The sequence below is a fragment of the Strongylocentrotus purpuratus genome, unplaced genomic scaffold (genome assembly GCF_000002235.5).
Source record: "Strongylocentrotus purpuratus isolate Spur 01 unplaced genomic scaffold, Spur_5.0 spur5_scaffold_8, whole genome shotgun sequence".
Taxonomy (NCBI): Eukaryota; Metazoa; Echinodermata; class Echinoidea; order Camarodonta; family Strongylocentrotidae; genus Strongylocentrotus; species Strongylocentrotus purpuratus.
In genome coordinates, this window is record NW_022145614.1 from 18,219,976 (window position 1) to 18,327,898 (window position 107,923).

Genomic DNA, 107,923 nt, shown 5'->3' on the forward strand with positions numbered 1-107,923 from the left:
TATTAGTGTATTTCTCAACTGTGCTGAGATGAAATGAAATATATTTTTTATCATTGATTTTCATACATTGTTACCTTTCACTTTAAATATCACAGCAGTCATCCAGGAATTTGCCCCTTAAAATTAAAGGTCACTCATTGAGGATGTTAAAGAAAATTTGCATTTTTTGGGGTGGAATTTTCCAGTAATTTTTATTCACAATCCAAAGTAAATTGTTCTGAAATTGAATAACAAATCAAATTGATATATATCCCATTTCTAAATTCTAAAAGTTATATCAAACTGTTTGCTAACATTTTGTATCTAGTAAAAAAAAGTGGGTAAGGGGATATCCCTTGAGTGGAAAATAAAGAGGTAAAAATCACTTTAAAATGTCTTATTATTTTTCCAACAGCAAAAGAAATGAGGAGAGGCTTTGATATAAATCTACACATATTTAGGAATGAATATTCCTGATACTGACAGTTATTAGACGTAAATGTATGTCAATATACATGTGTCTTAATAATACAGGGACTGTGAGTCTCATAGAAGCAAGAAAGAAGTGTTGCCAATTTGATATCCCAGCGTGCAGGCAGGCTGGAATGTCCGTGGATGATGATAAACTAGCGTCGGTTCCATTACTCATCTCTGCCTGAGAGTTCAAATCAAAGCACTAATTAGCAAAGGCCTTGGAGGGTTTGTGGCTTTGGGTTTTAGTTCTTCTTTCTCGTCTTAGGAAAGACTTTCTTCCTCATTCAGACCACCAAAATGTATGGTATAGCTATACAAAACTGTATCTATAGGTATGTGACAAGCAAAGTTTTTTCTAGTCATGACAAGTAACGTTTTACCTAGCGCAAACATTGTATTATGAAACATCGTATAACAAAGAAACATCATATAACAAATGTCATGTGTCGATATGCATGTAGAAGCATTGTTTCGTACAAAAACTTGATAAAGAATCTGGGCCCATTCTCATCTGAATTTCGTATCATAGGAAAATCATATAACAAGGCGGGGCTTATTGTGAGCGCTCACTGATGAATGGCCACCTGCTGAGTCAACTGACCTCTTCTAAACAAGTTTCTTATAAGATGTTTTGTTATACCATGTTTTTATCAAGTGTGCAACATGGTGATTCTATGCAACTTTATTTTATATAGTTTTGTGTAAATTTGATCTAGTCTGAAGTGGGAGGGATGAGGCAATGATAAATAAAGGGTGTCAGAAGGCACTTGGGAATGAGTAGATCTACTTAGAGTGTACTGTCATACAGTGTGTGGCTTTATGATCTTTTCTTACTTTTCTTCTCTAGATTTTGTTAAAACTTTTTTGTTGTTGAAAGAGTCCTTCCGCAGTGATGATCTCATAATATAAGCTAATATTGGTTTAACATGCATGAATGTTTGTTTGTTCGTTTCATTTTATTGCTCATAATATTATTCAACATAATAAAAGGTATTATACAAACTAGGTACATATATATTATTGACAAAATTCAACATACATGTACCTATATGATCATAATGATATGAATCAATAAAATAATTATACCTTTAAAAAAATCCACATAGATGACAAATCATTTCAAAATTGTAGAAACGTATGTGTCTATATGGGTGTTCTTGATTAGAGTTTCGCTGATACAGGAGTCTTTCAAGTTTACAGAAAGCTACCATGTTTCTTGATCAACCAATGTTATAGATAGGGAAAGAGAGAAAGAAAGAGAGCTGAAAGTATGTTCCGTCAGAGGGCCACATGAACCCCATCTCCCTCCTCCCCCAGCTGCGGCTTCCTGCTCCCTAACCATAACCTCCTAGCTGCCATCAAGGAGAAGTGAAGTTGACGGTTGCCGTGGCAACCTGGAGATCCTCAGGAAGCCGGTGGCAGCGGGCAGGAACAGTGTTTCAGTCTCCACCATCTTATAGCCGGGCTGATTGCTATACACCACTAGACCAAATCATGCTCTTGGCCGACAAGCTCTGAATGGTTATAAACCAACAAAAGTATTGAGATAAAGAAGGGTCTTTTTTAAGAACAGTATTTGGCAAGGCACTTGAAGAACACATTTGTTATCATTTAGTGGGCATTTTTTTTGTATTCAAAGTTATTATTTGGTAATTCAGAGACAATTTGTGGCAATATTTGATTAGTGAATAGTGGATAAGTTTTGACGGATATGAGGTTATTAGGATATTTTAGTTCACAAATATTTTCTTACGGTGTTAAGATGTTACTGTTATTTTTTATTGGCAACATATTTTATTACATTACTGTCTTTTTTTACTTCTGATACTCTTATTCTTGTATTCTTTGAATAATTAATTTTGATGAATCATGGCTTATCTATCATGCTGTGTACTATCTCCCTGTCGTCATAAACTTCTTTCTACCACTTTTACGTAGCTATGTTCATCTCTCGCCCACAAACAAGAACATCGACTTCTTGGCTGGAAACATCAGATTGATAGGAAACTGAATCATCATCGTATGGAATGTCAGCTCTCTATCTCCCCCTCGGTGGAGGCGGGCGTATCCATAACTGGAACATGCTCTACCCCAGACCATTGTTACCTTGCAATACAAGCCAATTTCCATTAGTTTGTTAGCGTCAGTTTTTAAAACAGCTCACTAGTTTGAAGATCTTTCAACCTCCAAACCCCCAAATTATGTAGGCCCATATTGCCCTTTGATCGTTCTGACATACCTCAAAGAAAGGAAAATTCACTTAATCACCACTGGGTTAAGCTTATTCACATCAAGCATTGCAAATAGCATGCTCACTTTGAGATATTATTTTGAGATAATAGCTCAAGATATTCCAAGCAAACTTCTGCAAAATGTTGCACTATCTGGCCAATTAGGAGGCTAATTCAGCAATAAGATGCACTTGGACTATGATAGCATCTGTTTGTAGCCGCAAGGGCTTTGACTATGTGTTACTATGTGTTACTATGTATGGTGTGATATATGCCCTTGTGGATTCAAACACAAAGTATGCTCTGAAGACGCTCTTAACGTAATTCCTTGAGTGATTTTGCCTTGCTTGACTTGGGCTTATGGGGACAGGCAAAACCTCAAATGTAGACTATCAATTGTCTCAAGAAGAAATGATCAGTCTAATATCTCAAGCTTGAGCTTGTTCAGGCCTAATGGGAGTGCATCCATTGTTACCTTACACCACTCGGGAGAGAATGTCAAACCACCGGGACACATGAACTCCACGGTCCCCAGGAAGTTTGGATGAGCTGGCTTCCTCTACCCTTGTCTGAGTCACTCAGAAACCTCCAAACTCCCTCCGTAGGCTCGCGTTGTCCTTTAATAGTTCTGACATATTCGAGAGACAGGAATAAACTCTGAAGAGAAGGGTTTCCCCAGCGCTTTCCTGTATAGAACAACAATGGTCTTTAGCGCGACATCGACACAATTTTAGTTTGACGAAGAAGACACTTTAACCCTAAAAAGGCCGGCTATTTGAGGTCTTAGTACGGCCGGGGGGGGGGGGGGCATTATGGCCCCCCCTTAAGATCTCGGCCGCGAAGTGGCTGATCGCCGCGGAAATTTGCACGCATGTCAAGTGAAATGTATAGAATAATATGATAATTTCAATTTTTTGAAAAATTTACTCATTTGCATATTTATGGTAATTTATGCAAATAAAGTCATAAAAATCACATTTTTACCCATAAATCATATATTATTCATATTTAAGCATTCTTTTTCACTACATATATTCATTAGACCATTCTAAATAATAATACAACAAAAAAAATTGGAAGAGCCAGCTTATTTCTTATGTTATCACTTGTTTTGAAAATTTCTTATGTATTTCATTGTTTTTTTAACTTATGTATTTCATTGTTTTTGTTGTTTTATTTCATTTCTTACTACAATTCAACTATTTTGACTCCCAAAACAACCACCTAAACTTTAAACAAGACCAAATAACCCATGTTTGATTTGTTTTTAGGAAAAATGACTTTTCCATATGTTTTGTACACAAATCACGAAAATGAGCGATTTTCGGGCTGACATGCAAAGACAAAAGGTCACATGACCTTGTAACCGTAGGTCCGATTTTCAAAAAAATTATTTTAAAAGTTGCGCAAGACTAAAAAAAAAAAGTCAGCGAGCGGCTGGGTGCCATCCATATGCGTTCCCGAGCAATCAGAAAAATCGTGGAGGGGGGGGGGGGGCCCATAATGCCCCCCTGGCCTTATTAGGGTTAAATCTTTAAACCTCCAAATTCCCTCTGTAGGCTCGCATTGTCCTTTAATAGTTCTGACGTAGTCTGGAGAGACAAATAAACTCTGAGGAAAAGCCTTTCCTCAAGTAATTTCCCTCAAACCATTGGGGGGAAGGGAAATGAAGCCATAAATCAGATATCAAAACAATATGTTAAATCTTCAAACAATTTTTTCAAACTTCCTGAATGCTAATATTGTCCTCCAATGGATCTGCATAGCATCATGCTGGCAAGTGGACAGTAAAATTCTTGGAAAAGTGTTTTCCCCCAGTGGCAGTGTTTCCTCCAGTGGCAGTGTTTCCTCCCAAATAAAAAATTTAGGACACAAGCTGGAAAATAAAACAATGGACACGTTCCAACTTTTCCAAAAAATAATACACTTTTAGATCACCTGTGATATAAATCTTTAATATATATGCTAGCATTGTTCTTCAATAGTTCTGGCATCTTAAGTAGACAGGAATAATCTCTCCCCCAAAAAGAGTTTCTAAGGGCTTTCCTTAATAGTAAAACACCGGTCTTAAGCTAGATATCATAACAAGTATATACAGTTCCTTCCAATAAAGAATGCACTTTAAATCTTCAACCATATAGTCTTTAAACTCCAGGCTAACATTGTATATTAATAGCTGTGTCATCGAGACAAGAGGACAGGATCATATTCTTGAAAAAAAGTTTCCCCAGCACTCTATTTTCTTGTAAAACAAAGTGTAAACACAACCTGCCCCATCTTATAATGAGTTACGATTGATTCAAAACAATCGCAAGGCCTCCAATCTATCGAAAGTTTGCACTCTCATGTACATATTTGCGATTGATATTAATCGCAAATACGTTGGAATTAATCGCAACTGTTTATAAGCCCTGGCCCTGGAAATCAAAACGATATTTCCCAACAGTTCCAATAAAGAATGCATGTTGTACCTGAGCATATCGTCTAGGCATCATCATGAGAGGGAAAGCAGGAATAAATTCTGAAGAAAATGGCTAGATATATCAAACAAAGAGACAGAATACATTTAATTTTTATACTCCTGTAGTCTAACAGCAGCGATTAATATTCTTTGCATCAGAAGAAAACAGAAGCAAAATTAGAAGTACTTTTTAATACAAACCAAAGATTTTCTAATTATTTCCACCTTTAGAAAACATAGAGTTGTAAACTAGAAATCAAAAGAAAATAGAGTGTATCTATGATCTTACTCTATTATCTTCATATCTAACTTAGATATGTTAATTGTGTTTAAATGAAGGAGTGTTTTGGTGAAAACTGATACTTTTTTTTTGGTGGTGTATGCCCAATTGAACAATTATATTCATAGAGTAATTTAGACCGGGCCATTTGCTTGTGTTTGCGAATGGTAGATCTTTTGACATTCAAACAACTTTCAGGCTAAATAGAATCCTCATTCAACTGAGGTAAATTAGGAATATTTAATGAATCATATATTTGAATGTAATATATGCTGGGTTTCTTCTTCAGTATACGGTATGCTATCCTTATCTATAATCCTAGATTTAAGGAGCGCTATTTCAAATATTAATGTCCTGTAGAATTGATATCTATTTCAGATCTGTTAAACTCGTTGCAATCTTTCCCAGAACTGATTTGATAACAATACAGGAAAGAAATGCCAGACCAACAAAATTGCAAACTTTACGAGCAGGATGTTATCTCTCTCAAAGCCTTTTCCTTGGAGCTTGCAGCAAGTCAAAATTAGATTCTTTTTCAGCAAATTACCAACTAATTTTTTCAGGAAATTGAAAGTTTGAGATCAGGATAGAAGACATGGAATTGCAGTCCAGACTATGAATATCTGCCTGCGTGCTATGGTAAGGCCCTATGTTGTGAAAGGGACTAGGAGTATTGGGAACAGAAAGTGTTCAAATTTTTCTGTTCATGAAACCATGTTATGGCTTATTGTTATCATTATTATTAAATCATGGAGCAACAGGGCCCCATTTCACAAAACTTGTCATCAGTGGCAAATGACATTTTTGTGATAAGCTAGTGAAATCCTTGCTTCTGATTAGTTATCAGCAGATTTGTCACTGATCTTTGTCATTTTTCATTGAAAAAATGCTTCGTGAAATAGGTCCCAGGAGTGTCAAGTCTGACAGACATGAGCACTATACAAGAACCGTCTATTATTTTTAATTTTTATTATTAGGTTCAACTGTTAAATGAATGCATAGATGTGAATCCCATTTTTTAAGTGGATCAAAAGTGTTCATTGGAAAAAAGTATTTTTTTTTTTTTTTGCACAGGGATATAAATTTGTTGATGTATGGGTGGTAAAGAGGGGTTGGAACTAAGGCTTATGCTAAGGGGGCTGTGAAGTAAATAGTACCATTACCATATTTATCTGCAAGTTCGTCCGGTAACTATATTTATTGGATTACATAGTCTTTCAGTACACCAGTAGAAAATTAATTATGTAAGGAATTTGTTCATCTTAATGTTAATTCAAAATTGAATGTCCTCTGAGACTAGTAACTACATCTTATGACTATTTGTAATAATTGTGTATCCTTGGGAAATAATCTTGAATATATAGTCCCAAGAACACAACAAATTAATGGATAAGATAATGCTCAAGAGCTTCTAAAGATTTACATTATGTTTAGTATGTGGAAGAACAGATGATCTCATATTGCTGCTAGTACAGGAAAACGTCTTAAGTAAGAGATGAGAAACGTCATGGTAACATGCCTCTCTTTCACTCTCCTCATGAATGACAGGTACGGTATGCTGTCAGATGAGTTGCAGAAAACACTTCATTAACCTAGTTTATGCTAATGCAAGGTGATACTTCCCTTTAAAACACTTCCATGACTCAGGCAACATGTAGTCACCTGTTGCATAGGGGTTGATGTGTGTGTTCTTGCATGCCTCATAGAAGTGACACATAGAAAAGAACCACAACAAAATGGCTGAAACTTCACAGTTTTGGGCACAAAATCGTTGACCAAGCTTTTACGAAACCAAGTTCAAGGACTGGTGATCCTTATCACTCTTGTCGACCTGAACTCTGGCCCAGGTTTTAATCTCAAAGATCTTAAAGGGGCTGTAGCATGACGAGACTACGTGTCTTTCAATAGGCCTGACTCGGGGTGATTCGACCACAGTATTCATGTGCGTGCAACATACGCAAAACCGAAGCGTGAGGAGAACTTTGGTCTGTTTCGCAAATGCTAGTCCGCTGACCATGTAGAGATTAGACGCTGATTACCGTAAATCAAGTCCATTCGTGACATGCAGTTGTCCAAAAGAAGACGTAGATGACGTTAACCAGTATTTGCAAAGCTTCACTCCCTTTAAGCAGCTCTTACTTATTTGCATTTTTAACAATCATTGAAAATATCAGATTCTGTGGAAACTGATTTTCTGTACTTTCCACGAAGCCAGATTACCTTCAAGACCCAGTTAATTCGTATCTCTTTATTGGGATACTTTGAACTTGCAACTTAGACTGTATTTGAATTATTCTATTTAACCTTATAAAGAACCTGTGCCTGGATGCAATGCCTGGTTATGACACTTTCACTTTTTCTACTAGTTGTTTTTGTTTTACGGATCTTGAATTTGTGGGTAATGGAAAAAACATGTTAATTCCCAGTGAACCTAGCTAGCATCAAAGTTTAAAATTGTTATGGTCCTTGGAAACGTGATGAAGATGGAGTAAGAGTGATTTTCATCACGTTTCTCATCCATTGAAACATGACGAGGATAGAGTGTGAACAGTCTCCATTAGATTCCCAGTGAACCTAGTTTTGGATTTTAAAACTTCTATGATCCTAGGCAACTGGATTAAGATGGGAGTTAGCGTGATCCTCATCACGTTTCTCATCCATTTAAATGTCATTAAGACAGAGTGTGAACAGTCTCTGTTTGGTTCCCAGTGGACATGGCCTGTTGTAAAGGGTCTTCCTTACTCGGAAACAAGGTGAAATGAAATTTAACAACTTGTGTTTGTTCTATTGAATACTAAACCTGGGATTTAGATGAAGATGCCATTGTCTCAGTGAAGCAGTTTCAGTTACAGTTTCAGTTTCAATTTTATTTTCATTTCGAACAGAACAATCAATATAAACAATCATAACTTGAAATCAATCACAGATGTACAATAATACAATGCATTTTGCAAATCATTGATTGAATTTGGTTGGTGAAAGTAACATTTGCTATAAATTATGCTTCTGTTTTGTTAAAGGTAAAAATTGTGGATGTGGAGGGATCCGCTGAGAATCTATAGCTTCAAGTCCCCATGTTCTCTTGATTCATGATGAAGATGGTCATGTGAGCAACCTTTGTTCAATTCCAAGTAAATCTGGCTTCCATTGTTCTTTGGAAACATGACAAAGATTCAGTTAGAACAATTTCATCTGCTTCCTTGCAAACCTGGCATCTTTTTCAAAGTTCTTTGTTCCTTAGACTTAATTTGGTCTGTAGAATTTACTGACCTTTGTTTATTCTTTGAATACCATGCCTTGAATTTTAGATCAAGAAGAAATTTAGAACTTCCTATTTAATGAATATCAATGCAGTATTGCCTCACTAAACAATTAGCCTCCAGAGTTCACATTTTTTGTGTGTTGATACGTGTTGATGAAACATGATGAAGATGACAGTGTTAACAATTTTTTCTTTAAGTTCAAGTGAACTCGGCTTCCATTCTGATCCTTAGAAACGTGATACAGATTGAGTAAGAACAATCTATATCATCTTCTTCATGAACCTGGCATCTTTTCAAATTTTTATGTTTCTTAGACTTGAATTTGATCATCTTTGTCCGTTCACTTAAATATCATGCCTTGGATTTTACATAAATTGGATATTTGGAATTGCCTGTTGAATGAATATTAATATGAAATTGTCTCACTCAACTAGCTTTCAAAGTCGACGTTTCTGGTCTGTTGAAAAACATGAAGGTAGAGTGTGAACACTCTTTGATTCCAGGCAAACCTGGCCTTTGTTGTTGTGCCAGAGAGTGAGTCAGCGGTAGATAGATATGATAATTGATGTTTCCTATGTACATTCTAGGATAACAGGTTCAAACTGCCATATAATAAGGGCAGGGCAGCATGTTGACGACAAAATGATGATGGTTTTTATTCCATGCCGGGGGATTTTCTCTGCAGGTATATACCCTATACCTGTGGACAAATTTGTAAGCTCTTTTGATTGACACTACTTAAAATATATTGCTGTGAGCCAGTAATTTCAAGGTTTCTTCTTTACAAACCTTCCTTCTGTTGTCGCTCCATTCTCCCCTTATTTCAGGGTGGGGGGAGGGGGGTGTGATTGTTTCAAAGTGTGTGTAATATTTGTCATTCCTGGTAATTGTAATTTTGACAATTGTAATTTTGACGTTTGCACTGGGTTATCTTTGTTACACTATAATTTTGAATTTTGTTATCTATTGATCGATATCGAACAAAAATTGAGAATGATCCCATTAGATTGTAATCAATAGAATACGAATTGAACTGTACATGGCTAAATAAAGTCAGTTTTAATTGTATTCAAATGTATGGAGCCACATGATTTCTTGAGTTGGAAAGATAAAAAAGGTGACTTTACATCTGATATTGTAAAAGCCATTTTTGATAATTTCAATCTTGTAGAACTCTTGTAGGGCGATCGGTGAGAGAATAAAATCTCACTTTTCCTGGTGTATCAAATATTCCTCTTAAATAATAATAATAATAATAATAGTGGGTTCTTGTATAGCGCTCATGTCAGTCAGATTTGACCCTCCTATTAATGTGCCAAGTATTCATATTTGACTTTAGCTCAGCAGATACAACATACGTGTATGCAATTGGGTCTGTTAGTCCCTGTAATACCTCAACCAGGTTAATTGGTTTCCTGCTCTGCCAACTCCAACTCCATATGTGAAATTATTGGTGAATGACTGTAACTTCTCTGAAAATAAACGTTAATTTTTGGTTGTAAACTTTTAGATCCTTCTGAAATTATCGCTCACTGTTGTTGGACTTTTGTGTGATCCCAAATAAAAGCACCTTCAATATGGTACATCCTTTTGTAGTATTCAAACTACAAATTGAGTAGTTTTTCCTGTACATGAATACTGCTGTTACAATCTTAGTTAAGCAGTATTCAAGTGTTCTGTGTAATCATGATAACATTTCTTACATGCTTGGAAAACTTTTTCTCTCCATCTTCACCCTGCTCTCCTTTCATTGTGTGTAATAAGTGCTCCAGATCTCAAAATGTCTGAATATGATAGGTCCCATGTCACACCCCTGTGGTAACCCCCTCCACCCTTCCCCACATCAGGAAAGGAGAAAGATTTTTATTGATTTTCTGTTTTTTATTTCGCCAAAGACATTTGGTTGGGGTTAGGGTTAGGGTTATGCATAGCGTTTGATCCCAGGATGAAGTTACAAATTTGTTTAATGTAGGAAATTGATCACAGAGCAATTGTCTCAAGAAAAATTGTTGTACAAAACCCCTGTTTAGATGAAAACCCCCTTTAAAGTATCTAAGTTCATATCAAAGATGATCACCCCCGCTCCCTTTACCCATCAAAATAACATATGAAATCACAGCATCAGTCGAACTTACTGGTAACATGTAGACAACAATGTGATATCTGCAATAATTTGATATCTTCAACTGCCTAATTAAAGGATGACCATTGACAGCATCAACTTAACCAAGCTGTTGACCTGCAAACACCTTAAGGGCATAATTAATAATGTTGTTACATCACAGCTGTGGAAGGAAGTTGCTAGAGTACTGGTAGTTAATTGGCAAATGCAGTCTTATGGTTTAACTTTGAAAAGTTATGGTCTGAAAAATGCCTTCAGTATAATGTCTTGTATGTTTAATAAAGGGCAAAGACAGAGCAGATGTCTTGTGTATCAAACAACATTACTCACTACAATTATGTCTGAACGTAAGATGATACACTTCTAATTACCAGTTGATCAACAATGCATAATTCTGCGTAAACCTTCGGAAAGACTGCCTTATAAAGAAAGGAAGAGATAGCGATCGCTTGGCGTCGTTTGTGCTAAAAAAATTGTAATTAAGCGAATAGCATCTGTCGTTGCTTGCCCTTGTGATGTGCGGGGGTTGTTGATCTTCGTTAAGACCTCTTCTGAAGAGGATCTGTTTGAAAAAACGCTTTAGAAAAAACGCCTCTCGGGGTGCTGCTGAGCCGGTTAATGTAGATAATTCTGCAGAGGATGACACACGTGAGGACGCATCCACAGAAATATCTCTGGATTGGGATTGCCGATTAGGGATGGGAGCATATAAACAGGATTGTTGAGCCAATATTTGTGAGCCAGGTTGCAATTATTTCCTGAACGTGTGTCACTCACTCGGGCTCCCATTATCAGTTGGATATCAGTTTTGATTTGGGGGGATTGGATTGTTTCGTATCGTATCGGATCATTTTGTATCGATGGTTGGTTGATTGACGGGTTGATGGTAATGGTTGCTCCCGTGCTCGGACATTAAGTTGGAATCACTTCATTTGTTGTCATGGCACCGGAAGAGGTGCCGGGTAGTAATGGGAACAGTAGGATTGCATCTTGGGTAAGAGAGAGGGTCTTCAAGTTGATTTTTTTTCTTCATTTATGTTAATCATGTTGACATGCTGGTCAACAGACAGAACAGTGAGAGAGAGAGAGAGAGAGAGAGAGAGAGAGAAAGAGAGATAGATAGATAGATAGAAAGCAGGGAAATAGAGAGATAGATAGATAGAAAAGGAGGGAGAGAGAGAGAGAGAGAGATTGGGAGAGATAGATAGATAGATAGAAAGCAGGGAGAGAGAGAGAGAGAGAGATGGGAAAGATATAGATAAGATAGAAAAGGAGAGAGACATAGAGAGAGTGTGTGGGAGAGATAATGAGAAAGAGAGAATTTGAGAAAAATAGAGAAATTTCAAGGTTTTGTCTGATTGCTGCTTTACTTGATAAAGGAAAGATGTTTAGAAATTATTGTTCATTAATGTGCATATAAACTAATTAGAGCTGGTTCCTTTTTTACTCATTTATGATAATCATGTTGTCGTGCTGGTCAACCAGACAGAACAGTGAGAGTGAGAGAGAGAGAGAGAGAGAGAGAGAGAGAGAGAGAGAGATGGGGGAAGAGAGATCGATAGAAAGATAGCAAAGGAGGGAGAGAGGGGGATTGAGAGAGAGAGATAGAGAAAGTGGGTGGGGAGATAAAGATAAAGAGAAATGGAGAAAAAGAGGCAAATTACAAGGCTTTGTCTGATAGCTGCTTCACTTAATGAAGGAAAGATAGCTTGAATTTCTTTTTTATTAATACACAAATAAACAAATTAGAGATGGTTACCTTAAATTAAGAAAACTGGCATTCATTCTACAAGTGGAAATGAACATTGCTGACCAGCTACCGGTATGCAAGAAATTGTTAGTAAAGTGCCAGTTTGTTAATGTGTATATCTCACTTTGAAATGTTCTGTTTTGCATGCTGAGTATTCACTTTTTATATTCAGAGAAATATTGAACACAAAATTTAACCTTTCTCTGCATGTACAGGTAAATCATTTTGCTTAGTATTTCCTTCTTTTTTCTCTCTCAAACATATTAAATGTTTTGTGTTATACTATCTACAAATCAACCATGTCATTCATTACCTCTGCCACCTTGCAAAGTGTTCCTTCATATGATATTGCACTATATTTAATGTACTGTACTATGTACTGCACTGTTTTACATGCAAGGGGTATTTTCTTCCAAGGCCCTCATTTCTAGAGCACAGATTCCATTAGCTCATTAAAAAGATCCTTGTTAATCTTAAATCAGTAGTTCACACCCAAAAACCCTTGACATACCCCAGTGGGTGCAAATCTCTGCTTGGGGTGCAGGTACATTTTTTATAAACGCTCTGGACTTGCTCAATCCCTCACAAAGCGATCGAGAGGTTGTTCCATCGACGTAGGATGATGTCGTTTTACTTTCATCACATGATCCTGCGGTTGGAGATTGGGAAGTTGATCCAAGCATATTTATTTTTAAAAAATTCATGTGGGCTGGAAATGTATGATGTCATACTGCATGGGAAGGAATCAAGTGACTGCGATGGGTACAACATAAAATCTAGTCAAAGTTTTGATGGGAGAGGAGATAAGACTCTGTTTGCTTTTGCTTAGATAAACTATTTTAAAACAAAACAAAGATTTTATGAACTATTTATGAACAAAGAAAAGGAAAGTTTATAACCAGTAAATGTTCATTCCTATATATCCAAGAATGGTTACTATATATATATATATCTGTGATGAAAAGTATGCCATATTGTTGAATCTTTGAAGTAAACATTGAGTTGTTGAATGGTGCATCAAAAAAATCCTTTTCAACTATAGGGAAAGTGTTTTGTAAATATTCACTAAAACACATCAATTTAATATGTTCAAAGAGAAATTTGCCAGTACTGTTATGATAACGGTCAGTTAATCTGGCTAGTGCCTTTGACATGACTGCTAATAAACATAATTATGGCTCTTTCAACTATAGGGAAAGTGTTTTGTAAATATTCACTAAAACACATCTATTTAATATGTTCAAAGAGAAATTTGCCAGTACTGTTATGATAACGGTCAGTTAATCTGGCTAGTGCCTTTGACATGACTGCTAATAAACATAATTATGGCTCTGGCCAGAAGAAAAATATAATTGATACATTTGACCTATGTTGGTAGGTGTAATGTTCATTAACCTGAGAGTAGAAATTTAAATGGTTGTAATTGCAAAATGCTTGTTTTGGTGAAAGAGAAATTGGTGGGTATTGGATCAATATCTATCATACTTCATACATTCACTTCACAACAAATCTCATTAACCATGTATTTATGTGGCCTAAATTATTTATCATTCATTCTAATCATACTTCAATACTAACATTCTAGTCATAATTCATAAGCAATCTTATCACTTTCTTCACATAGCATAGCATGAAAAGATGCTGTCAATACAAAATTTCATTAAATAACTCATTCATCATTTGAGAAATTTGTTGTACTGTTTCCATCATTTATTATCTTTAAATGATTACTATCCCCTTGTCAATCACTTAAATTGTAATTTATTTTTTTTGTTTCTAAAAGTATCTTCAGAATCATTTGGTCTATATATATATGACCCTGTTAAAGAGTGATCATAATCCATCTCTAATCCTGGTTCCATCTTTCTATACCTCTCCATGCAGGATCGTATGTCCTCCAGGAGCCGTGGCCGTAGTCTCCTGAAGCACTTCTCTCGCCAGAGGTCTCCGCCCGGCGACGAGGATGGCACCACCGGTGGTGGGGGCGGCGGCTCCGGAGGCTCCAGGATCTCCAGCCTCCGCCCCAAGTCGGTCTGCTCCTCCATCCTGGTGGACAAGGAGTGGCAGAGGAGCGACGAGCTCCTGGACCTGATGGTGGCCCAGGGCAAGATCTCCAGAGACGACAGGGACGACCTCCTCAAGAAGTTTGCCACAGACAGGAACTTCAAGAGTGGGGATGCTCAACGAATGATACTCGCCAATCTCGTCAAAGTGAGTATTGTAGTGGTGAAAGACATTCACTAAATTGTATCTAATAAGACATTGATAGAGTAGTCGGATGATATAATTGGAAGATAAGAGGAAGATCTCCAGGGACAATAAGGACGACCTCCTCAAGAAGTTTGCCACGGACAGGAACTTCAAGAGCGGGGATGCTCAACGAATGATACTCACCAATCTCGTCAAAGTGAGTATAGCAGTGGTTAAAAGGATTGGGTAACTTTGTCTCAGATTCTGAAACAAATCCTTGATTTAGCTCATGCTGCAATGATAATCATAAACCTTTTGGTCAGTCAGGAACCCTATGACTTTTACAAGCCGATCGCCTGTCTGATTATAAAGATATTTATGATTGGAAATTGAAATCAAACAGTTTTCATAACAATACAGTCTATTGTAAAAAACTTTGAGTGACAGAGTATGGTAAAACCTGTCACTCAAAGTTTTTTACTTTGTAGAGGCACTTCTTGATCATTTTGAAGCACAATTTTTTTAGGGCTTCAATTACACCATATCACAGACACTGATAACAGGTAGGGCCATGCATCTCAGATTTAACATTGTTAAACGATGCCTTTAAAAACATTCACTAATCTCAGTTTTTGTTCAAAAAAGTATCTAATCAGACAGCGTCATAGTACCGGTAGTGCAATGATATCAGTGTTTTTGAGGTTCCATTGGAACTATATCCTCTGAAGTTTCACCACCAATAAGAAATTCAAGAGAAAAACAAGAATTTGATAGGGACTTACTCTAATGCATTGCAATTGAAGGCAGCTGAAAGAAAAAATCTTTAAAAGGAAATATCCATAGCCATGCTGGGTACACCCCAACTTTTTTTAAATCTCAACTTCAAAATAGATTATGTTAAGGGACCTGTTGTACCCCAAAATTAAGATATCCTGGAATAATGGAATCGATTTCCTGAGAATATCACCCATTACAAGATCCTCAATACAGGATATTGCAAACTTGGCAAAACAATCGGTTTTATTTTACTTTGTAAACAAATAATTGTCCTTTTTTAACAAGAAAGCTGGCAACAACTTAATTTAAACATTTTATTTTGAGAATACTTGTTAAGTGAAAGTTGGCATTGACAATGAATCCATGGAGGCTTTGTTTTTTCTCAGAAAGGTGAACTTTTATTTCCATCCATCTTAATATAACGTAATCAAATAGGATTATTATAACCCGATAATAAAAACATTTGTTTTTGTACAATGCAACGTGAATAAAGTCTCTGTGCACTCCCAAGGTGAATTTGATATTATTGTCCCGGCTTTAGCTTTTGCAGCCATTGTCAGCATGCACTTTTTTCAATGAACTCCCTGGCTATCAGCTACCTGTTTATGAAACCAACCCCAAGACAGGTGTCTTGATGATATACCTTGTGGAGTTACGTAAGCCCCTGTCGAGGGCTCAACCCGAGTCCCTGAATTGATATTCAAGTGAATGGATGGATTACATGTCACCACAGTGCTTTTAATTTTGAAGTGATAGACTGATACACAAGTTTTTCTGATGTAGCTGAGTAAATGGATTAGTGGTTTTCCCTTCATATAATGGACAATTTTTTCACATTACTTTCAATGATGATGTGCCAATTTGCCTTACAAATCTAAATTTTAAAAGGCTCCATGTAATAAATAATTGACTTATAGCTTGCATTTTGTATTCGTTTTTTTCTTCTTCAATTCCTATCCAAAGAATGCCACACATTCACAATATTATTATTATGTTTATTGTTATTCATTAATTAATTTGTTTATTTATTATTCATTTTTCAATTTTGTATATGTATAATTATTTTTTCTTGTGGAGAGGGGGGGGGGGGGGGGGGGTATTCATCCATCAGACCCTTCTATAACAGTAAGTATTTTATGCTTATCTTCAGTTCTGTATAATGTGTTCAGACATTGTGGGGACAATGACATCTTGGGGGGGGGGGGGGGGCACATTGAATATGGTAGGGTGTGGCAGAGGATGTAGCATTTTCTTTTTTCATTCTCTTTCCATGTCCCCTCTCTATTTCGAATCCCTCCTTATCTCCTTTTCTTCTTTTTCTTGCCATTCAATTGGGGGTTTCTCTTACATCTTAGCCCATACATCAATATTCAATCACTAGATTACAATAATAAATGTTTTATTTTCTCAATTTCTCATTGTGTTTCTCTTCGATAGACTGGAAGGATATCCATCGATGATGCAGTCCACTACTCACGGTTGCTAGGCATCGTGGCGTCCGCGGAGACGGAAGCGAGGACCATCGCAGAGGTCAGCAACGCCTTCCAGGAGAAGAGAGTGTATAATTTTGGAGTGTACAAGTACTACAAACACCGCACATGCCAGAGGAGAATTCTACAGGTAAGTTTTGTCTCGTCTCCCGTAATGTTTGAGTCTCATCAACTTATCAATATGTCTACTGAGAGCCAGGGCATCTTTTAACGAAACCGTCATAAGCACAGTTTCGCCGACAAACCATCAAAAATGTGTGTATCAAATTCAACACCTATTTCAATGAGATGTTGATGAACTTGCATTTATGACGGTTTTGTGAAACGTTGCCCAGAATGGTATTAGTCTTACAGGTGTATGTAAAAGTATATATTTTAATACCCTTCTAGTTCTTAGCAGACAAAAGTAGATTAACGTGATGAGGAATGAAGAACGTGACTAGCATTTAGTTGCATTCGTAAAATTTAGCAAAATCCTCTTCTTTTATTCTTTGTCCATTGGAAACAGATTGGATATATTGATATTGCATGATAAAGGTACTCCATGCTAACAGTAAGGTAGAGACTGTTATAAATCGAAGCAAGTGTTGAAACGAAATATTCAATTTCTCACCTGTTTGTATATTTCTTTCAATCGCTCAGCCTTGATCACCCTTTGAGCTTGCAAAAGGGATGGCACCTGAAAATGCATTTCTTATACTAAATCTGCTCTTCTCTTTCACTTGCTATTAATACTTGCCATTTTTTGTAAAGATTACATCATCCACCACTGTTGCACCATGCATATGTGTCAAGTACCGTTAGTACTTTTAGTCCTACCTATATATTTTTTATTTCCACTACTTCTACATCTTCTGCCATTTCTACTTCTACTACTTTTTACAAATACTGCTACTTCTACTACTTCTGCATGTTCCATTACTCCTACTACAACTACTTCTACATCTCCTGCTACTTCTACTAGTTGCTGCTAATTCAATTTCTACTGATTCTATATCTTCTGCTACTTCTACTTCTACTGCCTTTACAAATACTGCTACTTCTACTACTTCTACAACTTCTACTACTTTTACTACTTCTACTACTTCTACAACTGCTGCTACATCTACTACTTCTACTACCTCTACATATTTCATTACTTCAATTTCTACTAGTTTTACATATTCTGCTACTTCTACTTCTACTTCTACTACCTTTACATATTATGTTACTTCTACTTCAGATGCTTTTACCTCTAATACTACTCCTACTCCTATGATATGATTTGTACTTTCTACGTTTTTATGCCTCCGCCACCGAAGGTGGTGCCGGAGGCATCATGTTTTCGGGTTGTCCGTCCGTACGTCCGTACGTCCGTACGTCCGTCCCGTTTGACCGTTATCACAATATCTCAAGAACCATTTAAGATTTAAACTTAAGACTCGGGAATAGTATTTATCACCATAGGAAGACGATCTGATTAGATTTTGGAGTACGTAGGTCAAAGGTCACAGGTCACAGAGGTCAACTTATGAAATTCCTTGTATTGAGTTTGTTAGCGCGATATCTCAAGAACCATTTGAGATTTAAACTTCAAACTTAAGGATAGTATGTATCACCATAGGAAGACGATCTGATCAGATTTTGGAGCACGTATGTCAAAGGTCAAGGGTCACAGAGGTCAACTTATGAAATTCCATACATTGAGATTGTTATCATGATATCTCAAGAACCACTGGAGATTTAAACTTCAAACTTAGTGATAGTGTGTATCACTATAGGAAAACAATCTGATTAGATTTTGGAGCACGTATGTCAAAGGTCACAGGTCACAGAGGTCAACTTATGAAATTCCTTGTATTGAGATTGTTATCATAATATCTCAAGAACCACTGGAGATTTAAACTTCAAACTTAATGATAGTGTGTATCACCATAGGAAGACAATCTGATTAGATTTTGGAGCACATAGGTCAAAGGTCAAGGGTCACAGAGGTCAACTTATGAAATTCCATACATTGAGATTGTTATCATGATATCTCAAGAACCACTGGAGATTTAAACTCCAAACTTGTTTAAATTGCTCTATGGCGGAGGCATCATTTTCGACTGCGCGCAGTCAAAATTCCATCTAGTTTACAACTATTACTACATGTGCATCTATTTCTATTATTACTGTCAGGCCACTTGTTAATGCTGCCTCTACTTTTGATAGAACTAATTTCCCCTTATACTTCAACATGGACTTATAAACTATAATTCAAACTGATGTTCCACTTATACATTGTAACTCAATGTCTATACTACCCCTTTATTCTCTGCTGCACTTTGTCGTGTGAGCTGCATGCCAAGATGACAAATGCTAGTTGGTTTTCCTCAAGGAGAACTTCAAGGCAAGTGACTTAAGCTAGGGATTGTTGCTATAGTGGGTGATTTGTTTCTCTTATGAATCATAGAAAACATTGGCATACATTTCCTAATTCTGCATTCACCCCAGGGATATCTGCATTTTATATAGATTAGCTTTAGTTAAAATTCTTCAGAGATTGAAATATACATTTTTTTAAAGAAGAATTGAATCATGTTTGTGCAGATTGCGAAACTGTACAAGACAACATTATTCCCTAATCACGTCCTTGTGTTATCAACTGTTTGGAGCCAGAAGTGTGTTAACTTGTATACATTAACAACGATTCAACGTCCTTCTGTTTTTTTCGAGCAGATGTTACATTCTATTTGTATTATTTAGTATGTTTAAATTCTGATTGTCATCTTTTCAAACCCAAATGTTCATTTTTCTTAGACTCTTGCAACTCTTTTTGATACTTCGAAAGGGATCAGAACGTAGAAGAAGATAATTATATACATATTTCTTTTTAAGGTTTATATTCTATGACCTCTGAATTTTAAGCACATTCCTGATATGAGCAAGCAAAAAAAAAGAGCATAATTTCCTATTTTCATGAACTGACAATCTGTCATGTAGTATATGTTTATCTTGCATTCCCATTCCTCTTTAATGTCAACAAACAATTATCACAAGCTGTACGTCACTGCATTGTTTAGTTTGTCCCCAAGGTACAAAGACCCAGTTCTCATTTACACCACAGAAGATGTTATTACCTGGGGAAATGAACTAACTTTTAAAAACGCATTACCCCATGGCATTAATTATAAGATGTAAAACCTATTAAACATTGCCAAGTTTTGTTTCAGTGTAAAATAAAGGAGATAACAATCAAACAATGGTTACAGATGGCTCAGCTATAGCAGGCTTAATGCTATATTGCTTGCGATGGATCTTAAGGATAAAGAAAACGGGAAGCGAGATTGGATCGATGGAGGAAATTAAGAGAGCACATCGATACCTTGAGCAAGGGTGCGTGAGATAAGGGCTTTAAGGAGAGGTCTTAAGATGAGGGAAAGGGGATATGAGACCTCGGGATTGAGCCTGAAAACTGAGAGTTCACGGGGACGAGCATGAACCTTGCTCGACAAAGGAAGACCCTATAGGGATCTGCCTCTAGGACCAGGCCATCTTTATTGTGATCTGAACGGAACATCAGAGTTAGCATGTGGTTATGATTTTCTTGTAAAATATATATAGCTTGGATATATATCAAGATATATCTAAACATCAACATATTTAGAACTAAGTGCTTGAAGATCAACAATTGCTGCTTTATTGTGTATGAAGAAAAAAACAGTTAAATAATTTGCGAAATGACTCCATATATTACCAAAATTGAAGAAAAAACCCAACTATTCATTGATACTACAATTGAGATAACAATATTTGTTATAAATCCGCAGACATAGAAAATGATCATTAAGTTAGTAATTACATTTTATGTAATGTCTAATGTTTATTTAGATATTGGTTATGTATCAAGGTTAAGAAATATGTTTAATTTCATTTAGTAAATTTTCCAAATGACTATGGCATCTGCTTTAACTATTACATATCTAAAGTTATTTAGCAGGTTGATTTTAATCAGGAATGTAGTACGAATTGCAGAATTGATAGTATGCTGTAATTGCCCTTAAGTTTGGAAAATATTTTTGTTTATCTCTTTTCATGAAGTTACTGTGAAATATGATTTATTATTGAAAGATAAAGTTTATATCTTCTCTGAACTTTACAGATCAACCTAAAGAGAGTCGTGTGGATCAATGCAGTTCATAGAAAATGTTAACTTCATAAACACGGAGAATAAGCCATATAATCGTAATCTTTTCATGAAAAGAGGGAAGAAAAAATCATCTTTCCAACTTTATAGGCAACAGTGTAGTAACATATGGTGCTTGATGCTATCTGTACAGACTGTGATAGTGTTGTATTGGTATTATGTTGATCACTGGAAAAGGGGGGAAGGGTTTAATGAGACCACACTTGATTAGATATTTCCTTTGAAAAAATTACATTCTGCTCTAATGTATAATCGCAATTGACATTATGACGTCATTGATAATTTCTTGAAATGTGGAAACGAGTAAATGAACCTTTTAAAGCAATTAGCATATATATAAAAGAGGAGAAAGGCTTTAATTTATATTCATGTTTAATTGTGAATGAATGTTCAATGTAAGGGAATGATAGGTATTTAAACCCTTTTGTGACAATCATTCCACATTGTGTGGTTTGGCTCAATAACTTTTGATTCAAACCCCTACAAAATATGCCAGATCCTGGCATGACGAGAAAGAGCAATTTTGTTGTTGTACATAGTGCACTCATTTTTTGTTTATGACTATATTGCATTTGATCCCAGGAATTTTGTTAAGGAAAATAAGCTCTAAAATCCTTAAATTGGCAATACACCTTGAGAGATTCAAAATCATCGGTAATTTTGTCCATCTTCTTGACAACATTCTCCCCTATGTATAATGTTTTCAGAGACATTGGCCCGAATTCACAAAGGAGATTTACATTTAACCCATGGTTTAAACCTTCATTTACATAACCCATGGTTTAAAATGAGCGCAAAATAAGCGCACCACAATCAAGAGGTCCAGTATTTGACGTGCGCAAGGCAAGGTATGCTTATTTTGCGCTAATTCTGAAACCATGGGTTATGTAAGTGAAGGTTTAAACCATGGGTTAAATGTAAACCTCCTTTGTGAATTAGGGCCATTAGATTTTATCTTAACAATGTAGCAATAGTTATTGTTGCCAATTTGAAGAACAAGGTGTGATCATTTTAGCTCTATACTAATAAACTTTGTCCTGAAAATCATCCAATGACAATGGAAAAACCATAAAATCTAACAACAACAAAGGGTTAATAAAACATAATATTTTGGACCTTAGAATAGAAGAACGGAGAAGAAAGGGAGAGAATATGGTTAGTAAAACTAGGGGAGGTTGCCCATTGGTGAGGAAGTTGGTAAAGAAAGAGGAAGGAAGACTTAAACTCACATAGAATGCCCGGACACTGCGGCAGAGAGAGGGGGGGAAATGCGATGGGGTTAGAAGGTAGATTCTGGCAAGGATAAGAGGAGAAGGGGTCCCTTAGCACCTTGCTGAGCGAGGGAGAGAGAGAGGGAGAGAGGGAGGGTGGGAGAGAGAGAGAGTGGCAGTGAGGGAGAGAGAGACGGAGAGAGAGACAGAGAGACAGAGAGAGATTCAGAGACAGAGCAAAAAGGGAGGGAGAGAGAGAGAATATGAGTGTGTGTGTGCGTGAGAGAGAAGGAGTGAGATAGAGGGAGAGAGAGAGAGAGAGAAATTGAGGGAAAGAGAGAGAGCAGGGGGAAGGATAGATGGAGGGGGGGGGGGAAAGAAAAAGGGATGGAGGGGAAGAGAGAGCAATATAGAGAAGTAGTGATAAAGGAAGAGAGAGGGGATGATAGAGGGAGAGAGAGAGAGAGAGAGGGGGGGGGCAATAGAAGGAGAGAGAGAAATACAGAGAGACAAAGAGAGGGGAGTAGAGCATACAGGTAATTTGATTATTGTCAGACATTTTATGTTTCCTTCATGGATAGACATTTAGTCACTAAGATATTGTTGAAGGTTTACAAGGGATACAGGGGAGTGTGTTCATTGACTTTTATGCACTGTTCAAAATAAAAAAAATTACCAAAGGCAAATCAGTTCTAGGAACTGATAACAGCAACATTACCAAGAAAAAAAAATAGAGCACAATATTCCTACATGTATGAGAGCACACTTCTTAGAGAGTCACAAGTTTTTACTGTGAGTCAACACCTCTTGTGCTACTACCTTAAAAGAGAGGATTGTACAATATTTGGGAAAGATTGTAAAACTAAAATTATCCTCATTAGATTTTGGAAGATATGAATCTCTTAAGACGTGAATTTAAAAAGAAAAGTAAACGATTTACAAGAACTTTGTTGATTTTGTAAGATAAGGAATAATGAGTTTTCTCAAATTTTCAGGATATAGGGAATTATGAGGTGTAATAATATGAATGTTTAAGTGTAAATGTTACTATTAAAGATTTTAAAAATAACATTTTAATACTATTATATTAAAACAAAACAATTAAAAACACCATGCGGAATTAATTGTCCAGTAATGACAGACGAAACTTGTTTAAGTCAACTTTGATAGTAAGAACTATTGAAATCTTTGATACTGAACAGGTTTACTCTGTACATGTATTTTGCTGATGAAGAGGTGATCTTCCATCATAAATTATCTAACAGGGCCTATAAATCATATCCATTATTAATCCCATGAAAGTCACATTTTGCCTTTATTTCTAAAAGCTTGTCAAAATAGTTGATTCATGGTGTCTATTTTGAACCCCTGTAGTAAGGGTTAATACCCATCTCAAGGGGAAAACAAAATTACAATCTAAACCATGCAGTGACTATAAGGATATCTCTCCTTTCAATTTTATGACTTTTAAAATTATCTATTTTCTAACCATGCATTGCTCTACTTTAAAAGTGAACTTTCTACTGCTCCGTCATACATTACACTGCTGAACGTATAAAAACTTCATACATTGATGGCCAAAGAGTTGACTCAACTTTAATGTTTTCCGTTTTTCCTTTCTCTTTGGGGCATTTACCACTAAGCATGAGTCATGATTTTCATGGAATCTTATAGTCTCAATGTCATTATGATGCGCTGTGTATTTCCATTTAAAGAAATTGTGATTGAATATTGTCACGCAACCTCCTCACATGTTTTCCACAGAAACCGTTCAAAACATGAACACATGACTCTGCCTTTAAAGCCACACTGTACTACTCGTAGCTACTTGCTCCCTCTATTAGAAAACTTCCCAAATTGGTGCCTGTTGGTCCCCCATGATCCTCTTTTTCTTATGTAAATTGAGAGCTGAGTTGATGAGATAACCACCTTTCAGTGACCTTGCAGGGTAGTCTAATCCCTCCTGTAAACTAGTACAGATGGGCTTTAAAAGAAATAGAAGGTTCTAAAGCTTTTCTTAAGGTCGGTCAGTGAAATGATATCATGATTTAATTTTTATTCTGTAAAGATTTCAGGTCTTTGACCTGAGGCAGTATTTCAAATTTCACTATTATTTTAGTGAACAGTTAATTAGAGGATAGACTTCAATATGAATCATTGTTGTCATTGTCTGGCTCGCAACAAAGATTTGTTTTAATGGGGCATCGGGAAGGGGGGGGGGGGGGGGGGGGGGGAGGGGGGGGGAGTTAGTATTGATGAAACACATTTAATCAGTACCTGCCCTGTGGTATACAAGTCTGGAGTCCTGTTTGTAAAGGATTAGGCTTACGCATGAAGTCATCTACCTTTGACTGACTTTTCAAGATACAATTAATTCCATCTTTCATATCTTTGGCCTGTTTCGAGGATCACAATTATCTGTTCTTGTGCCCAAGATGATGTCTATATAAGATAGTGTAAAACTTAGTAAGTGAGAATGGCTACTAGTCTAACCATGTTGGTCTAGCAAACCTGATGAAAAGTTGCCAGAAAGCCATGACATCGGCAACCCATGAAACCAACATGTAGGTCCTATCATTCATATCTTTGGCCTGCTTAGAGAATTACAATTATCTGTTTTCATTTGGTGATCAAGATGATATCTAAGAAAGTGAGAATAGCTACAAGTCTGACCATGTTGGTCTAGGAAACCTTCTGAAAAATGAAGGCCCTTGATGCCTACTCATGATATGTAGGTCCCATGATTCATATCTTTGGCCTGTTAAGAGGATCACAATTATATGTTTTTGTGCCAAAATGATGTCTAGTAAAGTGTAAAATTTAGTAGGCAAGAATGGCTACTAGACTGACTATGTTTGTCTTGGAAACCTTCTAAAATATTGCCAGAATATTTTTAAAGATTATGTAACGGAAATGATAATGATCAAGTCATCCATAAAGCTCTAATAAAGTATTTGAAAAACAAAAAACATATATGAAAGTTTTTAAGCAAAATCATTTTATTGCAATATTTGAGTAACAAAATGCATAGACTCATCTACCAAGTGACCTATGTTTACTCCTATTTGCCAACTGTCTCATTGTTATTATACAAAATCTATTAATAGTCAAAATATAATTTTTTCACAAGGATATGAATGCTAGTACCTGCCTGTACGAGTTTGACCTTTTATAAGCAAATTATGGATGGTCATGCCAAGTCTGTCTGCTTCAATGCTAAATAAAGCATCATCACCATTTCCGCGATGCATTTATGCCCTATTGCCAAAATAATTGCTTTATTGGGTTAAAATGGGTATTTTGGCATTGAAGAGCTTTATAGCTGATGAATTTGTCTTTTGTAAATTTGGAGGAGATATAACTGAATCATGCATACTGGAAATTTAGGTATAATTTAATTTTATCATGTGAGTGCTTTTGGATTTGAATCCACAGATGAAAGCCCATTGGTGCATCTCATTGACACTGTGGCCATGGAAGCATGGTGCTTGCTCTGTAGATAAACCAGTATTTTTCATCCTTCTAACTTGATCTCTCTCTCTCTCTCCCTCCCCCCCTCTCTCTCTCTTTCTCTACCTATCTCTCTCTCCCCCTCCCCCTCCCCTCTCCCCCCCTCCCCCTCCCCTCCCTCCCCCCCCCCCCCCTCCTCTCTCTCTCTTTCTCTCTCTCAAGATCCCCCTCTTGGTCTTTTCTTTTACTTTCATTTTGCGAGGTGATCATAATCATACCAGCGATCACTCTCCAAAACAAATCTCTTTCTCTCTCTGTCTCTGTCTCTGTCTCTCTCTCTCTCTTTTCTATCCCTGTCTCCCCTCTCTCAATAAATGTTTTATATTGCAATTTATACAGACATTCTCAACACAAGCACTCTTTTTGAAGGATCATTATCTTTCATCAAAACACTTTCTAATTTGACTCCCAATGATATTATTCCATTATCTTGTCAGAATATAAAAGTTAATAGAATTGAATTCATTTTTTTTTTTTTTTTAGAAGAGTAAAATATTATCAAGAAACATTCAAAGCTCAATACTTATTTGTATCTTTTTCTTTTCTTTTCTTTCTTCAGATTGACTTCCAAGCATGCCAGCTGTGTAACATTCAGAAAGGAAACCTGAATAGAAAGTTTACCTTTGCCACAGTAACAGACTATGAAAGTGAGGTAAGAACAAACTATGCTTATTGCTTCTTGTTAAAGCGAGAGAGAGAGAGAGAGAGCGAGCATAAGAGAAAGAGACCACTTCAATCATAGACGACTGCTCATATTGGCTATAGTGTACTCTGCATTGTTTCTGATGAGAAGATGATATTTAATCTTTACTTTTTGCAGTCCATCTCATTAGACGGCAAAAACTTAATTTGATACTCCCACTTTTGCAAAAGAAAACATGTAATATGTTTGCCATATGTATCAATTTAGGTGTCTGGTACCCTCTGTTAATAATATTGTATATTTCTCATGACTTGAGTGTTAGTCAGTTCATATCTTATGAAGAAAACACATGTCACAAAATCACTCATGCAAAGTAAAGAATAATTTTTATATCAATCGTATTACAGAATGGGTGACTGTAAAAAACAGATCAGGGGGGTGTTTCACAAAGACTAAGGTCGACTTTAAGTTGGAAATGCCACTGGTTGCTCTCACCATTGATCTCTCAATTATGATCTTTAGATAATATTTTTCCTTCAATAATGAACTATCAAAAAATGTAAATTCTGTAGATTTGTGACCATGATTTGTACCTCCCTTGAGAGACCAATGCCAGTAATTGGTGAGAGCAAACAGTTGCATGAACGGCCTGCCATAGTTATGTCCAACTTAAAGTCGATCTTAGTCTTTGTGAAACACTACCCAGAATCTGATAAAGAGAGTTTGTTTCTTGCCAATTCCTGTGATGCATCCTGTGTATTTTTAGTTTTGACAAACTGGGGAAGATAGATAGAGGAAGAAGAAGATGTCTGCAAATACAATTAGGATGACTTCATATCAGAGTAGAGAGGAGCACAGTGGAATCACTCATCGGGAGCTATCCAGTATCGGCTGCTCAGTGACATGGCAGAAATAGAAATACAATGGGGAGGGGGAGGGAGGCCCTCGATTTGTAGAGGCAGAGTGGAGGGGGAAGAGCACTGTTTAATATTGATTGTTGAAATTTTGTGGCTTATCTGAAATAGGGGGGCTTGTTTACTTTTAAAGAATCCCCCTAGCTCTCTCTCTCTCTCTCTCTCTCTCTCTGTCAGATTAAAAAAAAAACTATTTTAGGGGGGGGGGGGTGGATGGTTGGGTTTTCAGAAAACTAAATTATAACCATAGAAAAATCATGAGTTTTATTCAATTTACATCTAAAACTCTGCATAATATTGTTACAAAATTTCAATCAAAATGTTAAATTACAATGCAACTGCAATATTTGACCAGGATTTGCCCGGAAAAAACTCAACAGAATTTTGGCTTTAGAATTTAATATCGATCCATTCTTCCACGTTGGGAAAATCTGTAAAATTTGATGGGGAGACATCCGTAGGATATTGTGGCAAATAATTATAGAAACAAGAGGATTAGGCATGTGTATAATGATCCAATCAAGTCCACTGTACTACATGTTATGTGGAGATTCAATATATCCCCTCCCAGGTGATTTCCCTCATTATGTCAAATCTTTGAGAATGAATATTGTAAAGACCACCATGCTCTTTCATGTAATGTTCGCTAGTCACATTTGCTGCAACATTGAAGTAAGAATAGTTTCAAAAAAATTGCCCATATAAAATGGAATCAGTGGACAGTGCTGTTAACTTGATATTCAAGATATGGCGTGTATAAAAGGATCTCTTATATTTGATCAAATTATAAAGATAAAAAACATATTTCGTTTAAAAATTTCATTTGATATTATCCACTAGGAGAAAGGGGCTTATCACAAAAGATGAGAGCCCTTTTGACTCTGATCTGTTTAGAGCCAGGAGGGTGTTACAATGAGACTTTTTGTAAAGTGCTGTATTTTTTTTACTCTTAGTAAATGATACCACAACAATTATAAGAAATATGAAGCTATTGAGAAGAAATCTATTTTGAGTAGTTTTTATATAAAGGATGTCCAGTGGAATATTTATTTCATCATTAATGCTCCTGTTCAATAAAAAATTCATAACTTTATTATTCATTATCCAATTTTCTCAAAACTTTCATTCATCTGTTCCACTGTAATTTCCTGTCTACAACTTGAAGGAAATCAAATATTTTACCTTCAAAGGCTTCAATCAACACCCTACATTACCTTTAAAGGCTCTTGGTGACCCCCTCCCCTCCCTCCTCCCCCTCCCTCCTCTCCCTCCCCCTCCCCCTCCCTCCCCCCCTCCTCCCCTTCCTCCTCCCCTCCCCCCCCTACCCATCCCTCCCCTCCCCCTCCCCTCCCCCCTCCCCTCCCCCTCCCTCCTCCCCCTCACTCCTCCCCCCCTCTCCCCTCCCCCTCACTCCTCCCCTCCCTCCTCCCCCTCCCTCCTCTCCCCTCCCCCTCCCCCTCTCCCTCCCCTTCCCCCCCCCTCCCCCTCCTCCCCTCCCTCCTCCCTCCTCCCCTTCCTCTCCCTCCCTTCCCCCTTCCCCCCCCCCCTCCCCCCTCCTCCCTCCCCTCCCCCTCCTCCCCTCCCTCCTCCCCCTCCCTCCTCCCTCCCCCTCCCCCTCCCCCCCTCCCCTCCCCTCCCCCTCCTCCTCCCCTCACTCCTCCTCCCCTTACTCCTCCCCCTCCCTCCTCCCCTCCCTCCTCCCCTTCCTCCTCCCCTCCCCCTCCCTCCTCCCCCTCCCCATTATCTTTAAAGGCTCTTGGTGACCACCCTCTCCCTCCCTCCTCCCCCTCCCCCTCCCCTCCCCCTCCCCCTCCCCTCCCCTCCCCTCCCTCCTCCCCTCCCTCCTTCCCCTCCTCCCCATCGAAGGAATGTAGGACCGGTAGACAGGGGGGTTCTGCTACCCCCTTCCAGGGCTAATTAACCCCTTTCTTCCGGCCATTAGGTGACCTCCATACCCTAGCTAATACCTCTGGCTTTCCAGACAGGAAGTCCAGGATGTAATGTCTTTTAGCCGAACAGGTCATGCCAAAATGCAACCCCTGTTCTAGATTAAGCCCCAGTTCCTAGATCCAGTTACCTGCATGCATAGCAATAATACCATATTCATTACCGATATCAATCTCTAGTAGATGTACCTGGTGAATTCATAGATTTGTAGATTTTTGTGTTTTGCTACTTTCTATTGAAAAAATTTGTGCTTTTTCATTCTGATTAAGAGGCAGACAAATATAGTCCATTCAGTGAAAAGAAACTGATTTTTTACGAATTTTTCATATTCTACCAGATACCATTACTGGATAGATAAATTTAAAAAAATGCCTAACCAAGAATAAATGGATAAAAATCTTGATATCATTCCTTTATGAGATATATTAGCTTGATTATTTGGATGCTCAATACACAATTACACATGTTTTAAACTGATGGTGATTAACCATCCTGTTGTCTTGTTGAAGTAAAACAAAACCAGACACTCTCAATGCTGATAATGACCCATCTTTCTAAATCCTCTAAAATAGGCCATTAATAGTTGTAATTTTCTGTCTGTATTTTGAATGACTGGATCTAATCTCTTTTGTAGAACAGACCCTTCGAGATTGGTATATGTCCTCATATAATTTTTGTGTCTGTATTTTGAATGACTGGATCTCCTATGTAGACCAAACCTATATAAGACTAGATGAGTAAGCAGATATATAGAACAGGTTTGGCCCACTTACAGGAAGATTCTGCAAAAATAAGCTCAACTTTTGAATCATTTTCCAGGTTCTCTGAATCTGAATTCATCAGGACGTTTTAAATTTATTTTCAAAGTTTTAAAAAGGCTGTCTTCCCTCTTAGTATAAAGATATTCTAGTGACAAATGTACCGATACAACTTTATCAACTAAATAGAGAACAGACAGTGTCATGTAGCTATGACAATTATGACAACATGTAGGTACTATTTAGCTTAAACAATTGGAGATGAGTATATTTTCCTTCATAGTACATTGCCCTCCATGATCTTAATTCCCAAATTATCTCTCCGCTGAGTATTTGATAGGTCAATGATTGTAAGATGTAAGACTAAGATTGAGAGTAGACTATGAGGACATTGTAATTTATTATTTATAAAAAGATTAATTAAAAATCAAAACAAAGCCAATAGAAAGGAGAGAAAAAGAAAAATAACATACATTAATGACAAAGACTTCAAAAAATAAGAAAAAAGTAACAAAGAATATGTAACACCCCCCCCCCCCCCCTCAACAAAAAAAAGAACCAGAAAGGGGGGGGGGAAGGGAAGATATATAGAAAAATTTCTGGATAAGATGACACATTTTATTCACCATGAACGAAAAATCCCCAACATGCAATAACCTTTTCACAGTAGTTTGAATCAAATATCACAAGTTCTATTCCAAGGCTCTCTCTCTCTCTCTCTCTCTCTCTCTCTCTCTCTCTCTCTCTCTCTCTCTACATCCCAGCTTCAAATCATCATGTGACATGAGATAGCAATTGCCATCATGATCTCAATTAATACCACAAACACCCTGCAAAATTAGACGTCATACCACTGGTTGTTAGGATTAAAGTTAAAGCCCTGCAGAGCGAGCGAGAGATGAAAGTAGGAATGAAGCACAGGGAGAAACAGTTGTATCTCGAGGTTAAATAGTTGAATCAGTTATTAACTTCAAGCATCACATCTGTTGCACATGTTCTCACAGTACGTGACTACTTCTGAGAAGTTATTTTTTCTGTTTTTTTTATTAGGGGTGTCTTTGAAATATGTATAGAAAATAAAATTTCTTCAGGGATATACAAATCACTTTTTGTGTAGAGTTTTCAAAAGGTGTTATTAGTCCAAGTGCCCCCCCCCCCCCTTTTTTAACATGGGAGGTGAAATTTTTACTCACCCCTGTTTTTCGTTTGGTCTCTACACCTGACTGAATTGATACAAAAATACTTCCACTCCCCCAAAAAATAAAGTGGCAAATCAAATAAAGGATAAGACAAATCCTACTGCACAAGTTGAGAAGAAGAAAAAAAGTCTTTCCTTCCAAGTATGATATGTCATTGATATTGCTTGATCAAATTAGAAGCTGGATATTGTGATGTCAACAGATGGCTCACTCTCAGAACTGTGATCGTCACAAGTACAGTCATTTTAAAGATGTCTGTCACATATGTATAGCTCCATGAGATGTGTGATTGTGTGAGCTCTCCTGACGAGGGAAGGGGGGGGGGGGGGGTTGACTTTTGTTTCATTTGATGAAAAAAGGCCTTGTATCATTCTTTTGTTTCATCAGTATTTGTGTAATTTTTTATTTAAGAAGGAAAAAAAATAGGTATCTTATTTTTGTTTTCTTCTTCAGGGACACTCCATCTCGTTATTAACATTGGAAAAAAGAAAAAAATAGCCAATATAATACGAAACGAAGAAGAAGAAAAAGAAGAAGATTAGACATTATATTGAAACATTATAGATTAATTGTCATGATCATTACTTATGGCAATTCAGAATTACAGAGCACTTCCAGTATTTTAGAAAATGTCACTCTTTTGTTTGATTTTTAATTTAACTTGGCTTTGGACATATTTTCCACAAATGACTAGTTCTTAACGGTAATCATCATGACAACTATTTCTTTTATTTTTAAGACCGATTGTATTTATTTGAAGGCAACAGAATAAATACGTCATTTCACAAGACACTTGTCAGAGCAATCTGTACACAGAGTTTGGCAAACCCGGTTCGAGTTGGTCACAATATGGCGACTACTGCTTGGTTGGCCAAACTCTCCTAATCAATGACACTGACACTTGTAATGTTGTAGCCCCATCTAGTGTTCACAAAGTGTCAGTTGCCTAGTGATGTGATGATTTCAAATTCAAGCTCAATGATTTGCAGCTGTTAAGTCTATAAATATCCTTTGATGTTTCATATTGAAGCCACACCAGAGATGATGCATTAAGATAGTGTACGCACAACTTGACGTTTTAGTTTCAGTATTTTCTAGATTTCAAGATCAGGAATCTGGCTGCAGTGTGATTATATCATTCACACTGTATTTTTTTCTTTAGAAGCAACTTTTCCTACAAAACATTATTCTATTTTTATTAGTTAAAAAAAATTATCTATCAATTAATGTATTCATCTATTCATTTTTCTATTTATTTAATCATTTATTTCTTATTCTATTTTTTTCTTCATTTATTTGTTGTTAGTTTATTGTTATTTATTTGTTTTTTCATGCATTATAATACATTTTCACCTATAGCATTGGTCTTCCATGTGGTCCTATCCCATTGATGTGGTATCATTTTTTCAACAACAAAAAATACAATTCTGAGTATTAATTTGCTAAGTAGTTAATAAAAACAAAGCAGCTTGAACTGTCTAACATTTTTGTATTCAAGATAACATTTATTAAAATGATATTGCCATGATAGTAAGCCTCAAGACTTAAAGGTTGTAATGATACAGCTTACTGACGTTTCAATCTTGATACTGGTAGGGGAAGACATACCCTTGCCTGCAAATGGTTTGATGATTTCAAATCATTTAAAGGCTGAAATTACTGTCTTATTCTACTCTTGTGGTGTTCAGTTGACTTCATTTCTGACAAAAATGTCATAATTTTAAATATGTTGTATGCATTAACATTTTTATGTAGTCTTTCATATTATAGAGATATTTTTTCTAGTCTCAGCTCTGTAATACCGATTAATTTCTTTTTTGTATAATTTGTTCTAGAATATTTAAAATTTAATTACTGGAATTGTAATTCCCAGATGTGTCTAACACTGCTGTAGAAAATATCATTTGTAAGCCAGATGACCTACCGTATATTTTTATTTTAAAGAAATATATATCATACTTATTAACCTCGCATGTCTCTTTAAGCTTTGATAGACAACCATCCATGTATCAATATCCAAATAACAATGAACTTGAAGTTAAGCGAGTTTGAAAAGGTCACGTACATAATATTCTGAGAGGGGGTAATAATTTTGTGGGATAAAGTGACACAGCTTTCTCTCTAGGGGCGATGTAATATGAGAGCCAATGTCTACACCTGTTGCTAAGTGAGTAATGTTAGTGACATAGGATGGTTAACCTTAGTCTCAGGTCAAGAAACAGATTGTTATATTTTATGATGGGATGTAGATCTTGTATTTCGTTTATATTTTATTGTATTCTGAAATAGAGTTGTAAAGATTGAGTCTTTCTCAATATAGATTATGTAAAATTGTAGATTGTAGTTGTCATAGAAATGTTTTTGTGTTTAGCTCATGAACACAATTTGACACCACCATCTCATTTTCTCACTGCAGTAGCCAGGGGGAGCCTTGGATCATATGCCCCCCCACCCGCCACAACAATTTTGTTAAATGCAATTATTTTATTTTTAGAAAATGATTATTTAATACTGAGTAGCATAGTAATGGCTCAATAATGCATCAAAATGACGACTTTCAATACTTTGAAATGCTTTGTTTTGCTCATTTGCTATATTCCCTTGCAGAATGATAATTTTTTATATAAGCAAAGAAATTATGACCCATTACATCTTAACATACGTATTTTTAAAATGTAATCATTTGAACTTAGACTATTTCTAATGATCATGTGCTGTATAATTTTCTTCATTTTTAGTCATATCTTAATAGATTCCTTTTAAATTTTTTAATCTAAACAGTTTTATGTGGAAGGAAATTATGGTTGTTACATCATGTTTTAATGGAACTGTTTATTTTTATTTGTTTTTCAGGAGGGGCTAAGATTTTTCATCTACTTCAAGGATCATCATGAATATGAGTTGGAAGCTGACACGTTAGAGGAAAAAGAGAAGGTAAGTGTGCTTACCCTATCTTATACATTTAGCCAGCTTCCTCATGAGAGGGGAAGGCTATACCGACCGACCCCCCCCCCCCCCCCCCCCCCCAAAAAAAAAAAAAAAAAAAAAAAAGAACAAAGAGAACAAGTAGATATATATGTTTGAATGTTTGAACCCCCAAATGTCCAAATAAACAAATTTCAACCAAATGTAATATGTACCAATGCAATGTGCAGAAAAATGTATAATGTTTTTGGAAATTTAGGGGTCATGAAAGAGTGAAACAGGAAGCACTCTTTCTCATAGTTGATTTTGAAAATCATTAGCTCAGGTTTTAGGGATGATGTGAATGGTATGACTAGGCTCTTACATTAGTTGCTTATAAAGATATGGATTCTTTGCAGATATTAGGAATGAAAATGAAAATGTCTTTCACCTTATCAGCAGCGAACATACATGCATACCTTGCTCGTTGAGAGCATGTAAGCTTTCTAGTTGAATTATCATCACGAGGCTGATTGTCCCAACCTCTTAACGAATAGGACACAGCCTAGCCTATCAAGGAAGCTTGCACCACCTAACAAGAATTAGCAACATCACAGTTGTGACTACCATGTCTAATAGCCTGTTCACACTATAGGATAATTATACGGAACGTGTATAAAGAAACATTGTTTTAAGAATGATCTTATAGTAAAAGGGGCATTCACACATGAAAACCACATATTATAAAGAAACGTTGTAAATAGAACCAGTTTTGAAGAGGCCTTTCATCAGTGCGCACACAAGAAGCCCGCCAAGTTCTACGTTTCTTGTGTGATATGACCTTCAGATTGGAATGGGATCCTGATTCTTTATCGAGTTTGAAACAGTGCTCCAACATGACCTATACGATGATTCATTATACAACATTCAACATCTTTCAGCGGCTGTCTTGAAAACATGGAACAATATCCCACTTTCCATCAGAGAATTAATCGTGTCTTGCCTCTTTCAAAATATTCCTTAAAGTTGATGTTTATTGATTTTAAAAACTAACTTAATTTCATTATTGCAAAGTTGAAACGTTGATTCGACAAGGTTATCAAAATTCAATGGTTGGAAACATTCGAAATAATGATTATTATAAATTATAAAACGCTTAAATACAGCCCCGTCATAGCACCTGAAGAGCTCCCCGAACGCTGCTGAGATGCGTGAGATCACAGTATGGACATGACTTGCACAAGCAGACGATGTCCCATGACATCTCACACATTTTCAGTGCCTGTGTTTTCATCTTTTCTTTAGTTCTTTCTCTTACTCCACTACCGTCAGGCTAAATGTATAATCTATTGCCTCACTCTTAACCCCGCACATGGTTTTATTTTGATGACAAATGCAGCGATACAAAAATAAAGGAATTTGTCGCTTGTAAACAAATAAGACGCCATTGAATATTCAGCTGGACACACCGCGGTATGTTCGGCGTTTCAAGAGGGAACAAATGCCGTCCTCAACATCGTTCCGGGGGTTTTCAATTCGAAAGTCTGGTTTCTTTGACTGTTAATTAACCCCTATCCTGTGTATTTACAAGCAAAAGATTTTAGTTATCGGAATCGGGTCATATCCCCTTTTGAATGGTTTGACATGCCATCACATTTATATACACTAAACTCATTATAATTTGACAAATAAAAGCTTTGCAATTATGTTCATTCTCTATGGGATGTCGTCTGCTTGGGCAGTATTGGTCCATATAGTGACGTCATTAAAACATCTTTATTTTTCCGGCGAATCTCTCGTATATCCCAGCTGCTATGCCGGTGGTTGTATTTGTATTTTTATAAATCACCCGATATGTAGTTGACCTAAAACTTGTACGATGGCCATCTGTTAGCTTACCAGTTTCTAGTCATACATTAGTTGACATATTTGTGATTTTCTTTGAAGTTCAACTTTAAAACATACTTCTTCAGTAACGTAATGTGGTTTACCTATTCTATGAAAATTTGTATTTTATTTCTCTTCACATTCTATAATTTTGTAAGCGTAATGGTATTTTTAAAGTTTTTAATGCTCCTAAAGATTATTGTAATAATTATTATTATCCAAACTGGGAAAAATTTATTATTAATCAAAATGCTATACAGCTTGTATAGCCACACAATGAATTTTGGTCGTCTGAATGGGGGGGGGGGGGGAATGTAGTATTCAGCAATCATCATGACGTCCCAAGATGCAACTCTGCCGGCCGCCGCCGCCGACGACACTGCACTAACATGACCCAAGTAATCCGGGCAAGCATTTTGCCTGCTTCCTTTTCCCTGTGTGCCCTAATCAGCCGGTGGTGATGGAAAGCTCGGCCCAACGAAAAAGAACGACGGTAGGAACATCGATGATGGTATCTACTATCTAGGGAGCGGGAGAATTTCCTGCTATGATTTGCACCCGTGTTTACCCAATGTCTCGGTACAAGTGGTCTATTTGCATCCTCTCTGTGAATGGTCTCGTGCTGACCTGTGCGTGATGAAGTGGGTCGAAGAGGTGTGGAGAGTGGATTCATGGCCTTATCTTTGTATCCAAACGTGATGAGGTATTTCATGGACCTTCATCGGATAAAAGTGCAGACTTGAAGTGCCTCTTCCTTTGTCAAACTTGTGTATTGGCAAGATATGTGTCTGTAGCCTTTAAAAAGGCAGTAGAAGTTTATCCTGTGACTTAATGTGACTGTGATTTAATGATATTTCATCAAAGTGGGTCAGAGAAATATGTGGAGATTCATCATGTATTAAACAGGAGTTTAGGAAAGACTTCTTTGGTTCATCAGAGAAAACAAGGTCTACGTACCCCTCTTTATCAAATCTTCATGAGATATTCCCAGTGGATGTGCACTGTGGAGTAATTTCTGGCATCTTTCATTTGTGGTCTGTTACATGACGGAGATGCATCCACGATTCATCAAGTGATAGGAACCAACCTTTAAGTTGCATATGTCTTGCACTATACCTCTTCTACATTTCAATTACCAAGAGAGCTTGAGATTGTATCAACCTGAGAGCAAGGGGAGACACCTTGTGGAGTGATGATGTTGTCTTTTATTGTGAGTCAACACCAAGGAAGAGTGTGAAAGGTTCAAAAGAGTTTGGGAACGCATCCATAAACCCGATGAGAACACCATCTCAAATGGAGCCACCTTCGTAAACAATGGGGTCGGAGCATGAGTTTATGTAATGCGTCATACGCAGCGTGTTGATGTATTCTATTGAGGTTCTTTCGATCATTGGTTGGTTAGGAGGTTCTCTCCTGGTCTCCTCGAAGTGCAGTGCCTCAAGTTTCAGCAAGGGGTTGCATCGGCCCGCTCCCCCTGGATGACAGTCCCTGGAAGTTGTCATCAGGCCAGGGTTGACTGAAAGTCTCATCACATTCTCCAATCGCCATGGCAATGAAGACATTCTAGTTGATAACTGGTAGAGATGTTAACATGACAGAAGAGTGCATGGAGGCGGCGCTGTATGTTAGTAACCTTTGACATTTGAGGGGTATGGGCGTAGACATCCGTAAGGGGCACTCCACCAGACACCTGCATATGCTGAACCAGTCAACGGATGACTAGGAGATCGAGGAGTTCTCACTGCACCAAGCACCCCATTCCAAGGCATCTAAATAAAAAAGAGTGGGAGAGGGGAACAAAAATGGTTGCCTTGATGGCAGACCTTACTCATAACTCCATCTTAAGCGCTTACTAAGTCTTATCTTTGTCTGGGAGGGAATCCCTTCTCAACGTGCCAGGTTTCAGCAGCGCTGTTGATGTAATGGTTAATCACTCTTGAAAGGAATGAGTGTTGAGGTTGGTTGGATAGGATCATCAAGGAGAAATCGTCGCTTGACTTTGAGGGGCTGCATGCCTCAGGGAGGGAGAGCCAGTGTACAGACTGTATGCACCCCTTCCCAGGATTACACCTTATGATTCTTATAGGAAATTATATGCAGACATTGGCTAGTGAGGACAGTCTTCACATCATATATGGTCCACAGGGATAGCCAATCGACTTTGTGATTTATGAAATGGATAACGTGGGGTGATGAGCACAGTTTTAACTACTAGCCTTTATAAACCTATGAAGTGTTTTTAAGTTTGATTGGTGGTTTTAATTTTTCTTGGTGCCAAGGGGGTCTGTATGCCTGCGAGTGAACTCTAGGAGATCTACAACTTTCATTCCTATCTGAAGGAATTAAGTATCAAGGATGAATGCCTCAATACCCAAGGGCACTCGCACATCGACCTGATCTTGAATCTGGGTACCCTACATCAACTGTCATCGCTCTAACCACTGAACTATACTTCATCTCAATATGTCATCCTCTAATTATTTCATCGACAAATTCCTACAGATCTGCAGGTTGCTCCATCTGATCGTCGAGCAGAACAAGTCGACGGCGACGGGGCGGGTGCTGACCCAGGCAGACTTCAGGGGGACCCTCACCCAGTGTCAGACGGTCATCAAGGAAGGGTTCCTGGAGAAGAAGAATCACAATCTGTACACAACATGGACAAGGTCAGTGAAGCACCAATAAATTCTTTGAATTTTTTGCCAATTTGCTTGAGATTGCTGTCGCTTACAAAATCATCTTGAGCTGTGGTAATGAAATTGTATCCTGAAAGAAACATTTTTAATTTTTTTCAAAAAAAATTTGTATTCAATCATTCTTGAGCAAGAATAAAACAATAGATTTGAACAAAGTACATTTTGTGACATATCTGCAAACAAACATTGCTACAACAGTTGCACATATCTCCATTTATTTAGTAATACAACTAATTCATTGCGTTTGACAGAAAGAATCATACAGGCTCAAATTGATTCTGAATTATTGATCATGCAGCAGATTGGTTGTTTGAATCAACAAATACAACACTTAACTTGCTGGAATCATGTTTATTGAAAAGTACAGAACATAGATCAGGATGATTAAATTTTCTTATCAATCTTTACTCATTGATGGGCAATTTTATACCAAAAATCGTGTGAAAGATTTAATTAATTTGTAGTTTTAAATATTTATTTAAAATGTTTCATTTAATTCCATGATACTATATTCTCTGTCATTACCTGAACTCAAGAACATTGTTGTGATGACTTGATTTGCAAAGAAAAAAGAATGTTAACATTTTTGAAAATGTAATGGATAAATTTCCAAGGCAAATTCATAATGGTGAAGGTAGAACATTAACATTGACAAAAGCATTACTAGTGCCTCTTCATGTGTTTTATCTTTTATGTCAATAATTTTTATCTAGATTCTGTACCAGATATACATGTGTCATACTTCTTCTCTGTGTGTTATAGTTTTTTGCTAGTATTATCACTGATGTATCTTATTGGCTGTCTATGGAATACATCATTGTCATGTTGTGAATGTATGTCTTGTCATAGTTGTAGGATTTACGATGTTCATTCACAACCTATACCATGGTAGGTTTGGAATGTTTGGGGATATTTTGGTCTGTAATAGAGTATATCAGTATCTTGCACAATGACATTGGGGAAGAAAATTTGTTTGCCGGTTGTGCATTGATGCTGCATTGACGCTGCATTGACTTATAACTCTATATTTCACTTGAATTTTGCAACTTTTTTTTATTATCACCATTAGTTTATATGTCATCTCAAGATCATGAAAGTTTACTTCGATGGCAAATTAGGCAAGCATTTTCAGCAGAGATTATCGATTCTGTGCAAAAAGTTTGGAAACTGCAATATTGAATTTATTTGGAAATCTAGATATAAGGGGGGTAACACCATTGCTACCAATTACACAGCTGATGTGGCTGAAAAAAGCTCTTGATAGAATAAACCACAACTGAAACAAACCAATATCAGGCATAGAAAGCACAATATAGATAATGATGGAATTCATAATCATAGGAATGAATTCCATCATTATTTTCACTTACTAATTCTCTACATTACAATATATAAAGCACGCCATAAGCACGTGGCGCAGTCCAAAGCCTTTTTTTCTGTTCTGAGAACCCCTCCTGTACAAGAAGTGTTCAAGACAATCTAGTCAGATATTTCTACATCTGTACCTCAAGTTAATCCAGAGGGGAAAGCTTTAGATAATCCAAGGTTGTTAGTCATCAGGGATGCCAGCAGACTGACAGACGTGAAAGTATTAGTTTACTTCATTTTAATTAGCCAATTGCCTAATAGATAATGCACGTGTTAGATCATTGAAAAAAAAAAAGTCTTCTGCAGTGTCACATGTTTTCTCTGAATTATTTAAAAACCTACTTTACATAGAAGTGTTGTGGACTGATGTTGGGATATTTATACTTAACTGTCTATCCCAGTCATAATATTTTTTTTTTAAATTAGCTAGTTCATATACTCAAAACTTTCTTAAAGAGGTGGTAAAACTTTAAAAAAAAAATAATTTCAATTGGGAGCCTCTAAAAATGTTCTCTTGTTTTTGATTGATATCGATTATACTATAAAAAAAAGGACTTTGTTTAACTCTTTATGCGCCACTTAAAAAACCCCCCTGTGCCACATTCTTTTAGGGTCACACATTTCGAGGGAATCTTTATTGACTCTGCTGAATCAAGAGGCTATAACTCTTCACTGGATGATCATGATGAAAAATATTGTGCAGCAAAGTTGTAGACCGGAAAACGTGCTTTTCGATGAACCGTCATTTGTTATATTTTGAATTATCATTTTTATAATAATCATAATTATATAATGTTTAATTTTTCTTATTTACGGCAGTTTTTTATCCCTCTAGAATTTCTTATTTAGCAATAATAAGACATCTTCAAATCGAATCTATTAGAAAGGTGGACTTCTTACCTTTCTTTACATACCTTGCTCAAGTATTCTAACAATTCAGAAGGTTAGTATTTAGGTTGTTGAAGAAAAGAAGTTCAATAGGGAGAGACTTGAAAGTACCCCGCTCAGCCACCCTTGACAATGGGCTAATCTGCCCATTGAAATCCCTATTACCCCAGGTTATTGTCAATGTCCGGTTTAGCGGGGCATGAAAAGGGACGTCGTGGGGATGTTTTTCTTTGTTGTGCCATGATAAGTCAATAAGAAATAAGAGAATGTTATTGATTTTGCCCACTGGTATGAGCATGTAAAAATGGTATAGGCATAATATATTATATGTGATATACATGACATAATCAGCATCTTATTGAAATGTCTCATTATGAATGTTCACCGCATCTGTTCTCTCACCTTCTTTACCCCTCAATAAAATTGATTTCAAGTACATTTATCACAGCCATAGATATACAAAGAAAGAATGAATCAATCTTAAAATATAAACTATATTGCATTGTTTTCCATTTACTTTATTGTGAGAGAGCTTATTATCAGAAATGATTGACGAGTGGAGTATGCAATGAATAAAATATGGAGAACGGACGTGAGAGACATTATGAGAGAGAAATAGTGATATGAAATGAAAGGACTTTACTGTGAATAAAGATTATAAGAGAAAGAGATAAAGATGACGGCAAGACAGGATACATATTGATACGAAAATAACAATAATAATGAGATAGAGATGACGGAAAGAAAGAGAGTAAACACTGATAGCATAAGAATGAATAAAGATAATAAGAGAAAGATATAGAGATGACGGCAAGACATAGGGTACATATAGATAGGAAAATGATAATAATAATAAGATAGAGATGACGGAAAGAAAGAGAGTAAACACTGATAGCATAAGAATGAATAAAGATAATAAGAGAAAGATATAGAGATGACGGCAAGACATAGGGTACATATAGATAGGAAAATGATAATAATAAAAAGATAGAGATGACGGAAAGAAAGAGAGTAAACACTGATAGCACAAGAATGAATAAAGATAATAAGAGAAATATATAGAGATGACGGCAAGACATAGGATACATATTGATAGGAAAATAATAATAATAATAAGATAGAGATGACGGCAAGAAAGAGAGTAAACACTGATAGCATAAGAATGAATAAAGATAATAAGAGAAAGATATACAGATGACGGCAAGACATAGGGTACATATAGATAGGAAAATGATAATAATAATAAGATAGAGATGACGGCAAGAAAGAGAGTAAACACTGATAGCATAAGAATGAATAAAGATAATAAGAGAAAGATATAGAGATGACGGCAAGACATAGGGTACATAATTATAGATAGGAAAATGATAATAATAATAAGATAGAGATGACGGAAAGAAAGAGAGTAAACACTGATAGCATAAGAATGAATAAAGATAATAAGAGAAAGATATAGAGATGACGGCAAGACATAGGGTACATATAGATAGGAAAATGATAATAATAATGAGATAGAGATGACGGCAAGAAAGAGAGTATTACACTCATAGCATAATAATGAATAAAGATAATAAGAAAAAGATATACAGATGACGGCAAGACATAGGGTACATATAGATAGGAAAATGATAATAATAATAAGATAGAGATGACGGAAAGAAAGAGAGTAAACACTGATAGCATAAGAATGAATAAAGATAATAAAAGAAAGATATAAAGATGACGGCAAGACAGGATACATCTTTCTTTCATTAGTTTTATTCATTCTTATTCTATCACTGTCTACTCTCTTTCTTGCTGTCATCTCTAGCTCTTTCATTAATTTTTATTCATTCTTATTCTATCAGTCTACTCTCTTTCTTGCTGTCATCTCTATCTCTTTCTTTCATTATTTTTATTCATTCTTATTCTATCACTGTCTACTCTCTTTCTTGCTGTCATCTCTATCTCCTTCTTTCATTTTTTTTTATTCATTCTTATTCTATCAGTCTACTCTCTTTCTTGCTGTCATCTCTAGCTCTTTCATTAATTTTTATTCATTCTTATTCTATCAGTCTACTCTCAGGGAACACTTTTATCACTAGAGTCTTCGTCACTGCTCGATTCGTCGGAATCAGAGTCCATGCTCCATGCTTCCATAGTAACAAGATCTCGAGCCTCCTCTACACTAAACACACGTTGACGTTTTCCAGCAGGTGCCATCGTAACATCAGTAAAAAAAATCCAAAGAAAACCGCTAAATACACGGTAATTTCGAATGTAACACTATGAAGAAAAACAGTTTACCGGAAAGTGTGCGATGTATACAATGTAAACAATAGTAAAAGCAACGCGTGGCTACACACTGCGAGCGGTATTATGAATGTCTAATTGACTCGTATACATCTGTGCAAAAATGCGAAGTTGGCACGCCTACGTCCGTGCAAATCGGCGAACAAAGCAAACAAAGAGTTAATGAGGGTAAAATAATTTTTTTCATGTAATATAAAATGATTGATACACCCCAGATTTTGATGAGACATAACAAATCTAACCCTTCAAACTTGTGGGGTATTCAGAAATTAATCTGAATGCATTCTGTCCTCCTACATTCGTACTATGTGTAATAAGTGTGATATTGTTAATGTAATATAGAAACTGTATCCCCCCCCAAAAAAAAATACCCCTCAATAAAAGAAATTACAAATAAATAGTATTTTCGGCTTGCAAAAAGGAGTGATCAGCTTACTGTTAGAACTTTGCAAAGAGAATATCTCCTTTTAATACAAAATTTTGATCTGGATCATTGGTAGACATCGATGATTGTAAAGAATGTAAATCAGTATTTTTAGTCCACTGCCATTTCTGTAATCATGTATTTATAAGGGGGGCTCTGTTACGGCATTTGTTCAAAAAGAGGGACTTTCAGAACTAGACGTTGATTATTTCCATGCGTAGGTCAGAGTTATGGTGCAGCTGCTACAGATACAATCAATTGCTACTGAAAATAGCATTTTATTTATTTAGTCCTGGGAAATTGCTTGATTTAGTCCACATAGATCTATTCCTTTGATATGACTCACCAAATAACCAATATACCCAATAAACCAGCCGATTGAAGAGAATCAGGTCATATATCAACAGTTTGATTTCTAGAATTAGTCATTTGAGCAACAAATCCCTTCTTTGGATTAGTTTAACCTGGACATTGTTAGTGATCCCCTTAGTGTGTGTTGAGATATTTGTTTTACATTTATAATGAATTGCCCACTTTTCCCCTTTTTTCCTCAATCAAATACCTACTCTTTTTCTTGGTCATATACAAAGGAACCTTTCTAGGGAAAATGAAGATTGCATAAGAAATCAAGAAATGTGGGACTAATATTGGAAAATTATTAGGGTTGCAAAAAGGGTTAAGGGTTTGTTAAATGAGAATCAAAGTAATCTGTTTTCTGCACACCCATTGTACCCTCAAGCTCACATGGTTTAATGAAAAACAGACCATGGCAGTTAGTCATTTTTATAAATTCAGATTTCATTGTGTAATGTTTTTATAGTAACCTATGACATTACATCCTAATTTATTATTGTCTCAAAGTGTTTGTAAATTGTTAACTTAGTAAACTGATCACAAACGTACAAATTAATCACAATTTTATTTTTTTCATTCTTCTTTCCATTTCACATTTTATTTGAAGATATACTCTGTTGTTTTAGAACAATAAATGACCCCAAAACATGTGTTATCTATATAAACAAAAGGGTTTATTGGCACAATTCTTTTCATTAATTTACATCCCATATTACTGAATTTTAATTTATGTATTACCAAATAATCGCTTCAAATTGAACAACTGATATTCTTATTGTTGCTATAGTAAACTGATTGCAATTCCATGGGTGTCACAAACGTCACAGATAGGAAATGGCCAATTGGGTTGAGAAGAAAAAAGACAGGTTTTAATCGATATGACATTGTTAACTCCACCCAGCTTGGTTTAACTTTAGTCCAAGGTATTGTGTGCTGGCTTTCGTGGTGGATCAGGAAGGGCTCTAGAGGCCGGAAGATAGTACCATACTTTGGTCCATTGCTGCAGGACCAGTGGGGGAGATATGGTTGTAGCGATTTGGTTAGTTAAGGCAATTTGCTGTTTTAGATTGCATCAGATAGACTTTACTGCAGAGAAACAGAATGAAATCAGATTTCATGAGCCCTCCTGTTTTTGGATTGTATCAACATCGAAAGATACCACTTCTAAATCTTTTTGTTAGGGATGAACAGCGATTTAAATTCAGAGTTTATTTTTGGATATAATTAATTGCTTGTGATTAAAGTGACATGGTGCTGATTCTGTGGTTTGATGTTATATGCAGAGAAATAATTCTCCATAGATGCATTTAAGGATAATTTTCACAAAGGACAACTGTGGTCTGAGGTAGAATAGTATCAACCCGTACAATTCTTGGTGATCTGCGACAGAAGGAGTAAAGTAAAATGTTAGGACAAGTTGTCTTGCAACCTATGTTGGTGGGCATTCCAGGACTGTACAATCCTGCACCATGGAGCAAAAAGACAGGGCATGAGTTCGTCCAACCTGAACTGCAACATAGAGAAGAACATTCTTTTAATTCAGTGCATCCCATTTTACCAAGAATATGTCATTCCTCTGTTATATTGTTGCTGAAGCAGCCATGCCTTTGTTCAAATGGAGTGTCTTCAAGTGGACGGCATCATCTCTGTCTCTTAGTTCAGCTTCATAGCTATCCCAAGCAAGTCCAGTCTGTCCTTGATACTCTGGACAGCTCCAGGATGCTACCCTTTCTCTTTGTATGTCTCCTGCATGTTTGTATCAAGAAAAAGTCTTTGAAGACCCTCGACCAGCACCGTGGATCACTATTCACCATCAAGGGTAGGACAAACCTGGGTCTTGCTCTCAGGAACATGGCCCCCCTAATTCTACAACCAAACATCCCTGTCACAATAGAGAGACCTGTCAGGAAGACGATATCCACAGTACCTACAATGGAGAGACCCGTAGGGAAGACGTTATCCACAGTACCTACAATGGAGAGACCAGTAGGGAAGATGGTATCCACAGTACCTTCAACAAACCAACCTTCAACAGACAAACTAACCAAGTGTTTCAATATTACTTATGTAACTCTCACTGATAGTTGCTTCGGTGGGGAAGTGATGACGATAAGACAACCGAATGCTATAATCTTTTCTCTCGATGGTCCTTGCTTTGATAGGCGATGGGTGAGGATAAGACAAGGAGAGTTGTCCTACTACAAACCTGACGATGACAACCAACAGGCACTCAACATTCTTCAACTCTCTAGAGAGGTCAATCTGGTCAAGAAGGTCAACAACAATGGCTTCAGTATCTCAACAAGGAAGAAGGTCTATTTGTAAGTATCTATCATTCTTATTTGCCATTTTGTTTATACATCACATTTTTGTACACATCCCCCCCCCCTCCGAAATGTATCTCTTTATCTGTTTTTGTACTTTATTGTATTGCAAAAAGAAGGTGTGAAAAGATTATGTAACACGCTATTTCAGTTCTTGTACCTTATCATTAACAACTTGCAATCTGGAATCTTGAAATAATTGCAACTTTGTTGTTTATCTATCTTAATGTGTCTGTAAATATCAACAAGTTGCATTTTATCATAGAAATGTCAATACATATATTGTCAGTAACTCATAAGACCTTTATGTTATTATTATATATTCATTATATTATTTTCTTATGATAAAATTTTGTTGAATTCATTCTGCAATCAGTGTAGTACATGTGTTTTCTGTCAACATTGAGAAAAGCATAACATACCTATTTAGAACTTTCACTTATATTGTGTTAAAAAAAAGATGTATGGTTTGAAAGCAGTCTTATTATGAGATTCAGAATGAAAAAATAAATGTATTATTTCAATCGTTTCCTTTAAATCGGGAGAGTCACATGCATGTGAGCAATGTAGTTCCCATCCAAATAAGTCACATGAAATGTGGGATGTTGTGAAAGATAAGACCACAATATCATGCTTCCCTCCAAGATATATAAGGTCATCTAGCTAATCTGCTCTAATTATTCACGTTTCATAAAGCGAAAAGGCATGAATGTGACTTTTCTATATATTCTAAGAATGGATTATAAGTAATTGTGATAGGTATTTTATTAAGAGAAATTTCATTGGTCCCATTTGGTGAACCGGTTATTTCTTGATTGTTTTGGCATCAACATATAGAACTTTGTTACTGAAAGGAAGATAATGAATGCAAAAACCAATAGGACACACATTTGAACATACAGTGTACTTGGAGTCCCAATTAAAATTGTTTAAAAGAAAAGAGTTCTAGCATCTTGTTTGTAAGATGATGGAATGAACAACAGAAATGTATTCCTGGTTCAGTTAGCTTTAACAATATTTTGCACGGAAATGATGCACCATTTCTTAATTTCAATGGAACGTATCTTGTGCATATATTTAGCTTAGAGAGTGCAGATGTAAAGGGATGATTTAGCACACTATAAAATCAGGCACGTCTTAATCGGAAGAAGCCTCTCTTCAATCTTATATCATGAATCAGCGATTTGTTGGGGGTAGATAATTATAGGTAACCTAAGCGGGCTAATTGGTGTGGTAGAAGCTACCTATTTTTATCAGATCGCCATGGGATTAGGATTAATCTAAAGTTCAGATTTATAGGGACACTCATTACCCCCTGAATTGCCTCCATTCAAAGTGGGTAAAGCAGTAAAACAAGCAACATACATGCTATATAGGATTTTAGTGTGTTATACAGAGATGCCAGTCTACAGGCCCTTACAACTTCCCAGTTCAGGCTTTTTCAGGCTGTTTCAGGCCTTATATTGCACAGCACATGTGGGGCTTTAACATGTTCTGGCTTCTTTTCAGGCCCAGTGAGTAAAACTGACTGGCATCCCTGGTCAGAGTTTGATAGGCTTTTAGCATGGTCCAGTTTAATCAGTTGTAAGCATGTTTGAAAGTTTGCTCATGGCCATACATTATTTATTGAATGAAATTAATACTCAATATTAAATTCATACTCAATGAAATTTATTTTCAATATTAAATTCATACTCAATATAACTAACACCCCCTCTATGGCCCAATGCAAGCTGGATATTGCAGAAAAACAATTGATATGTATGCAAAGGTTTTAGCATAACTACTCCGAAGATCAAGAAACATTAATCTTGATCTAAGGAGACACAAACAAACGAAGCATAATATAGTTTTATAGGTTTATAGCATGATACAGTTTGAAAAAGTCTCCTCTGGACCATACAACATAAATGAAATTTCTTATTTAAATATAGGATGATATTTTGAAATTAATCTTACATTACCATTTCAAAGATTTAGTAATGAAATCCTTGAAAGTACCTAATAATGTGTTCCAAACTTGCATATTTACTATTTTGAATAACAGTATCGCTTTTTGAAACTTTTGTCTTTTTTAGCTAATTATGAATTTTCAAAAGTGAATAAACATTTTAAAGGGTTTTGTAATGTGATATGGACACCTTGATTTGTTCTAAAGTTCATCTAAACTCATCATTACTTTTCTTTATCTTTACTTTTCAGTTTCAGAGTCATATTGAGTGGGAATGCCACTGCAACTGAAGTAGAGAGACTTCGAGATGAATGGTTCAAGGTAAGTTTGTTCTGTGCCCAACAGAGAGGCATTAGTATAGAGGACTAAATTATACTGAATTAGTAGGAATTAACTCACTCATGTCCTTCTGTGGGGAAGATGATGAGTTAAAGCTTAAGTAATTGGCATGAATCTTGATTTATTTTAGAAGCCAATCAATTGTTTGTAAAATTGAAATTGTATGATGTAGAAAATCAAAGTATTTTTAATTTGTTGAAGGTAAAGTTTCTGCAGTAAGTTGTAATCTAGAAGCTTGGAGAACTTTGAGAACTTCCTTTTTAGCATGTAAATATTGTTCCCCGGGTGGCCCCTAAAAAATCATTTTGTATCATTTCCTGTTGTATTAAAATCATGCTTAAAAGGTAACAGGCATATCAAAATCCTTTTTGCAAAGGCGATCACATGTCGCTACCAAAAGTTTTAAATCATGAACGTTATGGTCTCACATACTCAACACGTTCATTTGACCATGGCAATATCTCATTTAGATCCTGTGAGATCAGATAGATTGTTTATCAGATTTATATGTCCCTGAAAAATACTCCAAATATATTGTACTTGTCAGATCATGGATAGTTACCTGTCCTTTCACTATTTATCAATCTACATGTAAATGGATGACTAGATTTCAGTTTGTCTCAGGTATTATCCAAGAACTTGTCAAATACAAATTGTTGGATCATATTTAGTTAACTATCCTTTCATTATTTATCAATCTAAACGTAAATGGATGACTAAATTCCTAGCTTATCCCAGGTATTATCACAGAAAATGTCATTTATGCTCCCATCAACATTCTTATCATTAATGCCCATTTGGGAGACGTGTACAGTGACTTAGTGAGTCATAGTGTTAGATCGTTTTGGGGGTAGCAATTCATTTGGAAGAATATCAGAAATATTCAGAGTATCGTGCTATCAAATTAAGCCCGGAAATGAACATGAATCTAAATGTGTACATGGCTGCAAAAAAAAAGGGGTAAACACAATATATTTGGACATGATTAGTCTTGTTATGTAGACCTCTATGGCTTGGTCATCTTCAGTGATATTTTAATCATTTAAAAAAACAATCAGTGATTAAATGTTTATATCTCAAGAAATAGAATGTAAATTTCTTTGTGTATACATCTAATTATTAGCATAACTGAAAACACTAAAATTACACTCAATGGACAAATCCGATTAAACATAAAGTTTGTGAGTCTGCGAGAGTGAGATTGAGAGAATAAATTAATGTTTTAATTCGGAGGAAAAGCGGTAATACAGGGTTCATGTAAAGGTTTTGTGTGGATGTAATGGTTTGCGAATTTCTCAGTATTATGGGTTCATTGTATGGATTTTTGTACACTTTGTTGGTTGGTCTCATCTACATAGTTTTGAGTACTTAGTGGATAATTAAAGTGAATAACCCTTCTGTTGGGAGTTTTAATTCGATGTGGCTAAACGTCACATGATCAGAGATCATGTATTATTTAGTAGAAACGTGCTTGACTATCGAGATTATTCAGATTAAAGTAAGTAACGTGTATTTAATAATTGCATGTTATTTTTGTTAGGGCTTGCTGTGTACATGTATATTGGGTTATTTTGCCTTAATTGTTCATGTGGGATGTTGTTCAAATGTTTTTCCTTACCTATTATAATATGTTCTCTTTCTTCAATGTCTTTTTTTACAGTTTTTTTAAATTGTATTTTGAATGTTTCAATTTCAGATTATTTTTTGTTATTTACTGTACTGAGGATTCAGAAATTTTGACTACGCATTGATGATATTTACATGTAAATGTGTAAAATAAAAATAGATATGGGCCCGAATTCACAAAGCAAGGTTTGAGCTCAAACCTCCTTTTGTTTCGCCAAACCTCCTTTTGTTCTTTACAAACCAGGTTTGTAAAAAACGCGTAAAACGCGTCATATGACGTACGAAAACCAAGGTTTGTCGATAAACCTCCTTCGTGAATTCGGGCCATGATGTGTATGGATATCTTTTGTGGTCATCTAGAATACCTTTGAGACTTAAATTAACTACTTAAATTCCAATGGCATCAAATTCTGTCCTAAAAATATCAATGTGTGGTTGTATACTGAAAGTTTGGATAAAAATAGCTATTTGTTTTGTCTCAAAAATAGAAACAGATTCATACATTACTAAATTTGTTCCCTTAGACAATATTGCAAAGCTATATGTAACATTAAAACAAAACATATAGCCCTAGATTTGATTTTAGAAAAACCTGTTATAGAAACAAGAATTTGTTTAAAGAATCCTAGTGGTGCACGAGTGTTCTAGAATAATACTAGGATTTAGACCTTAACATTTCGCTCTTGAAGTTCATTTATACCAATTATTTGTATTTGTATACATTATTATTATTATTATTATTTATTCTGCAATTCACAAAAAATATAACAATGTAAATATAAGTAAACAAACATTAAGAGAATGTCAATTACAAATGCACAATCTTCCTGGAGGTCCTCTGAGTGCATCCGTTGGCTGCCGGGGAAGAGAAAAGCAAACTAAATCACTGTAACCGTAATGGTCCCTCTTGCGGAGGCGGCTTAGAGAAATGTAGTGCCAAGAAAAGACAAATATGTAACACAAAATGCATACCGGTAATAGTTAGCGATGTTTGTTTATCTAAATTTTTATCTATATGAACATACCTGCATGAAAGTGTAGCTATCATTAAGCATTGTTAAGCATTATTGAGATGGCGTAGGCATATAACAGCTCCATATCCTAACAGTGGTTCTACTGTTTGATAACAGTTTGATTTTAGACAGTCTGCGTTCTATACGTGTCATTTCTTGTCATCACAATTTGCCAAACTGCGTGAAACAGAACAATTATGATTTTTATTCTTTGATCTCTGTGTCTCTCTGCTTCATTCAGGCTATTCGCTATGCGTGTGGTGATAGGAGAGAGTCTGTGGCTAACCTGGGAGATGATAGCTTCAACACCAGTGCTGTTACCACCAATGGAAGCATCAAGTCACAGAGAGAAAGCATCAATACCATGCTCAAAGGCTACTACGAGGTAAAGTGTAATATCTTTCTATGGATATGATATATTTTTGATTCACTCTGTTGACTTTTCATTTTCTCGTTCCATATTCATGTAGACTTGAAACAGAAACCGCAATGTTCTGGAAGGTAATTGGTTTGAAGTTTTGATTTCTTTTCAGATTTATATAAAAACTTACGGCTTGTTCAGATAAATGTGGTAAACTGCTGCATTTTTGTAAACGTGTAAATGAAGGCATATTGTGAAGGATATTTTACATAAGTCATTAAAAAAACTGCAGCCGTTTTAATACCACATCATATTTCTGGAAAAAGCCTTAATAGAACTAGAAGGCCAAGGCCTAAATAGAGTTGCAAACAAAGACCCTACCCTTATCCACTAAGCTCTGTGTTATAAGATACAGAAATGTATAGTATATTACACTTTCATTCACCAAAGAACAAAATACTATGATTTATTTCAACAAGCCTTTATAGATGCACAAGGCCAAAGACACTGAATAAAGCTGCAAGCATAATGACTACTTGTTGAAAACTAGTTAATTTATACTTTTCCCTGATCAGATAAGATCCAATAATAGCACCCGTTTAAAAGAGAGGAGTTTACATTTTAGAATGTAATGCCTTCTTGCACTATAAATCATTGTTATTGTAAATAGCAGATCAAGATCTGAAGATGTTATCAATATTTCAACCCTCTAATAAAAGGTGATTAACACACTTATAGAACTATAATGATATTGATAATGATGGTGGCTTCTTATATAGCGCACATGTCTGTCACATTGTGATGCTCCTGGCGCTGCCCCGATTATTACCCTGGCTTTAGCAAGGCAGCCACTATGAGATAAAAGATGTCAATAAACACTTAGGGATAACAGTGATGGAGTTACTTTTGTCCAAAATTTTGTATCTAATGATACAATAATTGATCTTAATATACATTCAGTTGTGGCATTACTGTCCTTAAAGCCCCACTGCGCTACATAGCTACTTGCGCCCTCTATATAGCCAACAATGCCTAAGCGGTTCCCTGTTGGTCCCCCATGATCCTCTTTTTCTGATGTTAATTGAGAGCTGATTTGATGAGATATAACCACCTGTCAGTAACCACGCAGGGAGGTCTAGTCCCTCCTGGCCAAACTAGTGCAGATAGGCTTTAATATGAACGTAATTGTAGCATTACTGTCCTAAGTTGGTACCCAAAGCATCTCTGTTTACAGGCTATGTCACCAAGATGAGTACTGTGGTGTATGAATGAACACCCTTAATGATCACATGTGCTAGTTATGGGTGTGGGATACTGGCCGGGTGTTTATCAGGAAGCTAGGAGGGGATGTAAAGGAGGATAGGAGGGGGTCAAGATTGTCTTCAAGGGGTGTAACTAGGTACTAATTGATTGAACCATATGGGTGCTATACAGGGCGTCCCAGAAAAAACGAAACCGAGAATTATCGATGTTTTATCATAACTTTAATAATCACAATTATAATTAATAACTGACACATATATGTAAAGCTTAGATCCTCCTCTTTCATATGATGCATATTTCACGCATGAGTAATTAAAAACAATTTGAAGAGAGGGTACCAAAAAGTCATTTGGCAGGCGGTATCTGAATTTCAAAGAGAAAATCACATTTCTAAAAACTTCATTTTCTGCCCTTTCATATGACACCTCAATCAGAAAAAATGAGCCAGGAATAACAAAATTCTGTTTTTTTAAAGTAATGCTTGCATTTCCATAATTTGATTAAACAAATTCGTTTTTACTGACTGCTTGCCGTAGCAACAAACAAAAGACTTAACTTTGTTTCGTTGAAGATCAGCCATGCACAAAGAAGACGAAAGACTTCATGCATCATATGAGTTGCATCAAATGAAAGAAGAGGATCTAAGCTTTACAAATATGTGTCATTTATTAATTATAAATGCAATTAAGTTATCATAAAACATCAATAATTCTTGGTTTCATTTTTTCTGGGACGCACTGTATAGGGAGCTAAGGGTGAGCTAAAGTAAAGGCATGATGTGTATCCACAGACAAAAGACTTAATAAAGTCTTCAATTTTAAGAAAGAAAGTCCTGAAGTGATTTCAAGTAGACAAAACTTTATGTCATAAATAACATAAGTGGCATACCATGAGAATGGAGGGGTCATGATCTTCAGAAGTTCTCCAAAAGAACTATGACTGATGCAAGAATCGTTACCATGAATGAAGTTATCTTGTGGATAGAGGAAAAGAGATGACCAAAATTGATTTGAAGAAGAAAAAAAATGTTTCTCAATTCCACACTACTTTAATAACCACCGAAAATAGCTCCTCTAAAGAGATACACGATCTCATCCTGCTTCCACTTTGCTATCTAACATTCATCTAGTAGCAAGGGTGATAATTCACAGAACAAATTGCTTGTGTCACTACAGCGCCGACCCTAATGGTCTTATCCTCACGTCTATGTTTGGCATGCCACAAAATTGATATTCTACTATGCTCCAGGTTGAGTCATGAATGCAGGGGTGAATAAACTGATCCCTTTTCAAGATAGCAACATCACAGATTTGTAGCCTTCCCTGGATTTTGTTCTGTGAGAAAAATTCACAATACTACAGTTCATCGTCAAGAGATTAAGGGTTACTGAAAACTTTCAACCATTGATGCTCCCTCACCAGGGGACCTACAGAGAATAGGCACAACAAAACTTTGAACCAATCAATACATTCAAGGGGATTAATCGTAGTATAATATTTTTGTTTGATCCTCTTGAACTGAATGTACTGATTGATTCAAAGTGTAGTTGCACCGATTCTGTAATTATGTATGTATATATCGTTCCTATTTTCACGAAGTGACGGTAGTGAATGAAAATCGCATACATTTTGTGTGCAGATTTTCCTCACTACCGTCACTTTGTGAAAATATAGGAACGATATGTATGTTCAAATGTTCTCTGGAGGTTTCCATTAATGGTTTGAGGCTTTCAGTAAATGTTATTCTCCTGAATATGAACAGTGCACGTGTCAAAGCAGATGAGTTCACTAAACAATACCGGTACTGTAGTTTGAAATTCTCTTTTAGAACTTTTTACAGAGGAATACTGACATTCTTTTCAGAAATACACTCTTTACTCTTCAACTTTTGCGATCTGCTCACAACCTTTTCAATCTTGATCTCCCACTCTTTTCCTTTCCATTTTCTTATGTGTCAAAGCAGAAGAGTTCAAGAAAGAATATTTTAATTTGAAATTCTTTTTTAGATCTACTCTACCGAGGAAAACCTACAATTCTTTTTCTTCAGAAAAACACTCTTCAACTTTTGTAATCTGCTCACAACCTTATCAATCTTAATCTCCCACTCTTCTCCTTTTTATTTTCTTTTTTCAAAGAAACAAAAGGGGATATATATATATATATATATATATGTATGAACAAGGAGACGCGATGGCTCAGTGGTAGACCAGTGGTCTCGTAACCGGGAGGCTCTGGGTTCAAAACCAAGTCGATGCGCTAGTGCCCCTTTGGTGAGGCATTAATCCTTATTACCAAGTCCCTCGGAGAGGACTTAAAGCCGTTGGTCCTCTGGTTGCTTACAAAGTAAAACAAACCATCAGACCAAACCAAACAAAATAGAGAATATCACATATCACTTAGTGCTGAAAATGAGGATTTTCTTCAAACAATAGACACCTACATCCCTTGGAGAGATCAAACGTGTTGTGCTAGACAGGATGTTGCAAACAAAATTTTGGTAAAAATCCTTCATCCTTCAAGGATTTATGCTGCCTTAAAACTGTCTTCAACATTTCCTGGATTACCATAGTCACATGCTAAAGGTAGAGTGCTGTGGTAACAACGGTACTTTATATATAAGTGAAGCAAAGAAAAAATACTCTTTTGCACTGTAGATTGAATATTTTAGAACTCGTTTGCAGGAAGAGGGTGAAAATATTAAGTCTTTATAATTGAGCCAAATATGTTGCTGATTTTAATGGTACACATGCAAAAAGCAATGCATTTCAGTATTAATATTATACTTCAGGCGAGATAAGGTTTATAAAAGACTCATGAATTATTGAATATCCTTTTTGAAGGCACTTAATTTGCATAGTTCTGAAATCTAGGAGGGAGAATGGTTACCCGGAAGAAGAAAAAAAAATCAAGTAGTGATCAGTGAGTGACACATTGTGTATCACAATTTTAATACTTCAAGCCACGTTTGCCTATCCGCCTCCCAACAAACCAGTATTTTTAACCCAACCTAAATTCTGGAAGGAAACACATTAAAAGTATGATACACACCTCATTATGAAAAGATTAACAAAATGCAAGAGAAAGCTCAATACTTGGGAGAAAGCGTTGAGACAGATGGTAGGATGTCGTTAATCAAAACTGGTGTCAGGAGGTGAGATAGAAACAAGCTATGAGGAGTGTTCTACTGCTTCCGGTGAGGATCTTGTCGAAAATTAGAGAGAATAATTGCTACTGTACAGAGGTCTCTCTCTGTCTCTCTGTCTTTGCCTCTGTCTCTGTCTCTCTATCTCTCTGTCTCTCTCTTTCCTCTGTCTCTCTCCTCTCTTTGTCTCTCATTCTCTCTCCTCTCTGTCTCTCATTCTCTCTCCTCTCTCTATTTCTATCTCTCTCTCTCTCTCTCTCTCTCTCTCTATCTGTTCTACTCTATCTCTCTGTCTCTCTCTTTCCTCTGTCTCTCTCTCCTCTCTCTGTCTCTCATTCTCTCTCCTCTCTGTCTGTCTCTCTCTCTCTTTATCTCTCTCTCTCTATCTCCCTTTTTGTCTCTCTCTCTCTCTCTCTCTCAATTATGGTGCATGTTACCATTGGTTGCAAAAAGTGAGAGAGGATCGCTACCGTATCTCGCTTTCCCTCCAGTTATAATCAAGACTTATGTCAAGAGGTGACAGAGAAATGAAGAGGAGTATTCTAGTGCTTCCTGTGAGGAACTTGGCGAAAATTAGAGAGAATAATTGCTACTGTATAGAGTTCTCTCTCTCTGCTTCTCTGGCTCTGTCTCTCTCTCTCTCTCTCTCTCTCTGTGACTCTACCTCTGTCTCTCCTCTCTTGTTACCATTGGTTGCAAAAAGTGAGAGAGGATCGCTACCGTATCTCGCTTTCCCTCCAGTTATAATCAAGACTTATGTCAAGAGGTGACAGAGAAATGAAGAGGAGTATTCTAGTGCTTCCTGTGAGGAACTTGGCGAAAATTAGAGAGAATAATTGCTACTGTATAGAGTTCTCTCTCTCTGCTTCTCTGGCTCTGTCTCTCTCTCTCTCTCTCTGTGACTCTGCCTCTGTCTCTCCTCTCTTTCTTTATCTCTTTCTTTATCTCTCCCTCTCTCTCTCTCTGTTTCTTTCTCTTTCCCTCTCTCTTTCTATCTCTCTCTCCTCTCTCTGTCTCTCTCTGTCTCTCCTCTCTGTCTCTCTCTGACTCACCTCTTTGTCTCTCTGTCTCTCCTCTCTGTCTCTCTGTCTCTCCTCTCTGTCTCTCTGTCTCTCCCCACTCCCTCTCCCTCTCCCTCTCTATCTCCCCTCCCTCCCTCTCTATATCTATCTCTTTCTCTCTCTCTCTCTATCTCTCCCCTCCCTCTCTATCTCCCCTCCCTCCCTCTCTATCTCTCTCTCTCTCTCTCTCTCTCTCTCTATCTCTCCCCTCCCTCTCCTTCTCTCTCTCTCTACCCCCCCCCTCTCTCTCTCCCCCAACTCTCTCTCTCTCTCTCTCTCTCTCTCTCTCGTATGTTGCATGTTACCCCTGGTTGCAACTTGCAAAATATGAAAGAGAATTACTACCGGATCTCGCCTTCTCTCCAGTTGTAATCACCACTAATATGTCAGGAGGTGACAGAGAAAGGAGGAGGAGATCATTCTCCTCCTTCCTGTGATAATCTCTTAACCCGGCCAGTAGAAAAAGGTTTGAGAGAATTGCTACCGTACCAGTAGCTCTTGCTTAAGTAACGCGTTATCACAAGACATTGCCACTGTTTCTAACTCCTCAAATTTCTATGATGTTGCCATTGGTTGCAGGGAATGAGAGAGAAGATTGCTTCCGTAGGTATTTCTCTCTCCCTCAAGTGACATGAGAGTTTGAAAGGAGGAAAATGTCCCATATTAGATTTAAAAGAAATGAATGAGAAGGATATGGGAGCTTTCATTATGTAAGATTAAATTTCACCATCTGCGGAATGTATTCCATTTTCATCCCGCACCTTTTTGAGACTTAATTTTGTCTTCATCATTTCATTTCATCTTTAACTTTAAGTCAGTTAACATTTTTGTACACATCGTTGGTATGCTATGTACATGTTACAATTGTACATATTACCTCTTGCATCATTACTGTTGTGTTATTACTTTATAAAATGTAAAAGATAAACCAAGGCACCAAAACCAAACTGATCATGTTAAGTCAGCTGAATTTGACACTTCCATGACAGTAGTGTTTTGTTCGCTTGTTTGTTTATTTTTGCAAAATATAATTATAAGTTGGTGATATTGAATTACGTGAACTAAGTATTTCATGTTATATTTAAAACAGAATTTTGTTCACTTAGTCTTTCAGTACATGTTAATGTTTATCCATTGGTTACGCACACATTTTGTTGAACAAATGCATCGAGATAGTGTAATTGTTGAACATACTGGTAGTTTTAATATACATATGCGACAATGATCACATAAACAGGATCTTTTGGTGATCTTAAAACTGGCAGCAAAAAACCTTCAGTTTGCCAGTACACTTCTGAGGAAGATGTCTTAAATGTCAACAGTAGGCCTGTCTTCATCAGCTCGAGTTTGCCAAATAACCCGCTATTTTAACTATTCCGATCGCATATTAACCAGTTAATTTGCGTCTTCATCAGCCCGCTGTTGCAATTAGCGGGATATTTGGTCAAGAAGATATCGTGAGAAATCTTGGTCTGTTTCCAAAATTTCCCTCTAATTTTTGAAATAGCGAGCTAATTTGCGCTCGTCCGAGCTAGTTTGTGATGAGCGTATCGGTCTGGAGGAGAAAATAGTGGGTTATTTGGCAAACTCGAGCTGATGAGGACAGGCCTAGTGAAAGTGTTGCATGTTCATACCTTGCAGATGTGTCATAAAACTTATTGTTACCATAACAAAACCAAAAAATGCATTTTGTTCTTTCTCTGCACAGGAGTTGGAGGCACTCAATTCAGTGATGGGAGGCATGGATGGTAAGGGCAGTGAAGCCAAGAAGACGGCCACGAGGTTACAACAGATCATCAAACATCTTGAGAGCTTCATAACGGATTATAGGCCATCCAACGATGATTCAAGGTAATTCTACCATTGTCCAAAGAATCAATCAAGTAACAAAATATTTATTGTTTCAAATTTAAAAGAACTACAATCCATATCTGTTCTGTAAAATCAAGTTCGTTCGTTCGTTCGTACACAAAATATCAGGGAGTACATCATCTAGATAGGAAGATCCTTATTAAGCCAACTGATTGTCTCAAGTTATTTTCATTTAATATAATAACAGACTAGCAATACAATTTTTGAATGAAATAAAATATATACCAAATATACCAAAGGAGTTGTGGTTATGCAATCTAGTTTTGACAATCGAGCTTTTTCTAAAGGGTATGAGTGGTTTTGTCCATAGGCCGGATAGTTCCAGCGGGAATTCAGCAACACTCGAGACCGACACCTCATCGAGCGGAGATAGGCCGGTCAACTCCTTGATTGAAAATGGTATCAGCGATCAGAGCAGTATGGACGAATCGGCTTCCACCAAAAACACCACCACGGACTCCGTAAGACTCTCCATCATCTACCGGAACAGCTGGGCGCAGTTCGAGAACAACGGTCTGCGGACGTCGTCCATCGTCAGCTGCAAGGACGGTGACCCGAGCGCGGACGACACGAAGCAGAGCAACGGCCCGGAGAAGATCACGCTGTCGTCCATCAAGAATGGCCTCTCGGACATCTTCCCGCGGAGCAGCGTGATGCTGAACGGGGGCGACATCAACGGCGGGCTGGAGACGGTGCCTGAAAGTAAGCTGGAGAATGGGGTTGAGGCCACCGTAGCCAATAGCAATGCGGCATTCCTGGAGCAGTTGGACGCCGATGCCAACGGGAACAAGCCAACTGCTCCAACGCCCAACCAAAATGCACCTAACAATGGACACATACCTCTAATTTTAGAAGACTCTCTGCCTCCCCTTCCACCTCCCCCTCCCCCACAGTTAGGTAAGTCACCTGCATGGCACCCACAAACATGTATCTGCACACGAAGTGTATTATTACAACATCCTTTATATTATAGAATGCCTCTTTACGACACAATTAACAACTTAATCATTCATACCCTACCAAATTTGTGTTGTTTTTTGAGTATGTGAAAAATTGATTTGTCCTGATATATATATATCTAAAAGTATTAAACAAAGGTCCTAAATCGACCAGTCCGCCTTTTATTGAGTTAAAGGTAAAGACCAGTAATGGTCATGCGATTGCATTGTGAAAGAAACGTTGTGGAATCGATCAGAAAAGGTTGATCATCTAGCATATAAGTATTGGTGTGTACTGCAAGGTTCTGGAATCATCAAAATGATAAGAAATTTGGCCCATTCTTCGTAAAGTTACAAGCACTATATACAGAAAGATGTATATGGGACTACCCTATATCTCTCACACACCAATAGATATACTTATTTACCAAATATATCAATTAGTAGGCGGTTTCCCGGCAAAATTTTTATCATCATGTATTAATCAAAACATATTCTTTCACATGATTGGTAATAAGAACTTCCATTTCATTTTTAGAAATTGGGGCATTTCCAATACTGGTCTTTATTACCTTTAAGAAAAGCACTAAAAACATCAATTTTACAAGGGGTGTGAATAATTTAGTTGTTACTGTTACTACTACATTCAAATCGATGTAATGGTTCTCTGCACCCATACTAGTTTCCAACAGTGCATGTTTCCAAGTTTAGATCCCAGAGGGCCTGCATGTCCTGGCCACTGAATCCACATTGCTTCAGTCCTTCCCTAAACTCCTTCCTAAGAACACTTCCCTACCTAGATGCATCCATGTGGGTCTTTCACCTCAGGGGGGTGTTTCACAAAGATCTTAAGTTGAACTTATCTCTAAGTTGGACTTAACAATTATAAAAAGCTGTTAGCATCTTTGGAAGTATTTTGTTAAATTTATTTTAAAAGGCATAAAATGTTGATTCAAATCATCTATATTTTCTATTATCAAGGAGATTTCATGTTTTCGATGTGGAATTTATGAAAAGTCTAAAATACTTAAATTTTTGCTTTTGAATATATTTGATTTTAAGACTGCAAATGGCTCTTCATAATGTTTAAGTCCAACTTAGAGTTAAGTTCAACTTGGGATCTTTGTGAATACAGGAACCACCAAGTTCCAGTAGACAATGGGTTGAATCTAAAATACTGTAAAATTGGTCTTTACGAAGGTCATATGGATCATAGCTGAAAATGTTTTGTATTTCAATAAATGTACTTCAGATATTCTGGGGTATGTAACATTATCCATAAACATGTATGAAATATCTTTGCTGGCATGACCTCACTTCCATTATACAATTTTCATTTATATTGCTGGAATTTAAAAATTAAAAAAAAAAGTCAGGGAATGCAAAAGTGAAAAAGTAGTGTTTTGGGGAGAATGAATTGTTTGCCTGTCGACAACAGTGGTGGTTTGATTCTTGGTTGAATTAAGGCCAGACATTTGCCTGAATTTAACGAATGAGATGATCCATGTGGCAAAGTCTAAGCTGTGCTTAGAAAAAAAAAAAACTTTCAACAACACTGATATTTGATCACCAAGCATAGTGAATGGAATGATGCTCATTAATCATATAAATACATCTGAAACTATGTATCATGCATGCAGACTGCATGAACTACTTGATATTTTAATTAGATCATGTCTAGTGTCTTAATCTTTATTAGAAATTCACATACTGCCATCAGATAGAATCAATTATTTGGGCTTGATTTGTGCAATATGAAGGAAATATTTCAAAATGCATATTCCTTCTTGTAGGAATAGAATATATATCAGAAGAGGATCAAAGCTAAATACACTGGTTAATTTACAAGAGGAAAAATACACATAAATGCTCTTGAAACCCATTGAGGTACATAATGATACCAATTGTCATTGTAATTCCTGGCAGTACATTACAAATTAATACATATCTTGATCGGTAAGTGATATTCATTGCTGTAAGTTTCTAGGAGTAGTCAGAGGTAGTACATGATGTCTCCTGGAGCTTAATTAATCCTAGATGTGATCTAACTAAGATATCAACTTATTTTAATTGGAAATCTGTGAAATGAATGAATTTCTTAAATGCAATGATAAAGGATGAAATACAGTCTGCAGCATTGCTGAGAAAATTGAAACAATACGAAGACAAAATATATTTTGAAATCATGGCTTTGTAATTAAGCACATTGATCTCAAAAGACTATTGTTCTGAGCTTGTTACAGGCTTTCTTTTTGGACCTTGCATCATTCTGTATATATGTTGGCAATGAAAATACAGCATATCTCCAGGTTATTGACTCCTGGGTTTTCCTTTTTGTACTAATTGTAGGGTTCTCACCTACACCATCACGTTACCTTAATCATTGCATGATCGTATATCTCTCTCTGTTGCCTGTATATCTTTCTAGTTTCAGGTTTGGGAAACTTCATTAGTACAACTCCAGAGGGACACTACTCCAGCTTCTTATAACACTGCTGCATGCTTCTTTCTCAGTAGTTATAGTATACCTTCTCTCCTATTTTATTCCCCTTTCCTCCCTGCTTTAAGTGCTGACGTATGAAGCCTCTCCTGCTAAAAACATGGCTAACATTTAGGTGTTTTTTTTACCTGTGATGTCGCAGACGATATTACTTCAGTTTTCTTCCAGAATAGTGTTGTGGCACATTTGTTGGCAATCCTTGCTGTAATGGAGTTTCGATTTGTTGTCTGTATAACAGAATTTGCAGGTGTTGCACATCGATGGGGACAGGGTAAATGGAGTGCTAACATGTAGGTGGGTTTCTGTTTCTGCGACGTCGTAGAGGATATTACTTCAGTTTTCTTCGTGCCTTCTGTTGTGGCAAATTTGTTGCCAATCGTTGCTGAAGTAGAGGTTTTATATATGTACTGTATCACAGAATATGCAGTTGTCAGCTTCAAGGCAGAATAGTGCCTTACATAGGCCTGCATCAGGGTCGCAAGTTGATCATACCTGGGATCGTGAGTTTTGGATCAGATGTTTTAAAGGAAACGATAATTCAATATGCACAAGTTTGTGCTCGAGCTTTTATCGGACCCATACTCGAACTTTGTTTCTGTATACTACTTTCTGTCTACCTTTGGTGGTTTTAATTGGAATGTAAGTTTCAACAAGAGCATGTTTGCAAGTATTTTCATAAAATCAGTTGATTTTGTATAATGCAAACATCTGGTTTACTGCCCATGGAAATGAATTCAGCATTTTCCAATTTTAAAAGTGGCATATCCAACATTTCTACCCTGAAGGATGTGAATTTTTTAAACCTCTGACAAAATGTCCACAAACTTTAGTACAGAGGGTGGCACAGCAAATATTGATCTTGAAGTATAAGTACACACAGATTTTAGATATGTTCTCCTGCCCTTCTTAATCTGCCATGGATTAAGTCAATGATCGTTCACTCCTAATGATCATACGATTGTCAAATTATACCTGACTGTGTCACCTAAAATAGAGCGGTTCAATCTAGCATATACTAAATTTGTGATGGCTCCCTCTTTTGCCAGAACCTAGACGGTAAGACGTATATAGCACCTCTTGATGACGACGGGAAGAAGAAAACAAATTAGATTTACGATTTTGTGCCTAGTCAGAGGGGGTTGATTATCTAGCAATACTCGACAGAATCTAGTTAGGAAGACTGTATTTTCTGCAAGATCTAGCAATACTATGGTAGATCTTGCAGAAAATACAGTCTTCCTAACTAGATTCTGTCGTGGCGTAGTGTTTCCCTTCCATCAAGATAAGTGGATAGTTAACAAACACCTTGCTAAATCAAATTTTGTGAATGGCAAAAAAATGTCCTAAAAATAACTATGAATATTTGACGTCATATTCAGTGTACCCATCTGTGGTAGCAAAAGACAGCACTTTTTAAAGGAGATGTTAGGTGTAGTAAAAGTGTCAAAGTACAAGATAATGGAAATTTAACATTTTAAAATCTGTAGGAATCACTTGTCCAAGAGTCCATAGCGAAAATGTTAGAGTGTAGCCTGTTTCACTCATTAAAGTGACTGTTTCCTTAATATTTTCGTAGTCTACTGTTGAATAATCAATAAAGAGGCTAAGATTTAAGCCTCACTGACTGGACTTTCACTGCATGTATGTAGTTGTACTCTTGAAAGCAACTGTGTAACATGGTTTGTTGGGGGAGGGGGGACAAATCAATTTCTTTTAAGGGGGGACAAGATTATATAATTTTAAGGCATTCTTTATCAAACCTATTGGCAGCAGTTTTGTTGTCTTTTTACAGTTTCCTCTAGTTTGGTCTTGAATGGGCTAAGTAGTACTGTATCATTAATGATTTCCATGGAAGCTTTTTATTGATGTTGTGCATAATTTTTTAATGTGAAATCGCACCCCATCTCCTCCACCAACTTGACCTTGCAAAGTATGAATTCATCTAATGAAGGTTGTTGATTACATTGATCTTAACTAGGCTTGTTATGTTATGATGCAGCTCATTGATAATTAAGAAACCTGTTCATGATGAAGGGGTGTGGAACGACACCCTTCAATTCCTGACCTCTCTCTCTTTCCCACTCTCTCTCTCTCTCTCCCCTCTCCCCTTCCCTTCCCCTGCTCTCTCTCCCCCTCTCCCTCTCTCTCTTTCTCCCTCTCTCCCTTCCTCTCCCCTCTTCCCCCTCTCTCTCTCCCTCTCTCCCCAACTCTCCCTTCCTCTCCCCTCTCTCTTCCCCTTACCCCCTCTCTCTTCCCCTTACCCCCTCTCTCTCTTTCTCTTTCTCTCCCTTCTGTCTCTCTTGCTCTCTTTCTCCCCCTCTCTCTCTCTCCCTCCCCTTCCCCCTCCCTCCCTCTCTTTCCCTCTCTCCCCTCTCCCTCTCTCTCCCTCTCTCTCCCTCTCTCTCCCTCTCTCTCCCTCTCTCTCCCTCTCCCTCTCCCTCTCTCCCTCTCTCTCTCCCTCCATCTTCCCCTCTCTCTTTCTCTTTTTCTCTCCCTCTCCCTCCCTCTCCCCCTCTCCCTCCCTCTGCCCCTCTGCCCCTCTCCCCTTCTCCCTCTCTCTCTTTTTCACTCTCTCCCACTTCTAATGCTAATTTCCTGTGCTCATCAGAGCATTATTAGAACCACCTACCAGCTTGCCCTCGCTAATGTCTATTTCCAAATTGTTTGGCAAACTTTACAAACAAAACTTGACACGTTTTGCTCCCGAGTATTAATTCCCCAAACTTTAAACATTATGGCACATAATGTGTAGATTGATCTTGTGTGTGGGAAAGCAGATCCATACACGCAAGACCCTATTTCCTGTTCATTATCAGTTTTGCCAATTACGAAACATATTCACTAGGAAGCATGATTATTTCGTTTTGTTTGGTCTCTGTAGGCAAGAAAGTATAGATCTTTAGAAGGAAAGTCTCAACATTCTCAGGAATATTATCCCAGAGAGCTTGTTTTAAAGGTTATTTCATGAATCTTTGGCAAAATCGACATTTAGCCACATTCACTATAAAGAACAGAGAACAATTAATACAAGATGATCAGTCCATCCTGCTGTAAGGAAACATACCATACAATACAAATAATTAAATATACAAGGCATACCAACATCGAGTTGTGCTTATGTTTATGTTTCTCAAGAATTAAATACAGTAACATTTCTATATTGTGAGCCCTCAAGTGAAGCAAGAAAAGCTATCTTGGTAAACAAGTTTCCATGTTTGTCTTAACACATTACCTACGAGAACCGGATGGCCCATGTATAAAGCCTATGGGAATTAGAGAATTCAGTAGTCCAAGGGTTAAAGCAGTTTTCAATGGGAAACACTGTTCAAGGTCTATACATACAGGTTTTATAAACATGTTAAAGGTCTTTATAGAGAGGTTTTTGTTTTTAAATGAACACAAGCTGTCCCATTCTTGGAATAGACACCCTCTAAATTAATGATACATTCTGTTTTGCCCAATTGATTGAATAAAGCTTTGATTTAACACCCAATTGGATGACATCATGAACTCCATGATCAAAACCAGATGTGTTTGTTTTCATCATGAGATTATGTTCAACAGGCACATAATGTTTCTGTCAGTTGTTTGGTTTGGTGATGATACATGTTGCTCATTTCCTCCCATTCTCCGTAATGAACTAACAAGGGAACAGTAAAAGCTTCCGTTTTTTGAGCAATTATCCTCTCACTCGGCAGGAAATTGATGTTTTTAAAGGTACTATCCAAAATGTTTTCGAAAGTGATAAATCTTTCATACTTTTCATAAATTTTCCTTTAAAAGAATAGATGGCAAAACCTCTTTGGAGTACAAAGGGGAAATAATACACATCTCATTGTTTTATCAGTAAATCGCTGATTCAGGAGCTGTTATTTGTTTTATGAAATTATAATTTTAGGAAAGGAGACTTTTCATAAAGTACAAATGATTTCTGATTATCTCTTCAGCACCATCGATCTTTAGACATCCCAAAGGACTGCTTTTGAATTGTATAATTATATTATCATTCTTATTTATTATCCATGTGCTTTCATGGATCAAACCAGGCCGGTTTGGTAGAGCCATCCCTATTTACAAATATAGATAAACTCTCTTTCTCATAACCAGCAAAGAAACCCTATTTTCCCCTCTCGCTTTCTGTGCCAATTCCTTTCCTCACTTAAGCGTTGGTCACATCCCACCATGCGTGTTTTTAGTCCGTACGGTTTTTGGGGAGGCCACGGCCGCCACGTTTTTCTGAAAACGTAGGGAGGGAGTGGCAAAGGCAGGGAGGGAGTACCGGCAACGCGCGTCACACGCACTGTGTAAGTACGTGGCCCGCACGCCACGCCTGGCCGTGAACGGTTGCGTGCATCGTACGTTGCGCACGTGGTAAGTGCGTTGTACGTGCTTACAACGTACGGTCTCCGTGCGGTTGCCACGTTATCGCACGGTGGCCGTACTTACAAGTGCTGCTCACGTACGGTGTCCTTACTCACACGCATGTTGTAAGTGCGTGCACGTGCGATGAACTCGGTGTATATGTAGGACGACATTCCGATGTTCTCCAGAAGTCCCAGCTGTTGCTGCCTCAAGATGCCGCCTATTTCACCGAAGAGACTATATACTGCATAAATCAGTGCGAACAACGTGCGTTGTAAGTGCTCACTCGGTACGGTCCACGTGAGTTCTACGTGCTCATTTGATAGCTGAACTGGGGAAGTGGCGAGTAAGCACGGACCACGCACTTATCACGTGCGCCTTCAAAAGACGCACAGAGTCAGTGCGTTGTGCGCTCGTTGGCAGTACCGGGCACGCACGTCACACGCACTGGGGTGAATCGGTAGCCCGAACGCAGCCCGAACGCAGCGAAAGTTCCTCGTGCACTAAAAGTGCTACGGTGTGTCTGCGTGCTCTCAAATCCGTACGGAGGCGGTACTCATCACGTACGGATACCCAAATTTTGCCCACTTTTTTGCACGTAGACAGCACGTACTTGCAAGTACGGCGGGATGTGACCACCGCATTACAGAAAATATCAAATAATTATTTCATGAGATATTCAAACAGGCGCCCATGCCATTACCCAGTTCCACTGCATTGCCAATGTGATGATTCCGTAGGGGAATAGGGAATAAACCAGCCCATTTCTGTTATTTAGGATGAAACTTATTAATATAACCATGAGGCCTTGGGATTTTAATGCTCTCATACCGTTTCTTCCTATTTTTATTTTCAGAGACTTTTGTAGCCATGAGGCATTATGGTATGTAGTGCAGATATATGACGGTTACATGTTGTTACATTCTAGGAATTATAGTAACAGGTTGTTTGTTTGTTTGTTTGTTTTATTTATTCACCATGTAAAATAACTGTTTACAGATAATAAAATACAGTGGGTTACATTGAGATATGATGCATAATAGGAACAATGCATAAACAAAAAATGTTTGGAGCACAACGTCCCTAAGATAACATAGTTGATACTTATTAGGTATAGATAGAACATTGCTTAAAATATGACATTCTGTCGTTACAAAATAATACAAAATACAAAAATCATGTCCCTTAACGTATTTGAATTACAGATTATATAAGATTATATAAGTTGTGTATGGAGTACTTAAATCAATCGGTATCAAATTACTTTTTCACAAAAGGATAAAGGAGGTATGCTTGATATTTCAATATACCAGTGACACTGCTTTGATATTTTGTCATAAGTCTCATTGAACTGAAGATTAAGGATATGTGGAAAAGTTTATTTTGATTCCAACATTTCATTTTACTCACAGTTTACATGAATAACATAATAGATGTATCAAGCACTATATAGATATAGAATATTCTAATAATTATTAACAAAAGGAATATATTCCTGACATTACCACTGCCCTTATATTCATATCCAATGTTTGGCTAGTTCTGCATCTTTCTACTACTACCGTACATAGAATTGAAACAAAACTTATTTCCTATAAAATATATTTTCAGGACTACACACCCTCAAGAAAGATTACCGAGAGTCCTTTTCAGGACTCCTCAATCCACCCTCTCTCTCACATGGTGCACCCACAAGCCTACTGTATAAAAATATATATTGTTCTGATGAAAGTTGGCAACTCCAGAATGATGTGAAGTAGCGATGGAGTAGACAATGGGGATGGTAAAATGACTAAAAAGTAGGGTACGACAGATAATAAAGGGACAAGGTCCCTCTTGCCAGTAGCTATTATTCTCTGTCTGCTAACGGGAAGCGCCGGTGCCCTTGTCCGATGAGTGCAATCGTCTACCCTGAGACTTGTTTTGAAACTTTGCACTTCTCACCACCCCCCCCCCCTCCCCCTAAGATGAAGGAGTAAGGAGGCAGGTTGTTTGCCTAAAGGAAAATGTATAGCCCCTTCTCACTTTCCCTCTATTCGGCCATTTGTCCAAAGAAGAAGAGTTGGGGTGTTGAAAAAGTTTAGGGGTTTAGCCTACTTAATTGCCATTGACAACTTGTAGAGGTGTTATGGTCTAGTAGAAGTGTTTTGGCCTAGTGGATAAGTCTTTAGGCTGTTAAACACAAGTTGGGGGTTCAAATCCCTGCTGCAGCACTAATGTCATTTGGCAAGATATTAATCTACTTTCGCCACACTCAACCCAGGTGTAGTAAGTGGGTACTTGGTAGGAGCACTGTGGTTGCCAGAGCTAAAGCCAAGGTGATGATATGCAAAGTTCTTTGGAAGTGCCTAGGGATATTAAATGCTAATGTGAAATATATGCGCCATACAAGAACAGCATTTTTAGAATTAAAGCTCCCTATTTCATTCACCTCCATCATCGAGAGAGATATTAGTTGTGAGATTAATATGTTTTGGCAATGAGAAGCTTTAAAGCCCCACTGCACTACATATAGCTACTTGCGCCCTCTATATAGCAAACAATTAATGCCTAAGTGGTGTACGTTGGTCCCCTATGGTCCCCTTTTTCTTATATCAATTGATTTGATGAGATAACCACCTGTAACCCAGTCCTTACCCTTTTTTTGTGGCCTCCTTCCATTCCAAAGACAGAGAGCTTGGAGTTGAAAAGGTGGATACAAGTTTATTTTGGTAAAACAAGCATTATTCAGAGAATCCAGCCAAGTTAACCTGTCTGCACTAGTTTGGCCAGGGGGATTAGACCTCCCTGCAAGGTCACTGACAGGTGGTTATCTCATCAAATCAGCTCTCAATTAACATTTTTAAAAGGGGATCATAGGGGACCAACAGACACCAATTACGCATTGTTTGCTATAGAGAGGGCGCAAGTAGCTATAGGTAGTACAGTGGGGCTTTAAGGCTTCAGCTCACCCCCCCCCCCACCATCGTACCTCTCCCCTTCCTCACTAAAGAGGAAGAGATAGTGATTCATAATTTCTACATATGACTCAAGTGAACCGCAGGAGATAAGAATCGCCACAGCAACCGTTGTGACCTTTCAGAAAAACCCCTATGCTCCCTTCAATTATTACCACTGCTCTGCATGAGCTGCACCAATTGGAATCATGCTCAGGTGATCTTTAGGAAGAAGAGAAAAGAATTAAAATGTCCTAATGTCTTATGTCACATAATTTTGTAAGCCTTTTTTTAGGAGGGGGGGTTGATTGGATTTTCACTTTGCAATCTTGGAGTGAAGATTTGGAAACAAAGTGAAGGGGTCATCATGTTCACCAATAACATTTTCCTCCTTTTTTCCCCTTTCCCCAATTGACTGTTTCCAATTTTTACCCTTTTCTTGACTTTTTTTATTTTAGGACTGCCCCCATTTCCCATTTTGGCTTCTGTTAGGAATCTTTGGTATTTTAAGTTATATCCGCTCCTCTCTGGCAAAAGTCAAGATTTTAAGATATATTAAAAATAAAATTAGGTCATGTATAAATAAATGTAAATGTATGTGTCTCCCCCTAATTTACAGATTACAATGAATACATAACAGATTGCACACGCAATGGAAAATGAATTTATTTTCAAACAATGAACATACAAAACAAAAAAACAAGGTTCATTTTTAACATCCTTGCATTTTTTTTATGCCTCTTAATTCAACAATTTCCCAATACCCCTTTTCTTGTAAATGCAAATTTTGTATTATATCTTGCCATGGCAACTTTCAAGTGGGGAACTGATTCACCCAAACCACTGCGTGCGTCACAGTGTGGCTGTGTCAGAAACGACTTTGGATGATAATTGATCATTATCTGTTCCAGCATTGACCTATATTGAAGAGAATGATGAAAAATGTGCCTCATGGCCCAATTATAATTAAACAATGTTTTACAAATGATCATTGTTTTCTGTTGAACAATCTTGGTATCAGATATGTATTGTTCTACTTATTCTTCTCAGAAAGGCTGTGATATACCCCTCTCCCTCCCTCTTTCCCTTGTCTGTGCCTTTCGATCTTTCTCTCCTTCTAGTCTTTTCCCCCTCTCTTATTCTCACTTTCTCTCTTGTTCACTCTTTCTCTCTTGTTCACTCTCTGTCTATTGTTCTATTTTCGTTATCTTTTGCCCTCTCTTTCACTCTTTTCCCACGTTTTTCACACTCTCACTTCCTTTCTATCATTCTCTTGGCGTTCCACTCCCCCTCTCACCCCCTCTCTCTCTCTCTCTCCCTCTCTCTCTCTCTCTCTCCCTCCCTTATATTTTGTTCTCTCTATCTATATCTATCTTTCTTCCTCCCCTCCTCTCTAACTTTAATCCTGCTCATGCCAAACACCTCTTTCGCTCTTCTCTCACTTATCTCTGACTCTGACTCTGTCTCTCTTCCCTCACTTTCTCTTTCCCAATCTTCCCCTCCCTCTTTTTCTCTCTCTCTCCCTTTCTCTCTATTTTTCTCCTCCCCTCTCTCCCTTTCATCTCTTTCTCTCTCTCTCTCCCTCTCTCTCTTTCTCACTCTCTTTCTCCCTCTCTCTCTCTCTCTCTCTCTCTCTCCATCACTCTAGCAAATGCTATCTTTGTCTCCTCCCTTCCTGATAAGTCACATTCTAATCCCTCTTGATTCGTGCGTTTCGGAGACAATACTCCGGACCTCCCTGAGTTACCCCCTCTTTATTGATATGTCAGGAATCTTTGGCAAGTATTCCATTAAGACATTCTATTTTAAGGTACTACGCAACATGTTCAAATGCAATTAAGTATTTACACTTCACATAAATGTTTCCTTCAAATGTTTGGAAAAAATGAAATAACAAGCAAAAGAGCTATCTGTAAGTGTGCAGGAATCATACTTCTTTTTGTTTTGTTTTGTTTTGTTTGTGTACACATATTATATGTGTCATTATGAAATGTAATGATATGGAAATGGACATTTACCAATTGCAAGTATTGAGCGATATTTCATTATTTATCATTCTTGGTTACCTGGACATTAAAAAGTGCTCTAGAATGCAAATTTCTCTGCTAATAAACTATAAAACGTAATTTCTTCTGTCTGGTTTGGCATAATTAGAGCATGTACTGCTTGAAAACAAGTCTAGACCTACACTTAGCCTCATTAACAAAGACAGCTTTTAGTACCATTTTTTCTAATTTTCTTGTAAGACGAACATAGGTTACTTTTTGTAGTTCACCTGAAAAAATATTAAGGTGTTGATAGAATCCTAATCACCACAGGAGACTTTGCTGTTATTTGTGAATTATAGATCAGTTCTGGATATTTTGAGGTAAATAACTAACGGCACCGTCTGGGATCGGTTCCACTTAGCGATCGTTGTTTCTTGCCAATGGACTAAAATAGACGCTCTAATCAGGTTTGATGGGCCAGTGTTAGCTCCGTCGTACGCAGCCAGCAAGCGGAGACTCGAGGGGAGAAGGGGATGAATCATCAAAGCAGTTCTTGCTTTGCTTTGCTTTCTAGATCGAGTGCCTGCCTGCTCCTCATAGACAAACAGCTGTCAGACTTCCCTGTGGACAGCCACCGTATACTCTCTCGCTTAGATTCGGGTGTCGCTAAGGAACGGCCTTTCCCTCTTTCAGTCCGGCCTTTCCTGTCCTGGTTTTCAAATCGGGAAAATCTTTGCCTGCCATTTGGTGCTGATTACCAGTGGCCTCATCTCATCAACTAGAGGACTCTTCTGCTGTGGATTTACAAGTGAACGTTTACTGTCCGACTGAAAGTCATGGCTTCTCTGCTGGCCACTAGTTTAACAATTTGAGAGGATCAACTTTTTGCCAACTTGACGAATGATTGAAGGACTATAGCTCCTGTCAGTCTGTCTCGTAGCAAAATTGTGATGTGTCCTTAACAATCTGCACTGCTTCACCTTCTCCGTCATCGTCCTGTGGAAATGGACAAAGCTCTTTGATTAACTTCAATTGTCATTCAATGAACATGTATAGCTGATATAACCTAGCGGTCACACCTGGCAGTTGTGTTCTGCCAAAAACGGAGCCAAACTGGAATTTAAAGGAATATTATTTTTAGGGTCATTTCCTCTATCCATCTGTTGTACGCAATCATACAGAAATTCACTTGGTGTTTTTCTTCTTCCAATTGACAGAGAGGAATAAACTATTTGTGTCTCATGACATAAAGCGGTGCCAAACCCTAAGAATTACTGGAGGAGCATTTGTCAACAACTTCATTATCGCGTTGGTTTTGTTGCTTCTGCCTGCCAGTTTGGACATAAGTTTGGAATAATTCATACATATCGACACTCATCATATGATTGGAATACCATGGCTATACTTCCGGGTGATCTTTCATAGACTTCCACTTGACTTCATTCATTGTTATTAAGAATGCATCAAGTATTTACGTATGGTAACTTACGTGTAACCAGTAAAGGATTTAGTGGTTCAAGGAGAAAAGGGTTTTGGATCTGAACTTGAAAGGAGAATTCGTTTTTGAGGAGTGACTTTATGTATGCAGCTGTGGCCACCATTGGGCTCTGTAGCCCACCGCCTAAACATGTTCATTACCCACCGGCCTTCCGAGGTAATATATATACCTTCTCTTTTGAGCCAGAAGAGTGTTATATCTTTGCGTGAAGTATATGAGTTCAAGCCCCTTTTTCTCAGTGGACGATATATATTACCTTCTTACATGTGGAAAAACACCTATTTATGGATCATAATTTCAACTATTATTCCAGATGGTTCTGATACAATTGCAAATCATCATGGAATTCCATTTTGAGATAATTTGGCACAAAGTAGTTTAGAATTTGATAAGACGGGAAAAATATAAAACTTAAACAAAGTTGAACTTGATGACTAGATTGATTTCTTTGTTCTTGTTTTTGTTGCTAACATTTTTTAAGTATCATATATTACAATTAAAAGTCAATCAACGGTCTTTATTAGATTTGTAGTGATGCATTTGTGATGGAAGCATTAGTTTGATAAGAATTTATTTTCTATCATTCTCACAATTCAAAGATTATTGTGCACATCCAGTATCTAATAGCAATGATGAGTATTTCATTTTGATCATAGCTTCTTGGTTCCAGTAGTTTCTGAGCACTTACAGATTCGTTCACATCCTTTTTATTTAGTAGTGTGGTGAGAGACAAAAGGTCTCTGAAGCTAATTTAGTGCTGATCTAATTAGCGCCTTTCTGTCTTTCAATTAGAAGTAGGTGTGCAACTCCCTACTAACTATAGGAAATAATTTCCTCACACTGCCTCCTCATACTGTTAATTATTTTGAGTGTAATTCCAAGTTCCTGTTCTACTTTTAGGGCTTCCAAGTCTGCAAAGTATTCCTGTCTTGAATGTGTGCTCCATGTTCTCTTAACAATTCCCCGAAAGAATATAATCTTAGTTGTGCTTGTGCATAATTACTACAATGAAACTCCTTGATACTTGTAAGTGCTTTGCAACTTTGTAAGATACAGATGTGTATCGGTTTTGTTCTGGTACAACAGTTTATGTTACCAAGCTGTCGGTGAATCAAATATTGATGGTTGTGGATCGAGAAGGAATGTAAGACTTTCTCATGGATTTTGACTATATATGTCTACACTCTGAGTTTATAGCATGTTGGCCCAACAGTGCATGATGCATGACACCGTAGCTCCTCCCCTCTCTGTCACTAACACCACTACCTTTCTGCCCCCATTGTTTGTCTAGAGCGGAGCTTTGCCATTCGGGAAAAGATGCCAGCTCGTGCACCACCCCCACCCCCTCCCAACACCACCTTCAATACCACAACAACACTGTCACCCCATCTGCCTCCACACTTCATCCCGACAGGCTCCTGCAATGACAGACTGGAGTTTGAGAAGCTCTTCAGCTCCGCCTCCGTGTCTCCGGTCCTGCGGAGACGGATGTGGCAGGCCGCCGCCACCACCGGCAACTTCACCTTCAAGTCACCGCCTCCCCTACCCGTCCGCGGATCCAGCGAGAACAAGCCAAAGGACATGGTGCCCAATCAGGATATCGCCAAAGGACACTTATCGACAACCGAAGACAACCAAGTGCCACCTCCCCTCCCTCCCAGGCAGTCGGTGTTCGACCCTGCAGAAGTGGAGCTGCGGAACAAATTCAACGCAGCAAAGTCTAGCAGTACAGCCAAGAAATATGCCGCGAGCACGAACTCACAGTTGCCAAAGAAAACCAAAAGTCCCTCGCAGTCTTTCTGGAGGAACTTCAAGTCGTCCAAGTCAACCGCTGCCATCAGCAAGGTCTTCCCGTCATCGGCGTCATCCTCCAGCAAGTGTAAGGATCCGCCTCCGCTTCCACCAAGGCAGGCATCGGTCACACCCTGTCCTAGGGCACCTCATAGTGAAGGAGATCTCATTGAAGAGAATGAAGACAAGGAAGAGGAGGTATCAGTAACTAGCAGGACAATTGCAGGTAAGCTAGGAGGCATGTCCTAGAGTCTTGAGCATCATGGTGAGCGAAGCATGCATGGCCGGCCTCCTGTTTAGAGCCAATCCAGGTCAAGCTCGCAAAAGCATGATATGAGATGGAATGGATCATCTGCCTGCAATCAAAATACAAAATGCATCCTGAACAGTCGCATGGGGATAGAGGAGACGTTTGTGTGTGAAAACACTTGTTAAAGTATAAATAAAAGCAAATATATGTCAAAACTTGCCTGTTGTACATGATGCATGTGTTTGCTGTTCATGGCATGAATTTTTAAGTCCTATGAATTTTTAAAAAAGAGGTAAAAATCATGATATATGAACACAATACAAATCATAAATAACCCCTTATTAAAAGAGTAAAGAATCTCCATTATGAGCGTGTTTAGAGTGTCAAATTGAATCCCCTTTTCACATACAGCTATGAAAATGGCTTAAACTACACAAAAAAGCTTTAATGCTATACTAGGGTTTACACGTGACTCAATGTGGGGGGGGGGGGGGGTTACCATTAGACTTCTTGTGGAATCCCTATAGCTAGTATTCAATTTTCCCCATATTTTAATCTGTTTCTAACATGCATGTTGCTGATAAGCAAGATTTGCCTGCTTCACCAAATAATTTTGACATTGTAAGAAAACAAAGAAAGTTTTTTGAAAAAATATTGACAAAATCTGTGCTCCCTGTTTGTCCATAAGTTTCCCAGCATGATCATGCATCGAACCTTGGTTGTATGTATGCCATACGTAAGTGGAGTGTTGGTGGTTGGCAAGAGAGCTCCTCGTCAGCTTGACGTCACTCCAAATGACTTCAATTTCTTTCAAGGGTGCATGATATTGAAGGCTGAAGGATTCTATGTTGGGACCCCATAGACGTGTACCATTTTGATATTAAGTTCAGGGGAATGCGGTTTGTAATATAGTGCCATGCATTTGTAGATTACAGATTGACTTTTACATGAAGGTACAACAAGCAGGATTAGTCATGCAAACAAGATTATGCTGATGACCCAGTAACTTTTTAGAAAGTGTTTAGTGTAGATTTTAATAGTAATTTTGATGCACTTTTCGTAACAGTCAATTCAAAGTGATAAAAAAGAGCAGTTGCATATGTGATCCTGTATAAAGATATTTGTTGAATTGAATTGAATTGAATTAAATTGTTTTATTAAACAATCAACATGACATGCAGCTCAAGGCTGATATTGTTTGTTTTACAAAACAATCATATGTTTACAATATAATAAAGCAGTACCAAAATACAAAAGCAATCTAACAAAAAAGCAATGTCAACATCACACAGCAATATCATAAAAAATTTAGAAAAATGTACGGAATATGCAGATAAACTTCAGAGAGATTAAAAAAAAAGGTTTTGCAGGTTTGACAGCACTCTCAGTCATTTGAATTAAAAAATAGTGAATGAGACTAATATTTGATATACATGTATCATATAGAAAGAGAAACAACATAGTAGACATAGGAGGGTATTATTGTATAACTCAGTCATAGAAGGCTTCCAACTTTTGAAGAATTTCAAATATTCTTTACAAACCCGCTGCAATATTCATTATTTACATCAAATTTGAAAATCACTATACAACATTTTTATCGGTATCCTGGCAAGACGCATGGAAATGTCCCATTTTCAGGATGTCTAAACTGGCACCTGTCCTTTATGTCATGAAGACATTGGAAAACAACTTTCCATCTTTGTTAATTTTTCCCGTTTTAGCGAACACAAACAGAAGAGAAAACTGCTTCAAATTATTATTTTTCAGATGATCTTGCTGTTTATAGTGGTTTAGACCGAATTTCATTTAATAGTCAAAACTTTTGCAAACTGTACCTTGAAAATACCCTCAGTTTAATAAGTGTTTTGATAGCTTAGGGAAAGGTTTGGGGGTCAATTTTAAACAGTGTAAATCTAATTCATGCACAAGGCAAACTGAGAACTATTTTTGTCCCAGCCAATTTGTGATTTTTTGGAATCGAACCAGCAAGATTTTTACTCAAACATGACTTGTCAATTTTGTTTTGTGTACACCAGTACAATTGTGAATATCTGTATGTTTATCTTTGGAGTAGATTTTTATCTTATTTGAAAATAATTTAAAGGAAGATTTTATCACACATTGCATAGGATATGTTTGTTTTTTAGGCTTCACACAATGATTAAGCCCACACCCTTCTCCGATCTTGTATTTGTTTGTTTTTTCTTTTGTTTCCGTCTTTCAATCTAAACCCATGCAGACTTTATTTAGAATTGAAGAAATTGAAGAAATTAATCACATTCATACATTGAGACACAATTGCAAATGTTTCTATACATTGGAGAAAATCCTGACTAAATCATACAAAATAATATATAAGATTGTATGAATAACGCATATCTCTACATTTGTGATTTTAATCTTAAAGCTCTTTATAGCATATCTTGCTGTCCAAAAAATGAAATATGATATGTGATTAATGGGAGGAAAATATATAGCTTTGTGTATATAGCTCTAAGTATTTCAGAAAATTAAGGCTGAGTTCTGATATAGTGTTACAGCAAGATGAATGAATAGGTGAATCAAGATGTTTACTGATAATAATCAAAGAGGCTTTAACATAGATCAACTGAGACTCTCAGTCCATTTAGTCATTTTCTCTAAAATGTCACTAATTAAACCGAAAAGTTGTGTCTTTGGATTTAAATAGTTAAAAAACAAGCCTTAGCATATTTATCCTAGAAGAAACAGTATATTTCGTATCATATTTCTTTAATACCCATTTTGTTGATAATAAACATGGCTGTAGCAACAGTGATATATATATATATATATATATATATATATATATATATATATATATATATATATATATATATATATATCCACTTTAAAGTAAAACATACAGCTTGGATATCTGATCACTTTTTTGAATTGAATTAAATATTAATCATTTCAGTGATGCCCCACCTGAAAAGTTTTATTGTTGTACATATGTTCTGTTGACAGATACCAATGAACCCATGGGTCATTATCCAAATTTAAGATACAGTAACTGGACATTTGGTACAACTGGAAAATGTACCCGATTTCCAAACCGAAAAAGTAAGGGAGCAAATCCTATTATATAAAATGAATATGTTAGGGTATTTCTAATATACAGTCATATATCTGTAATAGCTAGTGGTCACCTCTCTTTAAAGGTCACCTGTCTATAGTGGCCATGCAATTTGTCTCCCTCAAGAAAGAAATGTGTGTTAATTGTAGAACCTGTCTAGAAGGCAACCTGTGTACAGTGGCCACATTTCTGTTACCCTAGGATTTCCTTGATAGACAGGTTTGACTGTACAGTAACTCTTCAATTAAATACTGAATTAGCGATGTCTATAATGGTTTCACTGAGGATTTAAGGAATTAAGATGATAAATCATAATTCTTCATGTCCTTGAATGTCTTCTTAAAGAGTCTTAAACTGTCTTCTTTCTCTGAACAACAGGACATGTTTGATAATCGAGACATGATATGGCTTTATTTTGTCTGACCTTGGTAACATTTTAACATGATATACAAACATACAGTTTAATTGTATGATATTACAAATGTTCTTTTTTATGCTGCCCAAAATGAGGTTTAATATGCATGTTTTCATCTGAAAGCAGTTATGTCTTTCTTTCTTTCTTTCTTTAGTTTCTTCTTTATTTCTGTAAAAGTCTATCAACCGGAATTGTCTAGAGAATGTGTTTTAATCTAATATAAAACACTCTCATAATGTTAGGTTTAAGGAGCCTTAGATATGTTTTTAAAACATATAAGCCTTTTGTGCAATCATTATTAGTGTAAACTTATGTGATAGTAATGAAAAATGTTTTATTTTGCTGACATGACATTACAAGAACATAACTGATTTTAATTGAAAGTATTGTTGCTTCTTCTTCAAAATTATGAAAAATATCTTTTTCCTCTAATGCTTTTTATAATTGAAATACATTTTACATATATACTAATCTACCAGACATACCATGACCATTAGTGATAAAAATATACATCATGTGACTATACAAATGCAAAGTACATGCATCATGTGAGTATGAATAGGAACCGTCTTGCAGTGCTCCCTCCAGAATCTTCAAAGACGATCTAAGTCGATCAAAGCTTTTGGTCTTGTGACCATCCGAGAGGGTTCCTGATATAGCGCTGTGGGGTCAGAGGAAACACATGGGGGAGCGAGATGACACCTGTAATAGGGGTGTAACCGATCCCCTGCACCCACTCATGACAGATTGGTGTGGGGTGAGAGGGTGGCGGGGGGGTGGCGGGGGGGGGGGGGGGGTCATTTTGTTAGGGATATCTGTCTCTCTAAGCTTGGTACCGTAGCTTTATAAGCACAATGGGAGCATTTATAGTTTATTATATGCAGTAGAATATTTGTTTATAATGCAAAGTCAATCACTCTGGTGACAAGCTAGATAACTTATTCACCATAATAAATCGTTTTGAAGAGACACACACCTTATAGCAATTTCAGAATGCTTTGATCGTATGTTTTCCAAATTACCTATTCATTCAATGTGTTTTCAAAATAACCCCTTCATTTGGTACCTCAACACATTTCATATTATCAGTAACATAATTAGTTTACCTTCCTCTATTACTGTATCAATATATCTCTATATTATTTCTAACCCTTTTCCCTCACAAATAAATTCTATATCTCTGTCTATCTGCCTCTCTTTTCCTCTTTGCTATTTATGTCTCTCTCACACTCTCTCTCTCTCTCATTGCTGTTTATCTCTCTCCCTATAGTATACTCTCTTTCCAACACTATCTCTCTTCCTCTTTCCCAATCTCTATTAGCTCTCTTCCTCTTTCCATCTCTCTGTTATTTTTCTTTCCCTCTCTTTATCTCTTTTCCCAATTATCTTTCTCTTTCTCTCCCCTCTCTTTTTCTTTCTTTCTCTCTCTCTCTCTCTCTCTCTCTCCCTCTCTTTCTCCCTCCCTCTCTCTTTTCTTCTTTCCTGCTCCTTTTCTCTTCCTTTTTTCTCTATTCTCTTTTCTCTCGGTTCTCTTCGCCAATATCTCACACACTTTCTCTCTCTGTCTCTCTCTCTCTCTCTCTTTCTGCCTAAATCTCTGCCAATCATTCATCCTTGGCACGCTCCAACCTTTTCTCCCATCGCCCTTCTCATTCTCACTCAATTTACAACCCATATAGTCACCATATCCTGTTGTACTTGAGAGATCACAATTCAATCTAATATCCGGTATCTGCAATTCTCCCTCCGATCCGGAGCTGTAACTTTCTCCAAACAATCGTCACAAATATATCATTTCACCGAGCGTCTCCAATCGAGTCTTGACTCTCCTTAAGAACTGTAACATCCTCCCCTTAATGTATAAGACAGGAAGTTTCAGGAAGGTTGACAAGACCGAGGCGCTTTCGGAAGATAAAGTAGGTCAAAAGACGAGTGCCGCTGTCACCACCCACCAGGGCCTATATTCCACTACAGGGTATCACAAAAAAAATTACCCCCATCAATAAATTGGAACCAGATGAGTTCAGCAAATGTAACAACCAATAAAGCTTTGCTTGCAAATCACCCCAATTTATGTTATTTTATTCTACTACAGGGTGTTACAATTTTTTTTAAAGCATTAGAATATAATGATCACATCATATTGCCATGAAACAGTGTGGAAAAACCTTGATGCAAAGAAATGTAATGTAATGTAATACTGTAAAAGTAGAAATATTTGCGGATTTCTCGCTAAGATGGGCAAGCGCGAATTTGAGAACTCACAAAAACTTAAGCATGACTTCTTATGTGTGTTTTGAACAGTCTGAATTGGATGCAACGCAAATATAAGAACCAGAAATTATGTTTTGGGGTTGCTCAGCGCGAAAAATTTATCACATGAATATAAGAGCATTTACAGTACTAGATAAAAAACTGTGACAACCTGGACCTATCTTTAATTTTTGTTTTCCTATGCAGGTTTACTTACTACAATAACATCATTGCAGCTAGACTTAATCATTCAAATAAGTTGAAAAGAATATTCTTATGTGATCATGCATGATGCACATAATGTAATTTTTTTTTTTACATACCTTATACATGTTACCATCTTGCTAAAATTGCACAGTACCACACAGTCTTACAGTCTCCACATGATACGATTCGATTTGACCCAGGAAGTTACACTCAAGTTTTGGGGCTAAAAATACAAAAATAGTGAATGAATCACTGCTTCAAATGTCTCATTTCACGTTCTTCAAACGTTCTTCATATTTTACATCTTGGAATCAGATGTAGGTTACATGCAGTAAGTTCTCTACTAATGGAAGAAAGTTTGAAATATCTGTAAACTTGTTTTCTTAAAGAGATGTTTTGTACAGGAAAAGGTGTAGATTTTATTTTATTTGATTTTGTTATTCATGTCATACATGTACGTGTATGTTAGAAACATGCTTTCATGGTTTATACATGACGTAAATTCAAATTTTCTCAGAAAAGTCAAAGGGATATTTGAGGCAATTCTATGCACAACACAAACTGGAGTTTACACATTTTTATAATTTCTTCACTATACCACAGAAAATAATTATAGCAATAACATATAAGAAATATAGAGTGCAGAAAGTTACAATTGTGCTAAATAGATGATATAATGGTTATGATTTTGGGTCAGTGGGCCTTTTTAAATTACACATTGGAAACTGGCAGCCATGCTAGGAAGATGATTGTATTTGGGGTTTAAAATACATTTATTATTTGTCTATACAACCCGTTGCATAAGACATTTTTATGAATCTTAAATACATGTACAATATACACCTATTTTTTAAACAGAAAATACCCCCCCCCCCTTTACTTTCTTATTTGTACCTTATATATATATAGTTTTGTTACAACTCATGGAGTGTGCACGGTTATTCTTTCATTTTTTTTAATTTTTACATACTGCACACTCCAGCTATTTGCTCTTGAAAACCTAATGCAAGTTATGAGAAATAGAAAAAGCAAGCACTTTGTTGAACTGCGCTTACTTCCTTTTTGAGTTCTAGTATTTGTTTTTGTCACCGACCCAAGAGGTTCCCCCTTTTCCAGAAGAAATGAAATAAATCAATCAGTCAATTCAATAATAGAAAGTCACTGGATTTATTTGGACAATCATATGATGTCATTAATGAAATTTATTTTCGGTGATATACAAAATACTAATTGGAATGTTGTCAAAATATCATTGTCATTGTGCGGTTGCTATTGCAGTAGTTCCAGTAACTGATTAGTTTATTCACAGGTTTATAATGTAATTAATCTCAATAAATATTGGAGTAAATGAATAGTATGCTTATCTCTCTCTCTCTCTCTCTCTCTCTCTCTCTCTCTCTCTATATATATATTATATACATATATATATCTCGTCTTCTTATCTCCCCCTCTCTCTCTCTTTCTCTCACATTCTATTTCTTCATTCTGTTTTTGTATAGATCTTTCTCCTTCCTCCTCTTCCCCCTCCTCCTCCTCCTCTCTCTCTTTCTCTCTCTTTTTCTCTCTTTCTAGCTCTCTCCCTCTTCTTTCTCTCTCACACATTCTCTCAATCTTCATTCTGTTTTTTAAACCTTTCTCTTTCTCTTTCCTACTCTTTTGTCTCTCTGTCTCTTATCAGCTGCCTGAAAAAATGCTGTAAGATCTACGTAGGGTCCGTGGCAGTAACGGCCTTCTTGCTGAAAGCTGACATTATTATTTGCCTCACTCCCTCTATCTGACTTTCTCATATCCAGTTTATCAATAAAATATTGTAAAGTGATAGATAAATATAGTTCCTTCCATTGGAAACCACTGTATTACACAGTAAATAGTTGATATTACCAACACATTAGACCTGGTTTTACAGTACATGTGTCACACTCGCTACTGGTTATGACAGTGATTATGAATGAGATTTCTCTGTATCTGCCTGTCTCATATCCATTTTATCAATAAAATATTGTAAAGTGATAGATAAATATAGTTCCTTCCATTGGAAACCACTGTATTACAAAGTAAACAGTTGATTTTGCCGTCACATTATATGTGCTCGGTTGTACAGTACGTGTGTCACACTCGCTACTGGTAATTATAACAGTGATTATGGAGGAGAACTCAAGCCTTATCCATTGTATTATCTAAACTATAACCTTGAGGTATTAATCCATAGGATGTGAATAATATCAGACCTTCGGGTTTCCACCACTAAAAGTGCACCTCACTTGCTAGTTATAAACGTTGGTGACAGACAGATTGTGCTTATCAGTGCTATAGAACACAGGAAATTATGCTATGCACCGAAGACGATCTCATCCTCTCTATTCCCTAACCCTCTGTTTCTATCAGTGTTCATCCAGGGTAATAATCGGGAGCACCAGGAGGGGCAAATCTGACTGACATGAGCGCTATACAAGAACCCACTATTATTTTTATTATTATTATCCAGTCTCTTATTCATTCTTTCACCTTCTTTTTCTCTGTCTCCAGTTTATTTTTAATCTTTTCATCTCTCTTTCTCCCAACCTCCCTCTCCAGTCTTTCTTTCTCCAATGATTACGAGCCTGAATTCACAGAGAATGTTTAAAATCATTGTGTAACCTTCAACCATGGGTTGAAAAAGAAAATATAAAGCTCATAATATAAAATGTCTACTGCGTTTTCGTAGCCCAAAAATGTGATGTAAAGTCAAAAGCATACTATACACTAACAGAGGTTTGAACTATGGATTAATATATGCCTCCCCCCCCCCCCCCCCCCCCCCCCTCTGAATTTGAGCCTTTGGGTCCAACTTTGTTTGGCAATTTTCTTATAAATGATAGTCCATTAATAAAAAGTACACTCTCCGTAGGTAGTCGGGAATAGGTCAACCTTTTAACCGAAATCAAAATTATGTTTGTAGACTAAATGATGTTTTGTGCAACACGAATGTCCTTTGCATTATTAAGAACCTAAATCACAAAGACGATGTTTGTTATTACATGTCCATATCTGATATAATTAACATATCTTCAAAAACTGGATCGCATGACGATGGTACAGTGGGCTTAATCAAAAGTGACTTCTGGTACACAGGTGTTGAACTGAACGAGTAAATAGGTTAACAAAAAACTGCACAGCCGCAACAATCAATCAGTCCACAAAACCACAGAATGATCGTCGAGTGAGGCTCAAAGAAAGTGTCTTGGTAAAAACACGACTTGAAACTTGTTTGTATGCATGTTATGACCTTTCCCTAGCATGTACTTGCATCAGAGTCTTGAATTTATAGAGGTTTTGATTTACTGTATAATTATTCAATTGTAATTCACACATCTGTTGAGTTTGTCTTCTAACATATTTTTTTGCAAATATCATTGGCATTGGACTTTGAAAATGAGATTTACATGATCATTTTTTTTTTTTTTAATGTTCATGATTGGCTAGCTATGATATTTGAATTTGAACTTGTTGTTTGTCTTAACACTTGAAAAGTTTCACTTTTCAGAGGTTTCAATGATTGGGGGATCTATTTCATTTCACTGCAGTGGAATCTTTAATTTCATGTCCTTCAAGCGGCACAAAATGCATTTGCACACATGTGCTAGGAAATTCTCATGAAGAATATGGAACTGTGTTCTCACTAGATCTACAAATACCCTTAAATCTTCACGTGGTCCTTTTGATTTTATAATAAAAACTGAAATTTCAGACAATTTTTATCCCTTTATCTACAGAAGATATGAATGTAGATCTCTTTTATGCAGAATCCTAAAAATGAACGGTCAGAAGATTTGACCATGCAATTTTTATTTTTTTGAAGAAAATGTTTCGGAATAGTGTTACTTAGTTGATAGCTACCCTATGTATAGTATCGTCTAAATTGAATTGAACATTTTGAACTTATTTGAGTTATGGGCTATAATGATTAGAGCAACACGTCAAAAGTGCAAGTATGGGCTATATAAAAGCTTAAAAGTGACGTGTCGGTATTCCTGATAAATGGAATTTCCTTCTCTATTGAGTACAATCACTTTAAGTCCTTTCAATTTCAATGGTCAGGTCTGTTATCCTCATTGTAATGATACACTTATATGCACATTCAGTATATATTTCACTCAAATAACTAAAATAATGTTTTCCTCCCCATTTTTTTCTTCAATTTCCTGATCAGCTCCCCCATTTATACCAGCTCCACCCGCCCCTCCCCCACCCCCTGTAGCCATGGCACTGCCCTCAAGAACGTTCAAGGTCAAATCCAAGGTCAAGATGAGACCGTTCCATTGGAATAAGATCTCCAATCTCATGGTAAGTAATGCGTCAAATAATAGTCACATTTGTATAGCGCTTAATAATACGTTTCTATAAAGGGTTTTGAATTGTAATTTTTATTACCCCCGGTCATTGGATTCAATTGCTTATCCGCACATGATAGAGCACGCGCTGCGCTCCCTGGGGAGGATTCTGGCCAGGCTCCATTTTACAAGTGCACACATGCCAATCAAACCATGTGACGTTTGCATCCTACCGGTACCCGTGACATGTCCACTAGACCACGACACCTCTACATCCAAGGTGACTTCATGTCATTTTCCTGAATGCCTTTAAGCTGGGCTATATTTAGACTCATGTGAACTTGATTGATCTCTGTTTTCAAAAGTCATTTTTGTTTGTCTTATGGGCTTAATGCAGAGGTGTTGTGGTTGAGTGGTGTAAGCACTTGACTGGAAATGCAAAGGTCGTGGATTAATGCCTTACCAAAAGGCACGGCTTGGTTTTGAACCCAGGACCTTCTGGTTACGAGACCAATGCTCTACCACTGAGCCATCATGCCTCCTTGAATATCACTTTGTCAGAAGAAAAAAGAAAACTCTGTGAGATAAAGAATCACCCACAGTTTTTGTAATCATAATTCTCGCTGAACAACATGTAGGGCCTTTGTGGTCAGAATTGTCAAGATCGTTGAGTTTGTGTGGTTGGTTAGAGGCGTCAAGTGTGACAGCGTCGATGTTTTGGTTGAGCTTCCATTTAAAGGACATTACAAAATGGCTATAGTATTCTTACAACGGTGATATTAGACAAACGGTATATGACCAATTTCCCACTCTTGGTCTCAAACCAAAGATCAAATGCTAAATGAATGTCATCTTAACTTTTCCCATCTATACTTGGTCTTGATAGGACTCTAAGGCCTCAAATGCAACGCTGTCTTTATATGAGTGAAGGAAACAAAGATTACGAATGGCTATGATGACACTTGTCATATTGTTTTTGGACTGTAGGTAAGCAGCTCGATATGGAAGACGGCTAGGGATCTAACAGACTTGATCGATACAGATGTTCTAGAAGCTATGTACTCAGATAAGAAAAAAGAAACAACCGAACCTGGTAAGGCACTTTCTTCTATTTTTAATCATCTTCACAATTCTTACTTTCTTTCGCTGTCTTCTTTTCTGTCTCTTCCTGGGTCCCCCATTACTTGCACTTTTCCTTTACTCTATCTTCTTCTTTTTCTCTATCTTCTTCTCATTCTTCTTCTTCTTTTTCTTCTTCTTCTTTTTCTTCTATCTTCTTTTTTTTCTCCCTCTCCTTTTTATTTTTCTTTCCTTTCTGGTCCTTGTAGTGCACTCTCTCTCTCTCTCTCTCTCTCTCTCTCTTTCTCTCTCTCTCTTTCCCTATTCCATTTTGTTCTCTCTACCCTTTTTCCCCTCTCTCCCTTCATTGGTGCTTACAAGAACTCTAAAATTTTCTTGCAATCCATTAACCGATTGGCTACTGAATTCTTGTATTCCCATAGACATTATACAGGGGCCACTTGGTCCATATAGGCAATCAGTTAAAGGAACATACCTGTTTATTTAATTATTTATTCTGTGCTCTTTATACAGGGTAGTCCTTGCAGTGCACAATGGAACAGTTTTGCAAGAGAATATTATATTAATACAATTAATACAATTAAAATTCAATTTAAAACAATAAACAACTTAACGAGTAGTGAAATAGTGCAATACATAGTAAAAAAAAAGAGAGCAAAAAATAAAGACTGATATTGGAAAGTACAGTGTATTAAGACTTTTGATCACAACACACAATTCAGCTAAAATAATACTTTCATTGATATAAATAAAATACAACAAAATGTCAGTATTCTATGCTCAGTTTTCATTCCTGTTCCCTTTCCCATAGTATTTCAGCATACCGGTATCATGTTTGGCCATAAATGGCTTTAAGTTGTACCCCCCCCCCCCTTCCTGCACAGTTCCATTGTCATAGTAATAAGAGTAAATATAGAAAAGGTGTTGGCAAGACTATTTGCAGGGGTTAGAAGCTAAAAGCTGGATTTAAAAGTTCACAGTTTAAAGTTGAAAGTTACAAGTTAAAAGGAAAAGCTCAGAGTACATGTATTAATAATGTCTATCTATATTCCATCTTTTCTTTTTCTCGTTGGCATTTCATCCAAAGCCGAAACAAGCAAGAGGAAGCTGAAGAGCTTCTTAGATCCGAAAGTTGCTCAGAACCTCGGCATCTTCCTGGCAGGATTCAAGATGGACGCCGAGGAACTCAAGTACAGGCTGACCATCCTCAGCGAACAAGATGGCGGCTTAGATCCGGAGCATATCAATGTGATCAGAAGGTAATGTCTGTTGTGTTGTTTCCATTTGTCCCTCTGATAGGAGGTGAATAGGAGGTCCCCTCTTAAGGAGGGTCATGTTGTGAAGATTAAAATTATTTCTTACAAACAAGAGGCAAAAAGGTGGTTTCTGTATAAAACGCATTATAACATGCGGTCTTGTATTTGTAAAGCAAAGACGACCAACTATCATTTTAGTCCCGGGGGATGTTTCACAAAGACTGATATATGGACTTCAGTTGGACTTGAACTATGGCAGGCCATTCATGCCACTGGTTGCTCTCACCATTGGTCTAGCTCTCAAGGGACATCACAAATCTACAGAATTCACTTTTTTTATAGTTTATTATTGAAGGAAAAAACGTTATCTAAAGATCTTAATTTTGAAGGGTTTTTTCTCTAATTTTGCATCTAGTTCAAGATAATACATGTTTTTACCAGCTCCATAACCTAATGATGTGGTTCTAACTCTACATGAAGAAATTATGTCTTTTACAATTCGCTATACGTTATTCAAAACATCCTAAAGTCCCACGGTCGTACAAACCCTTGCCGGATGAGTGTGACTTGTGTCTGGTCATCATGGCCATTCCAATTAGACATTGTTCCTACACACTTGTCACACAGGAAACGGGATCAAGGGCATGGTGTGAAAAGAAGTGGCCTGATTCTATCAACAGGTACTCACCAGCTATGCCTGTGTGGTGTGGGAATGTGGTCAGGCTGAAAGGATCAAGTATATAGAGTAATGAAGTGTGATGTCATCAAAAAATCTATTTTTGGAATTTCTCTATTTTTTTCTTCATTTTTCGAAAGACCACCAAAAATAATGTCCAAAGGTCGAAAACCAATGGAATAGGTTAAGTATTGGCTGAGATATGACCATCTGAATAAAAAGATTGCCTATGGGAACTCAGTGTTATATAGCTCTGGTTCATAACATTACGAGCCAGAGCAATATAACACTTGTGACCTCCATCAGTGTTACAATCTCTTCAATGTATATCGATGTCTATACGTGTGGCACAGTGACAAGATTCATTAGTGAGAAATTTTCCTTCAAGGACAAGGAATTTTTTTTGAAACGAAATGTTAGTTATAAACATGTTTTGATTTTATCAGTAACCTAAAAGTTTAAATGGGTTAAAGTGCTCTTTTACTTGAAAGTGAAATACATTGAATGAGTATAGATTCAATAAATTTACTCTTCTTTGGACAAACAAACAACAAGTCACTCCTGCCTATCTTGTTTTTGTTTTTTCTTGTTTTTTTCTTTCCATGTGTTTGTTTGTAACTTTATAACTTGTTAACCTGCCATCCCTTCTATATTATCACTATATTATCACTCCTGCCTATCTTGTGTTTTTTTTTTTTTTTTTTTTTTTTTTTTTTTTTTTTTTTCATGTGTTTGTTTGTAACTTTATAACTTGTTAACCTGCCATCCCTTCTATATTATCACTATATTATCACTCCTGCCTATCTTGTTTTTGTTTTGTTTCTTTGTTTTTTTTTGTTTTTTTTCATGTGTTTGTTTGTAACATATAACTTGTTAACCTGCCATCCCTTCTATATTATCACTATATTATCACTCCTGCCTTTCTTGTTTCTGTTTTTGTTTTACATATTTTTTCTTTTCTTTTTGTTTGTAACTTAAAAACTCGTTAACCTGCCCTCCATTCCTCCATCAATTAACTGATCCTATGCTATATCCCACAATGTCTACATCTGGTAGAGTAATGTCTGAGCTTCATTTTTCTTGCTCTATCTCTCTCTCTCTCTCTCTTTCTCTCTTAATCTCACTCACTACATCCTTCCCCCTTCTTTTCTTCCTCTCCCTGTTGCTTTTCAACCTCCCCTCCCTTCTCTCTGTTTCACTCTCTCTCTCTCTCTCTCTCTCTCTCTCTCTCTGTCTCTCTCTGTCTCACTGTCCTTTTCTCATCCACTATCTCCTTCCCCTCATTCTCTTCCTTTCCCTGCTCCTTTTCAATCCTCCCCTCCCTTATCTCTCTTTCACTTTCTCTCTATCTCTCTCTCTCTCTCTCTCTCTCCCTCTCTCTTTCTCTCTCTCTCTCTGTCTCACTGTCCTTTTCTCACCCACTATCTCCTCCCCCTCATTCTCTTCTCTCTCCCTGCTCCTTTTCAATCCTCCCCTCCCTTCTCTCTCTCTCTTTCACTTTCTTTCTCTCGGTCTCTCTGTCTCTCTCTCTGTCTCTCTGTCTCTTCCTCCTTCACTATATCCTTCCCCCTTTTCCATTTGTATATTCCTATCGAATGTCTTTCCTTCACTTCTTCTCCTCTCTTTCTCTCTCACTTTTTCAAAACTTTCACAAAAACCACCCAAGTACTATATACCTTAATTCTTCTGCTCTGGTTTTCTCTATTTCTTTAGTTTATTCCAATCAATCTGTATTAATCACTTCTGCTTTGGTATTTTTTAAAATCATATTCTTCATAAAGGCTTGTTCACACATAACGCGATAAACCACTGCAGAAAATAAGACGCCACAATTTTATGTTTAAAATGAAAGGCAATTACATGCAACAAAGGACTTTGTCGTATTCACTGAGCTCTGTGTTATATGATACAACAATGTGAAGCATATTACACTTTATGTCATCGTTTAAAATATCAAAAAATATCCAAAAAAAGCTGCAGTTTTCCGCATCATATCTTAACGAGCCTTAAAGGTAAAGACCAGTATTGGAAACGCCCCAATTTCAAAAAATGAAATGGAAGCTCTCATTACCAATCATGTGAAAGAATATGTTTTGACTAATACATGATGATAAAAAATTTGCCGGTAAACCGCCTACTAATTCATATATTTGGTAAATTTGTTTCTCTCATGGTCTGTGAGAGATATAGGGTAGTCCCATATACATCTTTCTGTGTATAGTGCTTGTATTTTTACGAAGAATGGGCCAAATTTCTTATCATTTTGATGATTCCAGAACCTTGCAGATGCTAGATGCTAGATGATCAACCTTTTCTGATCGATTCCACAATGTTTCTTTCACAATGCAATCGCATGACCATACCTGGTCTTTACCTTTAAAATAGTCACCCAAAGAATCTAAAGTGCTTTGAATTAATGCAAAATTTGTATCATTGCAAAGGGGAAGCCTTACTGATCAAATATAACAACTTCCCCCTTCAAAATATGTTTGAGGCCCGCAGTAATCATCTCTCATAAATGTTAATTTTGAGATCCAGATTTTCTGCCTTCAGCGGTCCTCCGTAGAGCGTCAAGATTTGTGACGTCACATTCGAGACTCAGCTAGCCACAAAGTTGCATTTTACACCTTTCCATGATGTATTTATGATTTTTCAGCAAATTATTTGTGTTTGTCAAGAGAAAATCTATCCATCCATATATAATTTGTCCATCATTATCAGTTGTCATGAATGTTCTTCGGGTGACTACTTTAACAATCAAGGGAGTACTGAATCCTATGGCCTTAGTTGCTTAAATATATTTTCTTTCCTTTATTCTTTCCTGTCCTATGTACAGATATCACCCTACTACTGAGGATGTAGAGGCATATGGCCAGTACCGTGACAAACCTCAAGAGCTGGAGCAGACGGATCAGTTCATGTTGCAGCTCTGTGAGATTCCTCATCTCAAGACCAGGCTAGATATTCTCCTCATCGTCAACGAGTTCCCCCTCCAATACGAGCACCTTGCACCGGTAAGTTTTGTCTCCATGGTGACCTGACTTTTACTCTAGCGACATCTGCTTTAAGCTCTAATTCATCTCAGGCATAGAGTATAGGGTTATGATTATGATTGAGTTTTTAGTTATGTATTAAGGGTTAGGGCTGTGTATAGTGTTGGGTCCAGGCCAGTTGAAGTCAGGAATTCGGTTCCTGTTAGTAATTGTCACAGGAGCATAATTATGTCATGGAACGCTCCACAGTTTTTGTGTTGTACAAGTCTAGTCCGCTTTAGCAGCTATCCTGCGTATAGCAGGACCGTATATAATTTGTATAGGTTCATAAAGAACTTATATTATTACTATCAATAGAATATTTCAACTAGTGATAGAATAATAGTAGTATATAGTGTAGTATCAGTGTGACGTTATAATTTCTTTATATTAGGAACAAGGAATAATAACCTATTTTTGATTAGCTTATTGATATAATTCCATCACAAATATGTTGATAATTATTACCATATTCTTTTTGCTTCCTTCCTAGACGATTGAGCATGTTCTGGACAGCCTGGATGTGCTATGTAACAGCGTTAGGTTTGTTTCAGTACTGGAATACGTCCTGGCTGTCGGTAACTTCATCAACAGTGGCTGCAGTAAAGGAATCGCTATGGGATTCAAACTGGGAACACTACCCAAGGTAAGTTAAAATAATTTCCTCTTCACGGATGCTGTTTTTTGGATGATGGGTATTGAAAGTGAGATACATACATACATACATACATATTGGTATTTATTGAGCGCCTTTACATGAACATGCTCACAGTGCTTTTTATGTATGTCATTGTGTTTTTACCTGAGAAGTTTTTACATGAAAGTTTACAAGAACTTCTTTGAAACTTTTCAGGGCTAAAACGCCTGTATTTTTCCAATTATTTTCCCACTGGTATACATGGTTCCTGCTACCAACATTGCAGATTAGTACCTACCCAATCCAAATTTAATCCATGAAGTACAGTTTGTAATATAGGTCAGGTCTAATATGAATGCTGACAATGTCCCACACTTGACAGAGTTATAAGAGGAATCTGAAACTTAAATTGATAATGTTGATAATGTTAAGGAATATAAATGGATAATAATTGATAATAGTCCATATTATGGACTACATTAAATACAGCAACAGCATGTCTGAACATCAGGTAGAATGACACGTGTGATGTTGAGAATGGTTTGATGCATGTATTTTGGTCATTTCTTTAAGTATAGGACAAAGTAAATAGTTATCTGTATCAAGGAATTTCCTATATTATTTTCTCCCTGAAGATCCATTATCAAGAGCTACACATTGTGATCAAATAATCAAATATTCAAATTTTGATATTAAACCTTTACATGAATCAAGACTATACCATATTCATATCTTAATAACCCAAATATACCAGATACAAACATGCCAAATACTGTATTGATAGTAATTAAGTAAATTATTTCAATTGTTTTCTGCTATGAATGGAAGATTGAAATACTTGTGTTTCATAAAAATGGTCACTTTCTTAACCATTCTCCCATGCTTTAGCTAACTCCCACCGCCATAGCCCTCTGTATGTCATTGTACATCACATGGCTAATCATGTTGAATGTCGTACACATACTGCATTGGGAAGAGCTAGTGTGGACCTTTTAAGAGAGCCCTAATCACATTTGAGGCCACTTCCCCCGATCGACCGTTTGAGAGTAAGCGGAAGTCGGAGGAAACGCTGATACAGAGAACACAACCCTAGAGAATAGATTCTCTGCTGAGAGCCAGAAGGACGTTAACTCTGTCCCGAAGCCTAGCTATGACCTAGCCCCCTTATGACTCTTATCAGATGAGATGTTCATTTGTGAATCATTAAAACAACCCAGTTCTTTTTATAGAAAACTTTATTTGTCTTGTGTCTAGCCTGTCACAGCTTGGGTCTGATGGTGATGCCAAGTCGACTTGAGTCTTCAAGATGATTTTATTTTCTTTTTAGAGCTGCTGGACATAATTGGGCAGACTTTCAAATCTTATTACATTATAATTGAATCATAGATGAATAATGGTTAATAAACATCTTTATATTGAAGTTATAAAGTGACTTTGCTTTTGTCCGAACTGATTATAATTGATCATGCAATGTAAAGAAAACAGCAACATTTTAACAAGTTAATATTTCCCCCTATCTTTAATTTTTACACAGCTATACTTTTCTCCCAAAACTTGATATGCAATCTGATAAATTTTTGTAGGTTGAAATGAAAGTGAGATCATTACACTGTATGTGTGGAAGAAAATGATAAACAGTGTATTATTCATATAGTGGGCTGGACCTTTTATAGTAGGTCTATGGCATGTTATAAAGATAAGGATTTCTTACATGTTAAAGGGATCCGGTAACTTTGTCTCAAATTCTGAAACAAAATCCTGGATTTACCTCATGCTGCAATGATAGTTATAAACCTTAAGGTTAGTCAGGGACCCCATGACTTTTACAAGCCGATCGCCTGTGTGATTATCAAGATATTTATGATTGGAAATCGAAACCAAATTTGGCGTTTTCCTAACGGTTTTCATAACACTACAGTCTATTTGGGAAAATGAGTATGGTAAAACCGGTCATTTAAAGATTTTTACTTTTTTGAGGCAGACACTGATAACACGTAGGGCCGTGCATCTCAGATTTAACATTGTTAAACAACATTGTTAAACGATGCCTTTAATGTTTTTTTTTGTTGCTTCATTTACAGTTGGCGGAGTGCAGGGCGAGGGACAAGAACTTCACCCTCCTGAAGTACCTGGTCCAACAGATCCACAAACACGAACCAGACCTCCTGGGTTTCATAGAGGAGCTACAGCCAATCATGCATGCAAACGATGGTAATTAAGATACAAGGCCAGGAACTTATTTCCTGTTTTCAGTTTTAATGTGATTCTTTCATGAAGAAAAGGGAATAGGCAAAGCAATACTTAAAGAATACCCCAGTTACACAGACAATACGAACGCCAGGGCCCGTTGCATACAACTTGTTATCAATAACAAATGCTAGATTTCTATGACAAATTTGCTCTCAGCCAATCAAATGCCATGATTTCAGTAGCTCATAACAATTATTGTGTAGTGTTAGTTGCAACAAGTCCGAGATTGACTACAGACCAAGCAAACAATTACGTTAAACTCCAATGGCATGAAACCGGTTGGTTTGGAGTCAGTGTGGAGTCGATTTGACAGCGTGATTTAGGTTTAAATGCGATGAATTCAGTGTCAAGTGTAAATATGAAGACTCCATTCTTGTTTATAAAAATAGAGGAAAATTATTTTTTATCCCCATTTCATATATTTATTTTCTTTTCTTTTTTCTTCTTTTTTCTTCTTCTTATTCTAGCTTCAATAAAGGCTCTACAAGCTGAGGTTGAAGGTGAGTTGAATGTTCATATTAGTTTTTCTTTTCTGAGAATAATTTCTTCTGATAACATGATAATAAAAAGCTTGTTTCTGTTATACTGCAGGAAGAAAGATTTTGAATTTCGGGTAGAAGAATATGAATTCGAGGAAAAATAATGATATGTATATTTGAAAGTTCCATGTCACATGCGCATTGTGCATAATGTACTCTTATTCATCAATTTTTTTCTAGAAACTTTCTTCTGCAATTGAATTGGGCATTAATCTATTATTGTGAAGAAAATGCAAGAAGTACAAACTGATCATTAAAGTGTACAAAGAGGATTTTGAATTATATGCAAATTTCAATGTTCAAATTAGCCAGTTGCTGTATAATGTATGTTTGCGGTATATGGGATTGTACTTGTTGAATGAGAGTTTGGTTCTAACTTTCTATCTATTTCTTGTCATATTTGAACACTATTATGATTTTCTTTCAGACTGACTTGTAAAGAATTAGAAAACTCACAAATCATTTTTCATCTTCACCAGGGCCCTGTCTTACAAAGAGTTACGATCGATCTAAATCAATCGCAAGTTCTCCAATCAAATGCAAGTTTGCAGTCTCATATCATGTACATAGCTGCAATTAAAGGTAAAGACCAGTAATGGTCATGCGATTGCATTGTGAAAGAAACGTTGTGGAATCGATCAGAAAAGGTTGATCATCTAGCATCTAGCATCTGCAAGGTTCTCGAATCATCAAAATGATAAGAAATTTGGCCCATTCTTCGTAAAGTTACAAGCACTATACACAGAAAGATGTATATGGGACTACCCTATATCTCTCACAGACCATGAGAGAAACAAATTTACCAAATATATGAATTAGTAGGCGGTTTCCCGGCAAATTTTGTATCGTCATGTATTAGTCAAAACATATTCTTTCACACGATTGGTAATGAGAGCTTCCATTTCATTTTTTGAAATTGGGGCATTTCCAATACTGGTCTTTACCTTTAATATCAATCGCAAATAAGTTGTGATTGATATCAACTTTTTGTAAAGACGGGGCCCAGAACTCAAAGTTTTTGTTAAATGAATGAATCTATTGCATTTTTTTTTATCTTACAGTGATGAAGAAGGATCTAAGTAAGGTGAAGAAGAATGCATCTGTTTTGATGAAGGTTGAAAACCCACCCGAGAGAGATATTGCATTCGTCGATGATATAGAGGTCAGTAGCATTATCAATATATCAGTTCAGTTCAGTTTCAGTTTATTTTCATATTTCACTTGTTGTATAATACATTATTACATTTGGCATGTTACATTTTTTATTTTTTTTATTTTATTTATACAAATGATAATAATACATAAGACTACCGGTAAGTTAAATAAAGGGAGAAATATGATGGAGCCTAAAGAGAAAGCAATGCTTGTAGGTCATAGGCTCCGGAAGTTATAGCATTGATAAAGTCTTGTGTATATTGAATAAAGTGATAGGATTAAATTGGAACTTATTCTAAGGAATAGGTAAACATAGGTCATATACTTAGCAATGCTTGTGTTAAATTATCACAATACCTGTATGCAATGACAATGCTCATTGGAGCGTACCAAAATGTCAGCATCATTTGACATCATATGCCCAAACCTCCATCGACAATATATATAGGGCTGTGTCAAACATTCACTGCTTTATAAGTATAGAAGGAACACCAAAGATTATTGTAAGCAGGATTAATTTTATTCACTTATATTTACCTTACATTAAGGTAACAGACATGGGAGGATTACAACAGGAGTAGATTAATTTCAAAGTCAATGTTCTGTTGTTGACTTTGGGATGCTTGAATACAATACATTCAGTCTGGTATACTTGCGATACAAGTTCTATCTACAATCGATGATCAGCGTTGCCTGTATTAAATGTAATTGTCGTTCATATGTTGATAATATTTATTATTTCCACAGATGTTTGTGGAATCCTACGAAGGCAAGCTCAGTGATCTCCAGGACAAATCAGACGATATGAAAAATCTCTTTGAACAGATGCTGGTAAGTTATTGATAAGCCCCCCCCCCCCCACACACACACACACACACACACACACACACACACACACACACATTTTATCTGTTTGGAGCCAGAAAGGCATTAACTGGTAACATTCTACACAAAAAAAATCAACCTTCTGGTTCCAAACAGATGTTTTATACAGATGCAAAAGACTTTCATACATTCAAATTAAATCCAGAAACATAAAGTCTCTAGTTAAAATTTATATTGAGGTTTGTAAATTTAGCTCTAATTATTTAATTGTTACTTTACAAAATTGAATACTTACAGAATGATATACATATATTTTGAATTGTGTTTCTTTTTCATGGGATTCATGCCAATATAGGCCTTGTGAATTAAAAAATAAATGTCAAATATTACCCCTGTTACAGATTAGATACCGTAACTATACTCAACGTATAGAGCAACTTGTGAATAATAATAATAATAATGATAATAATAATAAAAACGGTACTTAGAAAGCGCTTTCCACTGAAGTCTCTAAGCATTGCAACAAATGAAATACAATAACAAACAATTGAATATTTAACAAAAAAGGATAGAGGATTTGAATTTTCAATCTGTATATTTATCAGTAACATCAAGAACTATAGGATATCACAGTTGATGGTTTCAAAGGGAATAGACAAAAAAAAATTAAAAAATTGATTTTTGTTTCCTTCTCTCTCTTTGTAGTTGAGGTTTGGTGAGAATGTCAACGTAGAATCCCAGGAAATCTTTTCATCCATCGCTGAGTTTGTGAAAGCCTTCAAGAGAGAAGTGGATCTCATCATGGTGACTGCCGGCAAGCTCAACAGGTTAGGCAGTTTATTATTGTAACTCTCACTACCCAATTTTCTTGTCCCTCTGAGCTAGACAGAGGAACCACCTGACCCTCTTAGCCAATGGATTAACAAGCAACATTTCATTTAACTTGATACAGTAAAACCTGTCTATAAAGATCATGGGAAACAAGAAAAGTGGTCTTTATAGGCAGGTGGTATTTATGTACTGGTTCCTGTAGTACATGTTTCAATGAGAAACCATTTTCAAGGGAAACAAAAAATGTGGTCTTTGTAAACAGGTGGTCTTTGTAGACAGGGGGGGGGGGGGTCACTAAAGCAGGTTTGACTGTATTTTGATTATATGGTTGCTTATATTCTTATTAAGAAACCAATAAAAAACATATTCTGGCAAAATAAGATATAACACTTTATCTGTCAATCAAATTAAATTTAACCTGATTCATATTCTTTTTGTTTATGGAGCTGTTTGTATTTGGAATGATTCTAGACATGAACAGGTACAGCACTTTCCCTTTTGTATTGACTGATTAGTGTTGGGACATATATCGTATTATGCCAGAGCACTTTCTTTTCCTTACTTGTGTATGCACTCTAAACATTTTTAAACACGAATGAAAATTCTTTTGGTGTGCACTATAATCCCAGGTTTATTATATTCCAGCATGTACCTTATATTGATCATTACATAGGAAAACGGTTGCCATTCATTTTATTTACTCTATGATCACAGTTTTTAAAAACATTTGACTGTTATTTTCTGCTTATAGGAGAAAATCAAAGAAATATTCTGGAAATCCTCGAAAGAGCATGCCGCGTGACTCGGCCATCGACAGTTTAATGAGTTTGGAGAGGAGCAATTCTGCCGAGAGCTGCCCAGACCAGTGTGACGATGGTCTTGCCAGCGTTGCCAATTTGCGTAAGGCGTTCAGTGCCGATGCCCGGTCTGCAGGTGGACAGAACAAGCGACAGGGCTTCATCCAGGTAAATTATTTACACAGATGTTTGTGATAAAATAAAAGTGACCATATTTATTTTAATATTGCAATAATTCAAAAAATGTAGTTTTTAAAAATCTATTCTTTAATTTAGCTTCTTATGTTTTATATACGCAACAAGAAAATGTAATTTTACAAACATGTTCAACATTTATTTAAAGGAACTAATATGGAGGGCAAATGTTGAAAAGTATCACCTCTGGATTAAATGTTGATTATGTTTTTTTTTAAGTATAATTTATTTTGTGATATAAGTATAATTCATGTTTTTTTTTTTTGTAATCTATATAATTATGTTTTTCTTTGTAATCTATTTAATTATGTGTTTCTTATGTATGTATTATTCAATTAATAAATGATGGAGAAAAAAAAAGATGAAAAGAAGATCCTTGTTCATGATATATGTGTAGGGGAATTGAATTCAATGAGGATAACAGTGAATCAATTCAGATTACAGCTCTTGTCAAGTCTTGTGTATTTCATGTCGCTTTGATGAATGAAATTGCATATTTTTCGAAAATATTTTAGTCAAAGTTATTTTGCTTCTTGTAAACAAGAAACTCACAATTCCAAAATATCAACATTTACAAAATTCCTTGCCCAAGGGCTACCGACTCGGTTTGTATCCCTGGATACCACATTAAAAAAAACCACTCCTCTAAAAATTACTCACTGAGCCATAATCTACAACTATTTTGTCCTTCTGACAAGTTATATATTCACCCTCCACTTTTCCATTTCCTTTTCACCTACAGGAGAAGACGAAAGCTGTGTCGAGCCCCAGGACACGCAAACCACTACCAAAGAACCCCACCAAGGAGGGATACATGGAGAAACTAAGCACCGCCAAATCACCCCTCTCCTCGCAATGGAACAGGCGATACTTTGAGCTCACGACCCAGGGTCACCTCTACTACTCCAAGAGGAAAAACGAGAAGAACGTCGAGTCCATCTACCTTCGGGGGTGCCCCGTCGCCCTGGAGGACGATCGCACCATCGTCATCCAGACCGAAGAACGGTGCTACAAGCTCAAAGCGGCGTCCCACGAGGAAGCCCAAGAATGGCTAGAATGCTTGCTGGTCTACACGCTCAAACAAGCCAACGTTCCGCGCAGAGCGCACTCGCAATTCCCCACCGGCGAATTTGGACTGTAGCGTTTTTTCGCGATGTGTACATATTTTCCAGAGATTTTATATATATATGATGATGAATATTTTGAAGATATAAATTTATATATTATATAGGTTTGTATATCAACTATAAATATGCTTATATGTGCTGTTTGAAATACATCATTGAGGGGTCTGATGTAATAGTAGACAATTATGGGTATACCTGTATGATATGAACAAGTGCAATGATACATTTAAAAAGAAGCATATTTCTTGTGTTAACATTTCAGTAATTTGTGTTCATTCATTGATGAAATTCAGAGTTTTTATTCATTTTGTGGTATTCATTTTGTTGTTGCCCTATTTATTGCAATATTTTGTCTCCTGTCTGTGTCACCTTCATAAAAAGAAACGTTTGATCAACGTTTATTTAAACTCTAAATGATGTGGACGTCTCAATTGAGCAACTCCATGTTGTAAAAATAGTATCTGGTTTATTGATTTCAAAGATTTAATCTTACCAAAACTGAAACAGAAATGAGATGTCTCAGGAAATGCACAGAATTATAGATACCTTCCTGTCAAATTCCACTTTTCGACCTGTGTACGTAGGAGCTAGTCAGATGAATGCAATATTTTTTCATGTGCAATATACTTGGTTAAAAATACAGCAACGTTTTACACAGATTTATGTTTATGTACCAATTTCAGTTTTTCCCCCAGAAATATTCCAACCAATAGCAAAGTTACAGACTGAATACCTGCTGTAGTTTATTAAATCCTGACAAATAAAAAACAAAATCAACATGATTATTCATGTTTGAATCTAAAAATAGTTGCAAATTTATTCAAATTTTAACCTCTGTCCCAAATTTGCATATGTTAGAGTTGATGGTAATTCTTATCAATTTTCTACAGTTGTTTGTTTGTCAAAAGAAAATCTTACAAGCTTGAGAGCTCAATATTTTTTTTGTTTGACATATATTCTCTATTATATGACCAGATGGCTGCCATTTTATGTAAATGTTCACTTTTTAATATAATTTGCCAGGCTCAGACCACCATATTTGCCCTTGAATATTCAGAACTGCCTTTTACCTAAGAAATTAACAATGTGCTGCAGTGTTTCCTCATTCACAGAATAATGTAGTTTAAAAAGTTGTGATTCCATAAATTTTGTTTAGATATTACACCTTTTCACTTTTCATTCATATAGGTTTATACCACCATATACTACACAGAGTCCATTCATGTCCCCTTTTCTTAAAATTAAGATTTTCTGAGATCCCAAAGGGAATTAAATCTACATGTATGTGACACCAAAAGTGTTATTAATCCAATTTGTTTTAATAAACTTTTATCATATAATGCTAATGTTAGCAGATAAAGTACAGCCTAGTTAATGCAGATACATTGGGGATAGGCTATAGGTGAATAGCTGGCAAAGTTCTAATGAGAATAAAAGATAGCGGTAGAAATTCATTTAGCAGAGAAGAGAGGAACTCAATAAACATTTTATTATTGCAAGGTCTTCCTTCGCTTGGTGTTGTTAAAAGGTTTAGCAGTATAGTGTCACATATCCACTGAGCTAAATAAACTAGACATGTTTGTATTCATGCGACATGTTGAAGTAGAGCGTCTAATTAGGCATGACGTATAAACATCACTAGCATTCATAGCGGTAGTCTCGTTAGACAGACTGCAGGCGACGGGTATATTGTAGACTAGTGATTGCTGTGAAATGGCTATTAATTAGGAGAGTGACTGTACCAGTGAGACTATTGTGATGTTCATGGACTAGAGAGACGTTATTGGTATCTTGGTTTTCAAACTGATGCTAAACGTCTTCTCTGAGCCAGAACCTGACGGAAAGTTTTCTTATCTAGGAATTTGCACTCGATCTCATATATATTGCTATAACTATTAGTGGCTAGATATTCATCTCTGAACTTGGATTATACAACAGGATAACTCATTCGCTTTCTAATAGCAAACTTGCAGTTGCCATTTTCATTTGCCATTTTAGCAAAGATCTTCTTTTCAGGTGAAGGGGTAAGTTGAAACATTTTGGGGTTGCTTTTTGTGTGTCATTTCAAATCAAAGCATCTCAAGGTTTGGATATCATTATAATATACAAATGTTGGATGCGTTTAGGAGAATAGATTAAACCTTTGCCCCTCAGTGATCTGAAAACTTACGCCCCTTGATGAAGTTGAGAGAAGGCTAGAACAACAAGGGGTCAATGTTTCTTGTCAATACCGCATCTCTCTACTCACTCTAAAATCAAATTTGCTACACCTTCTGTGATAAAATGCTGATGTCTTCCAACAATTTTTAAATATTCCTATGTTTGATGTTTGAAAGACATCATCTAAATCCACTAAATCCTCTAAATTTGTGCCATGTTCAAATATAAACATCAAGGAGGCCTTACAAGATTAATGTTCATTTCTTTCTTGTAATCCACTTCTTTGATGGATGCTTTGTTGTTGGGATCTGTTCATGGTTTAAAAAAGAAGAGATGGGTGGTATGATAATGGTTGTTAGGTGGTATTAACCTCGATTCTTGGGGGAAATAGGTCTTTTGGCTATTTTGTAGGAAGATGCTGAGTATGGAGTAAAGATACATGTAGATGTGGTAAAGTAATAGCTACAATCTGAACTGTTTGGAGATGAGCATGTGTACCATGGTCAATCTTGTGGAATTCATGACATTTTATTTCAATAAAATAAAACATTTTGGTATCTTGCTTTCCCTTATTATCGATGTGTCTCTCTTGTTCAACCATTCAATTTTTCTTCATCTTAACTGCATCTCTGACTGCAATATGTCTCTCTTTCTCTCAGGCTCTCTCTCCCCTCCCTTTCTCTATCAATCTATCTACCTCTCCCTCTGTCATTCTGTCTTCTTTTTCTATGTCTCTATCTCTTTCAACCTAACTGTAGTTATCTATATCTCTCTTCCTCTCTTTCTCTCTTTCTATCTTTCACTCGGCCCCTCTCCTCCTCCCATTAACTCTCTTCATCCCAATAGAATCAATTATTTTTCAATGAGGATTATTTTAGTGCCTGGTTCAACTGCAATAAGCGTACAAATGGATACCTACTACTGGTTTATTGGTGTAAATAACAGGAAAACTATCAAGTAATACACAGACCATAGATATTGGCAGATTTTCAAGGCGTTAGGCCATTGTGTAACCTAGCAATAAAGATGTAAATATTTCTAGATAAGATTGAAGTTATTGTTCTGGGTAATGTACTTTTATAACTATTATTCAAACAATGTTAACAGAAAGTTCAGGCACCAGAACCGTCCGCCAAACGAGTCATACACACCAAATATAGCTTTAGTTGTAATAAATCTGTTTGATTTTGTACATGGATCTTGTTTGTATTCTATTATCTTTATTGTCCATTTGTATTGTATTTATGTAAATATGAAAGATATATATACACTCATGATTCACGCCACGTTTGAACATGCTTGTAAATTTCATATTCCAAACTCCATGTGTATTATGATGGCTTTGTACCTTAATATCATGCATGGCAGCTTAATACATGTGGCCTAGTTGATGATGGCAATCCACAGCACTTATCTGTTTCAAACATTCAAAGGCGCCCGCTCCTCCACTAGTTCTGGGACCCATTTCACAAAACCTTTTTTTCAATGACATATGATAAAAATCAGTGAGAAATCTACTGATAACCAATCAGAAGCAAGGATTTCAGTCATTGATGACAAGTTTTGTGAAATGGGTCCTTGACTACACATTTGCCTGAAAAGATGGGTTTTGAGGCCTGCCGCTTTGAAGCTCTTTAGCTTGTCGGTAGTCGGAGCCAGGAGGGAGTTACATCAGTGTTAAGGTATATTGAGTTTAATGCCCTTCTAGCTCTTGGCTGACTGACTGATTGATGCATCTGGTGCAGAATTCAAAGGATCATGGTAAACTGACCAAAAGACTTTTTGTTTCTGCTCTAGAGACCTGAATGTACCGGTACATGTAATCAACATGTACAGTGTATTTGCAATGAAACATGAATGTTGTCATGTGAGGGCCATATGGGTGTCAAATTTTTCATTGCCTCCTTCTAACTGATAAATGGCAGCCCTCAAAATAGAACAAATTCAGACCAATCAGAAGAAGATAAATCATCCAATTATCAAGTACAATTAATATTCACTTTTTATTTTGAAGGGGACAAAATTGATATAAAAATGTTTCAGTGCTATTATTTCATATTTCAAAGAATTAATATCAAACTGGATGCAACATTCAGTTTCTCTGAGATTCCTCTTTTTTAAGAAACTCTGTGACATTGAAATGGGTAACTACATAATTTTAGGGACAGCATTTTTGAAATTGTACAACTTCCTTTTAAAGAAATGAATCTTTTGTGATCCTCCTCAATCATTTATTCATTCTTTATTTATGACAAAAATGGAAATTTGATTATGAGATGAAATGTTATGTTGCTGTATTATGTTGTCGCCTGTCAGATTTTTAAGAGTCTGTCTCATTCTTGAAGTCGATCGATTAAAAAGAACCTCATCAGGCGATTCCTTTTCATGATACACCTTGTATTATGTTTCATCTGAGATTGATTGTTCATGGTTTGAAGTGAATTCTTTTCATGTTGCTGGTATGCCCTGTAGTTCCTTAGGCGGCAAACCATCTAATATCACATAGAAAGAGAGAGAGAGAGAGGGAGGGAGAGATGGAGAGAGAGAGAGAGGGGGAGGGAGGGAAAGAGAGAGAGAGGGGAGAGAGAGAGAGAGAGAGAGAGAGGGGGGAGAGAGAGAGAGAGAGAGAGGGAGGGAGAGAGAGAGAGAGGGGGGAGGGAGGGAGGGAGAGAGAGAGAGAGAGAGAGGGAATGAGGAAGAAAGAGAGAGAGGGGGAGTGAAGGAAGAGAGAAAAAGAGAAAGAGAGTAGAGAGGAAGGGAAGGAGGGAGAGAGAAACTGGGATAACTAAAGGAGGAGCTTATATTTTCATGATACACCTTGTGTTGAGATTGGTTGTTCATGGTTTGAAGTGATTTCTTGTCATGTTACTGGTATGCCCTATAGTTCCTTAGGGGGTGAAACATCTAATGTCACAGAGAGAGAGAGAGAGAGAAAGAGAGAGGGGGAGGAAGGGAGAGAGAGCCGGTGAGAGAGAGAGAGAGAGATAGAGAGAGTAGGGAGAGGAAGGAAGGAAGAAAGAGAGAGGGAAGGAGGAAGAGAGAGAGAGAAAGAGAGTAGGGAGGGATAGGGAGAGGAAGGGATGAAGAGAGAGAGAGAGAGGGAGGGGGAGAGGGAGAGAGGGGGAAAGGAGGAAGGAAGAGAGAGAAAGAGTAGGGAGCGGAAGGGAATGTTATGACAGAATGTTATGAAATGTTATGACAGAGATAATATACACTGATTGACTTTGGAAGGGGTAGCGGGGAGGGGTTGGCAGTATCAAGACGTTGGGGGGGGGGGGGGGTGGGGTGGTGAGGTTAGGGGGATCGATAAGGGGGGTAGTGTATTGGTAAATTATTATGATTTTTATAAAAATTGATATTGTATGTAAATTATTATGATTTTTGCTTTTGGACCCCATGGAAGAACAGGACCATTTTGAAAATGGTTCTGAAATGGGCTATCCAACCGTTTGTCTATACTTTACACATTTAATTACTTTCTTATCGTTTGAAATGTGTTTTAAATGTATATATGGATTTCGGAAATAAAAACAAACAAACAAACAAGGGAGGAAGAAAGAGAGAGAGAGAGAGAGAGAGAGAGGGAGAGAGAGAGAGAGAGAGAGACAGGGGAGGGAAGGAGGGGGAGAGAGAAACGGGGATAAATGATAAAGGAGGAGCTTAAGACAGGGACGGGAGCAGTAAAATAAAGACAGAAATGTTTCTGTTTTTCTCTCAATTCATACCTGCAAAAAGCCAGATTTAAGTCACTATGAGTACACTATCCCAACGGAAATTCCCTGCAGTCCTTCAACCATGATTTTTTTTTTTTTTGGGGGGGGGGGGAGCGATGAATCAGTCCAGCAGTTTCAAGCGTGTAGAAACTCGCATGCATTCATTGTTATTATGGATTATCATGATCTTGTGTATATAAACTGATTTATGAAACTATACAGCCGTGAATATTCTTTAGTTGTGATCAGCTAGTTGCGATCAGCTAGTTGCATTGGTGCTGTGCAGCTCCCTGTTGCGGTGCAAGGCCAGAGTAAGTAACTTAATTTTTTTTAGTTTTCCTTTGCGACGATCGTTCAATTCAGCGAAATCGGATTTATGGGGGAAAGGCCGGGCTATACTTGTGACTATGAGACTGAGCTTGTATAGATCATTTGGGTAATTTAATCACTTAAAGGTAATACAAAGTTTTGGTATGGGGTCATGAATTTGGTTCAAATGAACATATTGGAAGCATATGCGACCTTACAATATTCAGTGATCATTGTCGCGGTTGAAATCGAGTCTAAAGTTATGAAATTGTAAATAATAAACTCTTTATGTGGTATAGCTCCCTCTCAAGGTCAAGACATTAAAACAATGTTTCTTGACTAAAATCAACCGATTAGCTACTCCCGTTTGGAAATTATATATCACAACTACATATTCTGAGATTTTCATGGTCGCAGCTACCATCGTACGGACGTAGACGCTAATTGAAAGGTATATCAAAATTTACCGGAAGCACAGGTAAATTTTTATATTCAATTTTTCTCGAAAGCAGAAGTGTTTTAGGGGCTAAATTTTCTACTGCTTATATTACATCCAAAGGGGTATCCAAATACATCAAAATTGTAAAGAATCACTATCCACCCAATTTCAAAATTTCCCAAAACTTTGTATTACCTTTAATGCACCGCCACAAGTCTTTGTGAAGTGCCTCGTTACAAATGATTTCATTCACCTGTTACGAATAATTGTATTTCACTAGTCAGAATGGAAATTGCACACAGTCATGTTTGTGAAATTCGCCTAAAATGGCCTCTTTTCATGTTTTTTCCTCAAACCAGGAGAGCTGAGACCCAATCAAATCAGTCCCCAAAAAGTGTATTCTGGCAAATTTCACGAAAATCAAAGAAATGCCAATTTGGGTAATCCCTTTTTGGCAAACTATTTTCAATTTTTGTAAAGGACCTCTCTTCATTATGTTTCATCAGTCCAGAATCCAATTCGGCAACTTTCACGAGAATCGGTATACACCCATTTTCGGAAAAGATGCAATGAATTTGAAAGCGGCCTGTTTTCAATGTTTTTCGTCAACCCATGGTTGATGAGAGCCCAATCCGTCCCAAAAAGTGTATTCCGGCAAATTTCATGAAAATTGTTAAAACGTTCATTAAACAAAAAGGTGCAAGGGGTTTAACAACAATCACCTAACAATTGGCCTATACTCTTGATTTGATGCCGTAGTAAAGTATTTATCATGTATACTCTGTTTTTAAAAGCTGCACCCCTGCAATTGTTTCTCTCCACACAACTAATAGGCCACATCCTGAGCATATAAAAAGCCTTGTATAAACTCTGTATAATAATAGTTTGTCTTTTCACGCATGGAGTGAATATTCATGCCTCGCTTCTTCCTTTGTATCATGGCTTTATGACACATATTATCTGAACTATATTGTTGATAATATTTGTTAGCACACGACGGGAAAATGTTAGCGCATTTTCTTTTCACGGGAAAACAAAGATTTGAAGGTCCATGATAATGATGAATGTGTTTCTTTTAAAAAAATGACTGCGCGAGCTCACTAAAAATTGTAAAAGAGTAGGATTTGACCTAGATCGGAAAACCACAAAGACAAGTGAAATAAAAAGAAAATTCTTTGTAACATCTTATTTGCTATGAAGTGGCAAATCCAAATTTTGTTAAA

The 107,923-nt window shown here is 36.8% G+C and overlaps 1 protein-coding gene and 1 non-coding gene across 3 annotated transcripts; one reads left to right on the forward strand and one right to left on the reverse strand.

The window, feature by feature from the left end:
• The first annotated feature begins 14,449 nt into the window (after positions 1 to 14,449).
• LOC100890634 lies at positions 14,450 to 102,811 on the forward strand. 2 transcript variants are annotated; one of them, XM_030975324.1, is made up of 23 exons: positions 14,450 to 14,771; positions 16,965 to 17,147; positions 26,466 to 26,558; positions 34,221 to 34,301; positions 38,661 to 38,824; positions 46,343 to 46,501; positions 48,707 to 48,776; positions 51,675 to 51,818; positions 58,968 to 59,110; positions 59,442 to 60,028; positions 74,645 to 75,370; positions 85,559 to 85,692; positions 86,667 to 86,772; positions 87,847 to 88,018; positions 91,528 to 91,705; positions 92,217 to 92,369; positions 94,442 to 94,571; positions 95,078 to 95,110; positions 96,211 to 96,311; positions 97,052 to 97,135; positions 97,835 to 97,956; positions 98,712 to 98,925; positions 99,695 to 102,811. In XM_030975324.1, the coding sequence occupies exons 1-23, from the start codon at positions 14,451 to 14,453 to the stop codon at positions 100,091 to 100,093; spliced, it is 4,497 nt and encodes a 1,498-aa protein (XP_030831184.1). In that variant the 5' UTR covers position 14,450; the 3' UTR covers positions 100,094 to 102,811. The 2 variants fall into 2 exon arrangements, with proteins under 2 accessions (XP_030831184.1, XP_030831185.1); XM_030975325.1 differs by having other exon boundaries at positions 74,768 to 75,370.
• TRNAT-CGU lies at positions 86,147 to 86,218 on the reverse strand. The gene has a single exon. It is a non-coding gene; the product is annotated as a tRNA-Thr (tRNA).
• Positions 102,812 to 107,923: the final 5,112 nt, after the last annotated feature.

Coding starts and splice junctions, on each gene's coding strand:
- LOC100890634 (XM_030975324.1), top strand. CDS start 14,451: ATGTCCTCCAGGAGCCGTGGCCGTAGTCTCCTGAAGCACTTCTCTCGC. Junction 38,825..46,342: donor CTGTACACAACATGGACAAG/GTCAGTGAAGCA, acceptor TTGCTTTGATAG/GCGATGGGTGAGGATAAGAC. Junction 75,371..85,558: donor AACTAGCAGGACAATTGCAG/GTAAGCTAGGAG, acceptor TTTCCTGATCAG/CTCCCCCATTTATACCAGCT.